Source organism: Ostrinia furnacalis, unplaced genomic scaffold, assembly GCF_004193835.3.
Source record: "Ostrinia furnacalis isolate ACB-3 unplaced genomic scaffold, ASM419383v2 OfSCF1909, whole genome shotgun sequence".
NCBI lineage: Eukaryota > Metazoa > Arthropoda > Insecta > Lepidoptera > Crambidae > Ostrinia > Ostrinia furnacalis.
Genome location: NW_021132148.1, coordinates 3,140 through 110,719, shown reverse-complemented (window position 1 = coordinate 110,719; position 107,580 = coordinate 3,140). Strand labels below are relative to the sequence as shown.

The 107,580-nt window shown below is 38.7% G+C and overlaps 5 protein-coding genes and 2 long non-coding RNA genes across 11 annotated transcripts; 6 read left to right on the top strand and 1 right to left on the bottom strand.

The window, feature by feature from the left end:
• The first annotated feature begins 33,427 nt into the window (after positions 1-33,427).
• On the top strand, positions 33,428-40,023 carry LOC114354003 (DNA polymerase nu-like). Of its 3 annotated transcripts, none has more exons than XM_028306219.1 (9): positions 33,428-33,590; positions 33,944-34,063; positions 34,138-34,268; positions 34,383-34,492; positions 34,906-35,080; positions 36,110-36,254; positions 36,903-37,076; positions 37,737-37,871; positions 38,756-40,023. In XM_028306219.1, exons 1-9 carry the CDS (start codon positions 33,471-33,473, stop codon positions 38,759-38,761), a joined length of 1,116 nt encoding a protein of 371 aa, XP_028162020.1. In that variant the 5' UTR covers positions 33,428-33,470; the 3' UTR covers positions 38,762-40,023. The 3 variants fall into 3 exon arrangements, with proteins under 3 accessions (XP_028162020.1, XP_028162018.1, XP_028162019.1); XM_028306217.1 differs by having other exon boundaries at positions 36,100-36,254; XM_028306218.1 differs by lacking the exon at positions 33,944-34,063 and having other exon boundaries at positions 36,100-36,254.
• A 1,503-nt stretch (positions 40,024-41,526) lies between these two features.
• On the bottom strand, positions 41,527-45,635 carry LOC114354002 (beta-1,4-N-acetylgalactosaminyltransferase bre-4). 2 transcript variants are annotated; one of them, XM_028306216.1, is made up of 5 exons: positions 45,430-45,635; positions 44,608-45,099; positions 44,086-44,262; positions 43,018-43,197; positions 41,527-42,256 (listed from the first exon to the last, which is right to left on the bottom strand). In XM_028306216.1, exons 2-5 carry the CDS (start codon positions 45,039-45,041, stop codon positions 42,070-42,072), a joined length of 978 nt encoding a protein of 325 aa, XP_028162017.1. In that variant the 5' UTR covers positions 45,042-45,099; positions 45,430-45,635; the 3' UTR covers positions 41,527-42,069. The 2 variants fall into 2 exon arrangements, with proteins under 2 accessions (XP_028162017.1, XP_028162016.1); XM_028306215.1 differs by having other exon boundaries at positions 45,488-45,634.
• A 416-nt stretch (positions 45,636-46,051) lies between these two features.
• Positions 46,052-51,181, top strand: LOC114353999 (uncharacterized). Its single transcript, XR_003655970.1, has 2 exons — positions 46,052-46,465; positions 50,901-51,181. It is a non-coding gene; the product is annotated as an uncharacterized LOC114353999 (long non-coding RNA).
• LOC114353998 (uncharacterized) lies at positions 48,749-50,848 on the top strand. The gene is made up of 2 exons (XR_003655969.1): positions 48,749-48,807; positions 48,886-50,848. It is a non-coding gene; the product is annotated as an uncharacterized LOC114353998 (long non-coding RNA).
• A 10,513-nt stretch (positions 51,182-61,694) lies between the features above and the next one.
• Positions 61,695-64,085, top strand: LOC114354001 (uncharacterized). Its single transcript, XM_028306214.1, has 5 exons — positions 61,695-61,782; positions 61,864-62,127; positions 62,221-63,425; positions 63,516-63,627; positions 63,712-64,085. The coding sequence occupies exons 2-5, from the start codon at positions 61,933-61,935 to the stop codon at positions 63,721-63,723; spliced, it is 1,524 nt and encodes a 507-aa protein (XP_028162015.1). The 5' UTR covers positions 61,695-61,782; positions 61,864-61,932; the 3' UTR covers positions 63,724-64,085.
• A 21-nt stretch (positions 64,086-64,106) lies between these two features.
• LOC114354000 (glucose dehydrogenase [FAD, quinone]) lies at positions 64,107-72,557 on the top strand. 2 transcript variants are annotated; one of them, XM_028306212.1, is made up of 4 exons: positions 64,107-64,125; positions 67,896-68,038; positions 69,463-69,596; positions 70,431-72,557. In XM_028306212.1, the coding sequence occupies exons 2-4, from the start codon at positions 67,903-67,905 to the stop codon at positions 72,000-72,002; spliced, it is 1,842 nt and encodes a 613-aa protein (XP_028162013.1). In that variant the 5' UTR covers positions 64,107-64,125; positions 67,896-67,902; the 3' UTR covers positions 72,003-72,557. The 2 variants fall into 2 exon arrangements, with proteins under 2 accessions (XP_028162013.1, XP_028162012.1); XM_028306211.1 differs by lacking the exon at positions 64,107-64,125 and adding an exon at positions 65,335-65,512.
• A 6,144-nt stretch (positions 72,558-78,701) lies between these two features.
• LOC114354009 (uncharacterized) lies at positions 78,702-105,612 on the top strand (the record flags this gene model as incomplete). The annotated part of the gene is made up of 4 exons (XM_028306227.1): positions 78,702-79,235; positions 88,295-88,433; positions 96,451-96,717; positions 105,403-105,612. Coding segments are annotated over exons 1-4 (1,041 nt in total), but the record flags the coding sequence as incomplete, so codon positions are not given.
• Positions 105,613-107,580: the final 1,968 nt, after the last annotated feature.

The window sequence follows — 107,580 nt, the reverse complement described above, 5'->3', positions numbered from 1 at the left end:
CAATTATTTTAAATAGAAGTGCCTTGCATATTGAGATTATATAAATAAATATTCATCCGAATATCCGATCTTTATTATTTATTAATATTGACAGATTTATAAAAAAAAACCTGTGTTTTGACTAAAAATTATATCTAAATCGTATGAAAGTTTGTATGGGAAATGTTGATCTGAATTCGAAAAAAATTAAATAATTTGAATCCAATTAACTGTGTTTTATTTCTTAAGCTTAATTTGTACTACATTTACCTACATTTAATTATACCTCAATTTTATGTAGTTTATTAAATTATTTCATTGATTTCTTAATACAGCCATGCAAGCTGCTCTCAGTGCATCGTGTGAGTTCGCGTAAGGTAGGTACAAACTAATGCCCATCTAGGTCGCAAATCGCGCTTAAGTGGGCACATCGTTCGCGTATTAATTCTATTCACATAAATCTAGGCTAACAGGCAATACGCGGCCTAATGGCTACTGTAGCGTCGGTGGACCACATCTTTGGAGGTTAACGGGACTGCCCTAATGGACTGACGCCCATAACAACAAAACTTTACTATGAGGTCTCACGGTGCGCGTGGACGCACAGGGTGACACACGAACTAATACGCAGAACTCTATTCAACGCGTTCGATTTGCTGCTTCACTTAAGCAAGCATCGTTTGTGAATACGGGCGTAACAATACCTATTACTAACCACCAATACCAATCGTACGAAACAAAATTGATGAAGAATTTATTTTATTCGTGTAGGATAAATAAAAAAACCGTTTTCGTTTCAACTTGTAAACAAAATATTTGAAGCAACAGAGAAAGGGACTATCCAATATGAGCTGCCTAGTGCTATATTCATACTTTCACTCTTGTCCATCCCCCTCAACCAAAAAGTGATGTCTTTCAGCGACAGAATACGGACATGGCGTTAAGAAGTAGGTAGGTACCTACCTAGACTTACTGAATTTCATTCAAGTAAGTACTTCAGTCTATAATTAATGAAAACTTATTTTGATTTAGTGATGCTTAAATTATTTTTAAGCATTTTAAAGCTTGGTCACACTAGTAATTGGTCAGCATCCGAGTTCTAATGCTTGGCTGACGGCAAGTGGACGTCCACTGATGAAAACAAACTGCTCAATACGAACATGCCTGGTAATGGAGAAAATGCCTTTTCCTTACCATTCGGAGATTGGTATAGATACTTATAATGTAAGTTTACTATTTAAAAGATTTCTTATGGATTCATTGGACGAAGTATTTACAATTTTTTATTTGGGATCTAACTACGAGTAGTTCCAAAATGTATTAAGCTACAATTCGTTGCGAGTACTAATTCATGCACATAAATAATTATAATTTATTTTTTCATTATAATTTCACAAGTTAGCTATACAAAAAAGTGTGAATATCGATAGTTGTTGAACTAAATTACTGTAAGTTATTCAGGCATTACGGAAACAGAAGTAATTTGTAGGTGAAGGGTGTAAGAAAGAAATTAATAAAAATATCCGCCTTTCACTTCTGGTAAAAACAATAATATAGTTGAAATCGGAATCCTAGTTAAATGTATTATATAGATCTAAAACGATAAAGTGAATTTAATTCTGCTGTTGACTTTATTTTTTGCCAACTAGTGTAGAGTTAGGTTTCGCATCAATTCAGATATAAATCGGTAAAAACACGGTTCGGAGGAGTCATAGAACTATTTGTATGGCAGTTTGCGTACCCGATCATATTCTCGTCATCCGATTTCTATAGTTAAGGGAGACCGAGGAGAGTTGTGACATTGTCGATTGTTTTTAAACCCATTAACTGTCAGCGAGCTCGCTACAGCGCGTATTTGTTAGCTCGAGACTTGAAATAAAAACGCGCACTGTTACGAGCTCGCTAGTAGTTAATAAGTTACAAAAAATCGTCAATGTCACAACTCTCTTCTGTTACTACTCCTCGGTCTCCCCTATTTTTATAGACCTTTATTTTAACTGATTTAGATGTAGTGCGAAAACGCCGTTAGGCTCTCCCTTAGGTATAAGATGGCCGATGGTTTTCTTTATCACACTTAATTAACTTCGTTCGACCTAGACTACAGACAGAAAGGCATCACGTACCTAAGTATTGCTCGACTGGGAACCGTGTGTGAGAGGTCTTCGAATAAAAAAGATTATTTGTAATAGAGTTCTCTATTTTTCTTTAGTTCTCTTTATTGCAGTTTTCAGTTAGATACCTAGCTAGAAAATAGGTAGGTACGTGGAATTTATACCTATGTGTAGTTAGCGCACTAGACAATTCGAAACCCTTTAGGTAGTGGAGACGCCATAGAAACCTTGGCTTTTTAGCCAAAAATGGAGGCCATGATAATTTCAAGCAAATAATTGTGATCAATATTGCCTCGATCACAGTTAATTAAATACTTGTGTACTTATACCTACTTTCATAGATAAGAATTCGCGTCCCGTGGCACGGCCTGGCATAAATCATTTTATCAGCTCTCACTAGGTGTTGGCTACGTAAATTATCATTATCACTAATTGCGCCGTGACGTCAGCAGCTAATCTCGGAGCTAATGACCTCGCTCCAAGGTAACTCTTCGGATCACATTTTTTCATTTCGATAACGCCCATTTTTTTAGGATCTTGCCTTCTTAAAAGGTAGAGCTGCCTTGTCTAGCCATGGAATTAGTTACACAGTTTTTTAATACGTTTCTAATACGAGTATATACGTTACAAATAATAAAACTTCACCTGATGTCAGACAAAGGCATCAGAACTAACAGATCCTGTCTATCAGTCATAGTATAAATCAATTTGCATCAGACATCATACATACTATTGGTCATTGTCTCGAAGAAAAAACTATATCCTTGTGCTACGAGATAAACAACGCTTTTTTTTGCTACAACAGTGAACCAGTTTATTAAAAATTGTCTTTAAATTGACTCAATCGGGATCACTATCCCTTACCGCTTGCGGCGGTTCATCACACTACCTATCCTTAGGATTTTTAAAAATCAGAAATCCCCTATAATGTAGAGGCAGGTATTCGAGTTAGTTTGGGACTAGATGGGACCACGAAAAATGTGTAAAATATTTAAATTAATAAGATGATCTCCATTAATTTTATCGTTTGATTGAAGATTGAAGGGTGAAAGATGGCGAAGTAAATACCAAACATAGTGCATGAAAACTCTTCTTCCTTAATGCAGTCGGGTTAATATGGGATTTGATTGTTCAGTTGGACTATTGGGAAGCCGCTAATTGGTTAAAAACTAATTATAAACGCGACTTGAGCATTACAACACAACGTACGATGAAACAGCAGGCTTAGTCAAAACACGAAATTGTCAAGTATTTTAATCTAAATAACCACGCAGCTTTAATAAAATAGCCTGCTTGAAATAAATTAAGCCATAACAAAACTAAAGAGTCGACTGGCACCTACAATTTTGCGTCTCTACTTATTTATATATCGTGAAATTGTGAACTCTGTCAGTTTATAATATAACGCGTTAAATTGTAAACCAACAGTGGGTTAGGTTAGGTTAGATTGTAATTTAACTACGTCAGATTATAATCTGACGGAATTCACAATTTTACGGTGACATACATAAGTAACTAAACAAGTATAATTTGGAAAACTAATAAAGTTTATCTAAGTTTCTATAGCGTAATAATGAAAATAAACTAGATATTACACTATTGTCCTAGTCTATGTAAAGAACGACTAAAACTAAAGTGCTCATAATTTAAAAGCAAAACAAATAACATGTCACCGACAGAGATGGTATGGCTTGGCTGTACGAGTAAGAGCACGAAATTTACTAAAATATCCTAAGTAGATGGACTTTGAGGCACATATACATAGCTCGTAGAGTTGATGGCCGCTGGGGCAGGAAAATTCTTGAGTGGCGACCACGAGCCGGAATACGTAGCGTGGGCAGGCCTCCCACTAGTAGGTGGACCGACGATCTGGTGAAGGACGCGGGAGGTGCCTGGATGCGAGCGGCGCAGGACCAGTCTTTGTGGAAATCCTTGGGGGAGGCCTTTGTCCAGCAGTGGACGTCTTTCGGCTGAAACGGACGGACGGACTTTGAAGTCGTTAAATGATGAAATTAAATAAAAGTTATTTATTTCCAGCATGGCCCCATTAACACTGCAGTACACGCGCCCCTTTTTTTACACGAATACACGCGCGGCCTACTCTGGTAAGCCAATTTAAAATCACTGTAAATCAGTTTGTAAGCAATTTATGAATAGAATTATTATGTACATGATAAAAGTGTTTATTATAGTTATTTTATAATCAAAGTTTCTTTTTATAACTATTTGGGATCAAACATTATAAACAGATTTAAAAGTTGTAAATTTTTTGGACCAAAATTGCACTCTGAGACCAACGTTAACAAAAAAAAAATTACTGAAAAAATATGATTAGTTTTTTATCTGTCATAGTATTCATGACTTTCTACGGCCTGGTACACGGTGTAAATCCATTTGTTGCAAGTCTTTCATAATTTTTTTGTCGAGTGATTTCGGGCTTTTGAGTAGACCCGCAGTTTTGACGGCCAATTTTAGAAAAGTGCGCAGACTCTAGCTACCCAAGCTTTACTGGCTTACTGGCAAATTTAGTAAACGAGGCTTTCCTGGAATGCCAGCTCTCTGGCGCAAGATTTCAAAAAGTTATAGCGTAAAATGTTACCCTGGTCTACTATAGTAGTCCGCGCGTGTACTCTAGTGTTAAGTGTTAGTAACAAAGGTCTTAGAAACTTAGTTTTAGCTATATTTTTCAGAATTTTTATAGATGTTCGTATGGACAGCACCCACTGTCTCTACTTCCTGTGTTGCAGTGTTATGTGCTTAATTGTCTAGTCGCAAGGCCGTAAATAAACCGGTTGCTTAGAAATTATGTTCCGTTTCATAAATCTCCCGGTTCCACCTGTATGTATGAATGTATGAGATTTCGCAGTCTTCGGACTTCAGATCCAGTTACTTATTAACGTGACAGCTTTATAGCTTGTTGTCTTGTAGACGAAATATGGATAATTAAAAAGTTTGTATCTTTTTGAACCGGAACCTAATACTTACGAATAAACTTCGAATCCTATGTCAAGTAAAAGAATTGTTGTTTTTTATAGAATCTGTATTTTAAAACTTCAATGATAAAAAGTGGTTACGAGTAACAAAAGATTTTTATTATGAATTCGCCCGCGTGATAAAAGGGCTGTGTTTAGGGTTTTCCTAGAAATTATTCGAATTTTTCTCGCCGTAAAAACCATCCTTGGACTTCAACGAACATTAAAAAAACAATTGGTAAAATTGGTCCAGGACTCCAGGCGTTGTCGAGTTATGCGCTTACCAACACATTTTGCGATTCATTTTTATTATAAATTATAGAATAAACCTATCTTTGATTGCAAAACGAAAAGTCATTGAGAGGGAACAGACCATCCAATCTTTCTCTATCATATCCTACACTTAAACAAGCCTGGCTGGCTCTATTAACGTAACGACATTATAGTCCCAGGGGTGGCGTAACTCATACGATTCATAGATCCAACAAATTAATGGTTGACTGCTTAGTGGTCAAATGGCTATTTTTAACACACATCCATTTAGGCACGCAGAACTTTTAAATTCCAAATTAGCTTATAAAGGGTTTGTGATTCCAAGTTGTTGCTTAATGATGTTAGCAACTTTGAATTTATACCTATCTAAGTTAATGCCTAAAATTGTATGCGTAGGTACCTAAACTTTTGTAATTACCTACTTAAGGCGGATGTTGGTAGACTAATTATTAAAATGTTAATTCAACTGATTCTATTATGAAAGGCAGGTACCTATTCCTGTGTTTTCTGCTTTAATTATTGTGTACCCACGTTAAGTTTCGCGAAAAACAAGCTAATTAAATTTACAATTCGCCGTACCTTTGACTACCTAAGCCAAAACTTCTGAGCAAAATTAGCATCAAAATCGAAATCGTATGAAAAATCTCAATCGGCCGGAGCCTTAAAACTGGTAGAATTCGAAGCCTGTCTGGGCGATTGCCTTTTATTTTTCTGACTGCCTCTATCCTTGTCTGATTTGGGCAGAGGGTAAGGGATAGGCGTTGTTGTGTGCAGGGTTGGTAGAACGAGAGAACGGTCCCTATCCTTTGACCTTAGGGCTCAAAAACATTTGAGGTCATTCTCGTGCCCTAGGTTAGGTCGTGTCGTTGTCTCCTCAATGTGAACTGTGTGAACTCGATTGACTGTTCACCGAGTAAGGACGTCGTCACTTGTTTATTTATAGTGAGATTTATGTTGACGATACGTTTGTTCTTTAATTTGTTGCTATGTTTTCTTTGTTTATTGAGCAATAGATTCTGCGCAGGGCTGGCGTCCTGGCGAGTACCAATATTTTTATTTACAACAACTCGGTAAAAGAAATTACATTTTTTTTAAAAAGCAATCAAAATTTTAAGGAGCAAGTGCTATGAACAGATCATTATGAGGGGTTGTTATTTGATGCATTTAATGTAAGTAATCAACTAGTTATTTTGATAGCGTTTAAATGGATGGTTCATACCTTTTTGGCTATTTTAGAAGCAGACGTGACAAAATCAATTATGGCAACTAATTTGTCAACAGTGGAATGTTCCGTAGCATGATACTCCAAATCAGGCAGCTAGTGCGAGTCCTCTCGCAAGGCTTATCCCTATTTAAAGACAGAAGTTTGTATTCTGAATACAATTTCTTAGTGTTGAGGCATCCCAATACTTTGTTACAAGCTACAAAGAGTATCCGTTTCACTAAAACCACTCATCGAGATTAATATTCCCATTGCCCTTCATGTAGAGTCGTTTGTCAGGAACTCTATCCGTTTTAACCAATTATCTACGAATAAACATTAAACGATCATTATATTGCCTACACCGCTTCAGACAATGTCAAAACGGGTCACCTTCCAGCGACTCTATACCATGGAATACAGATCCAATTAAAGAATAGTTTTATGGCCTAATTAAGCTAAGATACGGCCTCGGCACAAACTGTAGGTACGAATTGTACGTTGGAATTGCAAAAAATTCGCCAACCAGATAAGATACGGGTCCACAACAACGATAATTGAATATGATTCACATATATTACTCGATGACGCCAGCCGCGACATGTAAACATTCGGCGACAATGACGCTTGCCTACGCTGGTACTGCTACATTTCCTCGACATCATTGAGCGTCTAAGTTGCTGAATGTCGGAGGATGAGTGACGTCGCGGGGTGGGGGGCGGGCGCAGATTCGCGAGGAGGCTTCCGCGGGCGGGGTCAGCGACCTCGCCTCCCGCGCGGCGGCGGGCGCGCCAATGTCAGGGCCGGTGCAGCGCGGTCAGCTGACGTCTGGCGGCGCGCGGGGGACGCGGCTCGGCTCCGAGGTGCAGTCGAGCCCCGACCGAGCACGGAGACTCACGCCTCTCCGCTCCGACCCGCGCTATTAATAGGAGCAGGCGGCGGCGCCGCGCGCTACTCCGGCGCCGGGGCTGTCCTCACAGAGTCAGGTACCTGAAGTAGCGCGCGGGGCCTCCGCCTCAACCCGCCGACCGAAGACCCCGAACCAGCTCGGAACCGCCGCACGCCCATTGTACTTCATCAGGTGCTCTGGTGATGATCGTTCCAGGCGCTTGTTGGAGTACACTTACCGTGTCGGCGGTTGTCGTCCGTGCAGGCAGTGAGGCGAACACGTGGTGAAGTGCGCACGTGGTGGAGGAGCAGAGCTCAGAGGTACGTAGCGCCGTGGGCGAGGACAAAGAGCGCGGTGAGTCACGCGAGATCTCGGTTGATGACCTGCAGCTGCACGGCACCCCTCCCTGGCTCCACCCTCGCACCTAAATTCGCACACGCGTACAGCCCACACCACATTTGCATTGGTCATCGAACTTCCCACCGAAAGATCTGAACAAAAGCAGCTAAAACTGGTTTTGTATATTTTTCGACAGGCGGCTGCCGCCGGTTTTCCTGTACGAATCTTGTAGTAAATTCTGTAGAGTTTCAGATGTATAATTTTGCGTAGAGACCGCTTTAGTTGTAAAATTGATTTGTGCTAAGTAAAGTCTGGTTTGGATGGAATGTGCTTGTAAAGATGTCAGACAAAGTTCAAGAACAAAGCGCTAAGAGTGTGCGGAACGGTCGATGTCGCTGGCCGGCGTGACAGCGTCGCGCGAATTCGCGGCCCCGTCATTACCAAGGTGATTTCAAAACTGTTGCCTCATTTTGGTACGAAACCACCTTGCACTGATAACTTTGCAAACGGCTGTACATAATGGACTTTATGGCCGAGCGATAAAGGCACGTTTACCCCGCATGTGTGGATACTTACTTTGGCTAAGATATATAATGCAAACAGCCAATAAAAATACAAGTCTCGGGTGGATGACTCACAGGAATGCGTCTAATTGTCTTAGTGAACGCAAAGAATTCTTCGTGTTAGATTTCGAATTAAAGTGAAACGAAATTGAGTGGCGTTCGGTGGCTTTCTTTGTGTAGCATGCCAGTGTCCACGAGGAAAATTATTCTGTTAATTTATTTGAACCGACCAAGCACGAATGTGTCATCTTCGGGCCTCAATTGGCGATGCGCGCCGAAACGATCGGCTGATTGCCTTTAATGCTTGCGTTTCTACGAACGCCTGACTCGATTTCTACTTTGCACAAGGTCCAGTCTGCAAGGACTTTTAAGTAATATACAACGCTTGAAATATTTGCGCATTTGGGTCTTTCCATTCAATATTAACTCAAACTTTTCTGCTTAATCCTGAAACGTCTCAATGAAAGTTCTTAGGAAAAGTCTCAGCATTATTCCAAATATAAATCATGTTTATTCTCGGCGATCCTTTGTCAGTAGCAAAGTAAGCTCTTTTCTTAACAGTAATAACATAAACCTGGATAAAGAGATACAGAGCATGAAATCGAAGTCCATTAATCGCTTCCACGAAAGGAATCTAATCAGAACGTTCGGACCTTGAATGTTATCAAGTGACATGCGGACGTGCTAAGAATGGCTTGCCAATTTTTTCTGGGTCAAAACTTGCGAAACCATGACTCATGGCGTGGGTCTCGCGTTCAATGATTATGACCTTATAAACGAGCCTGGATTTCTTGGAAACTAAACTTCTGAAAAATACGTCTAGCTCGGAGAGCAAATTCTTGGAAGATTCTTACAGAAACAAGGGCTGAAACTTTCCAAATTCTAGGGATGACCTTGTAAAGATTTACGTTACTTGATTACAAGCTTATCTGCGAGTAATATTCTAACAAGATTTTTTCTAATTAGGAGAAAACTTTAATCATCCTTTATATTTTTATTTGCAAAGAATGTTTGGCGGGGTATGCGTGTTGCTCTATAAGATAATAATTATTAATTGGTTATCGGCTGAAAATATGATTAATTGTTTTTGCAATTACTAGTAAATGGTTTACCAATAACGCCCTTTCCCTGTTTCATTTTGCACGATTAGAAAACTCACGTGTTATTTTGTTTATTGCATTATGTTTTATTTTCTAAACTTCTCTACAAGTTCTCTCTTTCATTCTATTTGTACCATAGTTTGTTTTTATTGGTTTTATGCTTACTAAATCTACTTATTGCATGTCTTGCAAATTGTAATATAGCAAATAGAATCACTTGTAGGTACTGTATTCAAAATAACACTATTCTTAGAATAATGCATGAGTAGATATTTTATGCAACTGTCTGCAAAAATCTGAGTCATGTTCTTCAATGAATTTGTGTTTATTATTAGTAAGTAGTTTTCCTCCTTGTGCATGAATGTAGAGTCATCATTTTTTTAGTTGACTTTAAATAAACAAATAGTATTCCGATGTTATGTTATTTTTGTTGTTAAATAGTATGTTTTGATGACATGCATATAATTTTGCATGAATGATTCCATTTGGGTATGTATTAAAGCCAGCTGCATACTTACTTTTTATAGTACCATTACAGAATAATATCATTTTGCTTAAATTTTAAAATCCAATATTCATTAATTAATCCATACAATAGTTTCCAATACACATTGAATGTTATTATTATGTTTTATACATTTTCTTTTCGTTGTTATTACATTATTATTTCACCTCATCATGGGTTCGATTCCCACCTTAGGCAATTCCATTTTCTCTAGTTACTCGTATTTAAACATTTTCTTTTAGTTTTTCGTAAATAAGTTTATTTTTTTACTACAGAAGTATTTATTATACTCATATTTCAATCTCATAACACAATAAGATTCAAGATAAACACATGTAAATGAACCCAGCTCAAAACACATAATCCAGGTCATGAATCTTTGTCGTTTTCCTTATTTACCTAGTGTCTGAGAAAAGGCCTATTTCGTGTTCTTTACGCGATATTTATTAGCTGTTTTCCTCCTTCTGAGCCTTCTAAATATTTTATTTGGACATGTGTGATGGCTTATTGTACAAATTTTTCATAAATACTTTCAGTAAAATACTATGGTAAAGGTCATTCGGTGATGATATTTCGAATGATCAGTTATTAAATTTTGAACACTGTTATTGGAAAATTTAAATCAAAGTTAAATTATTAGATAAAAGAGAAAAATATTTCATTGTTCCGTTTAAAATGTTATCATTTGGTAACTAAAGTGCTTTTATGTTACCAAAAGTATCAAAGTTATTTAACTATGAAATGTACTCCATTAGCTTATCTTTGAATTAAAATTTTTACATGTGAAAAATTATATTTAAAATCATTCAAACATCGTAAGATCTAAACTTTCGTGTAATAAAGTAATGTAATGTGTTTGCAAAGAGTAAATAAATAATTTATTCAGTATCGTCATTTTTGTTGTTGCTATGTGGCTCATTTTTCCATGTAGCGCTTGAAATCTCAACAGTTGCCGAAACAGAAATTTATTTATTTAATTTTAAATTTTAGAGTTAACATAGAAAATTATTACTAAATACTAAAACTTAAATGAAACACTAAATTATTCGCAGAACAAGTATTTCACTTTTAAATAAAAAGTAGGTTTAAATCTTTTACATTCTTTAAATTCTGAAAAACTGACTGGCGCTTATTATCTTCTTCCAATTAGAGTTTTAATTAATTATTAGAAGAAAAAACAAATGAACTCTAATTCTTGCAAAATATTTTAAATCGTCTCTGAAAAGTACATACATACCCACCTCGTTTATATGTACTCACTGGTATTCAGTGTTCACGAGTCATTGACTCACTTCGGAGAGGTTACAGTGAGTGCTAAAAATAATATGTAAATGATCCACTCAGCAGTGTGTCTTTATTTTATTATTTACAAGTAGTTCTAATTGAACTAAGTCTTATGTAAAATAGACATTGTTGTTGGCCTAGACAAAAGTTTAACTCTTGCTGAAATATATAAATTTTATTTTAGAGACTTTATCTTTACGATTACCTATGTGTAATGTGTATTAAACTTCTTCCACTTAATTATTGTACAGTGGCAAACTTAATGCCGGATGGTATTTTCTACCAGTCAACCAAAGTAAAATTCCTGAATTGTTTATGCAAAGATATCTGTACATCATTTTCAAATGTATATGTATTACATTAAAAATCATATTTTGGTATGTACCGTTGGTATTAATTTATATTTCGATCATGTCATCTAATCTTGATTGACTGATAGCTGGTCAAAAATTGATTTTGAAGAGATTAATTTTGATCTTTATCTTCAGGTTTTAGCACAGAATAATAATAAGTGTTTTAGTACTATTTAAAATTATTACTATTAATTAACAGTGCATCTTCTTATGACTCATTTTTGCAAGTCACCTTGCAAGTTTTGTAGTATATTTAATGCACATGTTTCGATCCCGACTAAGTGCGCAGACGCTTTAAAAACTAATGCTTTATGGGCCCTAACAGAAGTGCCGAAATTAACTTCTGTATCTATGTGTTCAATATCCTACTATCATACCACATATTATTATGGAGCATCACTTTTAAATTACATATGGCTGAAATGAATTTCAAAAGTTTATCTGACTTCTCATAAAACTGAATCAATTGATTGTCTATGCTCAGTTTTTCTGGTTATGTTTTCAGTAATAATCATTTCAAAATTGGAACCTGAAAGGTACCAAAACAACATTCAGCTAAAGGTAAGTTGAAAAAACATGACAATAATTCTTAATTACTAATTCTTTCAAAGATGACTTGCACTAATGTTGTCGTATAAACCTTCCAGCTAAGTCAAATATTATGTTAAGAGGGGAGCGGTTTGTGGTGAATCCCCGATGTCAACGGAGTATCTTTCTCTTTTACATTTATATGAAGAGGAAAAGAGAGAGAGAGAGAGAAATGTAAGACCACTTATGTACCTGGAATTACGCAAATAAAGAAATTTGATTTGATTTGAGAGATAACGTGCGTAGTACTTATTCTTGTCTATGGAGAGACTGCTGTCACGGTGAGTGACGGTGACAAGTCAAACGTGCGCCCGCGCCTTCAGCTGTGCGACCAACACAAAAGCAGGCTCAAACTTTCGGCTCCACGAACCCCTGTTAAATTTTTTAGGTGACAGCGAACCCTATAAGTAGCTGAATAGGTCCCCCCCCCTCTAAAAAATAATAAAATTAAGTAATCTATCTATCTATATAAATAAAAATGAATTGATGTTCGTTAGTCTGATTAAAACTAGAGAACGACTGGGCCGATTGAGCTGATTTTGGTTTTAAAATGTTTGTCGTAGTCCAGGGTAGGTCTAAACGGTAAGCAAATACGCGCGCGATATTGTTTTTCTGTGACAGACAAAATTCCACGCGGTCGAAGCCGCGGGCGGAAAGCTAGTATTAAATAATATTAAAAGAGCGGCGCAGGACCGGTCTTTGTGGAAATCCTTGGGGGAGGCCTTTGTCCAGCAGTGGACGTCTTTCGGCTGAAACGAACGAACGAAAGAAAAATAAGGTTTTGAGTTCAATAAAAGTCCCAAATAAATGACTTTTTAATATTGTTACTGTTGCTGATGGTGTGCTTGTTTTTTGTCGCAAATGGAGTAAATTTTACGAGTAATTTTGGACATTTTAACCGAACCCCCTGCCGTCGAATGGCGAAACCCTATCGCGTACCCGTTTAAAAAACCCTGCTGTAGAGCAATTGTCGCCTTAATTTTTTAATACTACCCACGCAGGTGAGTTATCCTCTGTGCAATATAGTAATGGAGTGAACTCGGGGGCGCCTCAATGTTGCGGGTTTGACGCTTGTTTTATGAGTTTGACATTTGAGCAACAACAAAGACAGAGGTCGCACGATATAATTAAAGATAGCACCGGCCATTGCGACTTCACTGTGTAATAGTTATGAACGTTGGAGACTATAAAATAGGTACCAACGATGTCAGCAGTTCACAGAATAAATTACCTAATTAATTTTCAGCTGAAGCCAAAATAGATTACATTTCTTACGTTTGATACTACTTTTTTGTGTTAAACACTTATTAAGGCGCACTCTATTTGTTTTGTGTGATAAAGATAATCAAAATACAAAATATCTAGGTTAAATTACATTAGGGTTCGTTAACCTTTAGTATCAACTAAATGAGTTCAATAATGTAACGGATCATTTCCAGGCTCACTGTAGGCGAAAAATCAGGGCACGTTTAAAAAAAACTTGTTTTTTAATTGAATCTGACATGATCAGGCATTGGGCTGTCAGTTATTGTACCTAATATTTTTAACATTTATGATTTTTACGATCTCAAATTATAACCGGTAAATCAATACTACATTGTCTAGAGAAAACTTTATGTAGACCTACTTCTAAAAATCCATACATTTGGCTCTAACCAGACCTTGGTATGCGACTATCAGCCAGACGATTAAATCCAATGTCAAAGCCGTTTCTCAGAATAGACCCCTAACGTTATTTACGAACCAATAAACTGATGTAATGTTTGAAATTGTATTTTCTTTTATCTAATCGTAATTCGTCCTCATTAGATCGCACGTGAATTTAGGAATGCCTATCGTTTTAATTTAGCCCAAATTCTGTGATAACTCGAAGACATGTGATGTGCTTAGTGATTATCAATTTAATATTAATCAGTGAGTCGTGCGCCTATAAGTAATTATGCGGAATACAAGGTTCTCGACTGGCAAAAAGCAAAGAACATCTCAAGGTTGGTAAAACAAAGGCCGTAGCGGAATGTTGTAGGGACGAAATAATAATGGGCATTACTCGCGGTTCCACTCGCGTAGATCAAAATACTCGTATTATTAAGTGCTTAAGTGCCTTTGTATATTCGGAACTAAAACGGTTGCTAGTGAAAGCACAGAATAATAATAAGTACTGTAAAAGTACATCTCTTTCCCACTGCTGCAACACTTCGAACCCCTCTATGTTTCTTCTGATAAAAACTTTCTCCCAGGACATATACAATAGGTATATAAATTACCAATAATTGAACCGAATATTCTAGGCAATGGCGAGGAACATATTTTAGTCTAGACACCGAACTATGCTTAAATATACACAAACTTATATTTGACTGACAACTGAATTGAGATCAAGTTTCTATTTCAATATTTTCAATAGCTTTTCATTGTAGTCTTAGAAGTCTTATCTTATTTACAAAATTGTTATAGGCCCGGGCTTTTCATTTTCTTTCAAAATATTTCAATTCTAAGCAATGTTGCTGAGTAGAGTTTACACCGTGTTATATTTTGTAAACCATTCAATGTTTTTTCCAATAAACAAAAGTTTTCACAGATGAAGGTCAAATTGGACTTTCTCATTATCTTTAACACTTTACAAGACTGAACGAATTTTACAATTTCAATTTGAGAAAAAATATCCTTTGAGGTCTTATTTTTTGTTTCTCTATCATTCTTCTTTTTTTCTCTATTTTGAAAAGAATGTACAATTTATTAAGTCCATTACATTACAATACTAGTCTATCAAACGTAATATCTGATACAAAACATTAAACCGAACCAAACAACGACGTATGAGCGGATCAAGAGAATTCACAAAAGGCAGTTAAAAATGGGAAACAATAATTTGTGATGACAATGCACAATGGAGCGGAAAGAGATGTCAAGACTGTCAGATGTTTGAATTGTGACATAAGACAACATCTTTTTGAACCAACAGGCATCAAGGATTGTTGTCGAGGACTTGCTGCCATTTGAAGATATCTACCACAGTAAGTTCTAACAGGTACTAATGTAAGATTTTAAATTTCGCGTTATATTCAACTAAAATAGAGAAACACGGGTCTCAACGCGAACAAGTAGACTGCTTGTGACCACGGCTGCAGCCTGCAGCATTGCAGCCGAAACGTCAACGTCAAGCCGTGAGTACATAAAACTCGTACAAAAATCTGCAGTGATCCAAATAAGGTGGTAAGAAACAGAAAATTCTATTCTAGCAGGTGTTGTATTAAATTTTTCGTTTTTATCTGTGTGTTAAAATTAATATTTTATGTATTAGTGATCCTAATAGAAAATATACAGTTGAAAAGTCACTATGAAGGAGTTTTAAAGGGTTTGTTGTTAAAGCGTGTAATAGCCGCAAGTCCTTGTTGTCTTAGTTTGGTATCACAAAGGTAAATGTTATAGTGGTTTCAGCCCGTTTCACCCACTACAAAATTATCCCTCTTATTACAAAAAAATTAAACCCGGAACGAACACTGGTTCACAAATTTCCGTACTAAATATCAATTACGATTATACCAGAGTTTTACTACAGTCTAACCTTTTGTAATAATGGGGGTTTATGTAAAAATAAACAAACCAAAATCTATGAAAACGCAAGAAACAGTTTTCTAATGGTTTATGGTGGATCTAGAATTCTAGACAGTCTTTCATGTTTATAATAACTACTAAATTGAAGACGCAAAGCAATTATATCATTCATTCATAGAATAACAAATTGAATTTAACGTCTAGGATTCCAACCTATCGAAACCAGACAGAATTATTGAGAAACACTTACCTAAGTTCTGAGTAAAATATTAATTCCCCTTGTCATGAATATGAACAATTTATAGTAACTGGAATCATAAACAAATCATAATAATTGTAGGCACAAATCCTACTTTTTTGCTTTACATACGTTAAACATTTTAGTTTTCGCTAGACAGAAAACTTATTATATCATTATTTACATAATTATTTCACTCATAAGTCAGATCGCAAATGGTCTGTCTCACCACATCATGTCATATAAACCACAAACAAGTTACTTCATTCTGGGATTGTATGTCTCTAGCTTAATTAATATCCTGTGAAAGTAACTACATTAGGAATTCGTCAAGCAAATCCCCCAAATCTCATTCTAATCTTCCGATCAAAATTCATTTATATTCGAACTCCTCAACTACTCGTAGAGTGTACTACTCATACTTACTATAATTTTATTTTATTTGATCTATCTCCATAAAATTTTAACACAATTTCAGAAATGTTTAATTTCATGCCCCACCTTGCATTCGAACCCATAGCCTCTTGGTCAAAAGAGGCCAACTCTAATCACTAGAGTTCGTCAATCAAAGTTACCTTATAAACACTAGGTAATATACTTACATCATTGTTATTTTTTTTATTGTATCTGAAATTTTGAAGGTAGATAACTTAAAGAAACTAAGCTCTACAATACCGACAATAAAATCACTTTTAGTTTACAATACAGTTCCACTATCTCAACTTAGAATACGAAAGGTCCAGACGGGGAAAACCTTTCGAGGGGAGCGCAAAGTATACCTACTTATTACATTTATGTATGTGTATTATAAGGACAGATGACAGCACATCAAACTCTAGATATTTTTGAAAATTCGCCCCTATTACAACTAAATAAGAGCCAAGGTATTCAGCTTGGCCGTCGTCTTTAGGGGAGACCGAGGAGAGTTTTGACATTATAAATTTTTAGGGTTCCGTAGCCATAACAAGGAATCCTTAGGCTGGGTGCACCATCTTACTTTAACTTTGACAAACGTCAAAAATCTGTCAAAATCCATACTAAAAGCACCGGTTATCGTCGTAGTCACTGTTAAACGGGTGTGTAATGTATGATATAACTACATATCATATAAAACTTAGAGGATATAACATCAAATTATATAAAATCGTTTAATATAATAATTATTTACTATAAAAAACGAATAATATAATTTTAAAACGAATAATTTTAAGACAAATAACTATTAACTGATATAAAATGGTTTGATATAATGAATATTTTCTATAAAACTTACAATGTATACTATTTAAAACAAATAACATTCAAATCATATAAAAAAAAATGTCGAACAATCAAATGAGATAAAAATCTTTTCCTATAAAACTTAAATCTTATAACAATAATAATTTTATATAAAGTTCATTTGTTATAATAAGCATTGCATGCAGCAAGCAAGCAAGCGAGCAAGTAAGCTAGCAAGCAAGCTAGCATGCAGGCAAGCAAGCAGGCAAGCAAGCTAGCAAGCAGGCAAGCAGCAAGCAAGCAAGCAGGCAAGCAAGCAAGCAAGCAAGCAGGCAAGCAATCAAGCAAGCAAGCAAGCAGGCAAGCAGGCAAGCAGGCAAGCAGGCAAGCAGGCAAGCANGAAAAGGTAGGTACTTACTATTGATTTTAATTCTAGCAGAAAATGAATCTGCAGTGATCCAAATAAGGTGGTAAGAAACAGAAAATTCTATTCTAGCAGGTGTTGTATTAAATTTTTCGTTTTTATCTGTGTGCTAAAATTAATATTTTATGTATTAGTGATCCTAATAGAAAAATTACAGTTGAAAAGTCACTATGAGGAGTTTTAAAGGGTTTGTTGTTTAAGCGTGTAATAGCCGCAAGTCCTTGTCGTCTTAGTTTGGTATCACAAAGGTAAATGTTATAGTGGTTTCAGCCCGTTTCACCCACTACAAAATTTTCCCTCTTATTACAAAAAAATTAAACCCGGAACGAACACTGGTTCACAAATTTCCGTACTAAATATCAATTACGATTATACCAGAGTTTAACTACAGTCTAACCTTTTCTAATAATGGGGGTTTATGTAAAAATAAACAAACCAAAATCTATGAAAACGCAAGAAACAGTTTTCTAATGGTTTATGGTGGATCTAGAATTCTAGACAGTCTTTCATGTTTATAATAACTACTAAATTGAAGACGCAAAGCAATTATATCATTCATTCATAGAATAACAAATTGAATTTAACGTCTAGGATTCCAACCTATCGAAACCAGACAATTAAATAGTATCAGTAAATTATTAATTCCCCTTGTCATGAATATGAACAATTTATAGTAAATTAAGGGAGTAACTGGAATCATAAACAAATCAAAATAATCGTAGGCACAAATCCTACCTTTTTGCTTTACATACGTTAAACATTTTAGTTTTCGCTAGACAGAGAACTTATTATATCATTATTTGCATAATTATTTCGTCTCATAAGTCGGATCGCATATGGTCTGTCTCACCACATCATGTCGTATAAACCACAAACAAGTTACTTCATACTGGGATTGTATGTCTCTAGCTTAATTAATATCCTGTGAAAGTAACTAGATTAGGAATTCATCAAGCAAATCCCCCAAATCTCATTCTAATCTTCCGATCAAAATTCATTTATATTCGAACTCCTCAACTACTCGTAGAGTGTACTACTCATACTTTCTATAATTTTATTTTATTTGATCTATCTCCATAAAATTTTAACACAATTTCAGAAATGTTTAATTTCATGCCCCACCTTGCATTCGAACCCATAGCCTCTTGGTCAAAAGAGGCCAACTCAATACTCAATAGTTTATTTTGCATAACCACATTAGCATTCACATTTTAGGTCTTACAATTTAGGCAGTTATACAATGTGGACCCAGTTAGGGCACAGCAACTTTAGGAAGGAGACAGAACTCTAATCACTAGAGTTTGTCAATCAAAATTACCTATAAACACTAGGTAATTTAATATACTTACATCATTGTTTTTTTTTATTGTATCTGAAATTTTGAAGGTAGATAACTTAAAGAAACTAAGTTTTTAAGGTACATACCAAACAGCTCTACAATACCGACAATAAAAACACTTAGTTTACAATACAGTTCCACTATCTCAACTTAGAATACGAAAGGTCTAGACGGGGAAAACCTTTCGAGGGGAGCGCAAAGTATACCTACTTATTACATTTATGTATGTGTATTGTAAGGACAGACAGCACATCAAACTCTACATTTTGTTGCAAATTCGCCCGTATTACAAGTAAATAATACTCTACAGTGTTTAGTTTGACATGCCGTCGTTTGTAGGGGAGACCGAAGTGAGTTGTTACAGAGGAGAGTTGTGAATTATCAATTTTTAGGGTTCCGTAGCCCCGACAAGGAACCCTTATAGTTTCGTCATGTCTGTCTGTCTGTCTGTCTGTCTGTCCGTCCGAGGTTTTGCTTGGAAACTATTGGCACTAGAGAGCTGTAATTTTGTGGAGGTATGTATATTAATCACGCCGATAAAACGGTAGAATAAAATTTTGAAAAAACATTTTTGGCATCTTATTAACTATCAAGCGCGCATTTGGTAGCTCGAGACTTGAACTAAAAACGCGCAATGCTACGAGCTCGCTTCGTTTCATCCACGAAGACGCGCCCCACCAATTTTGGTCTAGGGAGACGCGGGGTACGGGGATTTTGATCCGAGCGTCATTATTGTAGTGTGCGTATGCATTCATTGATAATTCAGCGTGTACCGATAACAGTCGAACATTCGTTGAAGAGTGGTGGGGCGCGTCTTCGTGGATGAAACGATCTATAGTAGTTAATATTAATAAGTTCCAAAAAATCTACAGTGTCAACCCTCCTCTGTCACAGCTCCCTACTTGTATATTTCGTGAATTTGATGTCGTCAAGGGCACCAAACAGTCTGAGTTACTGAGAATCTGGTAAGTGCTTTCGTTTCTAGGTAAAGCTTCAGGTGCTTTTAATATTTAAAAAGAAGTTCTGTCTGGAACATTGTTACGGCCTGGAAATAAGACTATGTAAGAAGCTCTTTAGACAGCTTTTGTTATTTTTTCATTGTTATAGTTAAAAATATTTGTATCCTACTAATAATTTAAATGAGAAAGTTTGTGAGCATGGCAGATGGAAAGAAATAAAAAACTGAATGGATTTTGATAAAGCTTTCCAGTATTATTGTTTATACATCAGAATAACTTATACCTTATTACAAAAAAGTTAAATCCGTGACGAACACTTTAATGAAAAGTCAATTAAACCAAAGTTCAACCAGAGTCTAACTTTTTGTAATAAGGGGGATAGGGTGTACCTAATTGATTATTAGTTATTTAGTAGGTATTATAAAATCATACTCGTAGATATAAAAACCATAACCTACATTTATTTATTAAAGGTGTTGTGTAATCACATAAATAATAAGTTACTTATAAAATAATGTTACTTTGTCTACCCACTCAGGTAGAGTTTGTTATTCCACAGTTTATACATTAGCATGCTTATGTTTCTTATAGTATTATAATACGCCCATGAGTCACCATGACACTCTAAAGACTACAATCTGTCTGCGAAGGTAAACAATGGAGAATAATCACATCACTTGATTATTATTCTATGCTTTTGGCAGAGAAATAGTGTTGTTTGTCGCAGGACGCACAATAAAGATTTTCTGTAATTTAAACTTACAAATAAGGCACAATTTAGGCGGTCTTATCACTAAGAAGCTTTCTCTTCCAGATAACCTAACGCCCGTATTCACAAACATTACTATGAGGCCTCACAGTGCGCGTGGACGCACAGGATCACACGCGAACCAATCACAGCTCTATTCAACTCTGTGCGTTCGATTTGCTGCTTCACTCAAGCAAGCAACGTTTGTGAATACGGGCGTAAGGCTAAGACAGTTGTTAAAGACAAAAGGGTAAAATAAATATCTAAAATTCATAGACGACTTCCCTCCAAAAATGAATAATAATTAGATGTGCTACCCGCGATACGCGGATTCTGAGGGCGTCTCGAGGTTAGAAATAATAGAAAAATCCCCTGTAGTCGTCACCCTCCGTGTAGGGAGGGCCGCGACCTTCCCCAATGACCTTGGGAGGTCAGGGGAGTGGTGAAGATTAAATTTTATATCTTAATACAGATATTGTGACGTAAGTTTGCCGTTTCAAGCCTAGAGCGTGTTGCTAGGCCAGAAATCGTTATACAACAAGGTATTATTTAAACTGCTTGGTGTATGGGAAAACTTGACCTGTATTGTAACTAGTTAATAAGTAATATGTGCCTGTACCTGCATAGTTAAGGTTTAGCCCAGTAAATTAGTTATTTATAGGTATAGTTTTTGTGTATGAAAGTATATTTTAATTGACATTGTATTCTAAACTTTAAAGTAACCTACTAAATAATTAAAACTTAAAATGATAAGGCTGTTACTCTTTTTAAAAGCAGAAACTTTTATTAATGCGTGAAATTACTGTGGTAACTATAGCGTAGCCTTTTGAGAGATACATACTTACAAAGCTTTCAAGAATAAAGCTCCAATCAATTTAATATAATTTTGCCTTTTTCAACATACAGTCGATGTAAAAACAGAGTAATAGTGGTTCTTATAAATATTTATTGTTCGGTATCATTTGAGACAGGGGGTTTCGAGAAAAAAAAACAGCTGTGCTGCTAGAACTTGCCTTCTCATTACTATGAGGTCTCACAGTGCGCGTGGACGCACAGGGTGACACACGAACCAATCACAGAGCTAGAGCTCTAGAATATTTGAATAGATTCAACGATTTGCTGCTTCACTTAAGCAAGCATCATTTGTAAATACGGGTGTAAGTCACAATAGCAACCCTTGGGTTCGACGGGCATGCCACTAAAGGTGTGGAGTTGCCCGTCGAATTACCCTTAAGGAACGCTAAGGTTAGAGCCCTAAGATACTCGAGTCCTAAGAAATGACCTAGTTTCTCCGCCCCTTTGTGTCGATGTCTTGATATTTAGGTGAGCACGTGTATTTAACGAGTTCATACAATTTGGTGGTGTGATATATGTATTCATAGTTATTAAAACTGTGGAACGTGTCACTTTGTGTATTAGCTAAAGAAAAGTGTGTCGGGGTCTTATTTATAGCTAACTCTATCACATCTCTAGCTAAACAAACTTTATAGAGAACTCCTTTTATTTGCTTTCCAAAAAGTGGACAAACTCAATTATTTTCAGTATTCTTAGAATTCCACATTTCAATTACACGTTTGGTCTGAGACTGTGGACTCGAAAAGCAGGTACTTTACCCTACAATATTGATGCCACTGAGAGTCAAACCTTGGATTGCCTGCAAAAGGATTCATCATATCAATGGCATTTTAAAATATCCCAAATATGATTTCCAATTACCGAAATTAAAATGAGTCATCAAAAAAAAAATATGGAAAAAAATGGCTTTTTTTAAATAAGGTATTATTTAGGAAAATTAAATCCACCAGATAAAGTGTTTAAAAAAATGAACGTAGCGCTATTTTAGGGCTTGCATAGGTCTAATTTTGCATTCCTCTTTCATCACATAACAAAATAACTAAATACATGAATCAAAGCAGTTATTCAACCCCACACCCCACCGTGAACTCACGGCGACCCTATGACCTAGGCAGCCGACCTTCGCGAAATTCGAGCGTAGACCTTAGCAACAGGGCTTAGGGCAGCCACGCACGAAGCGCGTTAACACGATCAAAACCAAGACTTATCAAAGATCATCTAGGCTCTTACGCCCGTGTTCACAAACATTACTTTGAGGTCAAACGGTGCGCGTGTGGACGCACAGGGTGACATACGACCCAATCGCAGAGCTCTATTCAACGCTGTCGTTCGATTTGCTGCTTCACTTAAGCAAGCATCGTTTGTGAATATGGGCGTTAATCACACTGGGAAAAACTGCTAATAGATACTTTGGTGAGTAACATTGTTGGAATTGTTTATGTGATTTTAGTTCAAGCCAAAAAGATTATTTATTTTTGACCAATGGCTTTGAAAAAGTACTACAAGTCCCTGTAATCACTGCTCCTTGCTGAAATATGGGCTAGGGATAAGAAGAAGCAACACATGAAACATACTCAGGGGTTTAATTTTGCAAAATCCCGTCTTAGTGAGCACCAACGTTCTAAAAGGAACCCCCATGCAAAATTTGAGACTCCTACCTAGCATTTGTAGTTTCTGAGATTTCGTGGTGAGTGAGTGAGTCAGTGACCTTTCGCTTTTTTTTCGCTTTTAATATTTATAGATTATTTTTGTCACTATTTCTTCTGTTATTTCATATGATAGTTTGCTCAATGTTATTACTTTTTAGCAGGTTGTAAGCATACATCCATATTATAAAGGCATTAACTCAAAATGACCCTGTAACCTAGGCAGCTGACCTTCGCCAAATTCGACCGTAGAGCATAGCAACAGGGCTTAGGACCGCCACATACGGAACGTTTAAACGCTAATTGGCCAAGCTTGGTGGTTCGGTGCAGTCCTGTTGTCCCCCCTGCTTGGCCCCCCTGGGGGAGCCAACAGGATTTCGAAATCCTGTTGTCCCCCCTGGCTAGGGGAGACAACAGGACTAGATTTTTAATCAATGTATTGAGGACTGTTGTCCCCCCTGGCAAAAATTATTTAAATTTTTTTATAACATTTAAGAAAGACTGGAGTACCTGAATTAATGTCATTATCTGTCTGTTAGTTACGAATTCACACCTAAACCATTGAACCAATTTTGATATTTAGATAGTTTTGAGTCCTGGGAAAAGTCGTTGGACAGTTTTTTGAAACAGTGATGCGCTCTATATTTTTTCTGTGACAGACAAAATTTTACGCGGGCAAAGCCGCAGGCAAAAGCTAAAAACCTCTATTATGCTATTATGTATAAAAAATATTATCTACTGTAAAGTTTATCAAGTGTAAGTAAAAATCCGTTTAGTAGTTTTTACGTGAAAGAGTATCAAACATCCATACTCACAAACTTCCGCATTTACTTACAACATTAGTAGGTAGGATGCTAAAACTGAATAATTTTAAATTAATCATAATATTCAACAAATTACTTGCTCAGTGACAGTGATTAAACTAGCGGCCGCCCGCGATTTCGTCATATTATTTTCTATCCTACATATTATTTTCTATCCTTTAATAAATAAATTCCGTTCTTTGTGGATGTTTACACCCTATAAGGAAACTACCTGCCAAATTTCAAGTTTGTAGGTGTTACTTAATACCGGCCGGCACCAATACCTATCAAACTTGTAATTATTACCTACTTGACAAACGTTTAGGTATTCAGAGGTGGAATTGTGTAAAGCAATCGTAATCATTTGACAGTTCATAACGTACGATAAAGTCAGTTAAACAAAGCGTTTGACAGAATAATCGTACGTTATGAACTGTCAAATGATAACGATTGCTTTACACAATTCCACCTCAGTTTGGCAATTTGGCATTCAGTCAAATACTTCAGTTTTTCATAAATTATGCTATAAAAATTTATGGCTCTTAAATAATTTTTGCCAGGGGGGACAACAGTCCTCAAATCATTGATTAAAAATCTAGTCCTGTTGTCTCCCCTAGCCAGGGGGGACAACAGGATTTCGAAATCCTGTTGGCTCCCCCAGGGGGGCCAAGCAGGGGGGACAACAGGACTGCACCGGTGGTTCATGTAACAGACAATAATTCCAGGTAGGGATTCAAATCTTGCTGGGGGCAAAAGTCGTGAAACTTTAGATTTGTTATACCTACATTATTTTATTATGAAGAGTTTAGGTAATGTTTATAAGGGTTTACTTGATACTTTACATTGAATGTTTTATTGATCAGATACAGGTTGTCCCAAAATTAGCACGTCACACTGACACTGGAAGTAACTGGGCTTAAGACGCATCGAACAAGCCTAATTAAAAAAAAATCCTAAGTTTTGAGATATGACCAATGTAATTATTAATGTCCATAGAAAAGTTTGGTTATTTTAGTGATTAATGTCTGAAAAGTTTGATGAGTTTTGAAATATGACTGATATTAGTTAATTTTAAAAATGGACTTCATAAACTTTTTCGTGCGTCATATGCTCATCTACCTTTGCTATCAGTGTGACGTGCTAACTTTGGAACAGCCTGTATATTACGACGCCATCTCGTAGTAGGTATGCTGATGATGATAAATGACAACATTTAGGGTGAGTTGCACCATCTTATTTTAACTTTGACAAACGTCAAAAATCTGTCAAACTCCATACAAAAAGCACCGGTTATTGTTATTTTTACGGTTAAAATAAGGTGGTGCAACTGAGTCTTAGGCTGAGTTGCACCACCTAACTTTGACCGTAACTTTGACGATAACCGGTGCTTTTTGTATGGATTTTGACAGATTTTTGACGTTTGTCAAAGTTAAAGTAAGATGGTGCAACCCAGCCTTAAAGTGTTAAAGATAATTTTGTTTTCGACAGTCCGTCCTTGCCTCAAACATTTTGCTTTGAATTTATCATCAACACAACAGCGGTTTATGATTTTTAGTACGAATTATGTAGGTTTATGACTGGAGAGATATTTAATTTTAGGTTTTATTGGAGTAGATCCATTGCAGTAATTATGAGTGACATATTTTATTGCATTAGCATATGCACACGCATAAAATATTCGAATATACTATTAAAATAAGATTGATAGTCATATCAGATTAGCAGTTACGATTGTTGAGAAAACCCGGAAATTTTCAGGTTTAATTTAACAAGCTAAAATCAATACTCAATACTCAATCTTTATTGCTTCACCACATTAGCATTTAGGTCTTACAAAGCAGAACAATGTGGACCCACTGTATCAGAAAACTCAATTCAATTTAAGTCCCATGACTGTCGACTTATTCTGGCCCGTGATTTAAAATATAAATATTGAAATTCGACCAATCAAAAACTCTATCTATGTTTCAAATCCGCTCCCAGAACACATCTAATTATGGCTGTGGATGGCCGATCGTAGATCTACGAGTATAATAAGAGGAAGAAAAAAAATTGTTTAAAATTGAACTTTAACGCTTAATTTATTAAGCTTTTTCTGTTACGTACCTAAAAGTCATCAAAATTAGTTCTGCCGCTTAGGTGTGCTGACACGACAAACTGAACGATTTATTTTTACATCCTACTAATCCTACTAATATTATAAATGCGAAAGTTTGTATGGATGTTTGTTACTCTTTCACGCAAAAACTACTGAACGGAGTTTAATGAAACTTTACAGTGTTATTGTTTTACCCAGATTAACATTAGGCTATAATTTATGACGATCCGTGACAAACTAAATTTCACGCGGGTGAAGCCGCGGGCAAAAGCTTTTATAATTATGCTTTTAGGTTCTCACTTACAAAAGTACTTAAATGTCTGTGGCGACCCAGACAGACATCTTAGATAGATGATATCATTGTGCCCTTCGTTTATGTACCGAAAAGGACTTTCTTAAAATGGCGATAACAGCCGAGCCTAACACCCGTATTCACAAACGATGCTTGCTCAAGTGAAGCAGCAAATCTAACGCACAGCGTCGAATAGAGCTCTGTGATTGGTTCGTTTATGACCCTGTGCATCCACGCGCACTGTGAGACCTCATAGTAATGTTTGTGAATACGGGCCAAACTCTCATTCAGGAGATAAAATAAATAGGTACTAGTCTGGATGTTTCTAACTTAGATAAAGCGCTTTGATAAGTTTCAGACCTATTGACTTTGAATTCCAGATAGGCCTTGAATTTGGAGGTTGTATTTTCAGTAACTTAGAATACTGTGGTGAACTGAGATATCCCTAACTGTAAGTTTAAGATATGGGTCAACAACTCATTTAATAGATTAGGAGCAAGCGAGAAGCCCGCGAATTTTGATAACTCATACCTTTAGTTCCTCCGTGGTTGAGGATTCAGGGTAATCGACAGGTTTTTTTTATCCACAACGAAGAAGCTCTTGGCCTGTATCTCACCTGATGGTAAGTGTCGATCAGGCCGAAGGTGGAAGCTTCCACCTCATCAGGTGAGACTGGAAAAAAAACCTGTCGATTAATACAGATTAAAAGTTTCACAACCGTAACTAAAACGATAACCGGTGTTTTTGTATCGAGTTTGACAGTTTTTTAAAGTAAGATTGTGCAACCCAGCCTAAGTGATTTAAAGTTATTTTTATCGTGGGTCTGCTTCGATATAATTTTATTCTGAACGTCTTATCTGGTAGTATATTTAGAAGTCTAGCTTAAAACATTCTAGCTAAAGATAGTAATTTCACAAGTCTATTCTGTCCGAAATCATTAGAGTGCCGTGTCGCATTAATATGTTTGGTTTGCTTGGCACGTTTAGCATCAATTTAAAAATGGGTAGGCTAGTATTTTTAGGAACTGTGTAAATACCTTCTTATTGGTAAAGATACCAATTAAATCAAATGATTTAAGAAAGATCTTAAATCAAACTGCGTTTGTGTTTCACTGATGAAATATAGAGGTAGTTAAATCAACCTGTATATTGCATAAAATCATTTTGTTATAGTCAGACTGAAAAGCAGACCCATAAGTAGGTACTGAAAACTGTACGTGCGTGAGGAGACAAACCTTCTACATTTACATGTAATTGTGTATGTCGTGCTCTACATCTGTTCTTAGTATTCTTTCAGTTATTTATTCAGAGGATTATTTCTGCCTGTTAGAAGCAATTTCGTTGGAATAGTTTGGGAGAATCATTTCTTCAGAATAGCTCATGTGCTTACATTTGAGGTCTTTGTATAATAATCAAAGTACCTACTTAAGAGTCAATTTGTGCTTGTTTTAAAAGTTATCTGCGCAATTCATAGACTACATAAGAACTCAAGACGGCTATTTAAGTATAACTGAAGACACATTATGGTAAACATACCGGGTGTACCCTTCTTCATGGTTAACACTCCGAGTGTTAGGAATAACTCTGTATAGTAATATCTGTATAGTATAGCCTAGTGTAGACTATACATCATAGCGGCTTTAATTAATTTTATTTATTTATTTAATTATTCCGATTGTTCTGTTTATTTATTTACCTTCCGACATTGCTATAAATAAAAAAATTAAAAGTATTTATTTCGGATAACAGGGATCCATAATGTTAGTAAAAACTTAGGCTATGTTAGTATCTTATTTCTAAAACAGACTTCGTCCTGCTGAGCATGTGGCCGATCAGTGGACAATCCCCACTATCGGCTATCTCCTTCAGTACGCTGTGGCAGCTGCCGCGCACTCTGTGCAGTAATGATGCGCACTTTTTGCGCATTATAGCTTCAAAGCTATCTACACCCGCCAACGCAAACATCGCAGACGCACTACAAAACCGCGGCAGCCGCAACAGCGCCCTGAAGGCGTTATTGTATTGGACACGCAGAGCACTGTAGGCCTTTTTGGTATAGTTGGTCCATAAGCTGCACGAATAAAATGACACACAATATGCTTTAAAAAGCGTTATTTTAACAGTATCTGTGCAGCGACCAAATCTATGTGCCAACATATTCGCCCTGACCGACAGCGCCCTACGTTCCCTATCAATATCTTCATCGTCTTTAAGGCTGTCAGTCACGATATGATATGTCCAAGATATTTAAATTTATAAACTCTTTCTAAGGGTTCATCGTAGAGTTTTATAGGGGGAACTACATTAGGGCATTTACTGCCAGCCTTAAATACCATGAACTGAGACTTCTTGGCATTGTATAGCAAACCATGCGAGACAGCGAAACCTTCACAAACTCCGAGAAGCGCTCTTAACGCACTGACCGAGGGCGCCAGCAGGACCATGTCGTCTGCGTAACTGATGTTGTTAACGCACACTTTTCCAATATGGCAACCGACACGCATGCCGCTGAGCTCCCGAACCAGTGCGTCTACGTACAGGTTGAAGAGCCTCAGAGAGGTCAGCCCCCCCCTGCCTCACACCGCACTCCATCCTGTACGGCTCGGAAAATTCATTCGCCCATCTCACATAGTTCACCTGTTTACAGTACCAAAATCTCAGCAAATTAGTGTAGCCATCAGGTATTCCTACATTTTTTAATTATGCATTTTTTAGCTATGCCCTTTAGACAGGGTGCTTAAGTTTTCTGTCAAATTTATGTAGCACCTTTATAACTACACTGTATGATAAGCAATAAAGTATTGAGTGTTAACCAACGCAGTTCGTATTCTATCGAAGAGTTCGCGTCTCTGGAAGGAATTGATATATTAAGGTAGGCCGTAACAGGTGCGATTTTGCAACAAAGCTGTTATAGTCTGTACGTCAGTCATAGCGGCTTTTATTTAACCTACGCAGTTCGTACCTATCCTTTTGTAAGCCTAGGCGCAAACCATCGATTTTTCATCGGCCGATTGTTTAGTCGGGCAGTTGATCAGTATGGGCATGTAAAGAAGTGCGCACATTACACCGATTTGATTTGGCCGATTCTTCATACATTTTAAAATCGGGCACAACTATCGACCAACTAAAAATCGGTGGTCTGCGCCTAGGTAGTCTTAGAGTGAGCAACCCTGCAAGGCGTTGATATTCAAGTAAATGTTTCTTCTAGTAAGGAGGTACAAATTAAACACCCTTTATATTAGGCGTAACAGGAGCTATTCTGCAACAAAAATAATGTAGGGCGTACGTCATAGCGGCTTTTATTTAACCTACGCAGTTCGGTACCTGCGGCGTCCGTTCACCCGCGACCTTGCGCGTCCTGTCGCGTGCCTCAACCAAAGAATTAAGCTTCATCCGTTAGCCAGGGAATAAACAAAGGATGCCTTCGAAAACAATTTTATGGACGTCTTTAATGATGAACTTAAGCATCAGCAGCACGAAGTTGAAGTTCACTTCTATTTACATTTATTAGCAGGTATTATCATGCATGATTTCTGATGTCATATTAAAAAAAGGTCTGCCAAAAGTTTCATTAACCGTTAGCCAAGGAATAAACAAAGGATGCCTTCGAAAACAATTTTATGGACGTCTTTAATGATGAACTTAAGGATCGATAACATGCATGAAAACTGAAGTAAGATACCTGAAGTTCATTTCTATTTACATTCATTAATAAATTATATTATCATGCATGATTTCTGATGTCATGCCAAAAAATGACTCCGTAACGATATGTTCATCAACTGCTCGTATGCAAAACGTAGTCTGCGCCTTTAGAGTGAGGTTCGATTTATTTAGGGTTATTGGAATTCGTAGGGACTCACCCCTTCAAAAACCCTTTGACTGGCAACTCATAGTACAAGGAAAGAGTTCCTGTTATCATGTTTTCTACTCTAAGATCATTTAATTAAGATATTAGGTACGATGTCCGGTATTTATTTGGAAATATTGCCATAAAAGAGAGTATTCGGTATTATTGGCTAATATTACTAACTTTGTAGGCATGGAAATCGATTCCGGTTATAGTGTTTGATAAAAAATATTCCAGTCCCAATTTCCGTTACAAATTGAAATCTAGGCCGAAACCGCGACCTAGGTAGGTACTTACCTAGTTTAATAAATATTTGACCAAACAATAATTACAGCATTGTACTTAATTTACCTACAATGTAACACATTTGAACAAGGATAAAATAATTGTTTCTGGTTACAGTTATTCAATACAAAAACATATGAGCAGACGATGACATTTATAATTTAAATCATAATTAATTCTGATTTTAATTAATTATCTTTGCCTGTCGGAAACTCTGAGAACCTACACTTTACATTGTGACTACATAATGTATTTATTACAATTTTAACTGTTATATTTCAGTAGGTACGCATAAATGCGTAATATGTAGGTAGGTATATTGTTACGTTGGAATATTCCTTCCTTATAATATTAATGAGGTTATAAATACGAAATATGTAATACTAGCGGCAGCCCGCGACTTCGTACGCGTGGATCCCGTTTTACCCCCTTCATCTATCTTACGCGGTTTAGATTTTTCCATACAAATGTTTTTCCCGCTAACTCCCGTTCCCGTGGGAATTTTGCAATATCCTATTGTAACTAAGCTTTAGGTTTACTAAGGTACCTGCATGTTAAATTTCAAGCGTCTAACTTTAGCGGTTTAGATTTTTCATACAAAAGGATTTTCCCGCTAATTCCCGTTCCCGTGGGAATTCCTAAGTATACTATAACCTGCCCAGGAGTATGAAGAATAATTATACCAAGTTTCGTTAAAATCCGTCAAGTAGTTTTTGTTTCTATAAGGAACATACAGACAGACAGACAGACAGACAAAAAATTTACTGATTTCATTTTTGGCATCAGTATCGATCACTAATCACCCCCTGATAGGTATTTTGAAAATATATTTCATGTACATTTTCAAAATACCTATCAGGGGTTTTAATCCCATCTGTGGCAGTATTAATATCATTAGATAAAATTCCTATACAATCACTTATAGGTACATTAGGCAAATTTGGTCCACTGGTGGATTTAAGCCCGTTTTCACCATTAATTTTTAAGTGACCCCTACGTAAACAAAATTCTTGTTATGTGTTACCATAGGGGTACCCTTGTTATGGGTCACTTAAAAATCAGGGATTGATGGTGAAAATGGGCATTAAACTCCCAATTCATGCCACTGAACTCAATCGTATTGTTTTCCAACTATTATTCTATTTATTATCATTATAATAATATCATTATAACTGATCAAAACAGCTAGTTATTAACTGAAATCTGTAAATATCTTCAGATGTCGGAAGAAAGCTGTTATTCGAACGTTTTTACGCTCTCGGCATAATTCCAAACTTTCCAAGGTAAGTTAATTAATGCAATTAACGGCTGCCGCCGATCCAATAACTAAGAACACACATACATAAAAACATTTGTTAGCACACGCACGCAGTAGCTAGAGTTAGCGGCATAGAATCTCCTATTCTGTGGTAGGTATAGGTCAGTCGCATCTGAGTCAGTGCCTGGTATAGGAGCGGCTCATAAGAAGGCTAAAGGTCACCCAAAGGGCGATGGAGCGTGCTATGCTCGGAGTTTCCCTTCGTGATCGAATCAGAAATGAGGAAATCCGTAGGAGAACCAGAGTGACTGACATAGCCCGCAGAATCGCTAAAATCAAGTGGCAGTGGGCGGGGCACATAGCTCAAAGAGCTGATGGCCGCTGAGGCAGGATAGTTCTTGAGTGGCGACCACAAGCCGGAAGACGTAGCGTGGGCTGGCCTCCCATTAGGTGGACCGACGATCTGGTGAAGGTCGCGGGAGGTGCCTGGATGCGAGCGGCGCAGGACCGGTCTTTGTGGAAATCCTTGGGGAGGCCTTTGTCCAGCAGTGGACGTCTTTCGGCTGAAACGGACGAACGATGGGAGCGGCACGGGAGGGTGACATTGACATATTTATAACGCGACTGAGCATACAAATCTGAAGCACATTTCAAGTTACGATTGACATAACAAAGCCGCTCCCATACCTCAGCCCCCCTAGACAAAACGCACTTTTTGATCGAATCGAAAATCGAATCCGTCAAAACTCCATACAAAAAGGGGCTTTTCGACCACTTATCGACTGGTTTGCGATTATAATTTGCACTTTGTCTAGACCCACAGGTACTGACTGAGGTATGAGCTAGGCCTGTTTGTCAGATTTTAGAACTGACACAATTTTAGAACGGCACTCTTTACACTACAACACACTGTATACTACAACAAAAAAAGAAGTGAATCTGGAAATCGAATTAGGATACCAATTTAGTACGAGTACCTATTATCAAAGTACCTATCATGTTAGCATTATTTTAACTTTAATGGTAGGAAAAACATAATAATGAGGAAACAACGTTTTGACAAATGTGAATAAAATTAATTCAACTGCAAACTTATGAGCAGCAATCTGCAAGCACCTACGTATTATATAACTAAATTGTTGCACTGTACTGAAATAATATTAATTACACAAACACATAATTATGTATTATTTTCAACCGACTTCAAAAAAGGAGGAGGTTCTCAATTCGACCCCTATGTTTTTTTTTTCTATGTTTGTTACGCGATAACTCCGCCAATTGAACCGATTTGAACAAATCTTTTTTCGGCGTATNTACGTAATGATCACGTCGGGGTATTCATACACTGTATACCTAATGATCACGTCGGGGTCACCAATGTACGTTATTTTTATATACCCGATGTACGTAATTATATTGATATACGTTATGTTCAGGTATATTACTGTTAAGTCCACAAAACGTACGTCAGAAGGTTGGAACAGTAAAACATGTGATTTCTTTAAAGGTGTATTTGCGACTAAAATAAAACAGGCGGGCTCAGCCGCCGACACATACAAGGAACAGTATAACTATTGTTTTCTATTGTTAATTGTATTGGGCAATGATGTGGGAACGCAGGGCGCTACTCAATACGCTCTGTTCATTCATGGAGTTAATTTATTACTCTGATTAATGTGTACCTACATATCCAACTGCGCCACAAGGAGGGTTATGTTTTTACGTTAAACTTTTCCAATAGACATGGAACGTCGGGGCGTGTCCGTGGACATGGAGCAGCTGAAGTCGATGGAGCGTGTCCTGGAGACGAAGATGAAAGCGGCTGAGCAGGAGTGTCACAAGGCCGCAGGGAAACAGTTTCAGGTAGGGTGAGCTAGTCCAAATGAAGATATCTGCTAGGTATATGATAATACCTAGGCACTAGCGGCGTAAGGTATGCGGTCCGCCCCGGGTGCCAAGCATCAGGGGGTGACACAAGTCGCGCAGATTAGTACTCACAGGCGCAACTGCATGGGAAGTCTGCGGTCTATGTCATGATACGGGGGGTGGGGGGGTGCGATTGTGGTGATCGCCCCGGGTGCCAACCCATGCTACGCCGCCACTGTACCTAGGTACAAACACTTTGATCTTTGATTCGTAATGAATTACAAATGATGTTTTTTGAACTTTTGCTAACCTTCTGTTTTTCTTCCAAGCAGTGCTATCTTCAATTTCAGGTAAACTCTCCGCTGCAGGTGCGCGCGCTGCTATACGACGAGCTAAAACTGGACGAGAAGTGCAATGTTAAGATCAGCGCGACACTCTCCAAGGGAGCAAAATCAACTTCCGAGGCTACTGTTAGTTTTTTTTATGAAACCACAAATATAGGATATTTTTAGTAAAAAACTAACTTGTTCTGTTGTTGATTCAGTTGCGAAGCCTAATGTCCGTGCATCCGCTCCCCAAGTGGATCCTGGAGTACCGGCGCCTGCACAAGGCTCACGCCACCTTTCTCACTGGCATCGCCCAGCACGTTAAGGATGGAGTCGTCAAACCAACTTGGTACTAATATTTCACGAGCGTAAATAACACTTTTGCAATATTCTGGTAAGAGAACCCATGTGTTGTGGCTGCAAAAGGTTTAAAATAAGTAAGTACTAATCCTTTCATTTTCAGGGTACAGACAGCGGCTGCGACGGGTCGGATTGCCTCCAACAACCCTAACTTACAGGCTATTCCCAAAGCACCATTTAACGTCATCATGTTTCCAGAATCCGAGGATGTAGGTACGTTCTTTTTAGGACACTGCCTGCTTGTTTCCACTTCTTCTTACATTATTTCACTCATTTCAAAGGATTTTAATTAATTAATGTTAGCTAAAATTCTCTTACATTCTGCTTATGGCATCTCGTCTTCCAATTCCAAGAGTACCAACTCACAGATCCGTCCATCCGCCCATGGTTCTTCCTATCTTACGGCTCGGCATACGAGCTGAATCTCGGGAGAGCGCGCGAGTTCTTGCTCGAGCGAGGCTCCTTTCCCCGGGCGCCTTGCTTGTGTCCCTACAATTACCAACTCACAAATCCCACCATCACCCATGGTTCTTCCTGCCTCACGGCCTACGAACCTGCATGGCGTACGAATTACCAACTCACAGTTTACATCTCTGAAAAGTGCTTGATCATAATTTGTCCCCAAGACAACCCCTTGCTGAACTTTCGGTCGGTGTACACGGCGCGCGCCGGGCACGCGCTGCTGGCGGCGGACTTCCGGCACGTGGAGTGCCGCGTGTTCGCGCACGCCGCTGCTGACTCCGCACTGCTGGCCGCGCTCGCCAGCGACCAGGATCTCTTCAAGGTCCTGGCTGCTAAATGGTGAGGATTCCTTCAGAGCGAAATTGCTAACTTACTGCTTCCAAGATTGAAATTGATTGATCACATGGTAAAGTGCAGGCTAATTTTACAACAGGAGGTACAAGATGTACCTACTGTTGTAAAATTGATGTACTGTACATCACGATATACAGAATATTCCATGGCAGTTGTTTTTTTTATTCACAACGAGGAAACTTCTGCATCTTACGTGGAAAGTGATGATCAGTACCTCTATTACGAAAAACTTTCGAGTTCGTTTCGTTTGCGTATTCAAAGTGCCATCGAAAAATTTTGTATGAAAAATTAAACAGCGCCCCCTATATTATAGCCGCCCTAGGGGGCGCTGTTTAATTTTTCATACAAAATTTTTCGATGGCACTTTGAATACGCAAACGAAACGAACTCGAAAGTTTTTCGTAATAGAGGTACAGGTCGAATGTGGAAAGAAATTTTATTCGGAACACACAAATCTAGAAGCTGGCTATCTTACCTCTAAGTAACTGCTGGAACAACAATCCTGTTAACATTGATGATATGGCGATAAACTTAGGTAAGATGGTGGTAGCTAGCAAGAACCTAGATACCAACCAAACCGAAAAAGCTATATTATGAATGGAATTCAACACGTCTAGGTTTGAAGCCGTGGTCATACCACTAGATCTACATACGATTTTTTTAACCACAACGAGTAAGCTCTTAGCCTGTATCTCACCTGATGGTAAGTGATAATCGTGAAGGAAGCTTCACGATTATCACTTACCATCGTGGAAGGTGGGAGGTGGAAGCGAGCTTCACCCGGAATCCTCAACCACAGAGGAACTGGCTATCTTACCTATTAACTGCCGGAACACAACAATGCTGTTAACATTGTTGTTATGGAGGCAGACTTAGACTCAGACAGGTGGACCTGGGTTTGAAGCAGTAGCTGTGGCAGTAGTCATAATACCACTAGACTTAGAGGCGTTGACTGATATGAGAAGATTAAGGTAGTCTAATGAGTGATGAGAATAACCCCCCAGGTTGAACAAGCCCGAGGCGGCGGTGTCGAGCGCTGACCGCGAGCGCACCAAGCGCATCGTGTACGCCAGCCTGTACGGCGCGGGCGCGCGCAAGCTTATGGAGATCCTCGACGTCAGCTACGATCAGTCGCTGGCCATCACTGCTAGCTTCAACAGTTAGTTTATGTGGTTTAACTTTCCTATTTTTGGACTGGATTTTAATAATAACTCATCCACCACTAATCGCAACCCCCTAAGTGACCAACGTGTGTGATGTGAGGGTCCGGAGTCCTCCCTGAAAAATAACGATAGTTAGGCCAATGTGATTGCTGCCTGTTCTTTTATCCTGTTGACTACAATATTATTATTGCTTACCGTTTTTTCGGAGGTTGAGCACAATCGTCCATTTGAATTTAGCAGCATGGAGTCAAGTTTGGATCACAAGACAAGTTTCAGTAGACTAAACTTTTTCCACTTGCATAATTTGATTGATGTTGAGAGTCCAAGTTTCTGGTGCTGTCCTCGGTAATTGAGTTGCTGTAAGGCTTGTTTTACACGTACCACAAGCACACCACACCGTCGCGACAAGAAGTACGGCTTCTTGCGGTTACATGTTGTGGTAACGACAAAATGTGGATGTGGTCGCATTGTCGCTATAGTGTCATGTTCACGGTGTCGCTGGTAGTTGCGACGTGGCTGCGATATGGTCAGTAACAGTATCACACATGCGGTCGATATTGATCACGCCTACACAGTACACAGCTGCGCCCACTCACGCGTTAAGGTTGTGGTGTGGTCCAGTGCTGACGTCACGCTTGTCTCAGGGACGTTCCCGTCGCTGCGGTCTTTCGGGCAGCGCGTGGTCGCACAGGCCCGGAACGAGGGCGGGCGGCTGCGGTCGCTGGGCGGGCGCGCGCGTCACCTGTCGGGACTGGCCAGCGCGGATCCTGCCGCGCGCGCGCACGCTGAAAGGCAGGCTGTTAACTTCATCGTGCAAGGTAGGCAGAGGCACTATTAGGCCGGTTAACGGTCAGTGCCTGAGCTATGGGAGCGGCACGGGAGGGGTGACATTGACATATTATGACATGACGGAGCCACGGACGGAACATACAACAAATCTGAAGTTTCACTGACGTTTTCATCCGCCCGTGCCACTCCCATACCTTAGCAGACCTAAAACCTAACGATAGCAAAATTATAGTTCTAGTAAACTCAATTTTACTAACAATAAAAATACCTTCGGTCAAAACGTTACTGTGAATTTTTTTTTCTGATGCGGGACGTACCTGGATGCGGGTAGCGCAAACCATTCTTTGTGTAAATCCTTGGGGGGTCTTTGTCCGGCAGTGGACATCATTCGGCTGAACAGAAAGAACGAACGAACGCGAGACACTTTCGTTCGTTTGAGCCGAATGACGTCCACTGTTGAACAAAGGCCTCCCCCAAGGATTTCCACAAAGACCGGAGACACTAATGCCCGTTTTCACCATCAATCCCTAATTTTTAAGTGACCCCTATGTAAACAAAATTCCTGTTATTTGTTACCATAGGGGTCACTTAAAAATTAGGTATTGATGATGAAAACGGGCATAAGTTTACTAAAATTGTGCGAACGAAAGTATCACCTCTTTTGTGTACCACGTATTCCTCCGACGCAGGCTCCGCAGCCGACTTGTGCAAGATGGCGATGGTGGCGACGAGCGCGCGGCTCGGCGGCGCCGCGCACCTGCTGCTGCAGATACACGACGAGCTCGTCTGGGAGGTGCACGAGGACGACCTGGAGAGAGCTGCTGGTACGTTGATGCATCATTTCAGACAACTGCAGAACACTGTTAAAGCTGATCCGTGAGAATCCCGTCCAATGACCCCACGCTACCCATCCCTATCGCTCGCGCGTAATTATGTTGCTGTCGCTACTGTGCGACGGCGCCCGCAGTGAGTGTGCGAGCGCGACAGCAACATAATTACGCGCGAGTGATAGGGATGCGTAGCTTGGGGTCATTGGACGGGATTCTACGTGCTCACGGACCAGGCTTTACACGTAAACTTACCCGAGGAGTGCCAAAGAACATTACCTATCTTCATTTATCCAGCAGGTAAGTAAAGTTGATTCGCAGAATCTCTAAAATCAAGTGCCAGTGGGCGGGGCACATAGCTCGCAGAACTGATGGCCGCTGGGGCAGAAAAGTTCTTGAGTGGCGACCTCAAGCCGGAAGACGTAGCGTAGGCAGGCCTCCCACTAGGTGGACCGATGATCTGGTGAAGGTCGCGGGAGGTGCCTGGATGCGGGCGGTATAGAACCGGTCTTTGTCGAAGTCCTTGGGGGGAGGCCTTTGTCCAGCAGTGGACGCCCTTCGGCTAGAACGAACGAAGTAGATTGATTATGTGCGTTCAATTCTGTAACTTCCTTGAGTTTTATTCTGGAGATGTGAAGCTGAAGATGCTGGTGAATTGGTTCACTAGTGGTGGGAATATGCCACGCAATAGTGAACATGACAGCAGTTGAGCAAGTGTTGAGATGTTCCAGCAGACTCTACAGAACCAGTCTCAGTTTGAACATTCAGCTACGGTCTCGTTCTTCGAGTTCGTTCGGGTTAATATTTCCATTGCTGGAGACGACCTCGAAGAAGCAAATTTCCGTAATATTGTATGCACATAACAATAATCTGTTCTGCAGCGATAGTGAAGGAGGTGATGGAAGGCTGCGGGCGCGCGTGCGGGCTGCCCTCGCTGCCCGTCAACGTGGCCGCCGGCCGCAGCTGGGGCACGCTGCTGCCGGTGGGGCTGTCGCAGCAAGCGTAGACAATACCTGACGCGGCGGTGACCGGACTGTGGCAAAGATGACGCTTAAGCTAAGCGTCCACTTGTCGGTATCGTACGCAACGGACGCATCGTACAAAACATCGTACGATGCGGACAGGTGGACGCACTTATATGAGTTTCTATATAAATAATACTACGATCCGTTGCGTGCGATACGTCCGATGCGTACGATACCGACATGTGGACGCTAGCCTTTAGGCCACAAAAACACAAAGTGACATTGTTAATATACTGCAACTGGCAGTTCAAATAGATTTAACTCTCTTTTTCATAGATTGTCAACGATTTTAATAAAAACATGAAAGTTTTTAATATTTTTATTTACTAAAAACACAAGTTTTAACATACAAAATATTTATTATGAATAAAATTTAAATCTAATACAAAATATGGTATTTATGACTTCATTTGCTGGAAATACATTGATTGAAAATTAAATGAAAATGGTCTTATCATAAATGATGGTGGACTATTTAAAATATTGGCAAGAAGTGTTTCATGTCAGTAGTCATGAGTTATTTAAATGTTAAATTAACATGAATGTACCAAAGACATATTTTATATAAGAAAACCTAAACCTGAATACAAAAGTATGTAATTAATTAATTAAATGTTTTAATTCATTCTCTGATTTCAATAGATAATAATAAGTTTATTTCTGGAAAGACTGTTGTTTGTGTTTGTGCGTTAAGTATTTGTTGTTGAGAAAGCGCGACACATTAGGGAAGACAGAGTAGTAGCCGAAAGGCTCCTATGGGAGGAAAAAATATTTTAATACTTGTTTTTTTGTTTGTCCAAACACATCCAAGGTTTTAATTTAATACCATACTTACCCAACATAAATTACATTTAGATATAGTAGCAGTCAGTGTAATTTTAATTGTGGTGTTCAATTACAAACATTTCAAAATTAGACTTTATGTGGATGGTTATCTAAGATAATCAAACGGTAGTATGAAACGCGGTAAGAAAATAATTCTTCTGATTGTTAGTATTTGAAAAAATATCACCATTTTTGATCAGTCACCTTAGAGTATTAAGGCGTTCGATAAAATAACCATACATTGACTAGTGGGTATTTATATCAAGAAGAGTCAAATAATGATACTCATTCATTACATACAAATAACAATGTAAAACACTAGATTCCATAGTTTTTAACGTAGTATTTTCTTCTCAAACTTTATCACATTTTCCCTCACGATAATTAAGCTTATTAATATTTAAGTACATTAAAAATTATGCAATAATAACCTATTAACCTTAACCTTAACTTAACCTTTTAATTAATCAAGGAATGTTAAATATTACAAGGTAAAATATTTTATTTCTTTACAGTTCTAATCACTGCATTTTAAATTCATAACATCAAATTGAATAGCTTTATTTAGCACTAGCAGTGCCTTCATTTGCGTGGAAAAGGTTTTCCGGTCAGTCGTGTAGTCAACAGAGATCTATTTTTTTTACTGCACTACAGCATTAACTCAGATGCTGTTACTTCACATTTTAAATAAAATGTATCGAAAAATAAGTGTTCAAATAATGTAAATAAAATACAATCTGTATTATTACATTCTATCTAGTCCTTAATAAGCCTCTGACGCTCAATTTCCATTTTCCTAGCCAATAAACAGAATTGACTTCCTAGTTTTTTATTACGTGTGTGTATAAATATAATAGATAATATGTATGATAGATAAAGGCATATCAACAATATAATGATTATTTCATTGTTTAAATTCAATACTTACTCATTTGTAAGGCATACAGGTTTTTCTGGAGGATTTTGATTACGATATAGTAAGTACATCATTAGATCATACATTTTTGTCACTTTTACCAATAGAAATAGGGTTAACAACTTTGATCACGGTGGTTTGACCGGTCTGCGTCAGGTGACCGCACACGTAATATAGTCTACGTGTTGCAACCATACAATTTCACATTCTTAAGGTAAAATTATATCTGTCACTGACATATTAGCTTAAATTCGTAGTCCAAGCTGCTCTAAGCAGAAATACTGCAGAGTGTGCCATTTATGGCTTTGACGGCTAATAAAAGCTAAAGTCAATTCGAACTAACACTCACATAATACGCTACGATTCGACAGTAGAACTCGCTATAAAGGGAGTGTTCCGTTACAGCACTGCTCAGTGCACCCACCAGTGAGAGCACCGGTCGGCGCTCGCAGGGCTACAACGGAACACGCCGCTAAGTCCCGGTTCCCACTACGCTGTACAATATATATGAAGCTATTCACATTATCCGTTTTGTCACTGCGAAGTTCCAGCAGAACCGGACCGAAGCAGTGTGAACGAGTTTGTCCGGTATCGGTCCCCCGCCCGTGCTCCATTCGCGTCATTCGGCTCGCATATTTCGATGAAAGTAGACCGACTTGACTGTCCAATTTTCTTATGGGATTCGGCGTAACGTGAACACTGTCCGGCGTTCGGTTCCCGGCAGATCTGCCGGTCCAGCGTAGTGGGAACCGAGCCCAATGCATTGATCACACGTATCTAGCAAACAGGCGAGCGAGACAGTGCTCTCGGCCGAGTACTCGGTGTGTATGAACATTACGTCGAGTGCTCGGCCGAGCGCTCGAGTATGTGACTCGCTCACCCAACTGTCTCGACCGAGTAAACATTTTACTGTCTCGCCCGTTTGATCACACGTACTGAGTAAACGGGCGAGACAGTGCTCTTGTAGTAGTAGACGTATGAACATAGCGCCGAGTGATCGGCCGAGTGCTCGGCCGAGCAAAGCGACGAGACAGTAGCTCGACTCTCGTTCAACTAACTAGGCCGAGTATCCACGCTCCCGTTGCCCCGCACTGTCTCGCTCGCTCGCTCGGCAGGTCTGAACGTGCACTGTCTCGCCACTCGCCACTCGGCCAAATGATTGACGTCTCGTCCACAGATTAGAGAAAAAGAAAAGTCTCAATAGAACTGAACTGACTGTGCTAATTTCAAAACACGTGTGAACAGCACTTGCTTACATCACAGTAAAATGTTTACTCGGTCGAGACAGTTGAGTGAGCGAGTCACATACTCGAGCGCTCGGCGTAATGTTCATACGCACCGAGTACTCGGCCGAGAGCACTGTCTCGCCCGTTTGCTCGGTACGTGTGATCAAGGCATAAGTGTGTACCTACGCGAAGAGCATCGTGAATCATAAGCGCACGGCGAGCTGCGTGACGAGGCGCGCGCGGGTCACGCGCAGGCTGTCGTAGCGCGCCGAGCTGAGCCCGTCGGCCGCGCCGCGCCGCGCGCTGTCGGCCAGCAGGCGGCCGCGCTGCTCGTTCTTGGCCGCCGGCGGGTGCATCAGCATCGTGTACCGCGACATCTCCACTGGCAGCCTGGAAACGTTTCATTAGAAACTATCGAGCACTCTGGTCGCCCGAGTTTAAACTGCACGTAAAGCCCGGTCCGTGAGCACGTAGAATTCTGTCCAATGACCCCTAGCTACCCATCCTTATCGCTCGCGCGTAATTATATTGCTGTCGCGACTGTGCGACGGGCGCCCGCAGTGAGTGTGCGAGCGCGATAGCAACATAATTACGCGCGAGCGATAAGGATGGGTAGATTGGGGTCATTGGTCAAAATTCTACGTGCTCACGGACCAGACTATAGTTGTTTCTTTTTAACTGATATTTGCTATTATCGACAATATTTATAGACATAACGAACATACTATCGGCCACAGTGTTTAATCAAAGTCTTGATCACACGTACCGAGTAAACGGGCACTGCCTCGCCCGATTACTCGGTACGTGTGATCAAGGCTTAACTATCCATTACCGTTTTAATGTTGTCTCTTATCAAATGTTGATTCTTTGCGAAAAATGAGACAACATGACCGGCAATGGGTAGTTAACACTGTTGCCGATAGTACGAGGCTTGTTTGTATGTTTTAGTACTTATTTAATGATTTATTTATTTTGACGTTGCACGCACTTATGTGCCAAATATTGGTCAAAGTCTATGCTGATTACAAAAGTTTTTTTTTAGAAATAAACAAAGTAACTTTATAGATATAAAGTTCTTACTTCTAAAGATAAAAAGCTCACCAAATTCATCAATTCACTAGACACCATTTCTATCATCTTTTAAAACTCACCGATATATTTGAAGGCCGTTGTTCTCGATCCGCATGCTGAAGTCGTCGTCCTCGCCGCCCCACTTCTCGTAGCGGTTGGAGAAGCCGTTGACCTGCGCATAGTGGTCCGCACGCACGGCCAGCACGCCGCCCACCAGCCACGAGTATGGCAGCACGAAGCGGAACTTGTCGATGCTGGCGCTGAATCAATCAAAAATATTTTATTAATCCTTCAAGCTCCGCGAATCTAGACACAATAGATAATCAATTGTTATGACATTAATTAATGCCGTCTGGGACTCAATCGGTTAAACTAAGCTCAAAACTTATTTATTTTTGCAAATATGCTTTTAAAAAGCACTTTTACATGTCCCAGTATTAACCCTACCACTACTTCGGGATAATAAATGGGCCAGTGCTGAGAAGTAGCACAAGAAACTCAGTCACTATTGACAGCCTCCTTTTTAAGGGTTTACAGTCTTTAAAATATACATAGTTATAAGTATTGATGCGAGCTAGGCAGTTTAACATTCCAAACATATTTATCTTCTAACCATCAACTTTATAGTAGCTCTTTTTCATTAAGGTGTGTCACTTGCTTTTAATGAGTGTTTTAAATTTATGAATGGGCACCTCTACAACAGTTTGTTATACAATTTAAATTAGTATTTTAACTTTTTAAAAATAAAAAAGGGGTAACCCTTAAAGGGCATTTTACATGTCTCGTTATCTTTTAAAATGAAAATGAAATATCTTTATTGCTACTACTACTATAAATAACAAAATTACATGTACATCGGTAGGTACACATAATTATAAGTATAACAAAAGAAAAATATAAACAACAAATTGGGGTTTAAAAAGTTACAGTTTAGGTGTAGCAGAAGCAACAGGTGCCAGTCTCAGCATAATGCTGAGCTATAAGCTCAGTGCTGAATTTCAGACTGCCCCTGAAACTGGTCGGTTAGGTTGGCAGGTAGTGAGTTGTTTGAGGCGCATGTTAGTTTTCTGTGGCTGTGTAGGTGTTTGTGTGTGTTCTAAGTGTTTTGTGTTTTTAGTTTTTTGTTATGTTGTGTTTTTAGGCCGTACCTGAGGTGGCGCGGCTGGCGCAGGCAGGCGTAGAGGTTGGCGGCGTCCAGCGGCAGCGTGTCCACGTCGTGGAGCACCAGGCACGGGAACTTCTCGCTCATGGCCACGCGCGCGCCGATGTTGTATAACAGCCCTTTGTTGAAGTTCTTGTTGTCTTGCTGCTCGATGAGGAAAATTCTGAAATAGTTGAGACAAAAATATTTGTAAGTAACATGAGCAGAAAATAAATACATTTTTGAGGCCATAAAATACTACATCATTTCAGCCACAGGATGTCCACTGCTGAACATAGGCCTCCCCCAATGCTTTCCATGTTGATCGATTGGTAGCGGCATGCATCCAGCGCTTCCCTGCTACCTTTACAATGTCGTCGGTCCACCTTGTAGGTGGACGTCCCACGCCGCGTTTTCCGGTATGCGGCCTCCATTCCAGAACCTTTCTGCCCCATCGGCTGTCAGTTCTGCGTACTATGTGCCCTGCCCATTGCTACTTCAGCTTGCTAATCCGTAATAAAATACTTACTTGTAGTGAATGTTTTGCTTCCTCAGGAAGTTGTGCATGTACGGCAAGAATATGTCCAATTGACTTTGTCGATTTCGATATGTGACCAGTATGGCCACGCTGAACAGAGGGTTGCAGTGCTCCGGGGTGAAGCTTCCGTTTGAAATACCGGCTGCAGAAAAGTCATCAAACTTTGTCGGTAACTGCCAGTTTTGTATTGATTCTTTGCTGGAAAGTATCTCATCGTAGGTGCAGTCCGGTTTTGTTTTCTTCAACTCTAGGTTCGGTGATATTTCTTTATACAATTCATGTTGTATGGCGTCTCTTGGAATATGCTTGTAGTTGTATTCTCCTTTGTAAGACAGCAAGCATATGATTCCTATTAGACATAATATGATAGAAACACAAGTACTTATTCTTACTTTTAACAGTCTCTTCAACAACCATTTAGGCATTTGTGTGGATGTCAAATCAAAGTGAGCATAAACCTTTTTTTAACATTCCTCAGTAAATCTGGAAAGTAAATAATAAACAAATATTACATAAAGCAGTCAACAGTAATTTAATTACATTATATGACATGAGTTGTATATTAAGAAATATATAGAGTGGTACGAAATAGAAAACGCCAATTCATTAAGTTTATTTATTTACATTTTGTCTTGGAAGTACTTGGAACTTTAGAAACTATGGTTCCACAGTTACCGTTTTTCGAGTCAATAGTGGGATTTAATAAACCCGTTCTGTTTAAATTTGTTTTGCTAATTAATTGCAAGCATTCAAACAATTGAGCTGTTTAAAAACTACATTATCTCTTGAAACTGAAGATTATCTACGACTAACCTTAAAATGGCACATTCATAGTTTTATCACGTTTATTGTGAAAGAAAGCATTACCTACCTAACACGCTAAAGCCGTTATAATCACCATAAATGAGAATAATTAATTAAATTGTATGTAATTATGATGTTAAAATGTAAAAGAAAAGTGTTTTCCAAGAATCTCCTCTGACACTAAAGCACTAAAGTTGAACTGTCACTGTCAGACTCCTGTCAGGCAGCAGATCACCAACCAAATGTCACTGTCAAGTCTTATTTTTTGATGTTGGCAATACACGTCGCGGCCGACATGATTTGTGCCATTTTCAAGTTTCAAGTGAGACGAGTTACAAAATGGGACCAAGTGGGAATCTGTGGGATGGGACTTGGGTTAATTAAATGATTAATGAAGGATGATCACAAGGATGATAGATGATACCCCCCTTCCCACCCTGTGAGTCTCAGTAAAGTTATGGTGCTTTACTGAGACTTCATAATGGACTACTTGAGAGAATCCGAAAAATCACGCTACACTGTTTTGTTTCATTTGCCCACACTCATGCACGTTCACGAACACTAATTAATAGTTCATAATCCACCATTATGTGCCTTAATAAAACACAGCGTTCTGTTGAGAGAGCTGTCTATGATCTTTGCCTAAATTTTAGTCTATGGTATAAGAAAACTTGCCAATTGTCTCTGCTTTATCATCTAGTTTACCTTCTTCATACACCAGCTGGCACCACTTTCTATGGAAATTGGTGATCTGTCAACTTGACATTTCATAGCGTTTGTGATTTTTGCCGCCTACACAGCAAAAATTTTTATCTTTTTTGTTCTAAGTATAAAATAAGAATAAAACACAGTTAAAATGTGCAAATAGGAAATATAAGTGATGCAGAGTGTAAGGGTAAAGAGTGGTGACGGTGAAAGGTTGACTTCTGTCGGCCCGGATGAAGGAAAAGCTCGAAATCCGAGTCGTCTTTTTCAGATTCATCCTCATCATCCTCGGAAATGGAAATGTTTGCTTCACCACCTCCAAATAGGCGACGGAGGCCATGTAAGTGTTAACCCCACTCGTAAGACACTCGGTCGAAACTTTGACGACTCAGATGAATGTTATTTCCAACTTTGTTGCGCACCACTTACCTTCTACATCAAGCCTACTAGATGGTAATAGCTTGCAAAGTAGTATTCAGTTCCTCTAAAGAACGATTTCAGTTACTTCGTTATCGTAAAGTGAAGTTAAGATCAATCATAAGGAAGATAGAATATTACTTTTCCTTTTCCTGCTGACTGAGCGAATTATTAATGAGATAAATTGCAGCATTTTGGCTACCTTATAGCGGGTTAAAGGCAGCTAGTTGAACATTCTGTTTGAATGATGCAATTGTTACTACCATTCTATTCATAAATAAGTAAAATTATTTTAGATTGGGCTTAAAAGGCCTCTTAAATTTAGATGTTAATCATTTATTTCAAAAATTTTATTTTGTAATGTTTGGTTCTGGCTTGATAATCCAAGAACCCTGAAACCACAATGCAATTCTTTGTGGAAAAAAGAGCGGAATCTTTTTAATGAACGCGAGCACTGTTTAAGGTAATTGCTAATATTAACCTTCGTACAACATTACAAAAGGCTCCCCCAACCTAGTCATGGGTGGGTCACAGATCTGGTTGAACACCTTATCATATTTAAATTAAACAATATGCGAGTATACCTACTTAAAAATTCTCAAAAGAGTTCAAGATAAGAAGTTAATAGAAACAATGTTTCTTTTCAAAGATGGGCTTTATGCTCATGTTGCGATAAGACATTTTTATCTAGTTTCTGAAATAGTATGTAGATCTTCTTCAGGATCACAATGCACGACCGGTTAGTGAAGGTCAACTCTCAGAACACTTACTTTCATCTGCCAGAGCAGAGACTCACAGGCGTTTCCTCCAAGGAATCTTACAACTGAAGCCCTGCCATTTATTTTGTCTTCGGCATTGCAGATTTTCTCAGCGGTGTCAAGTTGAGTTGCGGAAACTCCTCGTGCCAGTGACATTTGAGTAATAATATACTTAAAATATAATTTATTCTATTGGGTCATCAGAACAGATCTGTCTTAATCGCTCATGTCTCATAGACACTGAGACTTTCAGAAACCTTATGTTTTTGCATGTCAATCGCAAGTTAATAGAGCCAACACAAATATCCTAAATTCCCAAGCCTGGAATACTCTCAGAAACATCATGGCAGAATAATGTCTCTAAATATCTTAAAGGTCTGGGATCTTACTTGTGCACTAAGACAAGCTCAAAAACTTGGGACTTTATTTCAAAAAAATATTTATTTATACATTTGCCAACTGCAACATTGACTGTCCCCGGAGGACGTCTCTCTTCAAGCAATAGGTATGGTATGTAAAAGATACAACATCAACTCAAGTCAAAGCATAACTGATTTATTATTTGTATACCCACAATTAGTTACAATATTATAAACTGTCAATGTCAACTAAATACACAATAGTATGCAGCTGTTTCTGAGAGGATTTTAAGAGGTATAGACGCCATAGACTTTAGTTCAAAGCCGTTGCGGCGAAAAGAAGTCACAGACTTCCAAGTCCACAGACGCAGCGGATGCGTAGTGGGGCGCTCAACTGGGGTTGCTAATTATTTTTTTCGAAAATATTATTATAACAGTAGATTAAAGGTCAGAGAAGGAAAATAGACAGTACTTTACAAAAATTTTACAGGTCAGTGTTACAACGCACACCTAAAATGTAATGTTGGCATTTACTTTTGAAATATTTTTACTAGTGATGATGACACTCCAATGCGATGGAGATGTAGCATTAAGTCATCAGGATCGATTGAATGAAGTTCACATCCTGATAGAAGGAGGTACTCGATCACGGGCCCTCCTCAAATTAACCACCAAGCTCCTGAAGGTCACATTCTGACACAGACACAGTCAGAAACGAAGGAGGTACTCGATCACGGGCCCTCCTCAAATTGACCACCAAGCTCCTGAAGGTCACATTCTGACACAGACACAGTCAGAAACGAAGGAGGTACTCGATCACGGGCCCTCCTCAAATTGACCACCAAGCTCCTGAAGGTCACATTCTGACACAGACACAGTCAGAAACGAAGGAGGTACTCGATCACGGGCCCTCCTCAAATTGACCACCAAGCTCCTGAAGGTCACATTCTGACACAGACACAGTCAGAAACGAAGGAGGTACTCGATCACGGGCCCTCCTCAAATTGACCACCAAGCTCCTGAAGGTCACATTCTGACACAGACACAGTCAGAAACGAAGGAGGTACTCGATCACGGGCCCTCCTCAAATTAACCACCAAGCTCCTGAAGGTCACATTCTGACACAGACACAGTCAGAAACGAAGGAGGTACTCAATCACGGGCCCTCCTCAAATTGACCACTAGCTCCTGAAGGTCACATTCTGACACAGTCAGAAACGAAGGAGGTACTCGATCACGGGCCCTCCTCAAATTGACCACCAAGCTCATGAACTTGACCGAACAGCTCGACATGACGCTGTCGGCTTGTTATCTACCAGGAGATGGGATTGCAGACCGGGCCATAGGCACGGTATCCCAGACCACCTGTAACATCAAAGGGTCGAGTAGTACCCAGGTGGAATCTATTAGTACCCCAGGCCGCGGAGGCCATACTCAGTGTATGGGGAGTCCCAGACAGAGACTTGTTTGCTTCCATTTAGAATATATTAGTACCCCAGGCCGCGGAGGCCATACTCAGTGTATGGGGAGTCGCAGACAGAGACTTGTTTGTTCCAGTTAGAATCCATTAGTACCCCCGGCCACAGAGGCTATATTCATTATGTAGGGGTGTCCCAAAATAGACTTATTGGCTTCCAGGGCCACGGCAGTAGTATTAACTATGTTACACTGGACTCAAAAGATGGATGTTAAATATTAAATAAAATTATACTGTTTGTGTTCCTTAAATGAACAAGTAAAATTATAATTGAAAATTAGCTAATAAATAGTATTATCCATCTTTTGTACCACATTAAGGCAAATAGATCAGAACTCTGATTCTTTATGACGCCCTTCAGCCGTCTCTGGGATTATCAGCTGGATGAGTGTTTTCACCTCCCAGCTACAGACGTTACCATACTTGAATGGCAGACGGAACATACATTCTAATAACATCGGCCCCAGTGCTAATAAAGGATCTGTTAGAGACCCTAGTCTACAACAAGTAGATAAGTTATCTCTCCAAAATTTAAAATTGGTGGTGGAAGGAGCAATCATAAGATGCATTATGTGGGTCAATCTCACAGCATTGACCACAAGTTACCAACTGGTAGTGATGTGGTAGCCAGTGGCGGCGTAGCGTGGCTTGGCGCGCGGGGCGGTCCGTACCCCCCATATATATCCGCCCCCCCGGGGGCTATGGCACCCCAGAATGGTCTGGTCTGGTGCCCCCCAGGATTTTTGGGTTACCGATTCGAAGATGAAAGATGTTTTACGCCGTTACTATAGCGCTGCTGTTAGCCAAGCTGTTTTTACAGCAAAAACTTGCAGTACAAAACTGATACTTAGGTCAGTTGTATCTACCTTTACCTTTTGTACATCAGTTCCTTAAGGCCATTTCACTTGCAAGGCCAAGTACACCGAGATCACCGGTCTTTAGTATTAAATTACTGGAATTAATTTGACTGGTTGCCGGCTGCTGGACTTTCTTCTAGCATTGAATTTTACTTGATAAACAGCTCTCATTCTTCTTCTTGCTTCAGATCGAAGAATCCATGATCTCATTCCTTTGGACACATTACAGGATTACTTTGTTGAAGTATCAGAATATGATCACATTGTGACATTGGCGTATCTAGGGTTGTTTTGCGGGGGGGGGCCCAGAACCTCCCCGCTATAGACATGACGTCAGCATTTTGGCTGATATTTGGATCTGAATCTGATTCAACCACCTACAGACTGTCTCTGACTGCTAAGCACCCAGATGAACGCATAATTATGTCCTGTAGTTTCATATTAGTGAGCTGATAAAGACTTCATTTTAATGGAGACCCCAGAGTTATGTGTGAAATTTGTTTATTTCCATAAACAATATGATAACGCCTGTTTTCCAGGTCAAATATTACAAATTGGATTAAGATCATTTTTAGTGAATAATTACTTCTCCAAGAAGTGCAGTGAATATTTGCTTCTCCATGAAGTGTTTGGTCTGCAGTAACATCCAGATACTGGCTGGACAAGAGAGTAGTTGATAAGACCCCCAATATTTAATTGGAGGTGGGGGTATGTATACCTTTATGAAATATTACTGCAGAGACCTACGAAGGAACAATAACATCTTGTATTTATGAGTTTATAATTTTACAAGCATGTTATTAATAGTTAATTGTTTAATGTTATGTTATTCATAACAAGTTTTTAGTAATGTTTTAATTGTTCAAGATGAAAACATGTTTATGTTTATACATATTTATATTTTCAGATGGGGAGATCTTACTATTAACCTACCATAAGTACCAGAATGATTTTATTGGTTGATAAGAAGTTAATGACATAATGTTGATCTCAAGGAGATGTCCTAAATAATTTGAGTTATTTAACCTAAAGACTGGTTATTTGTTTAATAAGTTTCTTATTGGTTCGTCTGCTTCTCAGAGAGTACAATAAGTTGTTTAATGTATTATTTTGTATTGTGATATTAAACTTCTTTATATTCTTTCATTCTTAATACATTTTATATCACATAGCGTTTGTGCTTGACACCAGCAGATAACAAACAGGTCTCAACAGAACGCTGTGTTTTATTAAGGCACATAATAGAACTGTTTTGAATTACAACAAAACAGTTATTATGTGTAGAATAAAACACACACTTATTTTTACATTAAGCATATACACAACATGCATTATAAACCTTAAAACATATAGGTCATGACATGGTTTTATTAATACAGCCATTTATTGTGTCTGCAGTAACATCCAGATACTGGCTGGACAAGAGAGTAGTTGATAAGACCCCCAATATTTAATTGGAGGTGGGGGTATGTATACCTTTATGAAATATTACTGCAGAGACCTACGAAGGAACAATAACATCTTGTATTTATGAGTTTATAATTTTACAAGCATGTTATTAATAGTTAATTGTTTAATGTTATGTTATTCATAACAAGTTTTTAGTAATGTTTTAATTGTTCAAGATGAAAACATGTTTATGTTTATACATATTTATATTTTCAGATGGGGAGATCTTACTATTAACCTACCATAAGTACCAGAATGATTTTATTGGTTGATAAGAAGTTAATGACATAATGTTGATCTCAAGGAGATGTCCTAAATAATTTGAGTTATTTAACCTAAAGACTGGTTATTTGTTTAATAAGTTTCTTATTGGTTCGTCTGCTTCTCAGAGAGTACAATAAGTTGTTTAATGTATTATTTTGTATTGTGATATTAACCTTCTTTATATTTTCTTTCATTCTTAATACATTTTATATCACATAGCGTTTGTGCTTGACACCAGCAGATAACAAACAGGTCTCAACAGAACGCTGTGTTTTATTAAGGCACATAATAGAACTGTTTTGAATTACAACAAAACAGTTATTATGTGTAGAATAAAACACACACTTATTTTTACATTAAGCATATACACAACATGCATTATAAACCTTAAAACATATAGGTCATGACATGGTTTTATTAATACAGCCATTTATTGTTAATTCAAAGAAACAAGCCAAAAATTCTCAATGTTCATATTTACAACGTATTTTATAAATGAAACAAATAATAAACCCCAATGAAATACACATAGTCATAGTTCAAAAGGTCTGTTCATCAGCATTGATGATGATGATGATGATGATGATGATGATCCATCCGACCGATTTCGGCCATGGCGACCACTCCGACTCCTAGCTGTCTTGGCGGCGCTGGTGTGCCCGAAGATGGCTTACGTAGCCTATTTTCGCGGTAAAATCCCTCGCGCATTGAGGGCATCTGAGCACGCCGCCAACATAGTTATAGTGAATGGCGGCAGATGGACGGGCCTTCAAGTCATCGCGCTTCGCGTCGAGTTCAGTCGTACGCTGCACCTCGAACTCGGAACCTCATCAGCATTATAATAAACATCAAGTGTTAGCTAACTTCTCAAACCGAGTCATAAATTGTCTTTGTTTACGACATGGGCGGCACGCCCGGCGTTATTGACGGTACCGAAAGCGCTCTGGCCACTCGGCTGTAATTTGAGTAGCGCGGCTGGCCGTTCAAGCGGGTCTTGACTTGACTTATGGTCCTATGTCCCCTAGATGGGGCAGAGGGCGTCCACAACAGTCCTCCATCTCGTTCGGTCTTGAGCTTCTCGCTTGATCTCGCTCCAGGTCTTGCCGATCTTCTTCGCCTCGTCCGCTACAGTGCGCCGCCAAGTTTGCCTGGGTCGACCACGTTCAAGCGGGTAAAGGCCAAATAATAAGTCAAGGTGGTTTTTATCTTCTTCCGAGGTTAATAGATACAAAAAAGGAGTGATTAGACACGCAGTAGGGGTGAATAGACACGTAGGTAGTACGGGGTTATTAGATACGGGTTGGTGTAAATAGAAACGAGAAAGGGGTCATTAGATATTTTGTAGTTAGGGTTGTCAAGCAGTTTAAAATACCTACCCACTTATTATTTTGTGCGATGTATGCAAATCTATACTACCTAATACGTATATTATAATAAAAATTTACAGTTTGTAACTTTGATTGACTGACACAATTTGTCATTTTAGATTTTTATCATGCCTCGGAAGTATACGCCCTATCCAAGGGGGAATAGCTAGGAATAGATATAAAAAATATGATGAAAGCATTATTCAAGAAGCTGTAGAAGAATATAGAACCAGCAAAATGTCACTTAAAGCTGTTGCTGATAAGTATAATATTGATAAGTCAGTATTAAACAGGCATAGTACGAGTTTTTAGATCAAATTTCGGAAAAATGTAAATAATGTTAACAAAAATATAAATAAAAAAAAATAGCTAAATTAGGGTCAAATGGGCGAACTTGTATTCTAAAAATGACCTTACTTATACACCCACGAAGCTTGTTTAACCTTCCGCCAAACGCCCTGTATATTAAAACATTGCACACCTTGCAAGGTATCGTGTCGCCATCCTACTACATCAAAATATGCAAATAAAAATTTTCAGACATTTTACATTTACAGAAAAATGCTAAAGAAAAAAGTGAAAGTGTGTCAACGATATTTTTTAACAGTATTACAAATCACAAAAAAGTACAGAGTTCAATCTGTAATGAAAGAGTATTATAAAACTGGAAAGTTATTAGCTGAAAAAAGGGGAGGCGATCGTACTTCAATTGCGGCGAAAATATGCGGCGAAAAGAGAAGCATATCAACACGATACCATGCCAAGAACCGCATTACTGTAGAGGAAACACTAAAAGGTTGTATTTGCCATCAGAATTATCAATTAACAAGTTACACAAAGAATATAATTCGACAGTTGATGACGACCTGAAAGTGAAGAAGTCTTATTTCAGGCATGTACCTATTCAATACAAAATATAATCTTTCATTTGGAACTCCGCGTACCGACGTCTGTGCAACTTGCATAAAACTCAAGGAACAAATGAAAAATGAGAAAGAAACTAGCATAAGAAATGATTTAATGGTAGCCCAAAGGCTACGCAAATTAAGATGAAAAGCTTATTTTGAAAAAGTCAAAGAAGAAAAAGAAAAGCTAAAAACCTTCTCGTACGACTGTCAAAAAAATCTTATCTTGCTAAAAGTGCCCGATCAAGTTGCGTATTACCTACGAAATGTGTATTTATACAATTTTACAATAGTAGAGGAAGTAAATTGCTTCCCGAAAATGTGTTTGCTTACTGTTGGACTGAAAATTTGTTCCCCAAAGCTGCAAATGAAATTGCATTAGTAAGACTTGTTGCAGATGGATGCGCAGGTCAAAATAACTATCATATTGGGAATGTTGTCGAAATGGTTGACCGAAGCTCCGGAAAACGTGAAGAAAGTTGAGCTTGTATTTCCTGTTGTCGGACATTCGTATATACCGCCTGACAGGGTCTTTGCCCAAATTGAAAAGGAAGTGCTAAAACATGAAGTGATTAACGGTCCTCGAAAATATATCGAAATAATTTCAAAATTTAGTACTGTTAACAGTTTCAAAATAGCTGAAGCAGAAAATTATATTACAAATGAAGTGACAGTAGACATAATGCCTGCTGTAAATTACCCAGTCACCTCCGGTTCTAAAAAAGCCAAGAAAACGCAACTCAAAGCTGTTAACTGCCAATCAGGTAACAGGTTTTTATAACATGCAATGAGCTTCTCTCGTCAAAGATGCAATGCGACAAAATTTCATATTTTCACTTGTTTTCGTTATGACTTTTCCATGTTTTTTTATTTATTATGAGTGCATTAGCTTTAGCAGAGTCATATGATTCAGATTGTGTCAGACCTAGCTAACCAAATGGCTGAAATCAATAGAAAATTGGATTTACTGTTAGCTAGGTCCGGAGAAACATTTTCACCAACAGATGACAATGCAGGTCTTTCAGAACTTTTGGCAAGTCTACCAGTAAAATATATTGCAAGTTTTAATAATTTCGATGACCATTTAAAAATAAGCAACAATAAACAGGCAATAGTGTGTATAAATTAAAGACTTAAAATACAGGGCAAATTTTATTATTCTATTAACATTCTAATGCTGATTTAATTAGATTTCAGATGTCATTTTGTCTGGTATTGGCGGCAGAAATGTAAGAAGCCTTACGACTAATATGTTGAGACGAATAATTCTAGATGATGTAGCCGAGTTGTAATAAAAAATCATTTATCTTTCGTAAGTACCTTTATTTTATTACAAACTTATACANATTTTTCTACTTTTTAGTGTATGTTTTTTGGAGTCGGTTTTATTTTTTTTTTCTGTGGTTAAAGTTGTCACTTGGTTACGCTTTCTGAGGCTGACGCAAAAGACGACTTAGGCCCAGAACAGACGGTGAAACGCAACTGCAACGAAACTGCAACTGCTAGTTACTTTTGAGTTGCATCTAAGTTTCTGCCATAGCGTCCGTTGAGAGAGCACACATGATGCGACCAGTTTGAAACTTCCGTTTCAGTTTAATTCATCAGAAAGTTGCAGTTTCGTTGCAGTTGCGTTTCACCGACTGTTCTGGGCCTTAGACGCAGACCACCTACTTTTAGTTGGCCGATAATTGAGCCCGATTCTAATTTATATGAAGAATCAGCCAATACCATATCGGTATGATGTGTTTCATACATTTCCATACTGATTAACACCCCGCCAAAACCGTGCCGGGACAAACTTAACCTTCACTGGTTGGGTTTTTATGGCGGTCAAGCTGTAGATCCTGGCTAACAGGAGTTGCAGCGGTGGGAACGAGAGGTGGGAATAGTACCGTTGATTAACAACCCGACCCAAGTATCGGCCAACTAAAAGTCGGTGGTCTGTGCCTAGGCTAAGGGAGAAATAGACGAATATCTGGCCAGCTTGAGGCGTATAGGCCAAGTCCTCCATTTGAAAGGTAAATTAGACAGTCCTTCTGCAGGGGAGACCAAAATGACCAATGTTGAATTGGCCATTAGTTTCCACCTACGGGTTAGATTGAAAACACACCTCGTTTAAAAGCGATTATTCGCTGTCAATAAAAGTTAGCATCCATAATTTATCCTTTTTTCATTGTATACTCAACTTCTTCTTCGTATCTTCTTCTTCTTATTCTGCCTCGCCTTATCCCGATACGCGAGGTCGTTCCCGATCATGCGGTCATTTGGTTCTTCTTTCGTTTGAATTGTAAAAACTGAGTTCATAACTCAGACATCAGATTTTACGAGCAATAAGTAACTAAAACCTATAATAGTAACTTGTTAACCGCAAGTTAATAGGCTAAACTAAGTTAGCTCGTAATTCAAAGTATATTGTTTCGTTGCGTTCAACTTAATTAACTTAATAAATATTACTTAGCCGAAGGGTGACATTTATAAGGTGTAATATTAACATGTGTTACAAGATGGTTATGTTGCCAATATTCCGTGCCAAGACAGCACGTGGTTATGATGGCTTTGACACCATCATATCTGGGAAATTGCCTATTTAAGTGAATTAAGTGAAGTGTTAAGCTAAATCTTAACTGCACCAAATGAAAATGTACTAACGGCAGAGTGGTGCCATAATTTGGCAAGCGACCGTTTAACTTGGCAAAAGTGTTTAAATGTAGTTGGTGCATTAAATATGATTTTACTTACAGTTTTTTGGTTTATTTGTAGTCCTTTGGAGGGTTTTGCCTTAATCGCCACAATTGGCAGGGTGTTGTTGTGTAGGCAGAAAAGATTTATAATACTTTATGATATTAAATCGCAGATACAGGGTGTTCGTTTCTCGTTCGTTCTCGTTTCAGCCAAATGACGTCCACTGCTGGACAAAGGCCTCCCCCAAGGTTTTCCACAATGAACGGTCCTGCGCTGCCCGCATCCAGCCTCATAAGAAGGCTCAAGGTCACCCAAAGGGCGATGGAGCGGGCTATGCTCGGAGTTTCCCTGCGTGATCGAATCAGAAATGAGGAGATCCGTAGGAGAACCAAAGTAACCGACATAGCTCGCAGAATTGCTAAAATCAAGTGGCAGTGGGCGGGGCACATAGCTCGTAGAGACGATGGCCGTTGGGGCAGGAAAGTTCTCGAGTGGCGACCACGGGCTGGAAAACGTAGCGTGGGCAGGCCTCCTACTAGGTGGACCGACAGGGTGTACCTATCTACAATCTACATACTCGTACATATTTATGTATCTAAAAACCTATCTCCCTCTTGTATTTGCTTTTGTATTTGATATGACATTTCATCAATATAAACATGTAGGGCAATCTAAAATTTTCTGATAGAGCTGGCCCAAATGTTGACTTTTGGAAGCATCATTTGTACCTACTCATAGCATTATTTTAATAACTCTACAATCGAAATGCCATAAGTATAGTTTTTCCGTAGCAACGTATGCTACTCGCGGGTTTCAGCTTTAGCTAAGCTCTAAAATTGGATAGCTAAACGGATTTGACCTAAAGCGAGCTGGAATACCTACTTATAGATAATGCACCGTATTGCATCGTCGAATTTGCCTCACACGATTTTAGACTTGGCTTGAACATGCATTCTTTACCTACGTTTTAAAAGTGCTTAGAACAGAAGGATAATTTAAACCTCAAGTTTATATTGAGGCCTCTTACGAATGTCTTCTAACATTGTATTCTTAAATACCCCTATTAAAGTGTGTTAAAAGTAACGAAGTAGCTTACTTAAACTAATCTTCAACGCGCATGAAAGATTTTATTAGAAAGGGTGCGGGCCTAAAAAATACATATTTTACGTATGTCAGTAACTATTTTGATCGTTTCGTTTTCGTTTTGTTTCAGCCAAATGACGTCCACTGCTGGACAAAGGCCTCCCCAATTTTGCTCATTATATTTTATTCTAAAATCCGTAAGATACGAGTAGTATCAAATCACATTGAAATTCACATTATAAAGGTGATACTAATCGTTGCCACAAAATATATTTATACCGTTCTCTCGGGTATTATTTATATCTAAAATAATGCTTACCATCAACTCTCATATTAGTAAATCGCTTCTTCATTTTCCCATTTTATTTCTCCTAATCCTCATCAAATTCTTAGTACCTCAGATGAGTGATAAAACCTCCTCCGGAATTACGCAGCGAAACTGTGGGCGTAATAGTTTTTCTATGAGTAATTTATATCCGTCTGGGGTGTGTGGAATGGCTCATTACTCCACCAGCTGCTATACTCCAGCCTTTAGTAGATCGTTATCCTGAAAACTGTTGCATTTAGACAATAAAAGAAAAAGTTCTGTATCAAAGATGTTTTGGAAAACGAATAGAGATGTAATAAGTAGACTATTTTCTTTTACTGTTGTCAGAAATTCTGCTAGAAGCACATTTTGAAAACATTTTCGTGGTACCCTAAAAACTAGTAGGTATTGTGGTACATTCTGACTGTAAAACTGAGCGGCATGTTACTTTTCTGGCACAAAATCAAGTTCGTACCGATATTTTTGTGATTTCGAGCTGAATCCCAATATTATCTGGCAATGACGAGGTCATTCATTCGATTTTTATATAAAAAAAAAGAACTATTAACCAAGTGCGTGTCGTGCCACGCGCATTGTAGAGTTCCATAGTTGCCAGTCGTTACCACAATATACATATTTCAGATGCAAGCAATTACTTCATCTAAAGTCACTTTTAATGTTTTCTTCTAGGGAATTTTTATTAGGTAAGAAATTTTATAAAAAATCCAGCGAAATATTGGATTGATAAAAAGATGTAAACGATCGCTATGTAGGTATTATGCGTAAAAGTAGATTCCATTACGTTATGTACACTGGAATTTCTTCAGTTAATTTACGAGATACTCCCAAAGATTAAGCCAACAAACAGAAATCATTTCCATTCCGATACCTCAGACTGAATCAAATAGGAAAGTTATTTAAAAGCAATCGCCTAGGTAAACAGAAATTCAATACAAGTCGGGAAATTTTCCGATTCCTATTTGATGTCGGATCTAAAAACAATTTGTTTGGTTACACAGAGTTTGGGGCAAGGTTTTCTGTTTTTATTATACGAAACTACCTATCTAAATTGGGTATATTTTCATGAAGAAATATGTTAAGCTACACAACAGTGATATAACGATGGGCTCTTTTAGGATAGTTGAGGGTACAGAAATGCTAACGATAAATAATCCCAAATACGATTAATTTCTACAAGATTTGTCGCTGAATCAATGCTTACTGGCACTAAACAAATAATATCTTCTTAGTCCACTACAGCGTCCTCTAATGAATTTTCGTAATACTACACAAACGTGTTTTGACCATCATAATTAAGAAATTTCCCAAGTTTTTTTAAAATTCTTTAATTCATTTAAAACGCAAGAACGTATTCATGATCAATTTACATACATTAATGAGTTTAATCTGCTCGCCATTTCTTCACACTTTGATTTTGAGGTGTCTACGGAGGTCTTAAGTCTCTGTAGACTTTTTTCACATTCAAAATTCAATTTTCAAGAACGAGCAAACGGCGACTCCACCATAATCTTATTATTTTTAAATCACACAGATCGTTCCAGCCAGCCGCAAGCAATGGGTAGCACAATTCATTTCCTTTGTTCTAGTAATCCGATCTTGGTCTACATTTGCAATGCCAGCGATTTTTAGTTATACCATAAAGAAGATTGAAACAGAAGTCTCACCTTGTGAAACGAAAATGAAACGCATGTTGTCAAACTATATCCGGGTTTGATTAAGCTGGGGTTATGTACATTTATAAAGAAGAAGTATGTAAAGGTCGTAATTTATTGTAGGTGTAAGTAGGTTAGGTACCTATACGGTTCATGATATTATTATTTTTGGTTTACTACAGTCGGTAATTGGAAGTTACGTAGGTCACACAAAGTTTTCTCGTAGGCCGTGACAGGCAATCGTCAGTTCGAAACTAGTTTTTCCTATATTATGTTGATGTTGTTACATATTTTGACCCGGGTCAGAAGATTGTCTTTTACTATGATTTAGTTCCGTTCTAACTTTATTATGTTGGTTTCTATTTTGCATCTTGACTTATGCAACAGTTTTTGTACCCAGTACTTTAGAGCATAGATACTCAAAGTCTTATGCCCGTTTTCACCATCAATCCCTAATTTTAAAGCGACCTTTATGAAATATTAGGTAATACCTAACAGGAATTTCGTTTTCACCAACACATAAGGGACATCTTAGGCCTTATGGGAGCACTTTAAAACAGGGGCCCGATTTTCGGCCGCTTAAGTGTTAGGTGACAGTTATATTGTCAATCACGCCTATTCGGCAAAATGGAAACTGAATGAAATGATTTTTTTTAAGCTTTTTATGCAATTGAGACAGTGGAAACACTTTTTCACTAAAGTTTATTCAGGCGGCTACATAAAAATATTAGGTATAGAGTGAGGATGACATACGGTATAGATAGTCGGTATTGGTCACTCATTACTTATCTCATAACCAAGCTATATTTCTGGCTTCGTTTGTAGTCCCTAGAGCCCTTACAATACCTTATAATTAGATATAATAAAGATTTGATAGGAAGGAGGGCTGCACTAAGGCTTTCTTGGCCTTAAATCTGGGGGTAAATGAGACACAACGCGGACGGTTGATATCTGGTTTATTACTGTTATGCTATTGCTATATACAAGATTTACACAATTCAATGTGTCCAGTCCAATGTGCCGTCGGTGTAGAGTGCCTACAGTGCACGTTGAGGGTTCATGGGCCAGTCGGCTAGCACGTAGGTCGCGGTCGATGCTGACGTGCTCGTACAGTATCCTTGTGGGCAAGTAAATTTTTTTAACTTTTCGTATTGCTGCCATGATTACCAAAAACCTGTTTTCAGACACTTTAAGTGTATCAAAAAGTTGTATGATAGAGAAGGTGCTACACTTAATTTGTCTGATATAATTTTTTTGCACATGTGGACAACTTATTTTATCATGTCCAACAATTTTCAGACATATTGCTATGATACCGATCGGTAAAATTTGTTAACATTTTCAAAACGGTCTCAAAATTTAATGCGTTCACATTTCCGTCTGAAAATTGTTTTGTTCGCATCAAATAACCAAAATTTACTAATAAAAAAGATTTTCAGACGTATTGCTATGAGACATTTTTTTTGTCTCATTTTTAATTTTTTTAAGTGATTTTACGGGTTTGCGCTACACCACTAACGTCTGAAAATAATGTTTCCGGTATCTCAGAACTATCATTCAACTACAGTCTGCAAATCAGACATATTGCTATGATGCAGTTCGGTAAAATTCTTTGACAATTTTGAAAATTCGGTCAGATCAAACGCTACGCGGAAAATGTCTGATATTGGTATTTTCGAGTTCAGGATAATCGTATCTATCGATTTGATGCGGTTTTGGCCGTATTGCTATGAGACAAAAATTTTGGTCGTGGGCTCTCGTACTATAAATGGTGATATCAAATTTCTGACTTCACCATACCATTTATATGCCCATGTTAACATGGGCTAGTGTCGGCTCATATACCCATTTACCTAACACCCTGTCTACATAATAATTTATAACACATTGCAGAGCGTTTTTCGATGTGTGCGACGGTTTCTTTACAAATTATTCGTGGACCGAGGCGGATGTGCGGTCTAGTGCCAAAGAGGCGGGTGATCGTATCAAAGACTTATTCATCGGTATTGATGTATGGGGCCGAAATTTCTACGGAGGTGGACAATTTAACATACAAGAGGTTATTTGTTAAAAACGATATTTTTCAATATTCATTACCTATGTACTTACCTACTTATTCTACTATAATTATTTATTTTAGGCAGTTGACATTGCTCATGAAAATGGGTGCTCATTAGCAATATTTGCACCAGCGTGGACTCACGAGGCAATGTCCACTGACAAAAGTGATGTTAACACGGTAGCCATGTCGGACGATTTGGATATGTACGAACACTTCTTGCTCAGAGACCGTGCCCTGTGGGATAGTATATGGGATTATTTAAACACTAGACTACCGTGTACTTTGCCATTCAAAACTTCGTTTTGTAGAGGGCAAGGGAAGAAAAGACGACTTTATGGAGAGGTAAGTATGACAACATACGTATGCCTTCCATAAAAGTATACCACTATGAGTTAGTAAAGTATGCATCCGTAAAACTTGTGAATATTTTTTTAGGTACTATGTCCTGTACCGTGGTACAATTTACGACATATGCAGTACCAACCTAATTCTTCACATGGCCCGCACGGATACCTTTTATCGACAATAGATCGTATTATACATGCCTCACGCTATGGTATTCATAGAAATTCCAAAAGTATAATTAGATATAAAGCGGACGAGAACTCTCAAGAACCGCATGTTGAATTACAAGCCGTTAAAAGCTTAGAAGAAGATATACAAAAAAGTGGAGTTATACCAAAATCAGACAGTATAACCGCACTCACAGAGGAAGGTAATGAGAATGAAATTGTAGACAGACATGTAAACGAAAGCAATTCAAAGAGTGTTAAGAGAAAGATCAAGAATGCTTTTAAACATATGTTTCGAATAAAAACTTCGAAAAGAGAAGATGAACTAGAAGAAGAACCCACTCTAGAACCCAAACCTGTCGATGAACAAATGAAACTTGAGACTCACCAAGAGCAAGATATGGAAAATGTGTTTGATTCCAATAAACCCTTAATTATTAAAGACGAACGTCAAGTTACATTAGATTTGAAGCCAGCTTCAGCAAGTAATGCCGAACAAGCACAGGAAAACAATGTCATTGATCAACAGGATCAACATGAAGAACGAGACCAAGACGTGGAAAATGAAGAGTTAGAAGAAGATAATGATGAAATCGAGTCAAGGGTCATTAAGGGAAGATCTATGGTTCAGGTTTCGATCAACATAAAATTAAAAGACACTTCTGAGAGAACTCGTTATGGGCTTGCTTACATTGCGGAGGAATTAGAATGCCTCGAAGTTTATTTTGATGATAGTTTTATTGGTGGCTCATGTCTAAAGGTTAATCCTTCGGATTCGGTGTCACCAAAACACAGATTAATAAGAATATTCCATTGTGACTTTTTTTGTGAGGAGTATTTGATTGTTTGTGTAGTGACCAAACATTTGCGTGGATTCGAGGAACAGTTTTTGAATATAAAGTTTTTCATGACAGATGCTCATGATCAGGAGCACAGAATTGTCTTGATCGGGCGCAACTTGCCTCACGCGCAGCACCCCCAGGAAAGCGCTAGCTGCTTTGTAAATCTGTATCCTGTAAATATGAGCTCTGACACTGACACTGAATTTAAAGATATTCAAAAATACTTGTTGTTGAATAAACCAGATTACTATGTTCCAGTTGAGAACTCTTATGATTGGATTGTAAGGTAGGTGCCAAAATTTAAAAAGTTTTGTTAATTTGTGAAATTAAATTAATCATAATTATTACTTCGTATTAATGTTTTTTTTTCTTCTAGATATTATGAAATACACCTGCCGGGGTCCAGAGTGACATCTATTAACTGTGACACAGGTCTAGCTCAGGGGCCAATTTTACTGGGTCACTTGGGGATTTGTCCCAGATTGAGTGTGAGTATTTCAAAAATACATAAATTTAACAAGTAGATTACAAGTGCGCGCGCTATTTTAAAAAATGATTTTTTATATTCTCAGGCTAGATTCTAATAGAGACGTTCCAAAAGTGTCTCTTAACACGTCGCTAAAATACTAAAAGAACACTGCAGGCATCATGCAGCATACTACAGTTTTCCGTTATTTGCTATAAGTGTAAATTTATTTTTCATAAGAAAAATGGGAGTTAATGGGACAATATGATTGAGTCAAGTACCTCGGTATTTTGTGTACAAGTAGTAGGTAGGTACTAGTGTGTAAGTAAGTGCGAATAAAACTCTCGACAGTGATCTTAAGTCACCGATAGCTTGTCTAATCTGCCGGATCTGTTTGATGCGCACTCGAGCGGTGCGTAGTGCAGGCGCACGCTGCCGCGCTCGTGACAGTGCTGCGGTGACAGGTGGACACAGCCACGAGAGCAACGGACACAGCTGACCAACTGCTTATTTTGCGAGGGTGAGTATACTTTAGCAATACTATTATAATTACAAATATTTAGTTTAGGTACCTACATAAAATAATAAAAGGGATTAGAGAGTGATTAAATAAGTATAGTTTTTATAAATTGACACGCATCTTAGGTTTATGGTCTAGATTTTCCGTAATAGACCCCCAGGATTCTCAGAAATATGCTAACGACTGTACACTTGACCGGCATTAGGAACGCGTGCGCACGTTCTCGGGTTTGATTTAATAGATTTGCCAATTAGCTTATCGGTCATTGAATCCTTGCTCCGATTCGGCTATTAACCGAATTTAATATAAGAAAACTGGAAAATCGATCAGGCATCTGAGTCATCTGACATGATTTACGCTGCAAAACTCGTCAGATTATGCAACTCCCTCTTTTTTCGGCAGATACTTTTTATAATCTTTCAGATCAGACATTCGGCGTTAGTAACAACATAAGTAGTATGTACATGATTTTGTTGTTTATACATTCAGTTGATCCCGTAGGGCCTTTAAATGATTGGTCACGGCGGTGTTTAGAAATAGGTACAGCCTTGGTACACCATTGATAGCATCATCCCATGTGATTCTCTCCAATTGCCGTCCAAATGTGGGTCTCTATGATTGAACTAATTGTTTGTTGTCAATTATCGCCCTTGATATTGACAATATCAACATTGAGAGGCCCATTATGACATAATGAGATAAAACACGCCTGCATCATATTGGATAACTCAGCCATTGGTGTGATTATTGCTATGACATTCATCATAGGCGCTATCTTTCCTTTTCTCAAACTAACCGATACAAAATTATTATGCCTTATGATTTATTTGCCATCGAATTATCAAAGGCACAAACTACCAAGTGTAACATGTGGTATCAAGCAATGATAACTTTACATTTTTACCTGCATTTGTGTATTTTGAGTTAAAAGCATTATGCAATTTTAAAGTTAGAAGCTTTCGTTTAAGTTCAGAAATTGCAATATCTACTTTTTAGTTTGATCTATTTTTTTCAGTTTTAAAATTTCAATTTATAAGTGCATTTACATATCCAGGAATGCTTACATTACAGGCGTGGATAGGTATTACATTATTATCATTTAGTCTATGTCTTGTTTTTTCAAATGAACAATTAGTTTTGGGGTAGCTAGTAATAACACTGCCAAACGGAGGTATAATTAAGAATCTTGTCGATGGCCAAACCAAATGTTTAAATTCACGTACATCGGCAGTTGACCTGCCAGTTCCTGAACAGCGAGCAAACTTCCACATCGTCTTGTAGACCATTTTCGTGCGGGGCACGTTATCTTAGCCAGAAGAAATTGGTAGTTTTTCAAATAGAAGATAGTTAGAATCTTCAAAATAAGGCGATCGCCGCGTAAAAAAATGTGAGTGATTAATATGTTTGTTTTTTAATATTTTGACCACAAGACACTTAATTATTTTTGAAAATTTTATCGATGGGAATTTTGTCATTCTTTTTTTATATTTTTGGGTGGAAACTTGGTTGTTAAAGGTTTTTGGTATAGTACCTACCTATCAATGAGTTTTTCAATCCAGTCAATAGATTAACTTTTACCGAATTTTAGCAATTTGTTCCGATAATATTGAAATTATATTGGTATCATTTCAAGCACTGTTCGAGGCATTTTTGCTGAAAGAGTCGTTCACTTTAAAATCATACTTGGAAATTTTCCATAAAAAGTTGAGGGTAGAAATGAAAGTTAAAATTTTAAAATTTACTGCTAAATATCGATCAAATAAATAGGCACTAGTTAGATTCTTAATTTACATAATTTATTTGTACCTATGCAAATTACGAAATAACACCTACCTATTTAAAAAAGTCCAAAAATAAGTACACAACAAATGAAGGTAGTTGAAAATAGTAATTATGTAATGTTGTGTTTTTGTTGTGAAAATCCTTTGTTCAGCAGTGGACCTCCTTTGACTGAAACGGAACGAACTGCTAGAGGAAATGTTTACTGTGGAAAATGCATGAGTTCATTTGAGTACCTACCTATTGTTTTCGTTACAACAAAAAAAAAACCTGAAACCAAGTAAAGATAAGTGTATCGAACGCTAAATGAAAGTCAATGAATGGAATATAAATTAGATCAGCTAAATTCCAAATACCTAATGAGAATGTTTAATTACTCGTATTAATATGGAAACTAATATTTCGAATTAATTGTTCAAAATGAGTTTTTTTTATTCGTTGTTTGTGCCCAATCGTTCTTGCAGTCTGTTTTTGTTTATGCAGTTTAGTAGAAGGAATATTTTGAAAATGTATGTATGTATGTAACCTACCCACATTTTAGCCAATTGTTCGAAAGGGCTTTGCAGAAAAAATGTGTTTATTTTAGGTGCGCATTACGAAACGACACTTAAACTCGATTCAATGAAACATAAGCATTAACTCTGTCCTGTGATTGATCGAAATAATGAAATTCAATCAATCAAAGGCTTGAATGCTTACTTATATGCTAGAGATATAATCAAGCTTTGGGCGCTGTTTCGTAATACGAACCTTAAAATTGTTCGTTAGCCTTCGCGCCGAATTGTATTGACGATGTAAGTACGTTTTCTTAGGAGAATGCTTGTTTATTGGTATTTCCATAGTATTTTAGTACTGGCTTAGCAATTTTCATACTTCGCTAACACTATGATCATAATCTCTCCACATTTACACTAGCTGTACTTGTATGGGTACCAGACAGTGGACATGAAAACCTTCATGTTCGTATTATGCAGGGATCGAATCCGCGATCTTTGGCGCAGAGGCTATACTAGCGCTATTGTTCCTTTCTTTTATTCCATTTATTCTAGTCGCATTTTCCGCATTTCTGCACAAAACCACGTTCAACGTTTTTTCTTTTAATTTTCCTTAGTGTGTGTTTTGCATGTATTAGTAAGTTATCTTGTAATTTAGCATATCAAACCACCCACACCTAGACATGTATTCTTTCTGTTTTATTGTAATGTGAACACTGTTTTCACAGTCACAAACAGCATTTATAGATAAGTCTACATGCCAGAACTACTTATGTATAGTTTATTATCAATTCTTGTGTAGAAACTAGTAATCGCAGTTAGTTTGAGTTGGCTAGATAGATTGATGTGATTAGAACTAGGAAAAATCGGCAGAACACGTAAGTACATAGTGCCAGTACCTAATATGCCATCCTCGGTGCTAATCCATGTTCATGGGGGCACCAATGACACTGCGAAATTATACTTAGTTGAAAGAATTGACAGTCCCTTTATGACGCAATGGATTCGGCTGCCTCTATATACCATAAGTCGTATGATAATTAAAATTTTACTAATTTTAGAAGTCTGACTGTAGCCTGTTTTCACCGTAGCCCTTCAAGCACAAAACGAAAGACATTACGCGATCATGTTGTGACCGCTTGGGGATTGATAGGATAGCTAGGTGGATGCGCGATTTGTAGTAGGTACCCAGTATGTTATATTGTTGGTGATTGATGTTCTGTTTATGAGGCCTATGGTGAGAGGCCACCATTCGGAGCCGTAGGTATGTCATCACTGGTAACACACACTGATTAAAGACTTTCGTCTTGAGGCATTGAGGTATTTTGGGCGAAAAGATGCTATGTAGCTTCCCGAACGCTGCCCTGCCGATCCGCTGGATGCAGGCCGCTACCAACCGTGCGATGTGGAAGTTTTTGGGGGATGCCTATGTTCAGCAGTGGACGTCCTATGGCTGAAATGATGATGATGATGATGATGATGTTCTGTGGCTTGCAGGTCATTCATGCTGGGGCAGCCGGAGGCGGCCATGTGTGCGGCGGGCGGGTCGGTGTCGGGCGCGGTGACGGCGGCGCTGCAGTTCTTCGCGCTCGCGCAGTGCCTCGTGCAGGAGCCCTGGCCCAAGGCGGCGCATCCCACAAGTGAGTACTTTTATGACAAACAAATTAACCCTTTAAATGCTGGGAAATTGTCATGAGAAAACCTTGACTTTTTCATTTAATCTAAGTTCATATCAACTACTTTATTCTCAGTTTGGCCCTAAGGTTGACTGGAGGAAAATGCCGAAAGGCATTAAGTCCGCCTTATGTATACAAAGTACAGTTTGAAATAAATAAATAAAATAAATAGGTATACTCGTATGTATTAATGATGTTAATGTTGGATTAATTCATAGCTAACATCTGTGCCATTCTGTATGACGTATGTACCGTGCTATATGCAAATAAAAGCATTGTAAATAATATTTTCTAAGAAAGGAATTACCACCTAGGGTCCCATGCACACTGTATTCAAAGCCAGAGTTACTTACTGAGCCTTGTCAGAAGTCTGAAGCACTTTTGGACACATTGAGTTTGTAATTGCTTGTTTTTAAATAATTGAACCAATCGATAATAGTGCCATAAGGCCTTATATTACAGCCATCCGGGAAAGGAGGGGTTAATAGTCTATTTTTTATTAATCAAAAGTACTCTCAATGGGTACCTAAAACACCTGCACAATTAAAACTAAACCATTCTGCTAGTAGCTACATTAGCATTATCATTGTGATCCAGGTCGTAGTCATTTAAAAACAATAATAAAATAATTATTGGCGGACTACATTCATCGATACTCACAAGTCACTGACCTAGGGTAATTAACTTTATACCACAAACTTCCTACTCCTTCTATTGTCAGGGATTACTATTATCTGTCAGATATACCTACTATTATTTAATTATCTACGTGTTACGTTATCATGATGCTATTCCATACGCTTTGGTTCAATAACTCGATAGAATTAAATCTGATTTTAATAAATTTACATAGTACCTACTGCATATGAGATAGAGGTTTTTTTCCCGTGACCTACATTGAAGCACTCGTACTATTAAATATTTACACTCAGGGTCAGATTAACCATGTCACGGTTCCAAGGTACCTTATAGTACTTCTCAGAGGCCCTTTACCCTTTTTTAAGTTCCTAAAATATATTTTTCTGATAATTTTTACTTAAAGAAATGACACAAACTAAGAATATTTCGATAAAACTACATATACAGGTAAGTAGATTGATCTATCCCAAGTAATAAGAACCTATTCATTCCTCCTTATGCCCATTCCACCCCTTATTTCTGATTTCTGTCTGAGTGGTTTTCATTAAAAAATATGTTAGCCTGGAAATTATAATGCTAATGAGTAGATGGTTATTCATTTTAATGAAATCAAATGCATTAATTCCGTACGGATGTCCTAGATGGCGTTGGCCATTTCAATCTCGCATCGCTTATATGATCATCAACCCGTGGAGAATGCTAAAATTGTGGTCGAATTATAATTTAATACTGTTTTATTGTAATTCCAGATGACACAACGTTCGATTACATAGTAGTGGGAGCCGGTACCGCGGGCTCGGTGCTGTCGTCGCGATTGGCCGACCTGGACGGCGTGTCGGTGCTGCTGATCGAGGCGGGCGGCGACCCGCCGCAGGAGAGCATCGTAAGTTCTCTCGCTTCCCCTGAAATTTATACAGGGTGTCCCAAAAAGTAGTGTCAAGCCGAAGCCCAGAGGTAAAGCACCACTAGGGCTACCGGAATCACCGCAACTTTTGATAGTTTTCGAGTTATGATTTTTTTTACAACATATAGGATTTGTAACTTTTTTGGTTTACATTAGTGTTATGGATGTAAATACTTCTGAATCCATCATTACATCTAATAATAAAAAAAAATCGGGCATGTACCTTAACTATTCGCGCCATATTGACCGAAAAAGTGCCTAAGCACAGAAATTTAAAACGATCATAACTCAAAAAAAAAAGTATCAAAAATCGCGGAACATACGAGTACATGGGAGTGATTCGGATAGCCCTAGTGATGCTCTACCTCTGGGCTTCGGCTTGACACTACTTTTTGGGACAACCTGTACATAGCTATTGGTTTTTATTATAGAATAATCCTGTTAACTCCTCGTGGTGAGCTAACTATGCTTGTTTTACGAGTGGATTCACCACAATAGCTCACGCACGGCGGGGTCCAACCCACGTTCCTCGAGTCTCGATTCAGCCAGTCCGACACCGACACGAGTTGGTCTCAGGGAAAAGTTAAGCTGTAAATAGGAGATGATGATATTATAAATGCGTAGATACTCTGGTGCTTTTGACACCTAACAGACTCAACCATTTTTGTCATGTTGGTATAGAGCGAGGATAAACCTTGGAGAAGGATTTTTTTTGTCGTTAAAATAAAACTAAAAAAGTATTATGTGCCTACAGACGATAGCGTATTTTATGAAATTCCTATTGAAGTTGATATCTTTTATTTGATGTTTCAGATCCCCGGTTATCATGACGTGTTAAAAGGGACCAAATATGATTGGAATTTCACAACCGTTAACGACAAGGTCTCAAGTCAAGCTCTAAAAGGAGGAAGCCAGAAGCAGCCGCGCGGCAAGATGCTGGGCGGCAGCGGCTCCCTCAGCGACATGGTCTACAGCCGCGGCCATCCCGAGGACTACGACGACTGGGCCGCCGTGGCGGGCGAGCAGTGGAACTGGAAAAACGTACTGGAATATTTCAAGAAGACGGAACACATGACCGACGAACAGATCGTCAACAATCCTGAGCTCATGGCCTACCACGGGATCGACGGCGAAATAGAAGTCACCGGCACCAACCGCTCGACGTTCGCAACGCAAATATTCTTAGATGCGTTCGCTGAATTGGGCTTTGAGAAGGTGAAGGACATGACCAATCCCCAGAAAATGGGCACTGGACGATTTTCGCACACCATCAGAAAAGGTCAACGCGACAGCGCCGCGACGGCTCTCCTGAACAAAGCTGGATATAGCACCAAACTGTCTATTCTCAAGGATTCACTCGTGACGAAGGTGATAATCGACGATAAAAATAAAGCCGTAGGTGTCGAAGTCGTCACAGATAACGAAAAGAAAATCTTCAAAGCGGACAAGGAAGTCATTTTATCCGCGGGGACGTTCAACACTGCGAAGCTGCTCCTCCTGTCCGGAATCGGTCCCAAGAAGCATCTGGAGGAAATGGGCATTCCCGTCATAAAAGATTTGCCCGTGGGACATAACTTCCACGATCACGTTATGGTCGTCGCGTTTCTGGCCAGCGAAAAGGGGACGTGCACCGAGGAGCAGAAAGACACGTACATGCACACGATCGAGTATCTGCACAGCCGCACCGGCCCGCTCGCCGACACCGACTCGATGGGCGCCTACATCGCACTAGAGAGAGAATCTCATCCCACCGTCCCGGATTTCGCCATGTACCCCACCTGCGTGCCGGTCAACGCCGGTTTTTACAAAGGATGCCAGGTCTCGCTCGGGTACGAGGACAGGATCTGCCGGGAGCTCGACATCCTGAACCAGAACTACGAGCTGATCCCCGTCGCCGTCGTTCTTCTGAAGCCGAAGTCCAGGGGCAAGGTGACGCTGAGCTCGAAGAACCCCTTCGACGCGCCGCTGATATACGCGGGCACGTTCAGCGACGAGGAGGACCTGGCCGGCTTCCCGAAGGCGCTGTCGCTGGCGTACAGCCTGGCCAACGCGACGTACTTCCGCGGCAAGCGGGCCTTCGCGGTGGATCTGAAGCTGGAGGCGTGCGAGGAGCTGAGGGGCGCGGAGGGGTTGAAGTGCCACGCGCGGCAGCTGGCCACGCCGGCGTGGCACGCGGTGGGCACGAGCGCGCTGGGCGCGGTGCTGGACGGCGCGCTGCGCGTGCGCGGCGTGCGCGGGCTGCGCGTGGCGGACGCCGGCGTTATGCCCGCGGTGGTGCGCGGCAACACCAACGCCGCCGTCGTCATGGTCGCCGAGCGCGCCGCCGACTTCATCCAGCGCGAGCTGCGCGCCGCGCCCGGCTACGAGTATTACGACGTGGAGTAGCGCCCGACGGTCCGGAAGCTTCCTCGCCGGGACCAGAGTGAATACAAATGAGTAGGTCATCTTTATAGAAACGCACCGAGCGCGGTTTGTATGTGAGCGCACCAATATACGTATGCGGCTCGCACGCACACACTGACAAAATTTAGCAGTGATTAGCGGTGAGGTGCGCCGAATACATAGAAACCGCGCTCGTGCGTTCCTATGAAGATGACCTACTCATTTGTATTTACTCTGCCGGGACCGATACTGGAGTCGTACAGCGATCCGAGCAAACGTTTTCGAGTTCGATCACCTGTACGCTCCAGATAGCGGTCCACAAGTTTGAGATTTAAGACTGATTGTAAGTTAATTTTAAACGTAAGATGTACTCTAATAATGCATGCTTCAGTCAGTATTCGTCAATTGTTTTATTGTAAACTGTATTATTAATAATTGACTTGGGCTGATTATAATTATTATAATAATTCGTATGTGATGTGCCAATAATTTACTTAGTTTTTACCGTTGCCTCATTAATACTCTTGCTATAATTTTTTACCTATGAAGTTATTTTAAACTATAATAGAAATGACGTAACTTGCAATATTTTACACATTACGTGACGCTGTAACAAATAATAAAGAGTACAATTTACATGCTCAATGTTAATTTCAATCAATGTTTTTCTTTTTATTATGTATTTCACAAGTGATATTTTTAAAATCTATTTTGGTAAGTATGTGACATCTTAATAAAATTTTTATTTCAAATCAGTTGGATTTTTTTCATATTTTTTAGCAAAATACCCTGCTGTCCAAAGATTACCTTTTAATTTATGCCTGTTCAGCGTTAATTTACGTTAGTAAGTAGGTAATTCCTTACTCGGATTGATTGACCGTTCAATTTAATTAGATCTCTTGAGATCTTTTTTGTTCTTTAGTGACTTCTGTGACAAGGCAAAGAAAAAAGTTGAATTTAAGAATCTACGAGTATCTATCTTCACATGTTCAACAGTCTCGTGCAGTTAACATTATGTTTTCCGCTCATATCTCTGTCATATCACATGTTGATCTATTGTTTAGAGGCTGAATTAAGTCCAGTCAATAAAGCATTATAGATGGAAAACTGTAGAACACAATTTCTGACTTCAGGACTTTATTTAGACTAGTTAGGAGGTGAACATAGCAAAAGTCCCCGTCCTTAGCCCTTGAGCCGGCGGGGAGAGGGGGGTTTAAAGGTGCCACTTTTCGGTTTTTCGCTTAATCCTCGGAAACTATGCGTCCTAGTGACATGACTACTATGAACCAAAAAAAGCATATTCAATTTGCTACAGGTGAGATAGTCAACTTTTTTGATAAATTGTATAGTTTTCGCGGCATCTGCTCTAGAAGGTCTGTAATATTGGAAATTTTATTTTTGTCTTACATGTTCCCATCAGGAGAAAATCGACTAAATCAACATTGAGCAATCATTCTAGACATGCGGGAGCATGTTAAGCCTAGTTACAGGGAGGGGACTGCACCGTGCGTATATTTAGACGAACCACTTTGAGCCACTATTGACTCCTCATCACTCAAAAACTACTGTGCATTAACACTTCAAATTTGGCTCATGTGTTGAGACTTGCAAGATATACATCAGCTTCAAATTTCATAAATATGCCTCAAACGGTTCTTTAGGTATTGACGTCCAAAAATCTACATGTCTGACCTATATACCAAATTCTAACCACTTCCAGATGACCTCGAAGGTTCAAACCTCCCTGGAACTAGGCTTAACATGCTCCCGCATGTCTATAGTGTTTGCTCAATGTTGATTTAGTCGATTTTCTCCTGATAGAAACATGTAAGACAAAAATTAAATTTCCAATTTTACAGACCTTCTAGAGCAGATGCCGCAAAAACTATACAAGATATAGAAAAACTTGACGGTCTCGCCTGTAGCAAATTGAATAAGCTTTTTTTGGTTCATAGTAGTCATGTCACTAGGACGCATAGTTTCCGAGGATTAAGCGAAAAACCGAAAAGTGGTACCTTTAAACCCCCCTCTCCCTGCCGGCTCAAGGGCTAAGGGTGGGGACTTTTGCTATGTTCACCTCCTAACTAGTCTAAATAAAGTCCCGAGGTCAGAAATTGTGTTCCATGGATTTCTCTCTACACCGTCGTTAAGGCATTCATTGACTGGACTATAAAAGTTGCAACTAATACAGTAATATTTATTTTAGTACCGGAGTTGCCCCAGTCCAAACGCAGACAATGTTACATTATTTAATTTGTCTATTAATTTATTGATGCCAGCATGTCACAGTGGTTGACTTGGAAAAAAAAACAAAGTCTGAGTTGCACCAACTAACTTTGACCGTATTTTATCATTAACCGGTGTTTTTTGTATGGAGTTTGACGGATTTTTTACGTTTGTTAAAGTCAAAGTAAGGTGGTGCAACCCAGCCTAAACATTAACCCCCTTACTAATAAAAAGTTATAGTTACAAAATACTGAACTGTCCTATGCATGACATTGACAGTGGGGCGCCACCGTCAATACCGGATCGCTGGTTCCGATTTGTGCCATGTTGGAAACCATATAGTTGAACGATGGTAGCGCCCCCCTGTCATTGAGTTTGGTGGGACAGTTCAGCGTGGGTCAACTATATACAGTTGTTGAACACTGTTTTAAAATGACTTTTCCATACTAAACGTCACTTTAAAACACTGTTCAACGAGCGTGTAAGTTTTATTAGTAAGGGGGTTAGTCAAGTAAGAATCATCAAGCAATCAATCAAAAGCTGTTCGACGTAAATTCATAGAAGATTTATGAATATCCCTTAAATGTCCTAAAATCAATAGAGGTAAATGTTGTAAAAGTAATTTTTAATGGTGTTTTCATACGCCAACCATCGCATTTTAAAATATCTTAGGATCTGCGCATACTGTACGAACCTCCAGTAGCGCATCGTTAGAACATCATTAGCACACGACTAATTATTCAGTGTCGCAACACGTGGAAGTCACACGTTACGCGACCAATTTTAAGTCGCGGATCCGCTGTGCAAAGGACACTGCAATCATCACAACTTAAATAAAAATTTAAAATTAAAATACGTACTAATAAATAATTCTCTCAAGAAGTCTGTGTGAGGTCTCGGCAAGCGCCAAATATTAATTACACAAGGGAAAGGGGGTGATATGATATTGGTAATTCGACTAACTATCATCATTCAATATTTAAATTATTTTTATTTAGTTTCATTTTATGAATAGTTAAAATTTAAAATCTTGAAGAAGACTTGGCTGTAAGGCGTAATTCCTTTGCTTTTTCTTACAAAAGGAAAAATATTGACCAAAAAAAAAGGCAAATTTTAATTTTTAATCTTTTTGGCGGGAATCTAATCTGTGGGCGGGAAAGCCGGGAAAGTGCTATTATTGCGTGCTCTGTGAGTGAAGTGTCATGTTTGGCTTGTGTTTGGCAATTTTGTTTTATTTTGTGAGTAGGTAGGAGGTTTAGTAATAGCCGAATTTAAGTGATATAATGGTGGATTATTATTTATTTGTAAACGTAGTAGGTACCTATCAGTGTCTAGCTAGAACGCACTTTACTATAATAAGGTAATTTGGAAATATTTATATTTTTGCTCCTGTCCACTGACTGATTGCGGAAGAATGTTGAAAACGTAATTAAATTGCATAAGTTAAGCACCTTAGGGCATAGGATAGGGTCTTATTATGTCATTTCGTCATAAATCATAGTATTAGATTACACCACCACCCGGGCACACCCGGGTTCCTTAAACGGAGTGAAACGCGCGACATAGGTAACATTATAATTACATGCTAATTTAAATGTATAGGGACATACCTACTACAAATTATTATAAGACTTTATGCACTCTATGCATTCTTGGCTGAAATTTATTTGATATCAATAATAATTCAGACAAATCAGTCAGTGTTTGCGTACCATAATTTGTATTTATGGCAGTGTTTTATTCAGTGTTTGGAATCATTGTCAACAACTTTAGCCAAAAAACGTGCCTGTAACATGTGATGGGTAATCTAATATCTGTGCAAGCTGTTCAAACCGCCACTTGCGGCAGGTGCGCGACCCTCGGGCCGTCCGACGCGCAGGCTGCGGAAGCGATGCGCGGGCGCCGCAGCACCGCAGTCAGTGGAGCGGTGGAGCGGCGCGACAGCGGTGCAGCGATGCAGTTTAGTGATGGTGAGTAGATTACATTATGATTGTCGATAATTAGAGTTCTTGCATTATTTAAAAAACACATGATTTATACTAGGTTGTTAAAGTTATTTTTGCATTAATTAATTAGCAAGCTAATGAAATTATTTATTTTATTTACTTATTTATTTTAATTAGACAGGTTACAAATTATGTAGTGGGGGACGCAGTTGATTCTGTTTTAACAAGATTATTAGCTCAAATATTCCCATTAAATAAAATTGTCAGAAGGTCAGTGTTATTGCCGAGCTGACATGAATTACAGATTTTACCTTACCGTTTTACTTAGCTGCATCCTATTAGACAATGTAATTATCGATATCGATAGACTTAATAACAAATAGAACATCCTCACATCCTCTTAGTTGTTATAAAAGTCACAAGTTGACCACGACGATGCGTCGCGATGAACAGAGCCCCGATTACGGTAATTTTTAACGTCAACAATCCAGACACGCTTCTCGATTCTGCGATACGATTGGTCGTTCAACAGCGTACGTCAGCTGTTTTGACCAATTGTATCGCAGAATCAGAAACGCGTCTGGATTGTAGACGTTATAAAAGTTACCGTAATCGGGGCTCAGTTCTCATTAGTCACGCGCGGAGAGAGTGGCGTGAACTATGACCGGTGGTGGACCGGACCGGCGGTAATACATGCAGGAATGCCGGCGGATTGCACGTGGATCTGTTTAGGTTACTTTTTACATCTTCGTTTAAGAGGTCCATGGCAAACTAAACATACTAAAGATATTAATTACTTGCCAACATTGGAAGAACAAACCATCAATTTAAAAGTTGAATATTTTGTGATTAATTAAAAAGCTATGAAAATAGGCAAAACAAACTCTGCACACACAACACAATCAGACTAAGTAACCTATAGTAGTAAGTATCAATTAGTTCCGGTAGTTCTAATAAATTGAGCTGTGTTAATGAACGGCTGTATGGGAGTTTAATTGCTCGTGCAGTTGTAGAAAACTAGTCGCAGCCTTCCTTGATGTCGCGAAGGCGCGTCGCGTCGCGTCGGAATTTTCCGCCAGAGGCCGCCCACGAGTGATAATTGCAAGGGAGAAGGGAGCGCGTTTCCGCGCGCGAGAGCCGTCGCGCTTTCACCTGCGCGCGCGCCGGCCGCCGGCGCTAGGGCTGCCACTTGTTGCACGATTATGATGTTTAACACTTAGTCTTAAAGTATCTTTTATTGTAGCTACGTAATAATTTTAGGTACATAATACAACTCATTAATCACGCATGATCTTGAGTTTACATTATCTATAATATGTTGTGATATTACATAATTAAAGCATTCAAAGGGGGCGATTAGCAATGATATACCCTGTTCTTTTTTATTATTATGAATGGTAAATCAGTTTTAAAGTATAACATTTTAACCCTATCTAAAACCTATCTGCATTCTGCTACGAAAACTTCGTAGCTTCGTAGTTTAACTTCGATTGTTTCTTCAAACAGTTGTACCTTTTTGAAGAAAACAACCAATAGCATGTTAATAAAAAAAGTAGGTACAACTTTTCTGCATTTACAAATGTTTTTACACAAGCCAGTATAGTATTTGAACTCTACCATGCTTTGCTTCGCTATAATAAAGTGGACCAGTGCCGGGAAGAAGCATGCGCTGATGTGACGTCACTATTTTCAGCTAGCTTTATAAAATCTTGTATAAGAGTTATAAATACGTTAGTGGAAAAATATAAACATAGTACTTAGTTTAGTAAAATCTTACTGTAACTCCAGCAACCCTACCGCGAGCAGTCCGGGACCACACCGCACGCGCACTATGTTTACATAGCGACAGACGGCTCGTGCGAAGAATGCAAGTATACAAAACAACCAGTGGACGTCTATTCTTAACTCAATGCAACAAGGTTAGCAATTGAATGAGTTTTCCATCACCAATGGGTCGTCTGTACTCCACATTTAAGTGCAAGATTTAAACGCCTTGGGAACTCGGTCACAGGGTCGCAAAAGTAGGTTCTAGTTTTGGATGTGCTAAGATTGAGATTAGGAAAAACCATTGTTTTGTTCAATCTGATAACAATATGCTTGTAATTAAGCACCTTTACCAAATACTTTTACTCATAATATTATCACCTCAAAACTTTTCCCATTTAAAAACAAATCTTAATTTTAGAACACGTAGTACAATACAGATCTTTCTATTTAATTTAATAAAGATCCTTTTCTGAGATTTGAAACAGAGATTAGGTATGTTGCTTTCAGAATCCGTGCTTCCTAGAAATAAAAAAAAACCTAATTACACTGCTTTCATAACAATATTTACGGTGTCGGTATAGTAATTAGTGAGCATTTGACGTGCGTACAAGTAGTCAGTCACTCACAAAACCTGGAAAGCTTTTAAAACTCTCTTCGGTTAACAATGAGCGTGTGTACTACAAAAACGTGACACACGATTCTTCAACATTGATTAGTGTAACGAATAACAAAACATCAATACCCCAATCAATACAAACTAAAGGATCAGTAATTGCCGGCGAAGACTTTCACGTGCGCCCGCGCCGGTGGCGGCTGCTGCGGCAGTGTTCCGCGAGGCGCGCACCCGAGCGCACGTCACACGGCATGCCGCCATGGCCGACAAACGCTCCTCCACGGAGACCGTCACCATCGTCCCCAAGGACGCCTTCGACGCGCCCACGGCCACCGTCTCCAGCCTCAAGTCCGAGGACTCCACGGAACAGTTGATATGCAAGACGCCGCTGAAAAATGTGAAAAAATTAAGTGCCAAAAAACAGAGTGTCAGCTCGAAGAGTGTGGAAGCCGGGAGTGATGCCGTGAAGGGCAAGGGGCGGCGGGTGGTGGTGTTCCTGGGGCTGGGGCAGGTGGTGCTGGGCGCGCTGCTGGTGGGCGCGGGCGCGGTGGCCGTGGTGAAGGGCGCCGCCCTGTCGCGCGTGGGCGCCGGCCTGTGGGCGGGCTGCGTGGCCGTCGTCACCGGCGTCATCGGGGTGCTCGCCGGCATCAACGACTGCTATGGACTCCACGGAGAAAACAATGGGTAAGTTGTTTATATTGCCTTTCTATGCATCAAAATGTTGCAAAGTATACTCGATTAGAACATTGAATCATTGCCTCGATTGAGCGATGTGATCATCATACAATCATCTGATACCACGCTCTGAGGATTACGCAGCAGTTTACGCAAAAGCGTGTCAAGTTAAAGCAAAGCAAATGCTATTTGAACAGCTCGATGCCTACTGATAATGCAATTGCGATCCCATCGGCATCGCCTGAAGATACGTCGGTCAGAAACAACGCGACAAGTCAGATGCTTCTAAAGCCTTATTTCATGAGCAACTGACAACAAGTCAATAAAAAGAAAATTGTCGTCATCGCCCAGCAATTCAAGCTATCACTATAAACCCTGAATTTGCAAATTCAGGGTATACGCATACGCACTCTCCAACCCTCGGCTTCACCAGCGTGTAGATATTTCTATTTAACACGGAAGGCTTTCACGCGTGAAATTATGCATTCCCTGGTAAAATACGTTTAGACCTCTTGAATATCTTAATAACAAAAGGGTCATCATACCCTTTTCCAAGGTGTAAACTATCTCTATATCAAAAAGCATTATCTATACTTACTATGTTACTTAGGGTGGATTCGACCAAACAAGAATAAATTATAAATTTTAGAATAAATCGTCAGTTTTGACATATTTCCCATACTGAAACTGTCAATGTGCCAGTTATACTACGAGTTATTCTCCGATAAAAGTTTGGTCGAATCGGGCCTTTAATATTTATAAAGTTGAAGAGTTCGTTTGTTTGCTAATCTCAGGAACTACTGATCCGTTTTGAAAAAATATTTTTGTGTTGGATAGCCATCGTTGTGTTGGATCGGTAAAGGTAAAGCCTTCACATATAACATCACCCTACAGCCAATAGGGGCAGTAATGAAAAATGTTGCAAAAACGGGTAATTAATATTATTCAAACTATTTTCACGCGTACGAAGTCGCGGGCACAGCTAGTAATACTTAATTGTTTATTTTTTCAAAAAGATACACCAACGACATATAACTTTGCATACAACAATAATACAGTGTCGAGGAATATATGCCTTTACAGGTGGATATGTCAACGTGAAATTGTGAACTCTGTCAGTTTATAATATAACGCGTTAGATTGTAAACTAACAGTGGGTTAGGTTAGGTTAGATTGTAATTTAACTACGTCAGATTATAATCTGACGGAATTCACAATTTTACGGTGACATATACATCGTTTCCTAATGTCGAACGTTGACCCGAATTAGTCTTTAACAAATGAACAGTCAGCAAGAGTTGTTTCACTTGTTTGTTTAACTTTATTGATTAACCTAATCATAACAATTATTTTAGTAACTTAAATCATATTTAAAGTTTTATTTATACTAATTAGTTAATTACCACTAAATTATCTTTTATTCTGTTACTTTACTTTAATGTATCACGTTACTCGTAACTATCTCCGAGTTATATTCTATTTTTGAAACAGTTTAGAGAATGCGTTCCTCATTAATATCTAAGTTACGTTATACCTAGTCGTATTGGAGCTATTTACAGCTACACAACAATCGAGTGAGTGCTGTTATTTTGTTTAAATCTATCATTATATTGGTTTGGTGGAACACGCGAAGCGGTTGCGTAGAGTATTGTGCTCGGAGTTCAGAGGCGTGTCATCGAATAAATTAGCTAATTTCCCGACAATAAGCCGCGGGCGTTATGCAACTGTGGCCCGCGTGCACTGAACACTTATTCAAATTCAACAAAAGTTCACTAATAAAGCTCCTCCAATATTATTTGTCTTTATCTTTAAAAGTTGATGAAAAAAGCTACACCTTGAAACTTTTAAAGCTTTCAATCAAAGTTTGTATACGAAAGAATCCACAATGTAGATCGGTAAGAAACAAAGAAGCTTATCTATAAAGGTTATCGTATCAAGTGGATGTCGCAACACTTGTCGGTGTTTGCGCAGAGTCGCAGCATCCCGCAGACGCGCCCGATGAAAGTCGCGCGGCTTTCTCCGCCTGCGCGCGCGCCGTAATGATCCGGCGGATGTTACGGCTAGCAACCTGACCAATGCTTTACATAATACGCATTGTTTGGATGTCAATAATGACATTTTAATTTGCTGTAGGTATTTTAAGAGGTACTTACTTACTTACTCACTCACCTTTAACGTTGGTAGATTTATTTATGTTTGAACTTTTTCTCATACTTATACAAAATGTATCTGAAACTATTGAAATATTTAAAATTCGCCATTCCAAGCAACAAGATTGAAATTGTAGAAATAATTTATTTAGTGTCTAATATGATTCGAAAACGACATTACTGCAAGTTGAATGTTGCGCAGTTAGCTAACGGAATCATATGACTTTATTATTTTTCGACACGTACAGTGCGCGCCCGAGGCGGTGCGGGACACAACGACAAGTATTCGTTTTGCAATGTTGCCAAAACTACGATCATTTTCTTTTTTCTTGATTCGTTTTAGATCTGATTCGATTACAAGCTACAATTCTTTGAATTTCAAATGCGAACTTATTCGGTTACTGCGATTTATACTCGTATCAGCCGCAAAAGGTTCAAAAAGATCTGCTTAGTTACACACATTAATTATTAAGCAGGTTACCTACAACAACAATATCATTATTTGAGGCATGAAATAAGACTCTGACGAAAGTGGCTGAGTTTCTTGCGCTGCTTCCCCTCAGCACTGGCCCATCTAATTTAGCTGAAGCTAATTATATTATAAAAACGCTTTTTTAAACGCTTAGATAATTGCAAAAACTAAATGACTTTTATGACTTTTTTAATCCCTCAAATAATTGCAACTCTATATCGCGAGTGCAATGCGCGTACGCGCGTGAGTCGTTACGCCGCGTGCCCGCGTTGCGCAGAACGCTCGATGCACACACGGCAAACTGCATTCACACTAGAGCTGCAGTTTGCACCCACCGATAAAGTATTTGCAGGGTTGTCTTTAATTGCACTATTAGGAACTTTTTGTTATGATTTTAAACTTTTTATAATTTACGTACAATTCGTTGTAAGATTCTGTTAATTTCTGTTAGCAGTTTTAATGAGTCGTTTGCCGATGCTTTCACCTTTTTAAACGTTGTCTATAATTAACCCAACTGTTGCATCGACAACAAAAGTTAACGACTTATCATTGTTAGTCGCCATGATTCTCACCAACCAGCCACAGCGAACTGTAAGTGGTGTGACATGTCGTTAAATTTTATTGGAATGGTGAGATTTTGAATTCTCTCATAAACTGTGTCTTCTATGATAAACAGATATATTGTAGCAACTCTACATTTAGGTCTAAAAGGTCTCTAAGTTTGTCGCATGAGTGCTGTTTTGACATGTGCTTCCTTGAATGACAAACTATTCAGTCTGGCGCACAGTGGTCCCGATTTAATAAAACATGGACATTGATGCTAGAGGCACGAAAATTTTTTTGATGGTTACTACTATGATAACTAATACGGCAAAAAAATATTACAATCCTACGACGTCTATTTCGTAGTAAAAAAAAATATATACATATTTTTTGTATGGAAGAAATTACGTTTCTGTCAATTTTTCGAAATTCTTTAACGATGTCAAGATGCCGATCACACATGTTATAAAACAAGTGATTCTGAGTATTTCATGCGAAGATACTTGTCACTTATCTCTGCGTACTTTTGAGTTATCGAGGGTTGAAAAATCGATTTTTTTATATTAAATATTTCCACGAAAAATTGCCAAAATTACAATATGGTGTATAAGGGACACCTTTGATGACACATAACAACGACTCGCACTCGCGCGCGCTCGTATGCATCAGCTTTTAATAAAATAAAATAAAAAATTAAGGGAAATACTTAATACAACGTTGTATGTATAGGTCCGCTGGCCGTCAAAAAGTAGCTTATACGAGAGGTTGCCCAATTTACAATATGTCCATCATTGATAACTCACACAAATATCGTCTCTCTCTGAAGGATAACAAGTTTTTTTTGTTTCCAGAAGCTCTTGATAGGATGGAAGCCCATAAATACTCTCTGAAGCGAGAATGAATCTCAAATTGCGATATTGCCATTTTGACAAATTACATGATGTAACTAGCGCTAACGTTTATCTTCAGGTAGACACAGTTTTAAGTTAAAAGATTGTCTACTATTTCACACTGTTCTTCGTTTTGGAACAGTTCTTTGATTATAGGTAGTCGCTAATTTCGTTTTGTTAGACTCTTTCAGTTTAGCACATAAAGCGTAAACTAATTCCTCCTCAGAATGATCTAAAAGTGTTAGAGAGCGCCTCTTCTTCTGCAGAAGAAGAATTTTGCATAAATCTTCAAAAGGTTTTTTATTTATACCAGAAGTCGATGGTTGCACATCTACTTCCGCAGTCTCATCAACTGGAGCGTCTTCCTCGGTGTTAACGTTGTCTATGCGTTGTGTTAACTCGGTAAAAAAACATTTTTGAAATCTATATTTTTACATTTCGGCCAGACCATTTCAGACTAAAATGACGAACGTATTGGCATTGAATTGTCTTCCGAAGATTTGAGTAATTATCAAATCATTAAGTCGTAATTTTACAAGAAATATATCAAAGAAGATATGGTCTGCTTCCAGCAGAGCCCAAAAGACATTTTTGCACCAGAATTCGCATTGGCTAGACTCTGAAATTGTCTGGCCGAATTGTAAAAATATAGATTTAAACAATGTTTTTTACCGAGTTAACACAACGCATAGACAACGTTAACACCGAGGAAGACGCTCCAGTTGATGAGACTGCGGAAGTAGATGTGCAACCATCGACTTCTGGTATAAATAAAAAACCTTTTGAAGATTTATGCAAAATTCTTCTTCTGCAGAAGAAGAGGCGCTCTCTAACACTTTTAGATCATTCTGAGGAGGAATTAGTTTACGCTTAATGTGCTAAACCGAAAGAGTCTAACAAAACGAAATTAGCGACTACCTATAATCAAAGAACTGTTCCAAAACGAAAAACAGTGTGAAATAGTAGACAATCTTTTAACTGATAACTGTGTCTACCTGAAGATAAACGTTAGTGCTAGTTACATCATGTAATTTGTCAAAATGGCAATATCGCAATTTGAGATTCATTCTCACTTCAGAGAGTATTTATGAGCTTCCATCCTATCAAAAGCTTCTGGAAACAAAAAAAACTTGTATTCCTTCACAGAGAGATGATATTTGAGTGAGTTATCAATGATGGACATATTGTAAATTGGGCAAACTCTCGTATAAGCTACTTTTTGACGGCCAGCGGACCTATACATACAACTTTGTATTAAGTATTTCCCTTATTTTTTTATTTTATTTTATTAAAAGCTGATGCATACGAGCGCGCACGAGTGCGAGTCGTTGTTATGTGTCATCAAAGGTGTCCCTTATACACCATATTGTAATTTTGGCAATTTTTCGTGGAAATATTTAATATAAAAAAATCGATTTTTCAACCCTCGATAACTCAAAAGTACGCAGAGATAAGTGACAAGTATCTTCGCATGAAATACTCAGAATCACTTGTTTTATAACATGTGTGATCGGCATCTTGACATCGTTTAAGAATTTCGAAAAATTGACAGAAACGTAATTTCTTCCATACAAAAAATATGTATATATTTTTTTTTACTACGAAATAGACGTCGTAGGATTGTAATATTTTTTTGCCTTATTAGTTATCATAGCAGTAACCATCAAAAAAAAATTCGTGCCTCTAGCATCAATGTCCATGTTTTATTAAATCGGGACCACCGTGTGGCGTCGCGACCGTCTGCCACACACCGCACGTAACGTCGCTCCCGCTGCTTCCCGCAGCCGCCGACCGTGACCGCTGCGCAAGAGCACCGCCTGCGCCATAATTAAACATGCGAAGAAACATTTGCATCCATGCACTTCCGCATTATGTAACATGCATTGTGTTTACTTTACGTCTTTGCTCGAGAATGAATTCAGTCATATCGTGAAACACGATCTCGAAGATAAAGTTCATTCTCTACAGTCTTTTGGTAATAGAGTTAAATTCCACTAAAATATTATGGGTGTATGTAATGGTAGAGCAATACTTTGTAATTTATGCAAGCTATGCAATAAGCTCGGAAACCAGACAAATCAAGAGAGGCGAGAGGTCAATCTGCTTGATGGAAAGCGTTCGTTCTTCACTTATGATCCATCAACGGCCTATAGGTAATCGCACTAATCGCGGATGACTTTCCACAGCGGGGCTCATGACCCCAGTCATTAAGGGTGCTCCCGCTCGTTACCAGGAGCTTTCCCAGCAGCTAAGCACCTTCCATAAAAACGTTGATTTGCGACCGTCTGCGCGCACAGACTAGATGATCTTCGGCCATAAGTGGCGCGCGTGCTTTCTCTACAGGTGTAATGATACCGCATGGCCCCCGTTACGTCAGGGAAAACCGCGTTGTATCACCACCGCATGAGGTCGACTTTTAATCGGCATCCGAGTGAAAACACTCAATGACGGAATTATAAAATGCTATAAATGGAGCTAGTTTCATGTGTTTACGTTTTGTGTGGAACTGGAAAGTAAGTGAATCATTGGCTCGAGCGAGCGACGAAATGTTAATCGCGGATGAAACACCTTTGCAGTTTTATGATGTGTCTGCTTTGCAGGCTCGATTAAATTACGCGATGCTTACGTTAATGAATACATTGGTTTCTCTTCCTTTCACGGGGATGAGAAAATTAAACATGAATAACTATTCCTTAAATAGAATGTAATTACTCGTAGCTACGAGTAGATAGGTAGGTACTTCGAATAAGTAGTTTGCTTTCTTTTGGTTTTTATGTTAGTATTCTAAGTTGGTCTTATATCTGCTTATCGTATCGTCAGTTCTTTCCACGAAAGCGGCATGTTTTTGGTATTCTGGTAATATACTTATGCAAATAAATATCTTCATCTTTAGGTATTCTCGAAGAACGCACTGAACGCATTAAATATTTCTTAAGAGATTGCTTGAAGGATGAAATCAAATTACTCAAGCACTTAATCTGGAATACGATTCAATTACATATCTGTTTGTTTAAACCATTTAGCAGCTTTCCTCGAGTCTTCTCGTACGCTCTACTTGTACGTCCATAAACGCATATTCATACAGCGGGCCGCTTTCTGCTACAATTACTTGGAGTAACTCACGCGGCATATTTAAAGCGAATAAGATGTTCAATGGCGATAAAGACATAATTACATTCTGGTGAAAGTGTGTGTCGATTCATGGATCCGACGATATGCCGGGCATCAGACGTCAAGAACACCGATAACAACCGAGCCTTATTATCGCCTTTGTATTCCAAGCACCGCTCTCGATAATTTGATTGGACGTTTAATTTGAAGCCAGTATTTTATTACAACAATAAAATCTCCAAAGTAGCAGGCAGACGCCTAAGTGTGCATTAATATGATGAAATTAGCTCGAGTGCTTTCATTAACATTACACATTACTAATTAATTATACTTAAACGCCTTGTAAATACTCTGGTAAACTTGACGGACGTCAAGCGACTTCGTTTAACAGTTTTCTCAACATTCTCGTTTTAACTGTTATCGCTTATTGATTTTTTTATGTAGAGCAAAATTAACTATTATTTTCTTCGATTTAAATTTCTTAAGTTTTGTAAATATTGATGTTTATCATGATCTTTTTCGATATACTACGTAGGTATTTTCCATCAAGTTAATATAGACGTGTCCCACTGATCTACAAAGTTATGAGCTTAATATTGTTCCGCGCCCATAAGTTTGGACAATGTATAATATTCAATTTGATTAACTGTTCCACGCCCTTGTCTATGCCCTTGTTAGACAAATGTTCATTTTTATTAAATTAAATATAATTAATTGAACGAGTTTTCCAATCTGCGCCGGTAAAAACTGTTTGTGTATCGGTTCACATAATACGAAGGGAAGAAGAGTATTTTTTTCTGTTTATTTTATTTCCTTTACTGTAGGAAACAAATTAGGCTAAATTAGCCTCGAAGAAGCTTGGTGTGCTCAATAGATCGAGACGGTATTTCACTCCAGCCCATCGTCTGCTATACGAATGGAATACTGTTCTCATCTTTGGACAGGTGCGCCCCAGTACCAGCTTCTCCTCTTGGCGCTGCGTAGAGATGTATCCTCACTGTGTATCTTCTATCGCATGTATCACGGGGAGTGCTCCGAAGAATTATCCGGACTTATTCCTGCCGCCACTTTTCGCCACCGATCACCCGATAGCACTTCCACCCCCATTACTTAGATGGTTGGCAGTCCACAACATTACGTTTCTCTAGAAACTTCTGCCCCGTACAACCAAACTGTGGAATGGACTGTCGTCTGCGGTGTTTCCGGACGGATACGACCTGCAAGCTTTCAAGAGGAGAGCGTATCTTCACCTCAAAGACCGGCAACGCACCTGTAACGCCCCTGGGTCTGCGGTTGTCTATGGGCGACGGTAATCACTTACCATCAGGTGATCCGTCTGCTAGTTTGCCTCCTGCCACATAAAAAAAAATTAAAAAAAAAAACAATTAAATAATAACATGCCTCATTTTAATTTAAATGTGAAAATAATATTTAAAAAGCAAACATAAATAAAAAAGCTGGTACGTGTGGCAGTTTTAGTTCTTGTAGCGTTATTTATCCAAGTAAATGTAAATCATAAATATTTGGCGCGTTCTACGAAAATACGAAATAAATAACTACTTCACAAGTTTGAAATAACTGAACGCGATGGCTTGTTGATGTTCTTGTTCGGATTGTGTTCATAAAGTTTAGAATGAAGTGGTGACTGAGAGAAAGTGTCATAACTTTATTTTAATAATACATTAAGTTACAAGAGCCAGAAAATCTGACCAGGCAAGCATGCTCTGGATGGAATGCTATCCCTTTTGTGTCCCGTATTGCAGTGAACATAAATTATGGCTACTATTTAAATATGTTCATTGACTGAAGTACAGACGATAGCAGCACCACAGAATAAGGGACCTTTTGAAGTTGTATTAGCCTAATAAGAGCGATTTAGTAACAAAAATGTGTTTGTTGTAGGGGCAGCCCGCTGCTGACGGCGTTCCTGGCGCTGTCGCTGCTGTGCCTGGCGTGCGGCAACAGCGCCGCCGTGCTGGCCGCCACCGGCCTGCAGCGCGACTCGGCGCGCGCGCAGCCGCAGCCCACCGCCAGCTTCGAGGTGCGTACAGCGACGACTGTCCCACTGTACAGCGGCAGCCCGCTGCTGACGGCGTTCCTGGCGCTGTCGCTGCTGTGCCTGGCGTGCGGCAACAGCGCCGCCGTGCTGGCCGCCACCGGCCTACAGCGCGACTCGGCGCGCGCGCAGCCGCAGCCCACCGCCAGCTTCGAGGTGCGTACAGCGACGACTGTGCCACTGCACAGCGGCCGCCCGCTGCTGACGGCGTTCCTGGCGCTGTCGCTGCTGTGCCTCGCTGACCCTGTGTGGGGTCTGCGTACTCAGAGACAACTGTCAGCTCTGTACAACACATTACTTCACATTGAACAAATTCGTTCTTTTGCGACGACAGTGTAACATCTCCTATGTTAATCTAATTGAAGATGTCACACTCGTCGCAAATGGACGAAAAATTGAATTGATAAAAGCCCGAGCCCAGAGATTCCGTTGACATTTTTATGATCCTGTAAGTGATTTAGTAACTATTGGTTGATTGGCTTAGGATCAACTTTTAGAATACATCTGATATTCCCACGTGGGTTTGGTCTGGATTCTAGATATGGGGAACAATCGTTGGTAGCAATTCTAAAGTCTGGATTACAGAAGAATTACGTTTATATTGACCTAAGGATTTGACACATTACTCGTCCTCTCCAAAGAACATGCAAAACAAGCAAATTAAATTGCGTGACTTATTGTTGTTTTACGAGGCTGTAAAGCCTCCGGCCTGTTTTCGAGTCTTCACCAGCCCGGCGACAGGGATGCCGACAATTACCTTGTTACTTTACATAATGATTGACAGTGATTCACAATTTCCTTGAAACGTTCGAAGGATGTTGCAACGTCTTGTAATCACTGGTATCATCGCTGCCCCGCCGCTAATTATTCAGAAACAAATAGACCGTGTAATTAAGTCAGAGGTCACTGACCACTAAGGTTTAAGCAAAAGAATGCACGGTATATTAAACGACTTGCGGACTCGTGCGCTTTCTTGGAACAACGCAATCAGCTGTTAAAATAAACAACTTTTACTAGGGCACCGAAATCGCAAAGAAATCGGGATCGCCCAATTACATACTTGTTCTTAATTATGGTATAACACTGTAGAGTAGGTATAAAAGATTCCGCCACTTTTATATTTCAAGAAAAAGTGCGCTGTACCTTGTCAAAGTCATTTCTACCAGTGATAAGACCGTCCAATTCAAGTCTTCTGGCTTTTGTTCCCTAAATTATAATTTTATTTACGAGTATCTGATTTATAATTAGTATTGTTCATATCATGAAGGTGGTGGTCGTTGTACCCTGTACCCTCGCTGTGATGGCATCAGTCACGTGACCGATGAGCGGCGCGTGCGCACGCTTTGCGATGCTACTAATTAAAGCTCGTGGAGTAGAACAAGCACTGCAGCCATGCTACTTCGCCATTTAACTGATCATTCTGGAATTCTACTTGTATTATTTATTAGTTGAGATAAAAATATTTAGCGTTAAGGTGAGGCCCTATTAGACTGCGCTGCGTCGCGTCATAAAAACTTAGTGGTTCTTTTTTGTCCTAATTTATGAATTTCTGGACAGTTTAGTAAATTGTGTATCCACCTTTACAGAAAGAGGGCGCGGTACTGCACCACTTGCATTATAATAACGACCTAACACGACAACTGTAGCAAGTGTTGCAACTTGCCCCCGATAGGTTTAGCTTAGGTTTAACGACGGTTCAACGCCTAAACTATTACCGATTAATTTGACGGTTAAACACGACAGCTTATGAAATGTAAGTTTTAGGTAACTGGCACATAATCATTGGGTGCCTTGTCTGTCTTGTATATGGCACATACAACTTCATATAATACAAGTAGCGAATACTGCTTGTACGTAAATATGCAATTTCATTTTAATTATTCCTTTATTTTGTCTCTTTTAAACATTTTTTTTGTTTTGTTTTATATTTCATTAAATATTATGTAAACAAATTGCTATGGGCGAGGACTATACAAGTATTGTATTACGTGTGGTTCTCTGTTAAACGCTGTAAGATGAAGTCACGACCAAGATTTAATTATAAACTCTTTGAAGGGATTGAAATAAATGCAGGCGCTAATTAAATGTTTGTAATGACGTTCGTGAGGTGCGCTTGCGCACCGCATCATTAGTTTTTAATTCTGTGCTGGGTCGAGACTCGAACCTTGGCCGTTGTGCAACGTAACATGAGGGTAATCTTCATCAATCATTTTCGTGCTGATGTTGTAGTAGACAATTGGTATCTACACTAATATTATAAAGAGGAAAACTTTGTTTGTTTGTTTGGTTGTAATGAATAGGCTCAAAAACTACTGGACCGTTTTTAAAAATTCTTTCACCATTCGAAGGCTACATTATCCACGAGTAACATAGGCTAAATTTTATTTTGGAAAAAATAGGGTTCCGTAAAATATGTAAATAATGTAGTCCACGCGCGCGAAGCCGCGGACGGAAAGCTAGTAGCTTATAATTGGATAAACAAACAGTTTTAAGTCCAAAACATGATAACGCAAAAATGATCTTTATGAGCTTTTTTAAGATACAAACATAGTTATAATTGCAGCTAAGTTGCGAAGGAAATAATAAGGCACATAAATCGCTTTCAACAAAATTTGTTTGAAGTGTGAGTGGAACTGCGAGCTTTTCCCTTAGAAACTCAAAAAACGCGAAGAATGCTGTTTTCCTCGTACGCTTGCCGACATCCCGTTTGAAAGCGCTGATAAGACGTGACTCGCGTGATGTCACAACTGGATACAGGGTGGGGTTGACTTAGAAAAAAGATGAAGAGCTTAATTTTGAAGACAGCTAAACTTTTTTATCGTGAACATCAGATGTCTAAGATCATCGGATATGAGTCCACTGCTGAAATTAATCTCCAATCCATCTTAGTTTTTGGAGTAGAGTGTAACATTTCATTATTTACTGACAAACCTACAGCTTAGGAACATTTCATTGCATTATTATTATAAATTGATTGTAGGATTTATGACCGTATCTAAATCATGATAATTTAGTAATTAAGTCATGTTTCTTTTATCCTAATAACTTCTATGTCCTTTATTTTCCAATTTTCCGCCCAAAACTTTGTCAACCTGTATGTTAGTTGCGACCGCAGCACTTTCACTGCCATAAATCATCGCCCTTCAGCGTGTGACCGCTGACAACGATCTCGGGGTGGCCGCAGCCAGATTTCTTTGAACTGGAAAAGGCCAGATATTTGCGAATACTGACTTAATTGTGTATTGGAAATTGCTCCAGTTTTTACGTCTTTAATGATATTGGAATGGAGGGTAATGTTTCTGGAGTAAATCACTTGTATGTACCGCTTTTTGACCCGCAAACACCTATTATAAAGGGTAAAGAGAAGATTTATAAAGAAAGGCGCAGAATAGGGAAGGGTCTGATAGAAGATTTATTCGGAATAGTGTTGTAGTTACATTACAATGTATCAGTTAAGATAGCATCATATAATTCGCCTACGTCTAATTTTTTTGGATACAAGAGCGTTTAATGTTACCGGATCCGAGTACTGTTGCGTATTTGATGGTTTAAGGCACATTTATCTCACACAATCTTTTCATTATGATGAAATAAAAGTGCGTAAGTCATTTTATAAGAACTAGAAAGTGTGCTCGTCTGAAACAAGTTACACTTCCATGATGTCCGCGGGCGTACTGGGCCGTTTTCACCGATGTTAACGCTTGTCATGGCGTTATGCAGCCGGACTGACCTCTGCCCCGGGCGAGATGCAGCCGGCGTCATCCTCCGTGGGAACAGAACATTCATCGTGGGGCAAATAGGCCACTTATTTTATTTTGTTGTGGATTAACATTTTGTAGAAATTGCATATTTTATTTAACAAATATTTAGTCCAGTCAATAAAGCATTATAGATGGAAATCCGTGGAACACAATTTTTGACTTCGGGACTTTATTTAGACTAGTTAGTAGGTGAACATAGCAAAAGTCCCCGCCCTTAGCCCTTGAGCCGGCGGGGTGAGGGGGGTTTAAAGGTATCACTTTTCGGTTTTTCGCTTAATCCTCGGAAACTATGCGTCCTAGTGACATGACTATTATGAACCAAAAAAAGCTTATTCAATTTGCTACAGGTGAGATAGTCAAGTTTTTCTATATCTTGTATAGTTTTTGCGGCATCTGTTCTAGAAGGTCTGTATTATTGGAAATTTTATTTTTGTCTTACATGTTCCCATCAGGAGAAAATCGACTAAATCGACATTGAGCAAATATTTTAGACATGCGGAAGCATGTTAAGCCTAGTTCCAGGGAGAGGACTGCACTGTGCGTATATTTAGACGAATCAATTGGAGCCACTTTTAACTCCACATCACTCAAAAACTACTGTGCATTAACACTTCAAATTTGGCTCATGTGTTGAGACTTGCAAGATAAACATCAGCTTCAAATTTCATAAATATACCTCAAACGCTTCTTTAGGTATTGACGTCCAAAAATCTACATATCTGACCTATAGACCAAATTCTAACAACTTCCAGATGACCTTGAAGGTTCAAATTTGGCATACAGATAGGTAGATGTGTAAATACAAAGGAAAAAATAAAAAACTAGTAAATTTTAACATTTTACATTTTTAGATAGATTTTAGTGTTCTAAATGTCGATTTTTGAATGTCAATACCTAAATAACCGTTTGAGGTATATTTATGAAATTTGAAGCTGATGTTTATCTTGCAAGTCTCAACACATGAGCCAAATTTGAAGTGTTAATGCACAGTAGTTTTTGAGTGATGTACATAAATATTAATTCGTCCTAATAAATAAGTAGGTTATTAGTAATTATTTTTCTACTTTTTAATGTAGGTTTTTTGGAGTCGGTTTTATTTTTTTTTATAAAATTTTACTTATTTATTGCTTTTTAGTTAACTAATTATTACCTTGATGTTACCACTGAAGGTAGGCAGTACATTGAGACCATACTCTTCATGTCTAGTGTAAAATAATATTCCCTACAAAATTCAGGTTACCATATAGGAAACCTAAAAAGACCTTAAACCGTCAGCCCACCTTAAAAACATGAAAGAATACAACTGTTGGTCTATTTGTACTTATAATATTTAAAGAATTATCCTCCAACTCCTAAGCATTAAGGAGTTTTACCTTCTATCATCAGCTCATCAATATGAGATGATGATTTCCAGGAGCAAATATATGAATAACTTAAGAAAAAGTTTGAAAAACGATATACGTGCCTATAAAATTTGAGGGTTGCTCTCGATTTCCCTAGGATCCCATCATCAGATCCTGACTTGGTGACAATGGGACCACCTCAGAAGTGTACCCTATCGAACAAAAAAAGAATTTTGAAAATCGGTTCATAATTGGCGGAGTTATCGCGTAACAAACATAGAAAAAAAAAAAAAAAAAACATACGGGTCGAATTGAGAACCTCCTCCTTTTTTTGAAGTCGGTTGAAAATTACAGACCTTCTAGAGCAGATGCCGTGAAAACTATAAAAGATATAGAAAAACTTGACTGTCTCACCTGTAGCAAATTGAATAAGCTTTTTTTGGTTCATAGTAGTCATGTCACTAGGACGCATAGTTTCCGAGGATTAAGAGAAAAACCGAAAAGTAGTACCTTTAAACCCCCCTCTCCCCGGCGGCTCAAGGGCAAAGGGCGGGGACTTTTGCTATGTTCACCTCCTAACTAGTCTAAATAAAGTCCCGCGGTCAGATATTATGTTCCACAGATTTCTCTCTACACCGTCGTTAAAGCATTCATTGACTGGATGGACTAATTCTAAAACTTGCAAAGTGTTTCAGTGCCCTAATAATCACGTGTTGAAGAAAATTCAAGTACCTACCTATTGTTTTTGCAATTTAAAATTATAAAACATACAATCTCTACTACGATTAGGACAAGATGGGTGAACTATCATCGCATTTGCGAGATATAAAAAAGGTACTTCTCAGCTCCTAGTTACTGTCCCACACAGTTGCTCCGGAGGATGTTTTGACCTGTAAAAATAATTTTCCGACCTTCACTGCATCATGGATCGTTATCGCAGTGATGGACTGACGGCTGAGGTCGACGGTCATCGAGTGATGACATAATTGATACCATCTTGCATCGGCCGGTACTTCTGTAACATGCGGCCTTCACCCACACAATTGTGGGAACGTCAAGTTCCGTAGACTTATTGATAGGACTGTTATGATTTATGGCGTGATAAACAAACGGTTATAGGTCAGGTACCTACCTACTTGTCTAATAGGTATTTTATTGTTTGTTTGCAAAGATGTAATGTCGAGGTTTTTCTTATTACATGTGATGAAAATATCAATAAAGATATTGCTTACGTCGACCATGACGACAGGATGTTGAGATTAAAGATAAACATTTATGTAGGCATCAGCTGAGCGATGGACCAATCAATTAACATCGACTATTGATCACCTTAATAAATCGTTTCTTTCATACTGAGTGATTATGCTACTGTATTGTTTATTGCATTTTTTAAGTTCATGCTGTTTATTTCTTTAATAAGCAAAAATAACATAAAAATAAAAGCTCCTGTGTAAGAACATTTCAGTAACATTCTGTAACATTGGATGTAACTACATATTTTGTAATGATTCGGGATTGCGTCGATGTATGCAAAACTATGCATAAATAAAAAAGTTCCGGAAATATGGGTTTAAATCGATTAGAAAAACAGTTAGCTTTCGGTAAAACACGGTCAATCTGATTCCTGCATCGTTGATTTGTTTGTTTTTACGTAAAAAGTGTCAACGTGAATCAGTTTAATTTGTCAAGAGGTTGTTGACCCGCTTTAGCAGACGGAGGCTGCGCGCGCGCTTGTCGCGTTATGACGTCACGTAATGAGCAATGAATGACGGACGGACGGTATCGTTATCGTAGTCGATTTACACGACTGTATACTTACAGGTTGATTTAATTCACAGTTTATAAACTTTAAATTAAATACACTTGTTGAAATGTTATGTATTAAATAATGACATTTTTATTGCAATATCAATTACATTTTATAGAAACGAACTCACTACGACCTTTTTTTTTGCATAACCCAGCATCCTGGCATTCATGTAATTTGAATTCTGGTTACATTATTCTCATAAATAGTTATAAATACAGCTTCTATAGCCTGACCAAGAACATAAAAACCCTGGCATAGAGGCGCGCCAATTGCATTTGATAGTGCAACACTGAGTACAGTCGTACCTGTGTTAAATTAATAGGCTAACTTTATGTATCAGGTCAGGATTCAGGATTACGGGCTAATTTGATATTTTCCTAAATTAACGAAAAAATGTTAGTATAGGTAACCTGCTTTAAATAAATCAAATGAAACCATCAATCGAGCTAGTAGGATTTATTTTATTATTCATCAATAATCAAATTCAGAACTTGAATATTCAACTGCAATGTTTGCTCATGAACGCTTCAAACTCGGTACTTCTTTCCCAATTTCATAAAATTCAACACTTAGAAAGTGACAAAAAAAATTAAAATAGGTAGTTGAAACAAACCACAGCTAATTTTCATAGTGGACTGTACTATGCGATAAACATGTCAGTCAATTTGACAACCTTTGTCGGAAACATTATTCAATTAAAATATTATCCGAACCCTTACTATTTCTCTTCGACAAATACTTTAACACATTGTGAACCACTTTTCTTTCACGATTATAAAAAGATTTTAGCAATTTAATTCACAAAATCAATTGCGCACATTTAAAATAAAGTTTGTTTACACTTTGACAGCAATAGACTGACATGCAAGGTGACATTATAATGAAGTTTTCAGTTACTGTTGCCATTAAAAGAAATTAGTACCATTAGTTTTCCGCAACATGGCGAGGGTTTTTATGTTCGTGGTCGGGCTATACAACTTTAGCAGTTCAAAAACATAAGCTGTTAATGCACCAAATCTGATCTACGAGTCTGGTTTATACGTAATCGCGCAAGCATTTCATTTACACCGCATCTCATGCTCCCACAGGATGAGATGGAAGCCTGGACGCCTGTTCTAACCAACATCGCGTTACTCATCATCGCGGCGGCGCATTGCCTGGTCTGCGTGGCCAGCATATACCACCTGTCCAAGCGTGTGTGCCCGTGCTTCCGGCCCAAGCGCGCCTTCGACCACAACCAGTTCGACCCCGCCTTCAAGCAGCAGTACGTGGTGCACGTGGACGAGAGGGACAAACAGGAGCTGTGTAAAGAGCTCGAGGGCAAGCTGCAGCCTGACACGCTGAAGAAGAAGAAGGTTGGTGGAAAGAATTTACAAGATTTTACGTATTTTATCACCTACTAGCTTTCCGCCCGCAGCTTCGCGCGCGTGTACTACATTATCTACATATTTTAAGGAACCCTATTTTTTTCCAAAATAAAATTTAGCCTATGTTACTCGTGGATAATGTAGCTTTCGAATGGTGAAAGATTTTTTAAAAACGGTCCAGTAGTTTTTGAGCCTATTCATTACAACCAAACAAACAAACAAAGTTTTCCTCTTTATAATATTAGTGTAGAAGTGTAGATTATTGGCAGGTAGCTAATACACTACACTATACTACACTACACTACGATTCTAGTCCCAAACTAAGCAAAGCTTGTACTATGGGTACTTGACAACGGATATAAACATACATAAATACTTTTTTTTTTGTAAATACATACATTTTATACATAGTAATAACTCATAAGATAGGATCACCCGCTTTGCAACGGAGGGAAGTCGAACCTTAACTTTGAACTCCTCCTATGTTCTTCTGATTAATTTCGTTGCGGGTCCAATGACAGTTTAACTTTCCCCCGGAACAAACTTAACCTTCACTGGTTGGGATTTTATTGTATATTCTAGCTACACAGGAGTTGCAGTGGTGGGAACGAGAGGTGGGAATAGTTCCGTTTAACAATCGAATGGATATTATACACAAACTAAAAGTAATTGCGTCGCGCCCGAATCCTTTCTAAAGCATGTATGAAACGTTGCCATCACTCGCACCGGTATCTGAGGCTAATAGAATCTTTTTCGTATAGATTGGCTTATTTATATTGAATGACGAAACATATTTTTGGTGTCATAGAATATGCCGTTCAAGTGACGTGAGGAAATGGTTGAAAGCAAAGTTTCTTTTAATAACCAACAGTTAGTAATTGATGGACATAGGTATTATTATGTTAATAAAACCTATTTATTCTGTATTTATTTACTGGTAGCAATCCAAGTCAGGGCCATCGATCGAAATGAAACCTATTTTGCTGGCGCATGTACCTGGGCGGAGCTGCGTAGGCTGCGTGGTCAGCACACTTCCGACCCACGAAGGCCCGCCCTAAATGCATGAGCGGAAAAGGGCGGCTACTTACATTACGCTCCTAATGATATTCATTTATACGAGGAATTAAAAGAAATGTTATATTAGTTAGGTATTTAGGCCCAGTTTCCACCAAGGAGGAGCGGGGCGAAGCAGAGCATAGAAATGTTTTGAGTAAATTTCATTCAATCTAAATGAAATCTGATTGGTTATTCAAAACATAGGAAACAACCGAAACCGGGCCTAAAGCTTAATCTCAAGTCAATTAAAAGAGGAGATTAAAACCTACAATCAAGAGCATACAAAAATTGTTGCAAAATAACAACTAATACAATGGCATGAGCTGCCACATGTGTTTATCCTCTTGTGCCTATTTGTTGAATATTAAGAGCGTTGTAGCAAAAAGTTGGCGTTCGAATTTTAGGTTTTTATTGCTTGACGTCGCGTAGTGAGTGCGCAAACTGCATTTATCTGTACAATTTCAACGCTGCGTCGACTAAACGATCTTAATCCGTAGTTGTATCGTACCTAAGACAGTACACCATACATAATAATAAAGAAATAATGTATAATTTACCTATTTGATTTTTTCTCAGATCAGACTTTTAGCAAAATCAAGTTACGTAATTAATGTATAGCCCGACCAAGAACATAAAAACCCTCGCCATGTTGCGGAAAACTAATGGTACTAATTTCTTTTAATGGCAACAGTAACTGAAAACTTCATTGTCATGTCACCTTGCATGTCAGTCTATTGCTGTCAAAGTGTAAACAAACTTTATTTTAAATGTGAGCAATTGATTTTGTGAATTAAATTGCTAAAATCTTTCTATAGTCGTAAAAGAAAAGTGGTTCACAATGTGTTAAAGTGTTTGTTGAAGAGAAATACTAAGGGTTCGGACAATATTTTCATTGAATAATGTTTCCGACAAAGGTTGTCAAATTGACTGACATGTTTATCGTATAGTACAGTCCACTATGAAAATTAGCTGTGGTTTGTTTGAACTATCTATTTTAAATTTTTTTGTCACTTTCTAAGCGTTGAATTTTTTAGAATTGGGAAAGAAGTACCGAGTTTGAAGCGTTCATGAGCAGACATTGCAGTTGAATATTCAAGTTCTGAATTTGATTATTGATGAACAATAAAATAAATCCTACTAGCTCGATTGATGGTTTCATTTAGTTATTTATTTAAACTAGGTTACCTATAATAATATTTTTTCGTTAATTTATGAAACTATCAAATTAGCCCGTAATCCTGAATCCTGATACATAAAGTAAGGTTAACAGGTATTAACACAGGTACGACTGTACTCAGTGTTGCACTATCAAATGCAATTGACGCGCCTCTATGCCAGGGTTTTTATGTTCCTGGTCAGGCTATATTTTTTACACTAGTAAATCCCGCGACAAGTTTTTAATCTTTAAATTGAGTATAGTAATAAGTTGATGGGTTTGAAAGAATTTATGTTTTATTTTATTCTTTTTACAGCATCAAAAGCTTGTTTATGAAAAATATTTACTGTTTAAATTTTACTTTTGACTTTTTAGTTTTTATGATGCGGGATGGAAAAATTAAAATTTATTCTGATTTGTGTGACGTTTTTGCACATAAATATGGATAGGTTAAATAAATAGAATGAAATGTATGAAAACGAGCGTGCCATTTTTTAAACGTTATCTATAATATCTGTGTCCATCAAAGAGCTCGTAACTAAACATCGTAAGCGCCATTCAAATTATTATCTAAAAGTTAATAATAAATATTTAGTTTTTGTAAATCTAAACAAGTCAGGAAATCAAAGAGGTAAATACTGATTTCATTGTGATTTTATAGAATTTATTATTATAAACCACGGTCGTATAATGCTAAAAAATCAGAGGTAACTTTAAGATTTTTATCCATAGAGCAAAATTTATCTAATCGTGTTTTTAAACAGTTATCCCATTAGGTACACATGCGTTCTGTAATACAAACCCATCAAAAACAATACTTGTCAAAAAACCAAGTCTCACTACTCAGTTGTTCTACGGTAAAAAGTTGTGAGATCCATGTAATACCAAGTCCAGTCCAGGAAATCATTAACGTTTTACATAAATATATTGACTTGGCCATCGCATGAAAACATGTGTAAATTAAATTATTTAGTGCCAAATGAAACGAAATTTTGCATGCCTGTGTTGACATGCAAAATTTCAGCTCAATGGGAAAACGGGAAGTAAGTAAATTTTAAGTTGCAAGATTTTACAACTCCAGATGTCAAAGAAAATAAAAGCTTGTAGATAAATAAATAATAAATAAATAAATATCCTTGGACATTTTTACACTGCGCTTCTAGTCCCAAACTAAGCAAAGCTTGTACTATGGGTACTAGACAACGGATATAAACATACTTAAATACTTTTTTTTTTGTAAATACATACATATTATACATAGAAAACACCCAGTCCAATACAAACAAATATGTTCATGCACACAAATGTTTGTACTGCGCGGGAATCGAACCCGCAACCTCAGGAATAGTAGTCCGTCTCGAACCACTATACCAAACGGCCGACAAAAAGATAGCTTTACAAAGAAAAGAAAGATATATGAAGAAAATAAAAAGTACTGTCTACGATACATTTGTTAGGCCGTGTTGCACCGTCTTACTTTAACAATGACATCAAAATTTTGGATGTCAAACATCTGTCTAACATAAAACACCGGTTATTGTCAGTTAGGGTCAAAGTTAGGTGGTGCATCTCAGCCTTAGTGTATTTTAATTAAANCCTTGTATACATTTTTTCAAAATTTTTGATGCGCGAGGCCCCTTGTACCGCGAGGCCGTAGGCGGTGGCCCACGTCGCCTACGCCTTACGCCGCCTCTGAATAAACTGATTTACAATAATAAGTTTTTAGATAAGCACTTTGGACTTTTGGGCATATGGATTAGGAACACATTTGAAAAAAAAACTATTATTCTTTTTTTAGAATATTAGTAACATTAACCACTCGTGGTGAGCTAAATAATAAGTGCTTATGTTACGAGACCAATAGTTTCGATTCGGATCATAATACGGGACTATTCCCACCTCTCGTTCCCTCCTCTGCAACTCCTGTGTAGCCAGGATCTACAGCTTGACCACCACAAAACCCCAACCAATGAAGGTCAAGTTTGTCCCGGGGGAAAGTTAAACTGTCATTGGACCCGCAACGAAATTAATCAGAAGAACATAGGAGGAGTTCGAAATTAAGGTTCGATTCGGAACATAAGTCGGCCAATCCGAAACCTTCACCGTTGGGTACAGTACTGGGAAATCCCATCCTCCTATCCTCATCCTACAATTAAAACTAGCAACCGCAATCGCATAACAAACGGCCACAATAAGTCACCCCCACAATTGCTGCCATAAAAGTTTCACGCGTTCCAGTATTGTTGCTTGACGCAGGTTCAACTGGGCAAGTCGGAACAATAGGGCTGTATCTCGATAAACGACCGATACGTTTCAGCCAGTTTCAGCGGTAGTATACTCGTTACTTTTGCAGCTCTATTTAGTGGTAAATTAAACTGCTCTTTCTTTGTACTGCATCCGGTCATAATTTACTTTGGGTCAGTCTTTGTTTGCAAAATGAACCGGTATTGACCTTATCACCATTGGTATTCTCTACCTAATGCAATGTTAAATTCTTGTAAAAAAAGCGTGCGATTCTCTTAAAAATGCAAAGCTTCTGATGTTGAGGATATCTACGAACGATGATGATCACTTAGCACCATAGGTACACCGCCAACTCTAATTTTTGTGTGATCCAAAGATTGACTGAGAGAGAATCAATATAGCATGAAGTTTTATACGTTACAAAACCATAAAGCTTTAAATAATTTGATACCAAATATAGGATAATAGCTAATAATAATAACAACATTTTAGGAGTATTTAGGTACTCGACTAACAACCACTAGAATTCGAGGCATCAATTAGATGTTCAGTCCACATTTCAGAAAAACTGCGATGGCTTTCTTACAAGATGGCTTTCTTTCTTTTGTTACAAGTGACTGCATTTGTGCCAGCACCTGAACCTGAACAACTGAAAAGTTGTCGTATGTAGAATTGAGTGGTCCCATGGTCGAGTCGACGCGGTCGAGTTGTCGTAGATTCTTCGTTTCAGTTGTCTTTTGTCCCATCAAAAGGGTTTATTATTTAGTCAGGCCCATAGTTAAATGGGCTATTTCCTCTATAGGTTGAGCCAGCTTTATTGAGCGGCAGTGTGGAATGGCACACCCACTTCCGAGGCCGCTGTATGTCAGCCACCGAAATTATTATGACTGTCACAGTTGATGAAACAATCATAATTCGATAGTGTTTTCATACTAATCTTTAAGTAGGAATTTTTCAGACAGTCGCCTTGTGTTAATTGTATGAATAATAATTAGTAGTATTTACCCTGAGATGTATTGTGCGGGAGACATTAGCAGGTCGTATTCTATTTAAGTATTCTTTATTACTAAGGCCTCAGCCTCGAACTTAGCGGGCAGCGGCGCGGGAGCGGCGGCGGGGCGGGAGCGGAAGGATCTTATGCGTAAAATTAAATAGACCGGTTCTCGAAAACAGCGGCGCGGCAGCGGCGCCGGAGCGGGCAACGAGCGGGCAGCGGCGAGGGAGCGGGCAACGAGCGGGCAGCGCACTGCTTCTTTTGCCCACAATAAATCGAGCGTTAGGAATAAATTTGAATCGAAATAAAATTGTCGCCGTTGTTCAGACATTTCGTTTGCGAATAAAAAAAAATATCTCGACAACACAACCCCGAACACAACACTTCGCCGCTAAAGCGCCGCGCGAGCTGCCCGCTTGTTTCGAGAACGAGTCTGCGTTGCCCGCCCCGCTCCAGCGCCGCCGCCGCTCCCGCCCCGCTGCCCGCTAAGTTCGAGGCTGAGGCCTTTTTTTTTATGATAAGTTACTCTTAGTAGCGATTATTTAGAGCTTGGAAAATAAATTTAATTATAGTTGTTGCAATTCACGAAGCTTTGCATGTGGTTAATAACATTAATCAGTATAGATACGCATAAATTTTGTTCAGTCTCTTTGTTTATTAATAAATAAAAATATCATACTAAAATTGCAGAAACATATTTCGGCCATTCTCAGATAAGCTAGTTTTTGCGTGTCCGGGCTGTTAAATCGTTAAAAATGACAAATTAGAGACATGCAAGTATTTTTATATGTTACTTTACAACCCTATCCAGTTCTGCATTAAATCATAGGCCTTTATTTTAAGTATTTGTGTCCTAATTAATTTCATGAAAGTCTGTTCTCTAATTACCGTGACGCGTCCGCACACCGACTTAATGTTAAAAGTTGGCTGTAATTTTTATGTCGTAAAGATTTGGTTTACTCCATTCAACATTTTAAAGAGTATAAAAGATTGTCTTATGCATAGCAAAATATCTATTCAATAGAACCATTTTGTAAATAATTAGAATTAAAAAACTGCTTGTCCGAGCGAAAACCCTAATTCCCGTGACGTTTTTTGTTTTTGGGCACACAAGCCTAAATAATAATATTTGACATATCATTTACGTGCGCGGCGCGAGCCCTTAGTTAGTTCTATGACCTGTAAGCAAGTAGACGTCTATTGCGTTGGCGTACCGTCGATGAATTGCGTAAGAGTATAATTACCANCTTATTCTAATGAATACATTCTATCTTCTTACTTAGAAATAAATTTGATGTAATATTAGTTCAAAGTTGTGCCTTCGCGAGTTACCTGGAAATCGGGCTTTCGAAATTCGCTGTTTTCGTAGACAAAAATCCAATTTGAACGAGATTTTGTCAATAGACATTCCGTAAAAACGTATGATAATTACGATGATATAAGTCAAAAGAAGCTATAACAATAAATTATATGACTAAAATCATTTCGAAATCTGCCAAATTCTCGATTTCTGCATGAAAAATGTGACAACGCTCTTAAGAGCGCTTTCACATAAGGGCGGTAGCGCGACCGCAGCGCGGCAGCGGCGTTTTTATAATGTGAAGGCATGCATCCGCTGTCACATAGTAGGTATGAAATTTTCGGCAGCGCGTCAGTCGCGCGTTTGTCGCGCTGCTAAATTAGTGACCGACCGAATATTCGTTTTCGTTTTCGTTTTCGGCCATTTTCGGCCAAAAAATGGACATTCGGCCATATTTTCGTTTTCGGCCAAAAACCAGCCGAAGCTTCGGCCAAACCGAATATCAGAAATACGTGAATAAGATGGTGACGTTTATCGTTCCGATATCTTCGGGAGTGAATCTGGTGCACTCATGGTTCCAATCAGACTTGAAAGAACGCGGTATTGTCACACTTTTTTGAAGTTGTGAAGTGAGGTTACGTTGTAAAGGGTGTTCAGCGAGAATTTTCCAACTTCAAAATTGAATACAAATAAAACCAAGGAGTTTTCATTAAGTTTCATTGTTTCAAAATAGAGTCTAATGCGGATTTGAAATACGCCATGAGTCACTGGTCGGGAGCCTACAGAGCGTTCGCAGTTGAGCAATAAGTATTTGAAATGTATTGTCGAATGATCGATGAATGTCTGATACCACAACTGCAACTGCATCCCGGTCAACTACGTAACTCTATTTCAGCAAGAAGGTGTCTCACCACACACGGAGATTACCTCGATGGAGACACTGAGGACTATTTTTTTCAAATAAATGATCAGCAAGTACATGGACATACCCTAGCCGCCTCGGTCACCAGATCTCACACCATGCATGCCACTTTTTCTTGTGGGGATATCTCAAGTCAATAGTTTACAGCAAACAATCCTCAAATAATTCAGGTTCTGTAAGAAAATATCCGCCGTGAAGTTGCAGGAAAATTATTAGCGCGCTTTGCTCTCGCATAGTTGTGAATGTAAGGATACGGCTATGAGAGTGCCTATAGTAAAACGGGTATCATCTAAGACATTGCCTATAAAAAATTAAATTCGCATTGTTAAACTCCAGTTTTGCATTTGTAATAGATAATAAAAAAAACATTAATTTATTTGTATTCATTTTTGAAGTTGAAAAATTCCCACTGGACACCCTTTATTTCTTCTTCACTTCCCAATATTTCAATATACACCGGATATAGGTAATATTCTACTAAGAATTCATGATTAAATTTTTTGTGTTTTAATGCCGGTTTTCTTTAATCAATCCTTATCAAAATCAACTGTCAAACGTCATTATGTTTTTGGTCAATATACATAATTTCAGATTGAAATTTGAGAGTTGAAGGTCATTTTCGTTTTCGTTTTCGTTTTCGGCCGAAAATGAGACTGCAGCCGAAGCTTCGTTTTCGTTTCTGTTTTCGGCTGAAAATCCATATTCGGTCGGACACTATGCTAAATGGCCTAAATGTGAAAGTTCTCTAAAGATGACACTTTTCTGATCATCACTAATTTCTTGTGTTTGGTAAAAAATGTGTTTGGCATCATAAACTAAATTACAACTGTTAAATTAAATTGGTGGAAGAATTAGCGTCTGTCACACAGTTTAAATGTAACTAGTACAGACGTTAATGATCCCTATCTTAATACAGCTCCTATTGTTAAATGTATTTTTTTCGTTAAGATACCAGAGCATTTTTAAAGACACAATAAAGTTATTTATTATTTATTCTTTAGGACGAGCCCGAATACGGCAGTGCGAACAGCAAAGAGAAGCTGGTGACGCACTGGCTGGGCCGGCACCAGGGCGTGCTGGCGCCCGCGGGCCCCGGCGCGCCCCCGCGGGGCCCGCCCGCGCCGCCGCCGCGGGGCCCCCGCCGCGCGCACGGGGTTAGAAAGCCGAGGAAGCCGCCGATGGTGCTGCTGCCCGCGCATCCCGCTAGCACGGTGAGTTATCCGTTATGAAAAGCAATGACTTTGAAACTACGCATTTATGTTTAAACTAGTTTTACCCCTCGTAAAATCCTTTCTTAGCGGATGCCTACGTCATAACATCTACCTGCATGCCAAATTTCAGCCCAATCCGTCCAGTGGTTTGGGCAGTCAGTCAGTCACCTTTTGTATTTGTTTTTAGTTTAATCATAGGTACAGCATACTCATACATACCATAGTATATAAGTGAGTACGCTAATTGCTAATACTTGTAGTATGTAATACTACACTACATACATACTAGTGGCCGACCGCGACTTTGTACGCGTGGGCCCCGTTATACCCCCTTAATGAGCACGAACGTTCTAAGGGAACAATTATGCAAAATTTGAGACTTAGTCCCGTTTCACCATCAATCCCCAATTTTTAAGTGACCCCTTTGAAAACAAAATTCCTGATTGATATGTGTTACCATAGGAGGTCACTTAAAATTAGGGATTGATGGTAAAAACGGGCATGAGGATCCTAGCACTTGTAGTTTCTGAGATTTTGTGATGAGTCAGTCAGTCAGTGACCTTTTTCGCTTTTATATAGATATACATTACAGAGTATTTGCAAAAGGTAATAAATTGAATTATATTTAAAAAACAATAAGATTTATCAAAATACAAATTATAAAAACGTTTTCCTCTGGTGCGTCCGATCTACCCTAACGCGTTGATGTCTTTTGTATGGCGCGAATAAGTAAACACGTTTTCAACATCACACTTTGTGGTTGGTGGTGGTTCTTTCTTGGATTGGCCTATAAGTTGCGATATTATATCACTAAAAATGATATTTAGCATTATACATACAATATTCCGAACAGACTTATACACTCAATAATTAAGAATATTACTTATAAGGTAATCACTTACCATCAGGTGATCCGTCTGCTAGTTTGCCTCCTGTCACATATTAATGTGTGATTTGAGTTGAGACCACTATCCGATCGACAGATAAAGAGTTTATAATAACAGGGTGTAACTATTTGATATTGACATAGCATTACGCAATAAGTTTTTATAACTCGCATGAAATCAGTCAAGATCGAATGCAGATAAGTCGTTCGAAGCACGCCCAGATTCCTGCATTAATGACTGCGATTAGCGAAACCGACTGAAAGGCAGTTATAATGTATCGGTTATAGACTCGCTGCATAGATCACGGAGGCAGGAAGGGTCAGAAGGCTTGGTTTTTATTAGTCTGAGAACTACGATCGAAATCTTGATGATGCAGACAGTGGTGACTGAGTTTGTTGCGGCGCTTCTTCTCAGCACTTGCCAAATGTTGGTCTCGAAGCGCTGGTAGGGCAAAAAGATTATGAGACATGTAGAGGCTCCTTAAGAGCAAAATGACGATTTGTAAGTACTATTTATTAGTCTAAACAAATAAAGTCATTTTGACTTTGACTTTGATAATAGGCAGGGTGTTTGGAAGAAGGTTAGATCTCTTTTATAATGCGAACAGCTAGGGACTGGAATTCGTTGCCTTCTGCTGTCTTTCCCGAAGACTATAATCCGGGCCTTTTCAAGGCGAGAGTGAATAGGCACTTACAGAGCAGATATGTAGACTGCAACCCACTTAACACCAGGTGCGATTGTGATCAAATATCTGCCTTTTTATGCATAAAAAAAAAGATAAACTCGTAGGGTGTATAGTGTACAAGTAAAGTCATTTTGAGAATAAAAATTCGGTCATTTGATTCTAAGAATGAGTTGTTATCGATTGTAATTGTTATGGATTTCTGTGGATTAGTATTAGTGACGCCACAGTTATGAGTCGATATGGTATGATAGTGCCAGCCGATAGTGGTTCGTAGTTCATAATATGTTGGTAGTCTACTACAAGCACCGCCGCTGTGGCATCGATCATAGACAACAGTGCGTTCGGCGGAGTGTTCCGCATTGCGCCCGCTTCCTGGAGCAGACTGACGCGTGACAC

Coding starts and splice junctions, on each gene's coding strand:
- LOC114354003 (XM_028306217.1), top strand. CDS start 33,471: ATGGAACGTCGGGGCGTGTCCGTGGACATGGAGCAGCTGAAGTCGATG. Junction 34,064..34,137: donor AATCAACTTCCGAGGCTACT/GTTAGTTTTTTT, acceptor TTGTTGATTCAG/TTGCGAAGCCTAATGTCCGT. Junction 34,269..34,382: donor GGAGTCGTCAAACCAACTTG/GTACTAATATTT, acceptor TTTCATTTTCAG/GGTACAGACAGCGGCTGCGA.
- LOC114354002 (XM_028306216.1), bottom strand. CDS start 45,041: ATGCCTAAATGGTTGTTGAAGAGACTGTTAAAAGTAAGAATAAGTACT. Junction 44,263..44,607: donor AAGCAAAACATTCACTACAA/GTAAGTATTTTA, acceptor CAACTATTTCAG/AATTTTCCTCATCGAGCAGC. Junction 42,257..43,017: donor AACGGCCTTCAAATATATCG/GTGAGTTTTAAA, acceptor AAACGTTTCCAG/GCTGCCAGTGGAGATGTCGC.
- LOC114354001 (XM_028306214.1), top strand. CDS start 61,933: ATGTCCACTGACAAAAGTGATGTTAACACGGTAGCCATGTCGGACGAT. Junction 62,128..62,220: donor AAAGACGACTTTATGGAGAG/GTAAGTATGACA, acceptor ATATTTTTTTAG/GTACTATGTCCTGTACCGTG. Junction 63,426..63,515: donor TCTTATGATTGGATTGTAAG/GTAGGTGCCAAA, acceptor TTTTTCTTCTAG/ATATTATGAAATACACCTGC.
- LOC114354000 (XM_028306211.1), top strand. Junction 68,039..69,462: donor CAAGGCGGCGCATCCCACAA/GTGAGTACTTTT, acceptor TTGTAATTCCAG/ATGACACAACGTTCGATTAC. Junction 69,597..70,430: donor ACCCGCCGCAGGAGAGCATC/GTAAGTTCTCTC, acceptor TTGATGTTTCAG/ATCCCCGGTTATCATGACGT.